This window comes from Apus apus, chromosome 22 (assembly GCF_020740795.1).
Source record: "Apus apus isolate bApuApu2 chromosome 22, bApuApu2.pri.cur, whole genome shotgun sequence".
NCBI lineage: Eukaryota > Metazoa > Chordata > Aves > Apodiformes > Apodidae > Apus > Apus apus.
The window spans coordinates 6,261,473-6,398,674 of NC_067303.1; the positions used below are offsets into that span (position 1 = coordinate 6,261,473).

A 137,202-nucleotide genomic window follows, 5' to 3' on the forward strand; every position below is an offset into this window, starting at 1 on the left:
TCTGCTTATAAAAGTCGTAGCATGCAGTGCAGAGCAGCAGTTCATTGTGCTTTATTGCTGCGTGAGAAAATAGGCTGGAGAAACAGATCTTTTGGGAAAGAGTAAACAAAAAGTTGGAAAGTAGTAAGAGCTAATCTTGCTGGAACCTATGTTTCTGGTGATGGTGCTATTTCAGTGCCTAGATGACCTGCTCCTCTGCTGAGAACTTCACCTCCCCAGAGGTTATTGCTCCTCTGCTCTCTGAAATAGCCCCACAAAGCAGAGAGAGAATTTCAGCCCCTAGTGCAAATTCTGTTTATTTCTTCTAAACCTGATGTCCAGCAGTCTCTCCTCTCAGGCCCACAGGAAAGCAGGCTGTGTTTTCCCAAGGGCTGAAGTTTTCTTGCCAGATCAGGAGCATCTTCCCAGACAAGGGGTGCTGGGTGTGGTCCCACATCTGGCTGGGCTGTTTCTGTGTTCCTCTGTGCTTTGGAAGTCATAGGCCAATGTCCCCAAGGAACATAAATTACAAAAATACAAGCCTGGCGGGCACCATGTGAATTACTGCCCATTAGTCGTGTTTTTCCCAAATTCTCCTTTTATAGCTCTTTGTTCTGTCAAAACTGGTTTGTTGATGCAGTTTGAGAGATGATGTTTCTCAACAAAAATGTTTTCCCCGTAGTTTTGGATTGGTTCCCTTCCACAGCCAGAAACACCATCACTGAGCTTCAGCTTGTGCAGTGCCCACTCTGGCTGTGCTGGGTGAGGGAACAGAGTCCCCAAGCAGCTCCAGCACAGCCAGCTGCCTTGTTACTCACTCCCAGGGAAACTCGGAGCACAAAGAATGACTTAGACCTGATGTGAGACAAGGTTTTGGGGTTAAAATGTGGCCGTGTGGCTGCACACAACTTTTGTCACTGCTCCCTTCTCCTGTGTGCCCTGACCAGGCTGAGGGCTGCGTTGCCATCGAAGAGGCAGTTTGCAAGAGAAGGGAAAGACCTTAAAATTGGAGAGAAAAGTTCTGGAGAGCCAGGAGCTCCTTCCCCTACCCCCTGCCAGGCCTCTCTGCCCTGAAAGCACAGGGAGGAGACGCGGGCTCCCGCCTAAGAGGACGAACGCCGAGATGAAATCATGCCCGTGTCAAAGCTGCTGGCAATGCTCCTATTGATTCAAACAGCATGAGGAGATCAGCCCAGCCCCTTCATTAGCATAAATCAGCATCGCCGGCCTGGCCTGGCGGCTGCTAGCCCACATTACACCAGCAAAAGGTTTGGCCCAGTTTCACCAGAAAAGAGACCAGGGATGGGTACAGCTCTGCCCAGCCCCGCAGGGCAGATGTTCACCATTAGCAGCTGCTGGAGCCACTTTCCCTCCCGGGGAGTAGCACAGTGGCTCCTTCCCATGGGGCCTCTGTTTTACTGAGTTTGTACAGGAAAGAAAAAAATAAGAGGGGGGGGGGAAATCTATGCTGCCAGTTTTTTAGATTCTACTTGTTTTGGGCAGCACCTTGCAGATCTATACATGGAGAAGTAAAGGCAGAGGGGCACTGCCAGCTCTGCAGAGACCTGCTGCCCTCCCTGCAGGCCCTGGCAGAATATTTTACTGTGTGCAGTGGATGGTAACAGCTGAGGAGTGGGTAAGGTCAGAGGAGCCCCAAACTTGATTATCATAACTGCTCCATCCCTGCCTCGCTCACCGCAGGGCAGCTGGCAGCCTTATCACCTTATCACTGTGCATTAAGGAGACTGGACACTGTCCAGCTCCTCTGTGTTGGTCTGTATCTCTTGACCCTTCTGAATAACTGCCTTGAAATGCCAGTGCTGCTTTATTTTCCTTTTACGTTTTACTGGAAACTGGGAAATGAATGTATAATAGACCATGTGACATTACTGTCTGATTCCTATCTAAGATGCATTTGAGTTGTATGGGGATGGACCAGCTCAGTGGTGATAGCATCACTAAAGTGTTTTTTCAAGAAAAAATGGCTCTCCAGGGTGGCAACAGGAGCCAAGCAGACTTGGGTGTGCCAGCCTGTCCTGAAAGGGAGCACAGCCTCATGGCACTCAGCTACAGCCCAGCAGCTGCCCATCTGACGTGGTGCCTGGCCCACGGGGTTGTGTGGGTACCACCAAGCAGCCTTGGTGCTGTGGGTTGTGCTGGACCATCACCCACAGCACCAGTGGGTCCAGCCCTTCTCCTCCTCTCAGCCAGCATTTTGCCATGACTGTCTGAAGTAACTGGTGCTGGTTTCTGACCTGCTCTGGGCAAGACCCAAAGGCTGTTTTCATGACCTAACTGAGCAGTGTGAACTGGGCCACCTGGCATCCCTAGCTGTGTCTTGCTGCTCTGGGAGCCAGTGAGCAGGAGACACTGTTTACCAACTGATCTCTGCATTTTCTGTCTCCCTCAGCAGAGCTCCCCCAGGCTGTTGCTCACTCGCTGTTCCCCAGCTACCTCTGCACGACACGGGGCAGAGTCCAGCCGGGCTCCCCTCTCTGGGAAGAATGTTTCGAATCCTGGGGTAAGTGAGTCCCCTTCTCAGCTGCACCCTGCGTGCGGCGTGTCTTGCTGCCGGGGGTCTCAGAGCCAAGCAGCCTCCCCACCCCTCCGGGCAGCGTGCACAGCCTGGCCCCCGGCTGCAGGGGGGCCTAGGGGCAGAGCTGGGGGGCAGAGCCGGGGGGATACACGGGGTAGAGCTGTCCGGGCACGCCGGGGAGGGTCCCCGGCCCCTGTCTCTATGTCCTAGGGGGTCCCCCCCCGCCTCTCAGCCCATTGCCCAGGGGCCTCCCGTTCCCTTCGAGGGGTCCCAGCGCAAGAACCCCTGGGCTCTGGGGGGCGGCCCCATCCTCGCTCGCCCCCCGCCCCCTCAGCCCGCCCCCTCCCGCCCCCTCCCCTTTGTGCGGAGGCCCCGCTCCGCCCCGCTCCGTTCCGCTCCCAACCGGCACCGCCCGGAGCAGCGGGGCGCGACAGCCCGGCCCGCTCCTGCCCGGCCCGGAGAACTCAGGTGGGTCCGGTCGACGCGGAACCACGGGGGACGGGGAGGGGGCTTCGGGACGGGCTGCCCCAGCCACGGGGGTGCCCGGCTCGGGGGTGCAGCCCGGCCCTGCTGCCGCAGCCCGGTTCTGCCGGGAAAGCCGTCGAGGAGCGGTGCGACCCCCGCCCCGCGGTACCCGGACCGGTGCCCCGGGGCAACCCCCCGCGCCTCGGGCCGCCCGCAGCCCCGGCCCTGGCGGCTGCCATGGCAACGCCGGGTACCATGGTTTCCCTCATCCCACCGTTGCCTGGTTACCAGCCCCCCGTGCTGGGAAGGATGCCCCGGCTGAGCAGCCGCCCCCACCCGAGCCCACCGCGGGCAGCCCTCGGGCACGCCCTGCCTCCCCGGGCTCGGTCGTGCCCGCGATTCGGGGGGAACAGGGACAGAATCCTCCTCTCCAAGTGTTTGACGGCATCCTGGCTTCTGTTGTTAAATATTTTAGTAACACCGTAGCGATACATAAACAGCCGAGTGCTTTATCCCGGGAAGGCGGGAGGATGAGCGTGTCTCTCGGGGTGCGTAATTAGTGCTTCCTGAAGAAACAGCTATTGGAGTCCATGTGGTGGAACTCGGATCTTGCAGGAATATGTCTGTGGGAGGGAAAGTGACAGGTGGTTTGTGTGGATGTGAGTAAGCTTTGCAGCATGAAGGAGCAGCCTCTGCATGGGGGTTAGGACTTGGAGCCGAGCTCTGCACCCGTTTCAGCAAGCCTGAGCTGCTGGCGTGTCCTGGTGGGATGTGCAGTCCCCTCGGGTGGTTTCACTGCTGGTTTGTGAGTCCCTGCCGGTGCAGCAGGAGCGTGGTTCCGAGGTGGAGTGGCAGGGAGAGCACCCGGGAAAGCTGCCAGTGGAAAGTGCAGTGGCTGCAGAGCCAGGCCACCTGTTAGAGCGTGTTCGCGGGCTCGCTGGCTTGTGGAGCCAAGCCTGGGAGGTGTGGGGCTGCCTGCACCTTCCTCTCATCACACTCGTGCTTCACGCTTGCCTTGGAATTCTGGTTGGCTCCCTGAAACTTGTCCGTTGGGGTAACGCATCGAGGAGCGCCCCAGCTTTGCCAGGAGTTTTGGACAACTCCCCAGTGCAGCAAACTGATGTCTGCACGTCTGGTTGTTCCCCTGTGTTTGTTTTTGGGGGTGTTTGTGTGTTTCCGAAGTGTAAAGAGGCCACCGAGCTCCGTGGCTGTCGTGTCACTGCTGGAGCACAGAGAAGACACCGGGCAGCACGGAGCGTCCTGCCGAGGGGCTGTGCCACCCAGCTGTCCCTCCTCACAGCTTGTGGCCACCACGGTGCTGGCAGGGACAACAGCCACGCCTGGTGGGGATGGCTGCTCGTGCTCAGCAGTGCTCCAGAGTGATGGCAGCAGCGGAGAGAATGGAGAAAATGTCTGCTCTCTGATGCTCTGCTGAGCAGGTTGTGGCACCCCAGGACACAGGGAGCTTGAAACAGCTTCTCATACCCTCCTGTTTCAGTCTTTTCTGGTGATCTGGACTTCTCCTGCCACCAGGATCTAGCAGGTAACCTATGCTTCTTACTGCTCCTGTTTGATTCCTGTTGTGCTGGTCCCTGGTCGTGCCCTGTCCAGCTCACAGAGCCCAGGGTTCAGACACCATGCAGAGAGGCTTGGGGAGAGCTGGGTGTGGTGGGAGGCAGTGGCACTGGTCTGGTTTATAGCACCCGGTATCTGTTGAGCAAACAAGGATGGAAGAGGAGCAGCAGCCTCCTGACAGGGCAGGGGTGTTACTGCTTGCCCAGGGCTGGGTTCCCTGCCTGCTCTCCCGACGCCAGCACTGCTGGGCAGCCATTAGCTCTGCAGTGGCAGTGCTGGAGCTTTGCCTCAAATGAAGGGCTGGCCTCGCTCTTCCCTGCCTGCTGCCTCTCCTTGAGTGTCATCGGGGTGGGCCAGGGGCTGTGTGGGAGCCAGATGTGGTTGGGTAGCTGTGGCTGAGGCTCCTCAATGGTTTAGGTCCAGCTGCCCAGGGCTGGGAGAAGCCCTGCAGGGCACAGGTGAGGGCGCAGCACAGGGTGCACACAGGGCGCTACTTCGCCGTGTTCAGCCATCCCCTGTGATCCTGTGTTCTTGCAGCATTGACCCAGTCAGGGCTGGTCCCTGGGGATCTGTGTGTGAGTCTTGTTCAGCAGAAGCAGGGCTGAAGTTGGGGTTCCTAGCGCTACTGGAGAGGATTTCCTTTGAATATCCTCTGCTTTGGGGCCATGCTCCAAACCTGGTCTTCTATCCAGGCAGCCTTTGAATCAGAACCAAATTTGGGAAGCGCCGTCCATGTCAGCGTGGCGAGGGCTGGAAGTCTCTCCTTCCCTCTCATTTAGGAGCACAAGGCACAGCAACAGGCACGTTAACAGCTAGATTGATGGTGACGTGAAATGGCAGAAGAGCACATCTATGCATAGCTGGAAATGCCCATTCACACATGCACACTCTGAAGTGCTCCAGGCAAGTGAGCACTGCTGTCGCAGTCTTGGGGGCCTTGCACAGAAACTAGAGATTTTAACTAGGTCTGATCTTTGGGAGATGCCCTGAGGACTCCGACAGAAGGAGGAGGCTGCCCGACGTTACGCTGTGATGGCTGAGACTCGACAGGGCAGATTTATGCAGAATGATAAAGAGGAAAACGTGACTTTGAGATTCAAAGATTCATTACCAATTCACCTGCCTTGCTCTGGCATGATTTGCCGTGTGGTGGCGAGCAGCACGTCAGTGGGCAGGAGGGACTGAGTCTGCCTGCCTGGATGCTCACTGGTCACACACACGCTCCATGCAGGCACACGGGCTAACCCGACATGCAGAATGGCAAGGAGGGATTATCCAGAAGCAGGAGGCTGAGGGAGAGCTGTGACTGAGCCTTGCATGGAGCAAAGCGTGTTGAGCATCCCAGAGCAGGGCGCGCAGGGGTGAGGGTGGCTGCCCAGGCACCACCTGCACACCCAGGCTGTGGGGCAGCTCAGCCCTGGCTGTCTCTGGACACAAGGTTCTTCCTCTCAGCCTGGTCTCATCCCTGTCCCACCAGAGAGGGTGAGGGAAAGCACTGGCAAGAGCCCCCAGATAGCAAACTCCACGTGCTGCCTTGGTCTGCATTGTTGCATCTGTCCCCTGGGAGCCTCTCTCAAGTGCTTGATGCCTCCTGGCACCTGCTCAGTCACACAGGTAGGGATGGGAGATAAATACTTGGTTTTCCCTCTTAAAACTGCAGATTGGGTTGAGGTAAGGGGGAAGGAGAGCTGGGGTCACTGCAGCCCCACTTCCTGCACTGCTCTGCCTCTCCCTGTATCTAGGCAGACCTTGCCTTTTTAACAGGAAAAAGCCCTGTTTTGGCTCAAGCAGCACACACAGCGTGCTGCCCCTGCCCCAGGGCTGGTGCGGCTGCTCGCTTTGGTGTCTGCAAATTTTGTGTCACCAATGGGGACAAACCAGGGTGGTTTGTGACACCCATGTGGCCGGGCCGGGGCTGCCCTCGCCCGTCGGGCAGCTGGTTTTTTTTTCCTGTGCCAAAGCAGAGCTGGATTCAGCAGGAACAGAGGGCAGGGAGCAGCACCTCCGGTCCGCAGGCGCAGGCAGGGCGGCCGGCAAAACCCTCCGCGGTGTTTGCTCTTCTCAATTTATTTCAGCTTCATGAGAAAGTGGGTGGGCCAGCTTGAAACAACCCCAAAAAAACCTGTGGTGCTTCACAAGGCATATGCTTCCTTGGAGGAGAGCTGGGCTCGTCTGCACTCCAGCATGCCGTGTTTGTTTTTGGAGCAAGGGCACTGCCAATCCCGATGGTTTAACTCCTGTGGAGAGAAGTTGCAGCGTGGAGGAAGCGTGTGAATTTTAGGGATTGAGTTAGAAAAACAAAGAACATATGTGTGCTGTGTGCTTGGCTTGGCGGAGAAGGGATCTCTGCTGAACTGAGAGCGAGAAGCCAGAAGCTGAGCAGAGGAGTGGAAACAACATCTGGGGCTGAGTGGGGCCCCGTGCTGGCCCCCTGCCTGGCAGAGGGGAGAGGGGGAGCAGAGCCTTTTCCGGGTGCTGGGGCTGGGAGGTGTTTGCCTCTGTTCTTGCTGCAAACACTCCGAGCAACATGGCTCCTGTTTTCAGAGCTGCTCTGGGAGCTGTGGCTGCTGGGGAGGGGGTTCCCTTCACCTTGGCTGGGGCAGCGTGGCTCGGGGCTGGGTGGGTATGTTTCCCAGTGAGCAGCTGCTTCAAGAGTAGTCAAATAACGGCAAAAAAACACAGTGAAAATCTGATGAATTATTTGTTCAAAAACAAAGGCATCATTAATATGCTATAAGAGCCAATTAATACTGTTCATCTAGCAATGGTATGTGCTGTATTGCATCTCCTTGTGCACATACAGAACCCTCCCATTGGGTAATGACACTGATTTTCCTCTGGCAGCCTCAGCGGTAAATAGATAAAGGACGCGAAATAAAAACCACAGAAAAATGTGCAGCTAGAAGTTACTATGTCACCAGCTGTTGGGTTCTTTGTAGATGTTTCTAAGACCTGGTAATTATCCAGAATTACGTGCCTCAGTGGAGGAGGGAGCTCGTGGTGGCGCGGGGAGGCAGCGGCACGCGGCAGCTGCGGGAGAGGGAGATGGAGCCCTCCTGCCTTCGGAGGAGACACGTTTACTTCAAAATGACAAGGCATGGAAGAGGGAAGGACGTGAATTATCATGGGATGCTGCTTGTTCTGGTGAATAAATGGGGCTGTGGAAGCGTGCTCCCTGCCCTCGATGGGAGCTGGCTCCCGAAGGCAGCACCAGGGGCTGGTGTGGCAGGACTGGGGGGGACCCTGGTGCCCCGAGGAGCTGCCTCCCCCCATGGCTGGCAGCTGGGTTGGTTGGGATGGAGGTCACATCCAAATCAGGTCAGGCTCTGGAGAGGGTGAATAGCAGCATGCCGGGGACGCGCGTCCCTCAGCCAGCTGAATTCCTGCTCTGTCGAGGGCCCCTCTCTTATCGGCACTAATCCAGCGCAGCAGCTGCAGCACTCGCTGCTATCGGTGTGCTGCAGGGTGCTGATAACCCCCCTCCCTCCTGCGCCAGCACAAGCCCTCTTCATTTTCCCACACCATGTATGGCCACCAGCCCTCTCGTCGGGCGCTTCCTCTTCCCTCGGGAGGAGGAGAAAGGACGTTGGTGCCGGCCCCGCTGTGCTGGGGCCATCTAATAGGTACGTGTGTGTGCTGCGGGGCCCTCCCCTTGCTGAGCAGCACTGCCTGGTGTGGGCCTGGCCTGGCAGCCAGGGTGTCCCAAAAATGGATGCAGCAGCAGCTCAGGGCATGGAGATGTGCAGCCTCTGCCACAGGGTTGTTGCACCCTGGCTGGCATCCCTTGGGAAGGGTCCCTGCTCTGGATGGGTGCCCACCACACCAGGGCAGGGACAGGCTGTGAGGAGGTACCAAGGGGTGCTTGTGGTCTCCTCTTGCTGCTGCTGAAGGTGAGTGTGGAGAGCTGGGGGGGGGCAAGTGTGGCTGTGAGCTCATGTCCCACCAGAGCCACTGGCCTCATTGTAGGAACATGCTGTAATTGCTATGCTAATTGGGACAAATTAAAGTATGCTCTGGGTGAAGGGCATGGTATTGACCTTGATGAAGAGATCACAGCCCTTGTGTTGGCCCCGTTGCCTGCAGCACAACTTTGAGACTGCACCAAGATCTGTGCCAGGAGCAGAGCCAGCGGTGCAGAGGTGGTGGAACATGGACCACAGACCCCTACAAAAAGGTTGTCTGTCCATCTCTCCTGTCTGTCTGCTCAAACGCTTCCCCTTCTTTGTGCTCCTGACCCACCATGTTCCAGTCTGGGCAGCACCAGGTATCACAGCCCCCAGCTGTTTCCTAGGGCCAACCTGGCTCCTTCTCCCAGGGGGGCTGCACAGCCCTGCCTCCCATATGACTTGGGGGGAGGGGGTTGCTTGTAGCCCCCGCCAGGCACCCCAGCCCCATCACCATGCCCTCCATCACCACCTGGGTGCTGAGCCCACCTCTCCCCTCTCTTGCAGCAGCCATGGAGGCAGTGCTGATCTTTCTGTGCTCCCTGCTGGTGCCAGCAGCCCTGGCAGATGGTAGGTGACAAGTGCTTCCTGCAGGCAGGGGTGTGGGAGAGGGCTGCAGGGACCCTGGGGGACAGTCTCTCCTGGTCCAGGGGGGCTGGAGTGAGGCATGGGGCTTGCCTCACACCCTCGTGTGTGCTGCTTTCCAGTGGCCATCCAGGAGAAGGAGAAGGAGAAGGAAGAGGAGGACCCCTTCAACTATGGTGAGCATCACTGTGCATGGGGCCGGGCACACTGGCAGGGGTGTGCCTGCGTGTGGGATGTGCCTGGGTGCTGCCCCCTCGCCTGAACAAGCCCCTTTGTCTCCTCCCCATAGATTACCAGAGCCTGAGGATCGGGGGGCTGGTGTTTGCTGTGGTCCTGTTCACCGTTGGCATTCTCCTTATACTCAGTGAGTGGGGACCAGGCGGGTGCAGGGGCAGTGGGGGCTGCTCCCATGGGGGTTGGCTGTCGGGAAAGGCCGTAGCCCATTCCCACTTTGCCATGCTCATGGAGTTTCTCTTCCCTCGCAGGCAGGAGGTGCAGGTGCAGTTTCAACCAGAAGCCCAGGTGAGTAAGGGGAACATCTCCCTATCTCCCTTGGGAGCTGCTCAGCTCTTCCCAAGCTCCCTCCTGCAGCTGGCAGGGGGGGCTGCATTCCTGGAGCATCCTTTGGGCTGCTCTGGACTGTGCCCCAGTGCTCTTGAGTACCCAACCTCCTGGCACGGGGTGCAGGTCCCACCTCTCACTGGGCACCTCTTCTTCTTGCAGAGCTCCGGGGGATGAGGAGGCTCAGGCTGAGACCCTGATCACCTCGAATGGTAAGGTGGCCTGTGCTGTGCCCTGCCTGCCCTGCAGCTGCTCTCGTGGCTCCGGGCGGGCACTGCCAACCCCCTGGCTCTTCCCTTTGCAGCCACGGGAGCGCAGAAAGCAGAGAACTGAGCAAGAGCCATGTGGTGAGTCCCAGGGCTGAGCAGGAGGGCCAGGCCAGGGTGGGTGGTGGCACCAGGGAAGGGGGGACTGTGCACGGAGGTGACTGCAGGGCCCCCAGTAGACCAGTCTGCTGGAATTGGGCAGCTCTGTACCCCCAGCACAGTGCAGGGGGGAGCACTGGTATGGGCTGTGGCAGTGACCCATCCAGTTCTGGTGAGGTCCTGTGTGTCCTGTGCTTGGCGAGCCCTCCAGGAGAAGGAAGGATCTGCCTGGCTTTTCCCTTGCGTTAAGTTTCCTTTCCTTGTGCTTCTCCACCCCAAAGTGGTTTTGTTTTTAGGACCCCCAAGCAGAGAGAATGCAACTCCCTCAGGGTGTCTTGCTCCTCTCCTGCAGCTGGGGTTCCCCTGAGCTCTCAGGCTGTGGCCCCTATGTTTGGAGAAGGGGGAAGTCTGGAGCCCCTGCTGATGGGAGCAGGGTTTGTGCTGCTGGTGGACGAGCCCACGCAGGGAAAGGCAGCAGTGCTGCTCCCAGCCTGACTCACTGCTCTCCTTCCCACGCAGACCCAGAGACCCGAGGGCAGGTGCTCGGACCGCAGATGCCAGTGGCCTGCGAAGAAACTGAAAAGGCAGCAACAGGTCCCTCTGAGGAGATGCGAAGCTGCTGTGTCTGTGTTACCCTCTGTGCTCCAGCACCAGTTCTCTGTTTACTAACCCGACTAAACTCCGCTCACCGTCCTCTCTGCCTCCGGTGGTGTGTAACCTTGATGTGAGATGATCGTTGCCTCTAGGGCTCGTTGTTGCTGATGTTGTAATAGTGACTTTCTCTTCACCTTTCTCGTGCTGTGCGTGTGATTCAGGCTGTGTACGACCGGCGGGTGCTGACCCCCAAGCCTGGGAATGGGAGCCCTGGGGAAGGGTTGGGGGGCTGCAGGGCAGGGAACCTGCTGCAGCAGAGCCTGGCGTGCCCCAAACCTTCCCCGGGGCTGGAGGCTCCTGGTTCCCCCTGGCTGGCTTTGGGCAGGGCTTGGGGACCATCCTCGTGGTGTTTTGTGGTCTGCCCAGTGTGGCTCTGGGCCACACGTTGCCATTTCAGCAATAATCCTCCCGCACATCCAGGGCAAGCCAGGGGGGTCCCACAGCTCCACTGCCCGAGGTGGTGGCACCTGGCTGAAAGGAGCTCCCCATTCGTGTCCCTGGCTAAAACCATGCTGTGTTGGGATGCTGTCTCCAACATGAGGGAATGCTGTGGTGGCAGAGAAGCCCGTGAAATCCCTCAGCATGGTGACACTGTGAGAGAGGGAGGTGACCCTGCTCTGCCTGCTCATGAGGTGGCCATGGTGGAGAGCAGGTCAAACACAGCTGGGGCTGAAGAGATAAACAGGCTGAAACAGAACCTGCCCTTGCTTGTCTCTGGCATGGAAGGGGCAGAGGTGTTTCCTGCTGGTGCTCCCTGCCCTTCCTGATGCCTTGTCACTCCCTGTGCTGTGGTCTGGGACACGGCCTCGTGTGTCAGTGCTGTGTTTTGTCCCGTGGTGGTTACGTGTTGTCAGCCCCCTGATGCCAACTGTCCCTTTTCCCTGTGGGGTAGCTTGGGGGCTTTGTGCACCTGAGCTTGCACTGCAGTGACGTGCCAGCTCTGGAGGGGCTGAGCCCGGAGGCTTTTGTCACCTCGTGTCTGTTTGTGGGTCGGAGGCAAACCTGTGGGTCTGTCCCCTGCCCCAAGCCCGTGGGCACAAAAAACTGGGGCTGGGGACTGCTGGCTTGGTCGTGGGTACTTGCCAAGGCAGAGCCAGCCTGGGCCACAGTGCAGGATCCCCAGGGCTGCACTGAAATGCCTCAGAGCTCAGGAAGGGGTTCTTGTCCTCCAGGGTGGTTTTCAGAGGGGTTCCTGCCATGCCCCCCGTGCCGCCGTGGGCCTGCCCTGTGTCCCTGTGTGCTTTGCATCCCTTGGTGACCCTGACAAATGTTCTGTCCCATCTGTGGGAGGTACAGGGACTGTGTCTTGGGCACCCTGTCCCCTCTTGTCCTGGTGGCTGTTGTGGAGGGCTCTGCTCCCTCCTGCCTTGGGCTGAGCAGAGCCCACACCAGCCTGGCGCCTCAGCTCCCTGCCTGTCCCCCGTCGCAGTGCCCGTGCTGTCTGTCGTGTGCTGTCGGTGTTAACACGGAACAAAGAAATCCCTGTGGTGTGTAGAAATGGCAAAGTCCTGACTGTTGTAAAATAAACCGAGCTATTGTGTTTCCTTTTAAATGGGCGAGTGTGCTGCTGTGCTGAAGGACCGGCGAGTCCTGCGCTGTGACCTACGGGGGGGAAAGGAATAAAGTGTTGTTTCTATCGGTGCCTGGCAGCCTTGTCTCGGGGGCCGTGGCCTTTCCAGGGCTCGGGGGAAAGGCTGTGGGGAGCAGGACAGGGGCTGAGGGCTCCAAAGCTGTTGGGTGAGCTGGTGGCAGCGTCCCAGCTGTCCCTCGGCGCCGGGCAGTGCCGGCAGCCAGGCTGGGGCAGAGGGGAGCAGAGGCAGCACAGACGGGCTTTGTGCGGGCGGTCTGAGCCCCCTCCCTGCCCCGCTCTGTCCTGCAGCCAGCAGCAGGTTCAACAACAGCCAGAGCTGGTGTGAAAGGGAGCCCGTGGGCACTGAGCCCGGCCCTGCAGCCCCGAGGGAGGCCGGCACAGAGCCCCCTTGTCCCTCGGCGTGTCAGGACCTCGTGTCCCCTTGCTGATGGGGGATGCCGAGCGCTGTGATGGCAGGACAGCCCCACGCACCGCCCCCCGGGGTTGTCTTCACCCCGTGGTGCTGGAGTTGAGCCACTCTGGGCTCCAGGAGTGAGCCCCAGGCATGGCAAGGGCCATGGCTCCCTGGGGACCAGCTTCCCCCAGCCCCCCTGGGGCTGATGGGCTCAGGCGCGTGACTCCCTCTTGCTGATGGTGAGATTAGAGCAAACTGGATGGAACAGCCCTCCTGGCATCTGGCCTGGCTGCCTGGCACAGCATCTCCGGGGGCACAGCATCTCGGTACCCACCCCAGTGCTGCAGGACCCCCTCAGGATAGCTTGGTGCTCAGCTGGGAGGGGCTGACCTGGCCATTCTGGGACTCTGTGTGTCTGGCTGTGGGGATGGGGCACAGCGCCTGCTTCTCTCTAGCAAAAGGCAGGCACAGCCCATCCCTTGGCCCCCCACCTCGGGCTCACCTCGCTGCAGGGGGTGAAGCCCAGTTGGCCTGACGTGGGGAAGGTGAGGGAGGGTGTGTCACCCAACTCCTGGCTGGGACAGGACAGGGACACCTGCAGCCCTGGGGTGCCCAGCCCTCCCTGCCAGCTGGCACGGTGGGTGCCCAGCCTACCCTCCCCTCCTGGGCCTCCTTCCCAAAGGCAGGCGGGAGCCCTGTGCCTCCCCTCGTGACTGCGATAAATATTACACCCAGGCCGTTAATGTTTAATGAGGTTTGTCTCCCAATTAATTTGCTTTCCCGTGGGTGCCCACTCCCAGAGCCAGCCACCCGCCGGACAACAACGCCAGCGCGATGGGTAATGGTAAGGGTGCTGCAGGAGCGGGGTGGGTGGGGGGCACCCTGCTCAGACCCCCCAAAAGGAGCTTCCCAGGGGGGACAGACGCCTTCATGCGGACATCTCCATGGTCCCTCCTGCCAGGCAGGAGCCTGCATGGGCGAGGCTCTTGTGGAGGGTGCAGGGGAGGGGCGGGGATGGATCTCCAGGGCTCCGGTGCATTGGTGCTGGCCGGTGTTTGGCTTCTCAGGGGGATTTCTGCTTCCAAACGGCTCCTGGCAGAAGGACGTGCAGCCAGGTAAGGTGGCTCGAGCCACACACAGCTGTCAGAAGGATGATCCTGGTGGTGTGACAAGGCTGGAGGGGTTGTTGGGTGCTTTGTGCCACGGAGCAGAGTCCTCACTGAGCCTTGTAGGCAGCAGCAGTTCCCGGGCAGACTCCCAGACATCCTGCAAATCCAGCCTGTGAATGCACCGTGAAGTCTCAGCTTCCTGGGGTGAAAAAGAGGAATTCGGGAATGTTTTTACTGGCTCAGCTACATCTAAAGGAAACAGGAGCACCCTTGCTTGCAGCCCTCCTTCCCAGCTCCTTCCCTCCTCACATCCCCATCCCGGTGCCACCACTAGCCCAGGCCCTGGCTGTCACTTGGGTTTCTCCTCTTTTCCAGAGCAAGCTCCCGAGCAGGGGCTGGACAGGTTCAGCTACGGTGAGTGGATGCTGGGCAGTGCAGGGTCTGGGGGCAGCAGGATGGGCAGGGCTGGGGGGCTCCCAGCTGGGGGCTCAGCCCTGGACTGATGCTGGCTTGGCTCACCTCTCCCCAGACTATGAGACCATCCGCCACGGGGGGCTCATCTTTGCTGTTGTGGCTTTCGTCGTTGGGCTCCTCATCATCCTCAGTAAGTGCTTTGGGTGGGCTGGAAGACCCCTCAGTTCTATCGCCTGCACGTGGCCCCTTCTCTGCTCACTGCCCTACTTGCTCCAGACAGGGTGCCAAGGCTGGGGGGCTGCAGACCCTGTCCCACCACACAGGGGGTGGGCATCACCCACAGCTGCAGCTGCCTGGGAAACTTCTATCTAGGCAAGCTCCCAACAGAGCGAGTTGGGAAGGAGACCACATAAACATTTCATGTTTCCCTGCCAGCATCAGGGCTTTGGAGGGAAGGTCACTAATTAAAAATAGCAGAGAAAACTGACATTTCCAGGGTGAGAGCGCAGCTTTCCCAGAGCCCTCAGACCTGGGCAGCTCCTGGAGAGACCTGGTGCTGGGCATGGGGGGCACTCTGCAACCCTGCCCACAGCAGCCCAGGGCAGCCACAGCGTCGCAGCTGCCCCCAGTGACATTGCACAGCAGTTCTGGGGAGAAAGAGAAGAAAACTGCCTGCACTTGCAGTCACAGGGGCAGCTTAAGGAGAAGGACAGATATCTGAGTGGGCTCCCAACCAGCACTGTGTGGTTAGGGCAGCCGTGGGGTCTGGGTGGGATGCAATGTGGGGGGGAGAAGGCTCCAGCCACAAAAAGCCTCAGTTGCTCCTCTTGCCCCCAGGCCAGCGGTTCCACTGCGGAGGGAAGAAGAGGAGGTGGGTATTGCATGGTTTTAAAGCAGGCTCCTCTCTCCTCCCCACGCGAGTCCTGCCAGGTTCCCAGCTCACTGTCCCTCCCGTCTCAGCTGCCCTGCCCAGCATAACACATCCCCCCTTGCTTTTTGCCCCACAGACAAGGCAGTGGAGAGGACCCATAGCTGCCGGTAGGTTGCACCCCACTTGCAGCCAGGCCCCCCATGCTTTGGGGAAGGACCTCGGTGAGCGTTTGCCTCAGGAGTAGAGGAGCTACATCCACGCTGACCTCTCTGGCCATGTAACCCTCCCACTCTGGTTTCAGAGCTGCCATGGAAGCAGAGCTTCATCCCCAGCAGAGGAGTCCTTGCTAATGGCCACCCCTTACCGTGCTCCAGTGGATCCATTACCCTGCCCACCCCAGGCAAGGCCAGAACACAAATTGCCCTCGTGCTTTCCCCTCTTGTTAGATCCCTCAGGAGTTCCTTGGCTAATAAAGTTCAAGCTGAGAGAGGTTAAGCTTTGTGCCCGAGGCATTTGAATCGCCCACTTTCCTGGCCAGGCACCAGTGACTTCTGCCCTGCAGCCATCTTCCATCACAGACCCAGGAAGGCTTTCCACTGACTCCTCCACATGGCCACGGCCAGGAGCAGCTGGTCAGCTCCATCCGGGGTTGTCACCAGGGTCTCTGTGAGGGTGAGCTGTGGGTGCCCAAATCCTGCAGCCCAGGGGTGCATAGCAAGGGGTCCACAGCCCTGCCCCACCATGCACTTGTGGGCACCTGCTGTCTGTGCACGGGCTTCCTTGGAGGCTTCATCCAGGCATCTTCTCAGGCAAGGACGGGGCTGGGATGCTGCGTCCAGCTCTGTGGTTTCTCAGCCTGCCTCAGCTTTGGGTAGATACAGAAACAACCCTTCAAAAATAACCAAAAAGCAACAGAACTCTCTGGCAACCCGGTGGAAAGCGAGGAGGGAGGTTCACTGGTGAGCTGGAGCAACACAGACACCTAGTGACCAGCTGGGCAACCTCCACGGCAGCTTTGCTGGCCCCTGGAGCTCCAGGGGCTGCTTTCCCCTCTAGCCCACAGCCCCCAGCCCCCTCGGCCCCTTCCCCTGCAGGTGTGGGGTGACTTGGTTCACCCTGGGCAGGCAGAGCAGGGGCCATGGCAGAGCCAGATGCCATTGGGAAGGGTCAGTAAGGGCTCCTGCCTGACTCAGGGAGGGTTCTGCTCTGGATCTGAAGCCCCCGCTGGGTGTGCAGCCCCTGGAGTGCTTAAACCTGTGTTGCTCCTGGAAGCCCAACCATCCCAGCACTGATGGAGGAGAAACTGGCTCACCTGGCCCATCTGGGCTTCAGTTGAGGTCAGACATTACAGTAAAATAGGATTAACTGGGGGAAGGTTATTAGACAAAATCCATGCAATTTGTCTAATCTGAGGTGCTTATTTAACACTGTAAGGAGATTACTTTTAAATATAATTTTGCCTTGACACTGACCCACTAATAGAGACTCATGGCAGCTTTGCTCAGTTTGAATAGGGACTGGAGACCTTTTGGCAGGAGGAGAAGAGCTCCTGTTTAACAGCTCAGACAAGCTGGAGGGTTGGTTGGCCGCAGAGCTGGCCCTGCCCACCCCCTGCTCCAGCCCCTGGTCCTCACCAGTGAGGAGTGCAGTGTGGTTGTCCAGTTAAAGAAGGAGCTAAAGGAAGCCAGGAAGGCAGCCAGTGAATGAAAATAAATTAAAATACCCTCTTCCTCAGGCATGCCCTTCAGGGTGCCTGTGCCCCCACAGACAGAGCCCCTGCAGCTCCCAGGGAGGAGATTAAGGGGAGTGAAAAGCCGTGTCTGGCTCCCTGCACAGGGGGATCTCTGTCTCGGCACCAGATGGCATTAATAGCATTATTCTGCAGGGCTTGTGGACACCCACGTGTGCACGCACACCCTGCACAACCTGCACACCCTGGCTGGGGCCCGGGGACTGTGCTGCAGGCTGGGGACCCTGGCAGGGTGTGCAGCAGGGGAGCAGGACATGCTGCTGGAGGTCACGTTTGGAGGCCAGGCCACTGTGGGAGCTAAAAACTGTGAGCAGCCTGGCTGAGTGTCCCCTCCAGGATGGAGCCAGGGAGCCTGGGAACCAGGAGCAGGGGAAAGGGATAAGCAAGTTCAGTGATGTGTAGTGCATGTGCCCTCCCTGCCTCCCTGTGCTGGGGCAGGGGTGCTGCCAGCAGCCCCTGCTCACTGGGCTGGCACATGGGCTTGAGGAGCTTCTGAGGCAGGGCTCTGCTCCTCTTCCTGCCTGCACAGCCCTTTGCCTTGGACACAGAGTCCTGGAGCTGTGGGAGTGGGAAACTGGGAAGGCCAAGGGGAAAAGCCACCATGTATCAGCTTGGCTGCATTTCTCCTGCGGCTGCCTCAGTGAGAGGCTCCTGCTTTCCCAGCGTCTGGATGGGGCAGTAATGACCCCCATTGGAGGATGCCCCATGGGATGAGCCCCCAGCCCCACAGCCCTTTCTCTGTGCCTACAGCTGGGAACTGTGGCCTCAGTGAGGAGGCATTCATCTTCCCCTGTGAATCAGGCAATCTTGGAGGATTTCTCTCACAGTCTCTTGAGCCATTAATCTTCTCCAAGTAAATCTTTTTTCTGTGACACAAAAGGGATTGGGTAAATAATACAGTGGACAACTGGAGCATCCTTTTCCTCTGGGAAAACTGCCAGTTCTGAACCACTTCTGCTTGGCACTGGCCATTCCCTGTCTACTTCACCAATCTCTGGACAGGCAGACAGGTATGAGGGAGAGGGGCTCTGGCCAGCTGTGGCTTGGCCAGCACTTGTGTTTAATCCACAACTGGATGTGAAGAGATGAGGCAGCAAGGCAGGGGCAGCAGCAGCAGCCAGGGCACTCAGCTCACCCAGCCCAGAGCCAGCCCTGCTCCCCCATCTCCACCATGCCAGGGGACGCATGTGGCCTGCGAGCAAACCTGAATGCAAAATGTCTCCTCATTAGTTAATACAGGAGAGCAGCAAATGGTGACTAATGGAGCCAAAGAGGAACACTTGACAATGTGGAGAGATGGGGCCAGGCTGGCGAGGAGCCAGCCACACGCCTCGTTCTCCCTTTGTTCTGCTCCTGCAAAGGCAGCGCATCCATCACCAGCAACATGTCTGCCAAAACAGCAGTGCTCCAGCAGCCTTAAATTATCCTCCCAACCTCAGGAAGTAGCATTTCAGCCCCCGTTTCCATGTTGCACATGCCCTTAGGCAGCAGTTATTAAGAAATAACTGCTTGCACTACGATGGACAGCTGCCCCGGCGCCAGGCCAGGCTCGAGGGCTCGTGGTGCTGAAACACTGCTCAGTGATAGGGGAGAAACTGCCACGAGTGTCGCCCAAGTGTGTTCCTGGGGTCTGGGGAAACCCTGCCCAGCTGCAGGCTGGGATGGTGGAGCCGGCCGGGATGGTGGGAACCAGCCGGGATGGTGCGTGGATGGTGGATCCAGCCCAGCCAGAGCTCTCGCCCGCGCTGAACGCGACACTAGGGGGAAGCAAAAATCCAGCTTCTTGCCTCGGAAGAGTCATCCCCGTTCCCGGAGCATCCCGGCTGCCCGGGGCTGCCCGCGCGGGCAGCAAACCCCGGCGCTGCCCACGGGGTCCCGGGGGACCTGCAGCCCTTCACAAGCCCCTTACGGACACGCAGTGCAAGTGACCCACGGGCTGGAGGGCGATCCCGTTTTGGGGCACGTTGCTCTGCCAGCATCTGCCTGGCCACGGGCTTGCCAGCCCCCCACACTCAGCTACGAGCCCCTCACCACTGCCGGGGCCTTCACCCCCCGTGGCAGCCGCTCTCTCCCCTCCCTCTGCCGCTGGGGAAACTGAGGCACGGAGCGGGGCTGCAGCATGGCCACAGGCAGACGGGGGATCTCTCCCCCCCTCAGGGCCAGCCTCGGGGGTGAGGGGCTCGGGCCCTTAACCCCAGCTGAGGTGAGGAGGGCGGGCCCTTTCCTCCCTCCCACCTCCAGGTGCTGGGCCCAGCTGCAGCTCATTCAATAATTACCCCCGGCCCTTGCCCCGCCCTGGAGGTCTCGCTTCCTGGCTGGAGCTGCTGGTGGGACTGGGCTAGCAGGTCATGCGGTCTCCCCAGCCCTTCGGAGGGGTCAGAGCGGGCCAGTTGGGCTCCCCGGGGAGGTGCTGCGAGGTTAAATCCGTGCCCGCGTGGGAAGTGCTTTGTGGCAATCGGCTGGGGCCGGTAAGTAGCCCGGTGGTGCTAACGGCTGCTTCCTCGGGGGGATTTGCCCCGAGGGGGCGGCTGAGGACATGGAACTGGGGCTGGGAGCGGGTGGGAGGTGCGGGGTGTCCCGGCCGGAGGGTCACCGGGGCAAGGGACGGTCCCTGGGGCCAGGGGTGCTCCCTGCCCCGCTGCTGAGCCTCTGCCGTGGGCTGGGGGGGCTGCTGGGACCCTTCTTCTGGCTGTTTTCCCGCAGGACCCTCTGTGTGCTTGTGTGGAGGGGGGTTTTCTAAGTGTTGGTGTAAGAGCTGCCCTCAGGGGGAGCAGCTGGCTGGCTGCAGGCTGCGTGGGCACAGGGCACCCCTGTAAGGCCCAGAGCTCTGGGACCTGGGGGGTTCTGGTGCTCAGTGTAAATGCTGCCCAGAGCCAGGACAAATGCTGGGGAGAGGGAGGTTAAAGAAGGCTGCCTGGGTTAGAGGGGTGTCCCGTGCTCTTGGGGAGAGGCAGAAACATGTTGTTTGTGTGAAAGACCCTCCTGAAGTGTCTACTGTGGTGAAGGGTCCCTTTTCTTGAAGAGGAAGGACTGCTGGGGCTTAGAATTGCCCATGTGCTGCTGTAATTTGTTATGTGTCTTTTGTTTGTGGTGTTTGGGCCAGGGGGATAATTCCCTGGTACGAGCTTCACCTGTGCAGCTGGGCTTGCTGCTGGCTCTGGCAGTTTGCTTGCTCCGTGTGAGCAGGTTAGTGGCTGCAGAGAGTGTGAGATGTGGTTCTCCCAGTGTGTTAGTTCTGGCCTTGCTCCCTGGGAGACTCTTCTGTGCTGCCAAAGTGCAGGTCAGGGCTGCCCAAATAATTAGTGTGATGATTTTCAGCCCTTCCCGATCCCAGCTGTGTGAAGCACATGACACCATTCCAGCCTGCTGAGGGGATGGATGTTAGCAGGGTAGCAGCTTTCCAGGCTGAGCACTCATGCAAAGGCGATGCACAAATGCCTCCTGTGCATATTCAAATGTGGGAAGGCTGATGTCCCTAAGTGGTGGCTGCTGGGCAGGTTCTGAGTCCCAGGTGTGGGCTCACAGAAGCCAGCTCTGGGAGTGCCTGGCTGCCTGCCTGCTGCTGCCAGCCCCACATGTGTGTCTGACAAATGGCCTGGGCTGAGCAGCAATCCATGGGGGAGCAAAAGGGGCTGTAATGAACAGCACAGACAGCTCAGGGGCTTGCCATGGCTCCCCGAGCATGACCCAGGGCCGGTCATACACCTTGTCAGCCTTTAGTTGTTGTGTCTTCATGTGCTACTTCCCATCTTGCCAGCAGATGTTGTCCTGTTCTGGAGGAAGGAGCTTTGGCAGGGTGAGGTTAGTGCTCTCAGTAGAGGCTGGTTCCCTGAGATAGGGATGCTGAGGGAACTCACTGGAGATGTTGAACAGCTAAGGGAGCTAAAAATGAACCCGTGAGTAGCTTTTACTCCCCCTGCACACGTGCCTCAAATGGAGATGTGTGAAGCTCTGCAGGTGCTGTGCCAGCAAGTGCCCCCCCAACTGCCCCTTTCCCTCCTGCCAGCCCCTGGACCCCCACTTTGTTCACTGCTGGGTGCAGAAGGTTAGAAGCTGCTCCTGAGTCCAGCACTTGCGTGCTGGGTAGCAAAATGCTGTCACACATTTGTGGCTGGAAGGTTCCTGTCAGCAGGCTGGTCCGTGCTGCCATCCTGCAGCAGCTGCTGGGGGGGAAGGGGACAGACCCTGGCGCGTGGCTGGGGGTCCCTCGAGCCTGGGATTTGCTGGTTACCTTGGGCATGGGCCTGAATACCAATTTCCTTGCTCAGTGTCGGCTAACATCTGTACAGAGGCGTAAGTGGTGGTTGAAACGCACCTCGATTCCTAGAGGGGTGCGTGGGCGCTGGGTGTGCATCGGCTGCTGCTTCCCCGCCTCTCGGGACGCCGGTGTCACGGCTGGGGGTGCCAGTGAGCCAGCAGTGCGGGGACGGGGAGGGGGGACACGGCGTGGGAAGGCTGTGTGCTGGGGACACCCACGCACCGTGACAGAGCTGCCGAGGCCGCCTGGGAACCGGCTGGGTAGGGGGTGGTGCCGGAGCTCGGCAGCACGGAGGCAGGGGAAGCACATCCTCGGGGAGGAGGAGGAGGAGGAGGAACAACAGCCGTAGATTTCAACCCATCCTAACCAGTGCCTTTTTAAAAAAATCAGCACGTGATGGTTTGGGTTTGTTTCGTGGTGTGTTGGTTTGTTTTTTTTTTTCCCCTGCTCGTTTTGCTGGAAATCGGAGTGCCTCAATCTTTATTTCTGCTTGTTTTCTAACAAATTGGGATTGGAAAGGCTGTTTGGGAAAGCAAAGAAAACCTGCTATAATGGCTCGAAGAAAAGACGTTCTGAACTGCTCTAATGGTCCAGACAAATTGGTTTTGGTGCAGCTAAGTCTTGGGGAGTAAGATCCTGGGCTTGAATTAAGCGTGAGATAAATACACCCCAAAGTGAAGCATTATCTAGTATTTATTTGTGATTTGCTGGCTAGAGGGATGTACGTGTAATGAAGTCTGCTAGGCCCTGGTCTTGTTCGTGTCCCCTGTCAGGGGAGCAACACAGTCTGGAGTTGTTGGTGTTGTCAAAGCCTGATTTCTGTCTTCAGGCTGCTAAAAAGTGTCCAGGAGGAGGAGAAGCAACAATTAGGTGTCCTGTGGCCAGGACACAGCTTATCCCGGGGACAAGGAGCCTTTCTGCAGGCGAGGTGCAGACTCCAGGGGGATATGGAGATGGAGTGAGCGTTCCTGCCTCCCCGGGCTGGCAGCTCGGCTTTACCGAGTGTGACCGGCACAGCCCGGCTGTCCCTGACCCCCGGGGGGCACCTGCGGACGGCGCGGGTGTTTGCCTAGCTGCGAGCCCACCGGGCTGCGGGAGAGAGCGGTGGGGTGGGCACCCCGGGGAGGAGGAGAGGGGCTGTGGGGAGCGGAGCACCTCGGGCAGGGCAGCCCGGCTCGGTGGGGGCTGCGGGGCGGGGAGTGTGCGGGAGCCCGGCCCACCCTCCCGACGCCACTCGCCGGGAGAAGGGAGGGAGGGAGGAGGAGGAGGAGCGGCTGCGAGCTGGGCTCTGGGCACCTCGGCCGGGCTGGCAGCGCGGCACCCGGGGCACCGCACGGCACCGCACCGCCCGCAATTGCGCCGCAGCCCGGGGCCGCAGCTGCTCTTTATGGCATGTGGCTGGTAACTTTTTTCCTGCTGTACTCTTTGCGGAAAGGTAGGTCGCCCCCGGGGGCGATGGGGGGAGCATCGGGAACCGGGCGGGGGGCGTCGGGCTGTCCCCCGGGAGCGGTGCCCGGCCGGGCGTCCCGGGCTGCCGGCGGCGGGGCTGGGCTGGGCTGGGCTGGCCGCGGGTGCGCTCGTCGGGGGGAGCCGGCTGCGGGGCTCCGGGTGAGCCCCTCGGGAAGGAACCGGCTCTGCGTGAGCCCCTCGGGGGGAGCCAGCTGCGGGGCTCTGGGTGAGATCCCCCCGGACTATCGGCCTCGGCGCTGCGGGGTCTCGGTGCGCCCCGCCGGGAGAGCTGTCTGCGGGTGAGCCTCTCCGGGGGAACCGGCCTCGGGGCTCCGGTTGCACCCCTCGGAGGAGCCGGCCTCGGGGCTCCCAGCTCTCGGTGCGCCGTCCCGGACAGGCGGCTGCGGGGCTCCGGGGGAGCCGCTCTCGGGATTGCGGGGTCTCGGTGCGCCCTCCCGGGGTGCCCGGGGCTCGCCGGGGCTGGGAGCGGAGCGCGGGGCCGGTCCGGAGCCATCCCGCAGCCGCTCTCGGCACAGCCCCGGGGCTGCGGGGGGTGAAGCACCGCACCGAGCATCCTCTGCCCGGGGCCGGCGTCCGGGACCAGGGCTGGAGCGGCACTGCTGAGACCTGCGCTCCGTGTCCCCGCTCCCCGGGACGATTTACAGCCGGAATGGGCTAATCCCATAAAACGGACTAAATCCAGTGATGCTTTAACCGTCGCATCCTTCCCTCCAGGAATGCTGTATTAAGTGTAACCCAGCGGCTTGATATAAATCAGATTGGAGGGGGGGGGGGGGGGAAATAAGTCTGTCAAGGAGACACACATTTAAAGATTAGAGATTAATTTAAAGTTCGAGATTAAGTGAATGCTGCCCAAATGTAGAGAGGTAATACTCTAAACCGAGTCTCTGCTATAGATGCAATTTAAAAAAGAGAGCCAAGGGGCTGCCCTTAACATGGGCAGTTAAATCACAGGGTGTTTGGTACGGTGATCAATCGATGTTACATAAAGGAATTGCCTGTTTCCGATTCTGCGGGAATTTGTGATGATGTTTCTGTAACAAATTAGCTCTTTGCACATGACCCGATCTGCAGATGTGGTGATGGAAGCGCCCACCTTTTGGGAAATTGTCTGCTTGGAGTATGTTAAATGACATTTGCCCTAATTGTCTTTCTGACATTTGAGGACAGTGAGGGGGAAATTTTAGGAAATGAGGAAAGTGAAAGAAAGGGGATGGAGCTGCCTCCTTTCATATGACTTCTGCTGCTGCCTATTACATTACCCATTTATTTGAATGTTAATCCAATGAAAAATATTTACTGAGGCTTAACAGGGCGTCCGGTCTGGTTGTGTGGTGCTGATCAATTATTCCATCAATTATTAATTATGGAATAGCTGCTTTATTCAAGCTGGAGAAAGGCTGCATTTGGGAGTTTTACCCAAAATCGCTATTGTGTTTGGGATCTGCTGAGCTGAATGTGCCAGCATCTGCTTTGCTTACATTTGCATTTTTTACTGTGCTAAAAGGAAAAAAAAAAAAATAACACAACAAACAAAAACACCAAAACCCACACCAAAACTGAAAACAAATAACTCGAGGATGCTACAATTTCTTCCCCCCAATAGTCAAAATAATAAAGAGCTGCACTGGGTTTATCGCTTCTGCATGTTTTCAGCCCCAGCTTCTTGGAAAAGGGATCCCTTCCCACAGAGCTATCTCTTCCGAGAAGAGCAAATTAAAAGCCTCCATTAGCACAACTCCTTGTGGCCTCATTTTCTCTTTTTTTTTCAAGAAATAAAACGTATCTCCAGTGTTGAACAGTCTCAGTGATGGAAAGTGTTAAAGTGAAACGGTTCTAAAGAGAGGACAGCAATACAATGGAAGTTTCATTATAATAATAGGATAAAAAAATGAATTACTTAATGCATGATAAACCTCTCAGATACTTAATATTTCTGGGCATCGAAGCACATCCTTTTAATGTGTTCGTGCCGTGGAACAAGAGCTCCAGTAGAAACTGAAAGCAAATAAACATTTGATCCAGGGGACCACTGAAGTTTAGAAATCCCTCAACGGGCTGTAGCTGCTTCCTTCTCCCCTGCTTAGAAATTAAACAGAAATAGGTGGTTGGCAAGCACAGGAGTGGGGAGTTGAGCAGAAGGACGGTCTGGCGGTGTGAGTGAGAGCAGCCAGGCAGAGGAGGAGGGGAGGCAAGTGGTGTGATGAAGAGCATACTGGTCAAAATTGAGAGGCTTGGAGCTGGGGAAGCATCTCCCTCCTGCGTGGTCTTGCTGGATCTCTCTGCCACCTGATTTATATTGGCATTATCGTTACATTATGTTCCTGGATTGGGTGCAGCGAACTATGCAGCTTGTGTTTTTTAATCTCTCCCCATCTTGGCCCCCCAATGTGGCGCAGCGCTCGTTTGTCTCTGAAATGAAACATGGAAACCTCATTAAACGCACGGAGGAGAAGCCCGCAGTGCTGAGCTGCTCCTCGTGCCCCGTGTTTGTTTATCCTGCGGATCGCCACAATCTCCCGGCGCAAGGAGCCACCGTGGCCACTTGCCCAGAGCCCTTACCTGCACCTGGTGTGGGTGTAGGGCTGCTCCTGCTTTGGGGTGAGAAAATCAGTAGAGGTAGAGGCAGCCCCAATGTTTCCTGGTGCCTTTGCTCTCTGGAGGAACAGGCAGCGCCTCGCGCGGGCGGCAGGTGCTGGGGATGTTCCCGGGGTCGGGGGCTACTTGGGAGCTGGGGGCTCAGCTCTGGGCAGCCCTTCTGTGACAGAGCCCTGCTCCTTGCCCAACTGGCCAGGGTGGGGGGGACGGGGAGCGCTCCATCCCTCTTCCAGGCAGCTGAGCAGCCAGGTGCAAGGATGGAACTGGAAGTGTCTGTTTTTGTGGCAGGAATTCTTCTGACATGGCAGCGCCCGGGTTCTGAGCTGTGCCTTGGATAGCGGGAAGTCATCTCGCACCCAGATAAGCAGACTGGTAATAAATGCGACTTCCGAGGAGGGCACGAAGGAGGAAGGTGTTCAGTTGCTGCAGTCGTTGCTTCGCTGGGAGGCTCATGCAGTGGCAGGTTTGGGTGCAGAGTCTTTCTTGTCTTTGAAATCGAGATTACAGCCAGCTCCATGTTTTTGCATAATCACGATTTGGTGAGTTACCCTCTCCCTGCTTGTAGATCCTTAGGAAATAAACCCCACCACGTACACGCTGCATATTGCCGCCATCACCTGCCAGCAGAGCTGTACCAAATATTTAGGAAATCCATTTCCCGACTCTCGCTTGCTGCCTGCCCCAGCTGCTGCCTCTTGGAAAGGGCTGGCTGGGCTGCTCTCCAGGAGAGAAGGGGCAGGCACAGCTTCGGGGGGGAAAGGAGCAGGTGAACCAGGGTTTGGAGCTGGCTCTGTCCATCCGTTCCCCTTGTTTCTTGTACCTCTGGGCCATGCGGTGGGAATACTTGTCTCCACCTGGGAAAGTGGGCATGTGGGCTGTGGTGTGCTGGATGGCATGACCCTCCTGGCTGGGGACTTTGCTGTCACCTGGCTCAGCAATGTCACCAGATGTTGTCCCCTTTGGACTTGGCTGCAGCTCCTCAGACTTGGTGTTCTGTGTGGCTGAGGCATGGAGCTGGGCTGGGGTCTCTGGACTCGTTCCTCACCCCCAGGACCAGCAGGCCCCAGGGGAGCTCAGGCAGGCTGGGGGGCTTGGTGGTGGAGCAGAGCTGGGGGCGCCTACCTCAGGGCCAGCCCCCCGTGTGGGAGGGGTGGTGGGACCGGTACCTCCAGCAGGCTGATGTGGGCCAGGCAAACCAGTGGGGAGAGGTTGTTTTTTTTTTCCAGGCAAGGGTTACAGCCTCAGCCTGGGTGCTGGCGTAATAGCTGGAGGTGGTTCAGGCTGTAATTGCCATGCAGATGCATTAAGGAGCCAGCGTGTTGGAGCGGTGCCTTTGCCCCCCGAGGACCAGGGGCAGCATTCCCCTTCGGGGGCTGGTGACAGCGGCTGCGTGCTGGGAGCAGCCATGGTGCCCAGGGATGTCACTCCTTGCTCTGCAAGCTCCAAGGTCACTCCCTTCGCTAGGAGGAAGGCTATTAGGAGTGTCCTGAAGATGAGGGCTCAGAGGAAGCTGAGTCCAGGGAAGGCCACAGAGAGCTCCAGCGTTACAAGCATACAGGCAGTGCGTGATGGAGTTAGGGGTGGAGGAAAAAGCTGAGGACTTGCCACCTACCTGTAATTCCCACCCCTCAGTGCGTGCCGAGCACCGGTTCACTTTCTCCTTGAACAGGGCAGGTGTCAAACACCCTTAATGAGGATAATAAATGAGCAGTGAGGTGATGATTAGCCTGCTGTTCTTCGCAGCATCCTTGCAGGCTGTTATTGCTGGTGGCTGGAGGAGCCCGGTGGCTCTCCTGCTGGCCTGGGGATGGGCTTTTAGTTGTGGGGGTCCCACCTCAGGGGAAGGCTGAGGTGGACACTGGGTCACCAAGCCCAAGAGGGAGGTCCTGGGCAAGGTGCTGCCAGTGCAGTGTCCCACTTCCCAGGAAAGGATGGGCTCTTCCTGGCAGGGTGTGGAGGAGAAGAGGGATTGTGTGGCCTGGGATGTGATGGCATTTCTGTGCTTGGTCAGGCTGAGGGCTCCACCAGCTCACAGTGACACCTCAGCTGCCTCCTCAGAAAAGCACATCTTGGTGACAGGGGCTGAGGTCAGGTTGTGGTCACTCCTGGTTACAGTGCAGAGCTGGGCTGTGCCCAGGCTGCCTGTGCCACCAACAGTGGGGGAGTTTGGGAAGTCCAGCCATCAAGACTAGTAAATATTCCTAAGGGATGATAGCAAAATGACCTGCCTCTCCCAGCTCAGGTAGAGATATTAATATTTCAGTACCTCTAGGTTGTAATTTATTACAACGTAGGAAGATTGCACTTTGGTAACTTAAACCACACACCTTTCCAAGCAAGCTGAGTGGCTCCAGCTGCCAGCAGGATGGTCTCCAGGCCTCGCTGCCCTGCGCCTGCATCTTCCCCAGCAGAAACTGTTCCATTTTGACTCCTCCATCCTCCTTTTTTCAGGTTCATGAGAATTAATGCCCTTAATATTTAGATTAGGGTCAGCACATCTGACCAGATGTGAGCAGCGATTTCTGGTTTAAAAATATTGCAGTGCTATTTCTAAATTTTTAATCTCTCAGTGATTTGGAGGCAGTTTTATGAAACATGGAATTAGGAGGGTGCTCAATGCTAAATGGTAAAGGAGATTATATGGATTTAACTCTACGCGTCTGTCACACAACTATTGCCAATCCCATAACTTCCATTTTCTATGGAAAATCTGTTTCTCCCTTTGACCTGAAAAAGCTTTATGGGTAATCTGAATTTCTCTGTTTGAGGTATTTTTCCACTCTTCCCCCCAGCCCCTCACCCATCCATCTCTAAACCTCCCTGGGTGCTGCCTTGGGGAAAGGAAATTTCCCTGCCAGGCTGTGGATGTTCTCCAGTCTGTATCAGAGCAGGAGCCTCCTCAAGCAGTGATCTGGGATCTGGGCTGGAGAAGTTGGATGGATCTGGGTGGATGCCCAGTGCTGAGCGGGATGGTCCAGGTCCAAAGCCATGGATGGCACAGGGTGGCTTTTGCTGTGCTCTGTGCCACACGGTGTGCCCTGGCTCCTGCCATCTTCTGCTCTGCTGGGGTGCTGCTGCAAATAGCACAGAGCTGCTCCACGCTTGGTTTCTCTTCCTCTGCCAGCAAACGTGCCCTTGTCTCTTCCATGTGTTTGGAGACGCACCGCGCTGTTCCGGTGCAGGGAAATGCTGATTCATGATGACAAACCAGCCTGGAGATGTCACACGGTGACACCCCCAGGGCCGTGTGGTGGCCCCATGGCTCTGCAAAGCCTGGCACTGCTGCGTGGGGACTCACCGGAGCCCTTGGCTCCTCTGCTCCATCCTGCTGCTGGTGCTTGGCAGAGAGGGAGGGAAAAGCACATGGTTTGTCTGCTTCTGCCTGTGCACGGATAGGGATTGGGGTGCCCTGTGGGGGGAGGTATGGAGATGCTTTCCTGACCTATGAACCTGTTGTTTTGTGTGTGGTGGCAGCGCTGGTCCTTGCCAAGCAGCTAATCCATTAGGTGGATGGGTGTGTGGGGCAGCTCTGGCTGTGGGACAGTAGGGCTCAGAGTGAGCAGAGAGGGGAACTTCATCCTTTTCTGTGACAATTCAGTGCAGAGTTGCACAGAGAACAAGAATCTGGTGCTCGCACCTGTGATTTCACGGGTGCTGGAAGAGGCACGAGGTTGTCAGTAGTTCAGCTGGGAGAAGGATGGAGAGGACTCTGGGGAGGGGTGAGGTTTTTGGGGGCTTCCCACCTTGCCCTGGTGTTGGAGATGACAGGGAGTGGGCAGGGATGTGCTGGAGGAAGCTTTGTGGGGAGATGCGAGCAGCCGTGGCCAGCGAAGCCCAGCCAGCCCTTCCTCCAGCTGCGCTCAGGGCTTTCCCTGTGCCCCCCACTCCTGTCCTCCCCTCCCCAGGATAGGAAATCGAGGTCGTGGAGGGTCCCCCGCGACTTGCCGTGACCTGGGGGCACGGCAGTGATCTGCTTATTGGCTCTGCAGCCCCGTGAGCAGCGTCCTCAGCCAGAGCTATTAATACAGCCGCCGAGGGCCGCGCGCTGCATCCCGTCCTTCCGCCCACTTGGAAGGAGTGAGGCTAAAAAAAGCAATCGGATCTGAGTGACTGGGGCCTCCTCGTCCTTATTTATAGGCAATCTTGCTCGCTTTGGTTGAGAAGGGGGAGCTCGTGGTCCTGGAGAGTGGGAAGGAAAGACCGGAGGAGTTGGGTGAAGAGGTCCCTTCCCACCGCGTGAGGAACGGAAGCGCTTTTCTGGTGGAGCCTGGAGAGCTGCTCCCAGGTGGCTGCAGGCTCTGCCTTGGTGCTGCCCTCGGGCTCTGTGTGTCTCACTCTTGGCTCGGGCAGTGCAGGGCTGCAGCTCAGACCCAGGGCACTGGGCTCCCCTGGTGCTGGGATTGGGGCCAGCACTAGCCTCACTTTTCCTGCCTGTCTCCTGGGGCTGCTGCAGCATTCAGGGGCAGCAGCAGGGTAGAGGGAAGGATCTCTGCCCAGTTGGGGAGGCTTGTGGTGGATGTCTTGGCAGTGCTGATGGGCCTCTGGCACCCTGGGGGGATGCCCTGGGTACCTTCCTTGCTTGTGCAGCCCTTTCTTGTCCTGGTGAGGTGCCTGTGGTCCCTGATCCGTGCTGCCAGCAAGAGCACTGGCCTGTGAAGGTGGCCTTGATGCTTCCAGTCCATGCACTGATGCTCCTCCACTCCCCTGCTCTGCTCCACGCAGGGGTCAGGGGCTGAGCTCTGGGGGGGCTAGCAGTGCTGGGGGGGTGGGGGTCTCTCTGTGCCGGTGGGGATGGGCGAGTTCTGCAGTAACACCCCCCCCCCCCCGCCCTTGTGGTCTCTGCTTTCTCCGCAGCACGTGCTGAAGATGTCGGAACCAGCCTCTACTTTGTGAACGACTCTATCCAGCAGGTCACCTTCTCCAGCACAGTGGGGGTGGTGATCCCCTGCCCGGCAGCAGGGTCACCCAGCGCCGTCCTCCGGTGGTACCTGGCGACAGGCGACGACATCTACGATGTGCCCCACATCAGGCATGTCCATGCCAACGGGACTTTGCAGCTCTACCCCTTCTCGCCATCAGCCTTCAACAGCTTCATCCACGACAACGACTACTTCTGCACGGCAGAGAACTCGGCTGGCAAAATCAGGAGCCCCAACATCCGTGTTAAAGCAGGTAGGAGCTCTTTGAGGGTGCTGGGGTTTGGGTGAGGTGGTGGCTTCTCTCCCTGGACTGCCAAGGACAGCCTGGCATGGACCAGTGATGCTGAAGAGAAGTGAGGGATGGAGGGCAGGGCGCCAGGCAGGATGCTGTCAAAAATGGGATCCTGCCCCAGCTCAGAGCCTAGGCTGCATCTTGTGCCTGTTATCAGCTAGGAGAGGGCTGGGGAGACCAGGACATGCAGGCTGGGGGGCTCCAAGGAGTGCCCAGAGGCAATGTGTGGCTGCAGCCTCATGGCAGGACTTGTCCTCTCCCTTGAACTGTTCCACCTGCCCACCCTTGGGGGCTTTCTGCAGCTGCAGGAGGAGCTGGACCACCTCTGCCCACAATGGGGAAACTCCCACTGTGTCCCCCAGCCTTCCTCCAGCCTGGCTGTTCCCACCAGAGCATCCAGCCCCAGCCCGCCAAGGCTTATTAAGCAAAGAAAAAAGGAGGAATATGGCAAAGAGCCGATTCCAAAAGCCATTATAGTAAATTATTGACCAGGCTGAGGAGGGCTAATAGCCCAGGAATGGCTTCATTATGTAACCTATTAAAAGTGGGGCTAGTGGAGGGAACACGACAGAAGTGAGTACAGGGTTTTTTATTTTAATACCTTGTACTGCAGAGTAAATTGGTATTAACCCCCTTCCGCAGAGTGAATTATTTACCAGCACTCTCAGGTTACCTATAAACCACAGCTGGGTGGAGGAGGGCCAGCAGCAGATGGGGTGTAGGAAACGTGGGGGTGCAGCACAGAGCTGCTCCCCCCTCCTGCTGGGTGCCTCAGGCTGGGCTCTCAGGAAGCCTTGGAAAAGCTGTTGCTGTGCACAAGGAGCAAACCTCTCTCACCAACCGGAAGTTTTAAGCGTGCTGGTTGTGGCTGTGTGTTCCCCTTGTGGGAATTGTTCCCAGGGCAAGGCCAGGAGTCCCCAGCTGTGGTGACTGGTGTGGCTGGGAGCCAGGGCAGTGCCCAGAGTGGGACAAGCTACCAGGGCCGTGTGGTGGCCGTGCAGGAGGATGGGTGCTGGAGGGATGCTCCTGGTGGTCTCTGCTGGCCTTTAAAGCCTGTGAATAAACCTCCTGCTGCAGGTGATTACAGGGGCTTTTGCTGGCTAATCTGCTTGGGCTCTGGAGTCCCTTTCCACAGTGGGCTTCTCCCTAAGGTGCCAAGCCCTCCTTCTCACCACTGGGACACTGGGAGTGAGCTGGATGCCACTTGGCTCCCCTTCCCTGCTTCCCTTGGGACAGGGGCACTCTGCCCACCAGGAGGGCAGACACAGGAGGGATGGAGGTGGAGCAGCTCTCAGTGACTTGGAGCTGGCTGGTTTGTGGCAGCTGCTGGTGTGTGGAGCCTGCTGGGATGTGGCACTGGGCACGCCGGGGTGGAGCCTGGATAAGCCCCTGGTTCTGTCTCCACCTCTTGCAGCAGAGCAAGGTGCCCTGAAAGCCAGGGAAATCCAGGTGGAAATGCTCTCACCCTCCCACGGCTTTCCTGCTTGTGTGGTGTGTTGCCAGCAGGTGCTTTCCGCCCTGGGAGAACACCTCCCCTTTGGGCTGCTTAGGAGCTCTCTCCTGGGAGACTTTTGTTCTGGCCAAGCAGTGTTGATGGATGATGAACTGAATGCACATCCTTCTTGCCATGGCAGTGCCCAGGTGCCCGTGTCTTACAGGTCACAATGATGGTCACAGTAAAGAGGCACCTGCACTCACTATGATTTATACTTGGACTTTAGGAGTTTACAGTGTGTCTGTTACTGAGCATGGTGACATCTTTTTTTTGTTTTTCTGAAGAGGCTGGGGTGGATCCAGCTGACCTAGCAAGTGCTACTGGAGGGTTGTGGCACGGGGAGTCCCTTGTCACAGGTCCTGGGAGCAGTGCAGAGCTGTCTAAGGGATGTCTGGATGTGACATCCTGTGACCCCCAGCACATGCTGGGAGCAGCTCATGGCTCCCGCTGTGGCATGGCTTGGAAAACTGTCCTCTGTTTCCCTGAACATTTCTCCTGTGACTTTAGGGGGGTGCCAAGTTCTGTCACAGGCTGCATCTACTGGGGCCTCACTGCTGCATTTTCAGGATCCATCCAGCAGTGAAATGATGACCTTCAAGGCAGGAGGTTGAATGTTACAGCTGCTAAATGCCCTCGGTTCCCGTCCTGAAATCTGGGTTCTGCAAACCTCTGCCTTAGCAGCCTGGGTGGTCACAAAGCGCTACTGGGGACAACTGCAGGGTCCCAGAAACAGGAGCCTCCCCAGCAGGAGGCTGGGGAGGTGTTTTGGATGGAAGCAGTTTGTTGCTGGGTGGGCTGGTTTGTTTGGGAAACGTGGGATTAAAGCAAAAGGCAGCGTGTTTTCTTGCAGCAACTGTCATGCCACCAACCATCTGCTTTTCTCTGCAGTGTTCAGGGAACCATACACCGTTCGGGTGGAGGACCAAAGGTCGATGCGTGGAAACGTGGCTGTTTTCAAGTGCCTCATCCCCTCTTCAGTGCAGGAATACGTTAGTGTTGTGTCCTGGGAGAAAGACACCGTTTCTATCATCCCAGGTAAGAGACAAGCTGCGGTTCTCTTGGAAAATCTGACCTGCTTTGCCGTGTGTGGACTCCCTGTTGTGGAAGGTTGTCTTTGCCTCATCGTCCGTGCCTCTGCTGCCCAAGCCAAGGCTTTTGTTGGTGACCATCTCGTGCCTGGGAAGTGCTGGTGGTGGGAGCTGATGTGTGGTGTCAGGGTCTCCTTGATGCTATGGTTGGTGCTTTGTGGATCTCTGGGCTCGTGGATGTCTAGTGTGAGTGTGGCCATGCGTGTGCCCTGTCCTGGCTGGGTCTGGCTCCCCTTGGGCACCTGCCAGCTGGGCTTTGGGCAACAGGAGCCCTGTGTGCTGGCCCTTGAGCATGGGATATGTCCAGCTCAGTGGTGGCTGGAGTCCTGCTGGGACACAGCCTCTGGGGCACCTCTGCACAGCTTGAGAGGAGCTGGGAAAAGTGCTGGTGGAGCCATAGCATTCCAGAATATGGGCTCTGGCTCTTGCTGGGCTCACTGCAGCCTTGGGAGCAGTGTGGGGGCTGCAGGCAGGTGCTGGGCACAGCGAGGTCCAGCCCCACGTCCCTGTGTCCTGAGCTGACCTCCTGGCTCCCTCCTCAGAGCTAGTATTGATGGCAGGGCTGGTGGCCCCGTGCGGTGTGAGCAACAGTCCAGCAATCAATGCTGCTTTCCCTGGGGGGATCCAGGGAGAGTTAAAGGATTTTGCCCAAAGTGGAAGCTCTGCGCGTGGTGTTTGCTCACAGGTCAGCAAGTGTGGCTGCACAGACAGTGCCCTGGGGAGCAGATCTGGGAGGGCAGGAGCCTGGCACACTCTAGGGCAGCTGCTGTCCAGGCACAGGAGGAGATTTGCTCTGGTCCCTCTGGCAGGGAGATTTTTGCTTAAGGAGCCAAGTGCTTCATCACCTGGAAGAGGTGGCTGATTCTTCTGCGGGCCAGGGTGGCTCTGGCTGGTGTGTGATGTCCCCTGGGTGCAGCACAGCCCAGCAGCAAAGGGCAGTGATGTGCAGGGCACTGTCTCCTGGGGTGGTGAGAGGCTCAACGATGCTCTGCCCACCCAGGCTTGTCCCCTTCGATGCCCAGAGCATGGGGGGGTGGGGCCAGCAGCACCAGAACCTGTGATGCTCCTGCCTCGGTGGTGCTGAGCTGGCAGTGCTCCCTGGGAAAGGGGTGGTTGTCCCCACCACTCCAGATCCTGCAGGACAGAGCAGAGCTGTGCCTGTGCTCCTTCTTGGCAGAGCTGGTGTGCTGGGCAGCAGGTTTGCACACCCAGCATCCCTGCACTCGCGTGATCTTAACCAGACTGGCTCTCAAGTTTGCTGTGGCAGTGGATTTTTTAATATGATGATTTAATTAGACTGGAATGATTTTAACATTCTAAAGCAATAATTACCCTAAAGACAGAACATATAAATTGTGTTACAGTGCAGAGTCAACACAAGCAAACATGTTTTGCTGTTGGATTACAAATATAGTATCTGCCTGAAGCTTATATTTTTTTATTGCTGTTGTGTTAGAGCTAAAAGTGGCTTTGCTGTTACCAAAAACCTGGTCTTGTCTTGTCCTCTGGTGAGCCTCTGCTTGTGACCTCATTCTTGGCTAGGGAGGGGAGGAGGGAGTCCCTGCCTTGGGGGACTGAGCAGAGCTGAGTGGTGAAACAGAGCACCCAGAGCTCCTTCAGATGAGCTCCCCGGGGAGGGACAGGGAGCACTTGTGCAGTGCCAGCTCTGCACAGCTCCCTGCCGCCAGCCAACAAGCAGGAATGGATGTGGAAGTGTCCCAGCACTCTTGGAAGTGCCTCCAAGCCCTACTTACAGTGTTACTCCTCACTCTGATGTACTGAACTTGCTGCTTTTCCTGGAAGTTTCCTCAGTGCTTCTTGTGCACATATCTGGGTGCAGCAGGGATGGACCCTCCCCATGTGCAGGGAACCTCTCCATCCAGGTCTCCCTGGGGCAGAAAACTTGAAGCGACTATTTTCACAGTAAATGTTTACTTTTCTTCACATCCCTGGTTCCCCTCCAACCTGATCTACGTGCAGCTCTGAAGCAGGGGGAGTGAGCACTTCCCCTGGGGCTGCTGTTCTTTGGCTCAGTCTGTGGCTGGGTGACCCTTTGTTGTTGGCCTCCTCAGGTTCTTTTCATGCTCTGTTGGAATGAAGGGGCTCCCAGCCTTGGCTGCTGGGCCTTTGGGACCTGCCTTTTCAGCCAAGTCTCCTGCTCCTTCACTGATGGGCTGCCAGGGGGCAGGTCCTTCAGGTCCCTGGTGGGGCCAGGCTGGTGTTGGTGGCACTCATGAGTGTTGTGCCAGCACCAAGCCCCTTGTGCCTCCTCAGGTCACCTGCTGGGTCCACAGAGGAGAATTTCTCCAGGCAGTTGCAGGGAAGTGCTCTGCCTGCAAGGCCCTGCTGCAGATTTTTGGTGGTGAGGAGCATTCTGTGGTTAACTTGGCAACACTGTAACTTACCCTGAAATCAAAGAGAAATTCTTTATGGAAGGTTATCCTGCACATAAATCATCATCAGTGCAGCTCATTTTTGTTTAATGCCTACCTAACTGTGCTGTAGTCTAAAAATGTGTGTTTAGCGAAGTCAAGGGTTGCAGAGAAATTATAGGGTTTTCAAAAACCCATTTGCTTTGCGGGTGCTCACATCAAAATCAATCTCCCCTTCCGTTGCCAGCCGAGCTGCAGGCGCCCGGCTCGGCTCGCAGGACGGCAGCGTTTCATGTGGGCTGGTGCTTGCAGGCTGTGTGTGAGGCTGTGCTTCACACCCTGGCTGTGATTTCAAACTCTGCTGCTATTGATGAACCTTGATATGTATTTTGGGGGGGAGTAACAGGAGGGCTGCAGCTGAGCAGAATGTTTTACAGACCCCGCTCCCTTTTCCGAAGCTCCTGCTATGAACTGGTTTAGGAGCTCAAGGTGATAAACAGCTTTTTATTTCTTTTTAATTTTAAAAGCACCATCAGCAGGCTGGTAACGTGCAGCCTCACAGGCACACGCGTGGTTTGGATGTGTCTTGGAGGACACGTGGTGTGTGTGTGACTGAAGCTGGTTCAGTCCCCTGCTGTGGTGGTTGTGGCACAGAAGTGGATGGCCCTGGCACTGACTTGTCCCTCTTCAGGCCTGGCTGTAACTCGATGGCAGCAGCCACAGGTCCTGCAGATGGGGCATGTGGTGCTAGTGTGGACCCCACCTACGTGGGCACTCAGGGAGCTGCTGTCCAGCTGCTGCTGCAAAAGCAAGCAGGGAGGTGGGGACCTCCTTGAGACACTGGAGAGGGGATTTGAGCAATGGTCAGTACCTCTGTTCTTGCCATGTGCTCATTTGGGTGAACTTGGGTGTGTGGACCGTGTGTTGTCAGGGTTGTCTCTCTGTGGTGTCCCTGGAGGAACAAGGTCCTCCTGGGTGTAACCAGCATCGCACCAGCTGCAAGGAAAGGTGACAGTGTCTGTTGTCCCTCTTGCCCAGCCTGTGGGTGCCTGTGATTTGTGAGGGCAGCACAGAGGAGCCAGGATTCAGAGGCAGTGAGAGTTTCTGGACTGGCAAGCCCTGGCTGAGCTGCTATTTGCTGCTTCAGTGTCATGTACTTGATAGGCAGTGTTGGAAAAGCTTTAAAAGCAGCACTTGTCAAGGTGCAGCCCTCTCTAAGGGTGCTGCTTTTCTCAGCAACCCTAAGACGTGTCCTTTGGGGGCTGCAGACACTCGGATGTACTTTGTTAGTCATTGGATATCCACAAAGTCCTTTCTCTGGAAAGCAAAACTGAAAGCTTGCCAGAAGGAACTGAAAAAACATTGAGTTCTGTGAAGTTTTAGAGATATTTCTTGTGTGTGCTCTTGACTGAACAGTCGCCTTTTAGGACTTTTGAAAATATCTAAGCTCACCTGTTTGCAGTGGATCAAATAGGAGCTTAATTTGACCCAAGTAGCCTTTTCTGTGTCCTCTGCAGTGCCCAGATCTGTTTGTGGGATTCTTAAGCTCATCTCAGCAATGGTTTAGTGATGTGGGAAATAAAATCTCAACAGATTTCTGGTGGTTAACTGTGGCTGCTGACCCCTGCGCCGGGTGCTCCCCTCTGCTGTGCCTCGCAGCTGCTGCCCCCTGGTTCCTTTCCCTCTGAAACTCTGGGCATCTGGCCATACACAAATCCCACTGGAGCCACAGGGAGTCTGGGGCTGCAGCTCAGCTCCTGGGGAGGATTTAGGGGTGCAGCATCCCCTCCCTGCCAGGGCTGGAGGGACACTGTGGGAGGCAGAGGAGCTGGGACCTGGACAATTTGGCATTGTGCTCTTATCAAGAGGGCTGTTCTGGGGAACAGTAGCCTCCTGGCACTGGAGAAAAGCTGGGACAGAGTAAACACAGTGTCCTCAGCGAGGTGATTTGGGGCCAGGAGATCAGTCACTGAGGATCCTTACCAGAGGGTTGTCTTATCATTTGGGTTTGCCTGGATGTGGAATAACCCCAGCTGGTTTCAGGCATGGTGCCCAGGAGCAAACAGCCTGTGCTCCCAGCGTGTCGGGCACGTGGCCACCATCCTGCCCTGTCCCACGTGTCACCTGGGGCTGGTGGCTTTTGGTGACCTGTCCTTTCCCCCTCAGGAAAGGACAGAGCCTGGGCTCTGCCGTGTCCTGCATGTGTGCGGAGCAGTCAGCACAGAGAGCTGGGGCAGCAGAGCTGTGACCCTGAGCAAACGGGGCCAGGAATTGGCCTTTTCAGTGCAATCCTGCAGCTCCTGCCTGGGACGGGCTGATGTGATTTAAGGGAGCGTTGTCCTCCCTTGCCTGGGGGGGCTGCAGAACCTTTTCCCCTGTCCATTCTGAGTCTCTAAAGGTGTCCTGGCTTCTCCTCCACCCCTTGCCACCCTCTCTGGCTGTGACATGTGCCCAGACCTGTTACAGAGGGAAGTAGCTCCAGGCGTTATTCTCACCAAGTGGGGTGAGGTTCTGTCTGAAATCATTTCATCCTTCCCCAGAGACTTGGCGTGAATTTTATCTAATCGCCATGGCAACAGATAAAAAAAGGTGTGAGCACATCTCCTTTTGCTGTGATAATTCAGATTTATATATTCAGATCAGATTGGAGTTAGAGATTTTAAAAGGAGCAGATGCAGCAGAAGGTGTGACTGCAAATAATGTGCCGAGAACGTTTGATGATCCTGCCCTTTAAGAGGGGAGAGCGCCTTCCCGCAGGTTTTTTTGGAATATAATTATTCCATCAAATCTACTTTAACAGGGACTCATTATAGGGCTGATAATGCAGAGTCACGTTGGAGACAATCTCACACACGCATGCACACGCGTCGGGAGAAAGGACTACAACAAGTAAATAACGTGCTGTGGGAGGCTGGGCAGGGGGCTGGCTGCCCTGCTCCCCTTTGGGACCACCCTGAGCACTGCCGCCTGCTCCTGGAGCTGCTGAGGAGTTCTGGGGGAAGGAGAGAGATGCTCCTGGCATCCCGTTCCCATGGGATGTCCGTGCCCCCGCTCCAAGCCCTGCAGGGTGATGGAGCACGAGCTGAACGTGGCACGATGAGCTGCAAGGCATGGAACAGGGAGGAGGAGCAGTTCTGGGAGCTGCCAGCTCTTTCCGTACCTGGGAGTGTAAATCTTCCGCTGCCCCGAGGAGCAGAAGTGCCACAGGGAAGGGAGAAATGTTGTGTGGAGGTGGGATGGGTGGCAGAGGGTCCGGAGCAGGAGGCAGGTGGGCTGTGCCCTTGCCTGGCACCATAGCTCAGGCCCACGAGGGGTTCCTTTCCTCCAGTGCACATGTCCCCGGAGCTGCTGAGGGCTTGGATCCCCACTGGATCCCCAAAGAGAGAGGGGTGAGTGCCAGGGAGGCCTTGCTGCATCCCTGTGGGAAATGGGTGCTCCCAGCCCAGGAGGGAACACTCAGGAGCAAAGGGTGCTGAGCTCCACTCGCTGCTCTGCAGGGCACCTACCCCAGGAGAAGGTGCCTTTTTGGAGACAACAGCCACGATACCTGCTGGGCACAAACCTTTGGCTGTGGCTCTGGTGTGAGGGTTGGGATGGTTTCTGTGGAAGCTGTCAGGTGGGTGCAGAGAGCAGGAGGTGCCCAGAGGAGTGGTTTGTAGGGGCAGCAGTAGGAGGAGCTGCCTGGACTCTCCTGGGTCCCTGGGTCACTCTGTGTGCCGGGGTAGATTTTGTTCCTGTTGCACTTGGAATTGCAAAGTGTGATTTTTGCAGGGAATTGCAAGAAGCTGGGAACAAGGGAAAGGTCCCCTGGAGCAGCCCCCCCCAAGGGTGTGCAGGGAAGGGGAGCAACCCAGGCAGGGGGTTTAGGGTGGAGGGGTGCTAGTTAATCTGGTTAACCTCCTGTGATGACACGTTCAGTACCTGCAGGGCTGGCCTGGAGGAGCTCACAGAGCTTGGACCCTGCACTGTGGGTCCTTGCAAGAGGCTTCTCTGCTGGGAACCAGCCCTCAGAGAGGTCTCAGGGCCCAGGCAGGAGCAAGCTGAGCTGTGTAAGGGAACGTGGTGCTACACACACCTCCTGCACCCAGCTGAACCCGCGGGTGCTCCTCCCCACTGCGGGACTGCGTGCGGGTCCTGCCCAATTACCAGGGCTGTGCTCCAGTCTCCCCACTCAGAAGGCATTTGCTAAATCTTAATGCTTCTCTGCATTTTAAAGACCTTCCTGCTGAAGGAGAGCTGAGATCCTCAGGGGTAGAAGTTGCTGGCAGGTACCAGGGCAGCCCAAGCTGTGATCACTGCCCCCTGTGTGCGTGCTGGTCATGGGGCTGTGGCCAGTGCCGTGGGCTTGGAAAGCACCAACATCCTGTGTAAAATGCCCAGGCCAGCTCTGAGAACTGTGTGGAGGAAAAAGGGTCCCTTCCCGTTCCAGTTCTCCACCTTTTTCCTAACTTTTTCCTTTTCTACCTCCTTTTTACTTGTCATCTAACAGAGTGAAGTGGGTGCTGGCCCTGGTCCTGCTGTACCTGCTCTCCAGCAGCCACTAGCACATGGGTCAAACCTGCTCTTCAAACCACATGTTTTGAGGAGCTTGGGCCACCTGCCCATGGGGCCTCGTGTGGGGAACCAGTGCTGTGTGTGGCAGAGCAGAAGTCCTCTCCATGTGGTGCCGTTGTCACCCGTGTCCAGTGGGGCAGGTGACACAAGCCTGGCTGGCTCACCCCGAGAGGTGGTGGCCGCAGGGCTGTGGTGGTGCTAGTGATGGTGGGGATGATAGTGATGGTGGTGCGGGTGTGTGCTTCCTCCCCCCTCCTCCCCACGCACACACAGATGCAGAGACAATCACGGTCATTATTCCTGCCATAGTGACAGTGGCAGAAATGCCAGCTTCCTCACACAGGAGCCTTTATTTCATCTTCTCTGTTTTTCAAAGCCTCTTTCATTTTGTATGAGGAGACAGATGTGAAGGGCTGCGGGATGATAAATTCTGCTGTCTTATGAAAAGAGAGGGTGGGTTTTTGTTGTGGTTGCTTCTCTTCCTCCCTCCCTCCCCAGCAGCAGCAGCAGCCCTTCTTTGTAGAGGATGCTCCTGGTGTGGGACCCTGGCTGCTGGTCACCTGGCTGGGGCAGGGCTGAGCTCTCCAGGAGAAGGTCCCAGGGACGAGCAAGGCTGGGATTGAGGTGGAGACCCCAGCACTGGGGTGGTGGGCATTTGGTTAGAGGAAAATGAGTGCTGGGGAGGTGGGGGCTGCTGGCAGCCTGCTTTCATGCCCTCCCTGGTGGCAGTGGCATCTGCCCTGCATGGGGTGCAGGGCTGCTCCCCTTCCTTCCCCCTCTCCTGTGCTGCTGACGATAGTTCTGGTTTAAAAATAAATTGCTCCGTCTTTAATTGCGGTTTAAATAATTGCTTCATTTTTATTTAAATGTGGCTCTGTAAGGCTTGGAGAACAATTAGGAGAAAATACAGGGCATTGCTCTGGTGCATGTGTTCAAGCATATAATTAATTTTATTTTTTTTATTATACTGATGTTTGCGAATCTGGAAAAAGATCTTATTGTTCCCCTTGGTTTAGTCACGCACCAGATCTCCAAATACACCAGCCATTTCAGGACCCCAGTTCCTGAGCCACAAAACCCTGGTGCCAGCCCCATGAAGGAGGCTCCTCAGACCACCAGCCTTTGCTGTTTGTGCTGGGACATGGGCTTGTGCTGGCATTGGCATCCCTGAACTGGGGAAGGGTCCTTCCTCCCAGCCTGGGACCAGCTGTGGGGCTCTGTACCCTTGAACACTGGGCTGGGGGGCACATCCCAGTGTGCTCAGCCCCTTCCCAAGGCTTTTAGTGGCCCTGGGGGCTGCTCCAGCAGATCCAAGAGCCTGCGCTGGGGGCTTGGCTGGGGGCTTGCTAGGCGAGAGTTTGTGCTTTTTTGTTGATGAATGGTATTAAAGGGCTAATAAATGACTGGAGGGCACTAGGTGAAATCTCTGAAAGGCTCTACATGACCCAGGGACCTCTTCCACAAGTGAGCCAGCCATTCAGGAACATAAATCTCATTCAGAGTCGATAGGGATTAGGTTCCTAAGTGCCCGACATAGCTAAAGTGCTTCTGAAAATGTTGCTTGTTAGAGGGCTGCAGAGGAAGCTGCATGTGGTCTGGCTGGCTATAAGCTTATCAGTCAAAGGTGCTTTACTTGGTGACAAAAGCCACTTGTGGTAAACAGGCTGCTGGCCCTTTGGACTCCTGGCAATCTTTTAACCGTTTATTAAAGCAGCTATGAACTCTTCTTGGAAATGAAATCTTAATAGCAAGCGTGGCAGAGATTTTTCACAGATGGCAGCACTGCCAAAAGCAGGCATTCAAGAAAACATTCATCAAAAACATTCATTTCTTTCAAAAAGAAATTGACGTTTATAGCAGAGACAAATTTGGGACTCATTTGCTTTGCCTTTCAGTTTCTGAATTTTTAGAGGTCACATTTTTCTGCACCTTCGAGGGCTAGAAACTGGTGTTATTTTTAACTGGAAACTGAGATTCCCGTGTAACCAGATGACACCAAGAAATGGGATGTGTGAACAGGCTGGGGATGGCAGGACCCTGTGCACAGCTGGGGGAGAGGTGGGGCCCCTCCTGTGGGGTTGCAGGGGATGAAGGGCCCCTCCTGGGGGGACACTGTGGGTCAGCTCTTCCAGTGGTGGTGGTGATGGCAGGTCCATGGCATGGTCAGGCTGAGGGTTCCTGCTCTGGTGCCAGTCTGTGTCCCTGGATCATGTCCCACCCTGCCCAGGTGTCCACCAGCCCTGGCTGTTTGCTGAGGCCAGGAACAATGTGTGTGCCCTCCCTCCTTAAAAAGTCAGAAATTCCCTTCGGAGGGAGCAATTCATTTGCAGCTCATCTCCGTTTCATCTGAAGGCTGCACCATGCTGGGTTTCAGCCTTGTTATGTTTTCTCTTGAGCAATACCTTTTATTTCTGCAGTGCTTAATATTCCTTTCCAGAGCCTCTGTTGCCCATTCTGGCTCTTTCCACTGAAAGCAGCTCTGAAGGCAGAAATTGTCATGGCCGAGCTGTACCTGTGGTTTGCATGTCACAACCAGCTGGTTCCCTGCCTGCTCAGGTGCTGTCACTGCTCTGTCCCCTCACTGCCCAGCGTCCCCAGTGCAAGGTATCCCTCTCAGACAGCTCTCAGCTTGGGCTTGCAGAGGGGCTGTTTCACTTGCCTAAGCCAGCCTGGTGCTGTCAGGGCCATTTTGGGTCAGGAGTGAGCAGATACCCACGCTGGGGGTGACTGTGCTGCTGCCACCAGGCACCTGCTTCCCCAAGCACTTGGGCATGGCCAAAGAGGCTCGTCGCTGCCTGGGCGGTTGCTCAGATCCTCTCATTCTGCTCAAAGCAAGGGTCTGGCATCAAGCCCTCACACAGCAGTCAAGCTGTTGGGACCTGGGGAACTGGCACATGGAACTGGCCTGACCTGGTGGCACTGAGACCTTCTGGGGACTATTGGGTCTTTGTTTCCCCATCGCTGGGCAATTTTGATGGTGGCTGAGATGAGAAGCTCCGTGCTAGAAGGCTCCTTCAGCCCCTGACTGATTACTTGTAGCTGCTTCTCCCTGCAAACCAGATCTCATTTGCATCGTGGAGGAGCAGTGTGCTGCAGGCGACGAGAGCTGGTGCCACCACTGGAGATTGCTTGTTGCACGTCATTTACTGTCCCTTTGACTTGCAGCTCTTGCCTTTTGCCTGCAGAGTTACACTGGCAACTTAATGGGGCCGTGCGCCCAGTGGGGGCCTGTAATTGCAGCACGTTGCTCAGGGCTGCTGCTCTCACCCCCAGGCAGCTGAGGACAGTCCCTGCCACTCCTCTGTCCCCTGGAAAAAGGGTAGGTGAGAGCCTGGGTGGGGATGCCCAGCCTGGAGACCCCAGGGCAGTGCCAGTCAGGGTGTGAGGAGTGCAGCTCCTTCCAGGGAGGCTGTAACTGGCTTCTGCAGGTGAGGCCATTCTGCTCCTGGCCCCGTTCCACCTGCCTGGTGCTGCTCCCAAGCCCGGCTGCTGTCCAACAGCTCAGACATCCTGGCACGTCCCAGTGTTTAAACAAGAGCTATGGCCCTTGCACACGATATCTGTACAACAGGCACGTGATGGTGTCAAGAATTAACTTCATAATCATTGCCATGATCTTTCTTGGCAGAGCTCTGGCATAACCTGTCGGGTCTTATCTAGTGATTGTATGTGAGTTACAGTTACCTCTGTCCTGGCTTTCTGTATAAGACCGATGGTGGGTGAAGTTTTATAGTGCCTGTGTCAGGATTCCTCCCAGGATCTGCTCAGCACAGCCTGGAGCACCACTCAGCTCCTCTGGTGCTCTTGGTGCCCAGGGCCCTGGTGCCAGTTTGGAGCTGGGTCGGGAATGTCCTGCTTGGAGGCTGGGCAAGGGAAGGAGCCAAAGCACAGGCTGTGGTTTGCAGTTCTGGTGCTGCCAGGGACTGTCCCTCCTGTTGCTGGTTTGGAGGGACCCGACACTCCCTGCGGGGCTGTGGGATGTTGGTCCTTGTGCCTGGAGCTGCTGCTCATCGTGGTGCTGCCCAGCTCTGCCTGGCCTCAGCCCTGCACCAAAGCAGGAGGCTGGGGAACTCAGGGACTGGTTCTGCACCCCACTTGTAGGTGTGTTTCAGCGTGAGCTTGAGGCAGCCCTTTCTGCATCCATGTGCTCTCTCATCAAGCGCCACTGCTGTACCTCAAGCACTGCAGATCTACCAGTCTCATTTCCAGGGGCTGCTAAAAACACGCTTGTTTCTTTTTCCTGCAGGGAAGAGTTCTGTGGAGGTTGTATTTTTGTTCTAGTTGAGACCAGATTTAGCCAAATGCCCAACTCCACCATGTTGACAAGAGGATCTTGCGATGCCAGCGTGCTGGGAGATGAGAATGGCTGCATTTCTTTATTTCAGCTTGTGTACACAATGTATGAAACAAAGAAGCTAAAAATGATGAATTGCAGCTAATGCTGCTGCGTGATGGAGATAAGACTGTAATTATTTGTTTGGGCAGCTTAAATCAACACCAAAAGCCTGATGGAAAACAAAGTGATAATTTAAATCTCTCGGTGTGGGTCTCGTGGGCTGGGTGACCAAGCGTGAACTTCTCTCATAGGCCTGTGTGATTTCTGTGTTCACGTGTGGTTAAAGCAGGTCGTTCTGGTGTCACGCTTCACGTGCTGCCCGTCGAGCGTGCCGGGGCCTGGGGAGGGCCAGGCTGCAAACTGCTCTCAGGCAGGGTTTAGCACCCCTGCTCTGCCCTAGCCTGGGCAATCTGCTGCTCCTGCCAGGATCTGGGGGGCAGATGGGACTGCAGAGCCCCCAGCCCCTGCCTGTCCTGCCCGCTCCACAGAGCAGCCCAGCTCTCTCAGTCAAGCCCACCGTGTCCTGGCTTGTTAGAAGAGAAGATAAGAGAGTTGAGCTGGAGCTGTCTCAGCTCCGGATGCACCTGAACCTGTGACAGAGGCTGTAAATTTTGATGTTCGTTATGTTTGTTTTGCTTCAGTTTAATTAGCTGGTCGATGAAAGCCTATCGAGCTCTGACCTCCCGGGCAGCCGCCGTAAATCAGGTCCCAGCACTGGTGGAGCAGGGCTGGGGCACAGTGCAGGTTCTGCCCCTCCTGCTCCTCAGCAGTTGTGGCTGGAAGCTTTTGTTTTCCTGGTACCCCTGGAGTCACAATTTCCTTGGAAGGGGGGTTTGGAAGCCCCCTTTCCCTTTTGCCTTGCCAAATCTTGCGTCTCCGCACTCTTTCTCCACTCACTCTTTCTTCCCCCCTTTGCTGTTTTAAAATGTCCCCGCAGGTAACGTCTCTGCTCAGCCTGGCTCAGCTACCAGCACTCTGAAGGTCACCAGTGATGGTTTCCAGTGGAAATCCAGAGGCACTGGGCCCAGCAGTCTGTCCTCTGTGATTAGCCCTCCTGAGCTGTTCCTGGGGAAAAGGTGCTTCCAGAGGGATCCCGCAGCTCCCCTGGATTGTTTTGGGATGGGCACATGCCCCAAAGTGTGTGTGTGCAGCTTTGGAGTTCACTGAGGGCACAGGCTTTTGCTCTCTGGTTTCTTTGGCTTTAAACCTCTCTTGTCCCAGCACTGATCCCTCCTGATACTGCCAGTGTCTCCCTCGGAGGCACCAACAGGGCTCTGGAGCCACCCCAGCACCCCTGGGGGCTCCTGCAGCCACTACCTGAGTCCCTTCCACCCTCTTCCCTCTGCAAGAGCCATGGCAAACTGTGCTGTTCCCTGAGCAGCTCTAGGGCTTTTCCTCCTCTTTAAAGACAGGGATTCAGCGGCCACAGGGTGACCCATCACTCCTTTTTTCAGCAACATCTGTTTTGCTGAAATATGGAAAAACCGACCTGTGCCATAATTGGAAGGTGCCCCTTTTCACTCCAGCTCTTACTTGCAGTACTTGTTCCTGAAGGAAAGTGTTGTAGGGAAGGGGGGAGCAGCTGAGGTGAATCTACGGGTCAAATCAGAGAATCCATGGAGGATCTATGCAGTGGAGGAAAAGCTTTTGCACCCTGCATCACCACCATGCATTCGTATTTCAACATAACAGGGAGAAATGCACATTTTATCAAATGATGCACTTTTTTTATCTTCTTTATGGCTTCTAATGCTATAGCTGGTTTTTTAAAACCACTAAAAGCATAAGCATTAAAGCAATTTTCCAGAGTAATATAGCAAGAGGTCTACAAAAGCACTGCAACATTTGATAATAGTTGCCATCTTCAGCTGACGATAATGATGTTAACAAATGTAATGGGAGTAATGAGTGGAGACTCAAAAAGCAGCTTTTGTTTAATTTTTTTTGTAATGCAAATGAGTTTGGGAATAAAGAAGGAAGAGCAGAAAATAATGAAAACTTGGTTTGAAATGAGTCTTAATCCTTGCAGCCAGCCAGGGGGAAGGGAAGGAGAGAGGAAGGAGGTGCTGGGATGCGTGGCTGAGTGGAGCAAGGTGTGACAAGGGGAGCAGAGTCCTGTTTGTGGGGCTGTGCTCTGCTCCCCTCTGGCTGCTGCTGGGCTGGAATGGGCTGTCCCCACCCTCGGTCCTTGGCATGAAGGCATAATCTCTGCTCCTGCAGAGTTTTGGGGATGTCTCCCAGCCCTGAAGAGGAGGGGTTCAGAAGCCCAGCTCCTCGCAGGTCTGGGGCTCGCTGCTGTCTCCTGGCATGGCTGCTTTGAGGCAAAACACAGCTCCCTTCCCCTTGCTCCCAGGAGGCTGGAAGTTCTGTGCTTTGTGTTTCTGCAGCATCCTCCACTTTAAAATGCTGCCAGTTGAGTTCAACCTTCTGACAGCCCAGCAGCTCCTGCTCCCCATCAGGAGGAGAGACTTTGCTTTATTTAGATTGACTCCCAGCCCAAGTGATAGGGACGAGGCTGGCAAATAAGCATCCTAGTGCTGAGGACTGGCACTTAGGCATGTGCAGTAGATCCAGGTCTGTCAGCTTGTGTCAGCTCGCTGTCCATGGAGTGCTTCATCTCCTAACCCTTGGCCAAGGAATGCATTAAGGGATCTGCAGCAAGTAGGAGCTCGGGAGCTGCAGGATGCCTGTGGAGCGATGGGAAGAGGGCAGCGGGGGGAATTGGAGCAGGAATTGTGGCTGGAAGAGAGCTGTGGGCAGTGGAGCTGGGATCTGGGACGAACTGGAGGGACAGGATAACACCTCTTCTTCCTCAAGTGGACCTCCTGTGGGGTGTGGGTGGAGAGCCAGGCAGATCCTGTCGGGGTGGGACCATGGGGAGGGAGCGTGGGGCCCCTCGTGCCTGTGTTCCAGCAGCGCGGTTGCACCAGAGCCTGAGCTGGCTCGTGCTGTGCCAGTGAGCAGATGGTGGTCACGGCTGCCTGAGTGTCCTTGGGCACAAAAAGCAGTGTCCCCAGCCTCGGGGGGAGTGGGGGGTGACGTCTGTCCCCTTTTGGTGCCCGGGCTGCCACAGCTGCGTGGGCAGCGGGGTGGGAACCGCTCCGGCTGGCATTGCCCTGCCTCCCAGAGAGGGCAGAGCTGGTCAGGAGAGGTTGGGGGGATGCGAGGCCACTCAGCTCCCTGGGGACAGGGACACTGGGGCAAGGTGGCATCCCCAGCATCCAACCTGGTGGCTGTAGGGCTGGAGCACGTGTGGGCAGGCGGGCGTGCTGGGAGCAGCATCCTCCTCACTGGGGGGACATGTCAGGGCTGTAGAGGCTTTGAGGTTCTTGAGTGTAACTCCCTGGCATGGGCAAGTTGTCCCTCAGGGCTCTCGAGGGCAGTGATGCTGAGGCTGGCTGCAGCAAGGATGGAGTGATGTGGCTCCAAGCTGAATGTGACATCTTGAGGGGACAGGCCAGGCTATAAAACAGAGGCCTCCATGATCTTCTCCTCTTCCTTTTTTTTTTTTTTTTTTCTTTTGGAAGGGTGAAGATGTGAGTTATCACATCTGGCTTTGCAATTTACAGCTTTTAATTAATCTGAAATTTCAGCATAGATTTTTATGATGAGCAGAGGCATCTCAGCAAGCTGGGGAGGAACCTTAACGATGATCCAAGATGAATCTGCAGGATGAAATATCAGTGCAATAAACAAGGCCATATAAAACAGAAATGCAAAATAAAAAAATGCCTGAGATAGCAAAGCAACAATCTACAAATGAGATTTCTGTTTGGACCTGACATCTACCTTGTTAGTTTGTGAGCACTAAGGCCCTAATTACTGCAGCCAGCCCCTGTGGTGGGGGTCCCACACCTGCGGGTGGGGTCCGGCAAGCTCCAGGGTGCCAGGAGGTAGAAATCTGATGTCAGGATTACTGGGATGCTTTGGCCAGACAAGTTGGTCTTGCTTCTCTCCCTGTTTTTCTTTCTGCTGCTCTCTCAGTGGCGCATTATCCTCTGTTTTCCTTCTCCAGCCCCCTAAACTCTGGCAGATTGCACTAATGAGGGGTAATGATACGGTGCGGGGCGCGGGCTTCCGTTTCGAGTCTTTGGAAGTTGTATAAACAGCAGCAGGAAATGCTCATTTACAAATATTTTCTTGTGTAAAAGGGAGGGGGAGAGCGAGCTCCTTTTGTTAGACACATCCTTTCATTCCATGATCCTTCCTCCCTGCTGGCACCCTGCAGATCCTCGGGATGGGGAAGGTGGGGTGGGTGGGAGGGGATGCTCCTGCTGACCCTGGGTGCTGCATCCCCCTGCCAGTGTCAGCACAGCTGCTGGTGGCAGCAGGGGTCCCTCCAGCCCCCTGCCACAGTGACAGCACCAGCAGCAGATCCTGATGGCTCCACAGGGGCTGGGGTCCTTGTGGCATGAAAATCCCGTTGGAAATGCAGGCGAGGGGGAAGCCAGGGCTTTGCTTTTAACATCAATATTCAGAAATAGTGAGTGTGAATAATTGATGGTCCTGTGAGCTGGGGCTTGGCCGTCTGTCACAGCAAAGCAGAGGTGACAGGTTGAGGTGGGGGGAGACTCCTGTCCCCTCAGGACACCATGGGGGAGTGGCACACACAGGGTGGGCTCAGCAGAGGCTGCTGCCAGCGTGCCATGCCATGCTGTGCCATGCCATGCTGTGCCAGGAGCCCAGCGTGGGGCTTGGCTTCTGCCTGCTCGCCCTGGCCTACTCCTGGGCAGGGTTGCCCTGTTCTCCAGGTGGGCCACGGGGCTGCCAGCAGCTCCTCCAGCTGCTCTCTGCTCCTGCGGGGCTGCGGCAGAAGAGCCACTAATCTGGACATTTTAGGTGAAAAATAATCTGTCAGTAGGATTTGCCTGACCTTAAATTAGCTCTTGCAAGAAGAGCTTAACCCTCATTGCTCCCTCCCTAGGTCAGTGTCTTTCCATTCCTCAAGTCAACCTGGTCGCATGCTTGTGTTCCCCTCTCTATTTTAATATCTATTTTTACTCCTTATTTTGGGCATCCTTTGTCTTGAGGGTGATTACCCAGAGCCGGGTCTGTTCCGAGCCAGCAGATGCTGCCATGTTTTTGGAGAGCCACTGGCAATTAGAGGAGAAGAGCCATCTCCCTAACGATGCAGAGCAGCATTGCTGCAGTGCTTACCGCAGCAGGAGTTTGGGTGCTGGGGAGGGCTGGATTTCTGCGGGGGTTTTAAACCTGCCTGTTCCCCCACGGTCCTGGGGCTGGTGGTGTGGGATGTCCTGGCTTTTCCAGCCCCTGCACAGGAGCGTTGGGGTGGATGCGTGGCCGTGAGGTTGGGGTCTGGTGTGCTCCAGTGGGGCTCAGCATCCCAGCGACCGCGGGATGCGGCACAGCCTCGTGGTCACCCCTTCAAAGCTTCTGACACTGCGTGGAGTGGGGCTGGGGGGAAAGACCTTCCCCAGCAAAGATGGCAAAGGAAGAGCCAAAGCTGGAGCCTTTCTTGCAGGAGCCCTGAGCGGGAGGGAGGAGCAGGGTTCAAGCTCCCTGCTGCTGGCTCTGAGCTGCTCTACAAAGCACCCTCCCAGCCTGGCGAGCGAGATACAGCGCGGGGTTTAAAGTTGTGACCTTAGCAAATGTATTAGACGGGAGAAAAGAGCTTTTCTTCCTTTCCCCCGTTACGGTGTCAGCGCAGCCGTGGCTTTTAAACCACATTACACAGGCTTGTCATCCAAGATAAAATGTTATTAAGATAAAATGCTACTCCGGGAGCGGCAGGGGACTTCCCAGCGCTGTATTTCAGCCCAGCCGCTGGGTTGCGGGGCCGTGCTCTGCTGCTGTCGCCTGAAGCTGCAGCCTGGGGTCCCTACAGCAAGGCAGGAGTGGGGGGCTGGACCCCCCTGCATGCTTGCAGGGTGATGGGTGCAGGGAGGTGGGCTCCTGTGCCCACCAACCTGCCTGAGCGTCCCTTTCCCCTTGGTGGCTGAGACACGGAGCAGGGATGCGCGGAGCTGGCAGTGAGCATGTGGGCAGCTGGGGGGGCTTCCCAAGGGCCCCTCCTGCATGGGGCAGGGGCTCACCACCTGTCTTCCTCTCCCCAAGCCATGGTTTCCCTCCCATCCCACCTCCCAAGGCTGCTGTCTCCCCCCCCACCTGGCAGCCGTGGTTCCAAGGTGCAGCCAGTGTCTTGCATCCCCCTGCTGCCAAAGGTGGCTGAGGATGGGCACGGGGCACACAGCAGTGCTGAGCCAGCTGAGCATCCAGCTGCCTGGCTTATCCAGCCAGGATCTACTGCTTTGGGATGGCAGAGCCTCCTCAGCTCCACCGACAGCATGTCAATAATATTAATGTACTCCAGCCTCGGTTAATGTCCGTGTGAGTCTCCTCTGCCCTTTGCCGTCACTCCTCCGAGGCTGGAGGTTTGTGTGGTGGGAACGTGATGTTAATCTGGGAGCTGTGCTCACAGCCCTTGGAGCAGAAGGCCCTGGTAGCACAGGTGGTGGCGTTGGAATTTTGGAGCTTGCCGAACCCGTCTGCCAGTGACACAGATGTTTAGGTGAATCCTTTAAAATGACTTGAAAAAGGTAGTGCTGCAGTGCCCAGCTCCAGCAGCTACAAAAGGAGAGGGCAGGAGGCATCTGCCTCGCGTTGGGAGCAGAGGAGGGACCCTGAGGTATGCTGTGATCTGCCAGCAAAGCACAGAACACGGAGAGGGAAGAGCTGCTTTGACCTGACACCAAGGAGAACAGAAGAAGGGAAGAAAGGGGAAAAGAGGCGAGCTGTAGTTACAAGGCGGGTAATCCCTCGGCTGAGCCCAGCGCGTGCTGTAGCTGGAACATTAGCTGGTCCAGGGCATGTTCAGCTTGTAGCAGGGATGAATGTAAAAGCAAGGCTGTTAGCTGCCTTATTAAAGGCTTGGGTCTAAGTCAATACCCACACGTCCCGGGTGGCTCAGTGCTGTAATTCCTCAAGCTTCAGTTCTTTGCCAGCACTTTTTACTTGGAGGTTCCTCTGTGGTATTTAAACCCTCCCACCCCTTTGCTGTTTGGGGTTTTCATGGCATGGGGCTGGGGGGAGACTGAGGACCCGGCTGAACCCTTGCTGTGGGTCTCACCCTGCCCCAGCACTGATGCTGCCCTGTCTTGGGCAGTGCTGGAGGTGGCAGTGTCAGGCTGCCCTGCTGTGTCCTGGCTGGAGAAACGTCCCTGGGGAAGCCCCGCAGTGCCCGTGATGGTGCCAGCTGTGAGTGTAAAACAGGGCTCGGACTCGTGGTCCTGACCCCCAGCATCTAGCACCCATGTGGCTGTAGAGCTCACGTGATGGAACCACAACCAGATCCCACAACCTTTGGTCACTGCACGATTTATGGAGCTGCCCGAGCACGGGTGATTGCAAGTGTGAGGCTGAACGTCTGCCTCGCGCCTGCGGTATCTGCTCTGGTGAGCAAATATTTGCAGGCAGGAGGAGATAATCCCTGTTGATACAGGTATTTACCCACCACCTTCTGCGTCTTTCCCATATCACAGAGATGTGAAGCTTGGCTGAGCACTTGTGCAGCCCACCTGGGCAGGAGCTGCTGTGTGTGGGGGCTGCCCAGAGCCAGGGGGGCTCCTCCACCCATCCCAAGCCAGGGACTGAACACGGAGGTCTGAAGGGGACAAATGAGTATCATCATGGGAGAAGCTGCCCATTAATACTGATGGGCCTTGAGGCTGCAGCTTGGCAGTGCTGTGCAAGCCCTTCTCCTCAGTGATGGGATTTGTGTGTAACCCAGAGATGTCCCCTGAAGGAAATGAAAACATTTATTAGTGCTGACTGCTTCCGTATTTATGTGATCCTTCTGTTTGCCCAGGAGTCTGGGGTACAGGTGGGTGAGGAAACCCCCAGCCCACGATGGCTGGGGGGTGGGAGCTGTGCTGGGGGGTCAGAGCTGTGCAGGGGGGGTGCTGGCCAGGCAGCTGGGGTAGATGCAGCCTGATGGCTCTTGGGGGCCAGCGACACACGGGCACAGCTGCTGCCAGGGAGCTGAACAATGAAGTGGCCAGTCTGGGCTGATGGGGCTAATCCCACTGCAGACCAGGGCCTGCTTTCATTAGTTTTCCCCGATCAAATTAGATTGCCAGACAACAGATCCTATTAAAGGAGGGGAGCCCTCCAGCCCGGCATATCCTGCTGCTCCCGGGATGCTGGCCATCCCCAGCTCCCAGCAGGGAGCAGAGTGCTGGCAGTGTGGCTCACAGGCAATGGGATGCACCCTTGTCCTGGCAGTGGAGTGGGGACTGTCCCTCTAGGACACTCAACTCTGCCCCTGCCTGGTGCCATGCCAGAGCCCTGTGGCCTTCAGGGAAAGAGTTGTCATCTTGCAGGTGCTTCATTCCACGCGTCCCTCGCACCTCCCCGTGCCTGCACCAGGCTGGCTCCCGGCCTCTGTGAATTTAATTTCATATTTCACTCTCTGTCCTCACTGGCAGGGCAGCCCCAGCCACCAGCCTGGGCAGCAGGCTGGCGTGCAGTGTGCTCCCAGCAGCAGGTCACGCTGCCCTTAATCCAGCCACACGCTCGGGGACCTGGCGCTGGGTTGGGACTGGAGATCCGGGCAGTGGGATTTGGGCCTCCTTGCAGCGCAGTTCCTAGCAGAGGTGATTGATTGGTCTATTGATGAACTGTTGTTGATTAGCTTCACGTGGCTTTGAGCTGCTCAGGCTGCCGCCTGCCCATAATCCAGCAGAAATTCCTTGGTCCTGGCAAGAGATCAGGTGCCAGGAAAAGACGTTTGTGGGGCTGGGGGTGCAACCAGCTGTTGGTTGCTCGGGGCCACTGGGCTCTGCTGGGGAGCCACTGGGTGCTCTTTCCCATCCCTCGGAAGTGGTTTGTCCATCTGAAGAGCCAGGAGAGGGGCTGGGGAAGCGTTTGGTTCCCATTTGGCTGCAGCCCTTGGTGTGAGGCTTTCTGAGCAGAGCTGTGCCTGTGGAGCAGGTTTGGGTGCAGGGTTTGTGTCCAAGGGAGCAGAGCCAGGTCACTCTGCCGGGGGCTGCACCAGCTGGCTCCCAGCCCTGGAAAGGGTTCATCCATCCAAGGGAAAGAGCTTTGGTGTGAGGGACCTCCCAGCTTTGTGCACCACCTCCAAGTGGCTCTACAAGTGCGGAGGGTCTGGGATCAGCTGGTTTTGGATGTGAACTTCTGCTTTGGAAGCATAATTTCATGCTGGTAGCAGGGATGAGACTTGTTTTAATCTGGTGACATTTTTTTCTCCTTGATTGAAGAAAGAGGCAGTGCCAGGGTGGGACAGAGTTCCTGGTAAGCGTAATTAATAGCAATTGCACTGCCCTGCTTATTGATTCATCACGGAGTTACCTCTTCCAGGAGGATTTCCACTGTTACAGTTGTCGTGTTTCTTTGTTGTCTGTGTGCTACAAGGCCGAGTCTGGTTTGGCTGCAGGAATGTTGACATTAGAGGCTGCTGTGGGCCTGAGCTGATGCTACAGGACACAGGGATGCAGTGGTCCAGGCTTGGCAGCACCTGGAGCTGGGCTTTCCCTGCAGGCTGGCTCAGTGGCCCCTTGGGGCTGCCTATGGGGACCCATGTCCAGCCCTGAGGATGAGGGGCTGGGCACAGGCTGCTCCTGCCCACCCCAGCACCAATGCTCTGGGCTCTGCCATGCTCCAGCTGCACCATAAATAATGGAGTGAGTGGAGATGTTGTGTAAGTGGTGCCCTGGGTTTTGCCAGCAGGTATGTAGCTTGTTGGGGGGGCTTTTTGTGCTTTTGTTTTACCATTTTCCCCTCTTTTATTTTTTTCTTGAGTCCAACGCAAAAACTTGAGGGAGTTGCAGGCAGGCAGCCCTGCTGCAAAGGAAGGAGAAGATTAAACTGTTGAAACTAAGTAAATCAATTCTTGTCAGTGAGCTCCGCTGTGCTGCGAAGCCGGCAGTGATGCTTCCCTGGGGACAGGATCCTGCAGCCCCTGCACTGGGCTTAGGCTTCAGCAAGTGCCTTTCTACAGCCTGCAACCAGAGAGGGGGAAAAGTGCTGGGGCTGGGCAGAAGCCCAGGTGTGGAGGCAGCCATCCCCTCCTGTGTCTTCCCGATGGGATGCAGCTGGGGCAGGGAGGAGCGTGGTGCACAAAAGTCAGGCTCTGCTGGGCTGCCCTCTCTTCTGTCTGGCTTGGTGGTGAGTCCTGCACTGGAGTCTGTGAGTGTGAGGGGCTGGAGGGGCTGGGGAAGGTGGTCCCAAGGGCACAGCAGCATTTGAGTGGTGAGGGCTTGTATGTTTTAGCTGGTACCTCCACCTTGGTGCTGCTGCTGCATCCTCCTTTCTGCTGGCCACAGAGCCAAGGTCACCACCTTCACCAGCAACCTTGCCAACAGCCCTGCAGGCCTCTGGGCAACATGCTTCTGTGCTCCTTGGGAAATGAGGGCTCTGCAGAGCCATCCAGCCCATGTCTGCTGTGCCCAGGGAGTGCGTGGATGTCCTGAGCCCCTTTCTGACAGGAGGTCCCCCCTGCTTTTTTGTTGTGGTGGTGTTCTGCTGTAATGTAACCCAAAAAGAGGGTGGGAGCAGGATGACTGGGGAGCAAGTGTGCAAGGGGGCTGCTGGTGAAGGAAGCAGCCTGCTGAGGGGTTGCAGAAGTCTGAGGAAACCAGGGAGAACTTTATTTGCTGTGCCTGAAGAGCCACCAAGCTTCGCCTGGGTGTCTCATTGTCTACCCATCCCAGGTGCTGCAGGGCAGCTCCTGCTGCAAGCCTGTTGTGCCACCCTGGCTTCCAGGGGTGGAAGCTGGTTCTCCTGCCCCGTTCTGCTTGGGCTGGTCCCTTGGGCACTTTGCAATGTGGAGATGCTGGAAATGCCACTGGGCAGGAGGTGGCTGGAGGCAAAGGATGCTCAGGGCAGCTGGGAGGAGTCACCAGTTTCAGAGTCACTGGGCTGGACTGCAGTGCTCCCAGCAGCTCCTGCTCTTCTTCCTCTTCCCTTCATGGGCCTGGGGCAGGCAGCAGGCTGTCCTCCCCTCTTCAAGGGGCAAGGGGCTTGGCAGATCGTCCAGCAATCCTGGTATTGGTGGTGGGGTGGATTAGGAAGGGGCTTTACTTCCCTCCTAGACAAGTGTTTTTAAGCACTCGTGTGTTGTTGTGCATCCTGCTGAGGGTAAGCCAAATGTCCTGACAGCTGGTGAGCCCCAGGCTCGGGTGGGCTTTAGCTGTAGGTGTGGCAAACAAGGTCTTAATTGATTTAGCTGGACAGATGACTTTTAGTGTTATGGTGGAGTTAAGAGTGTTGCCCCAAATCACAGGGAAGGAGGTAGAAATGAGACCATGTGGCATCTCCACATCCATCTGTGCAGGGAACCTGGGTCTGGATGAGGCTGGTGAGGCTCCATGGATACGTCATTCCTGGGTGCTTGGGAGTCAGTGGGCTGATGTGCCCCTGGCTCCTTGCTGGGGGTAGGAAGGACATGGAGATGGCAGCACTGCCTCTCCCCAGCAAATCCCCCTGGGACCAGGGCAGCTCTGCAGGGAAATGAATTTCCCCTCTCTGATGATGCTCGGATTGGCTGGGACTTTCTTGGTAGTGGTGGCAGATGGCCCCAGGTTGTAGTATCATGGAATGGTTTGAGTTGGAAGGGACCTTAAAGATCATCCAGATCCAACCCCCTGCATGGGCAGGGACACCTCCCACCAGACCAGGTTGCTCCAAGCCTCTTCCAACCTGCCCTTCAACACTGCCAGGGATGGGGCAGCCACAGCTTCCCTGGGCAACCTGGGCCAGGCTCTCACCACCATCACAGTCAATAATTTCTTCCTCATGTCCAGCGTAAATCTCCCCTCCTCCAGTTTTAATCCGTTCCCCCTTGTCCTCTCACTCCAAGTCCTTGTCAAAATCCCCTCCCCAGCTTTCCTGGAGCCCCTTCAGGCACTGGAAGCTGCTCTAAGGTCTCCCTGGAGCTTTCCATCGCTCCAACGCGTGCTGCTCTGCCAGGCATCTCCCCGGCTGGGAAGCTGGCAGGAGGCAGGCTGGGGGGCTGGCCACAGCCCCGGCTTCACTCTGGCCTCCATCACCTCCTGTAGGAAATCACTTCAGTTAGCCAGATGCGAGGGAACGGGCGCGCTGCCCGCGGGCTGCCCGCGCTCCCCCGCCCGGCCCCGCTCCCTTGCGCAAATCGCTTTTCACGCTTCCTTAATTGAAACTGTCAGATGGGCTTTACCTTTTTTTTTTTTTTTTTTTTTTTTTGCGGCGATACAGATGTATTAATTCCACTATGGATACCCCGGCTGCGAGGAGAGATCAATAAAATGAGGTTGCATCTGTGACATATGTATTACAGGAGCAGCACCAGCAATCTTTCATCGGGAAAGCCGAGCCCGACGCGCGCGTGCGGAGCCCCGTGGAGCACGCTGGGCTGTGTAAAAAGGCAGAGTTATTGACTGGCTTTAGTGGCACTGGTTTTCCATCTCCCATTGCAGCCAGCACGGGAAGGGGGTGAGGAGCAACTCCCTCTTTGCTCATGTCTCTGCACATCTCCTGTGCCCCAGCCACGAGACTCCAGTCTGGGGCTGTGGCGTTGGGTTATTTTTTTGGTCTCCTCTGAGTTGGCTCTGGTCTGGGTTTGAGGGTGCTGGAGCTGTGGAGCAGGGTGCCGGGGTCCTGGGCGGGGTGTCGGGGTCCTGGGCGGGGTGTCGGGGTCCTGGGCGGGGTGTCGGGGTCCTGGGCAGGGTGCTGGGGTCCTGGGCGGGGTGTCGGGGTCCTGGGCAGGGTGCCGGGATCCTGGGCGGGGTGCTGGGGCCATGGGCGGGGTGTCAGGGTCCTGGGCGGGGTGTCAGGGTCCTGGGCAGGGTGCTGGGGCCATGGGCGGGGTGCTGGGGCCATGGGCGGGGTGTCAGGGTCCTGGGCAGGGTGCTGGGGCCATGGGCAGGGTGTCGGGGTCCTGGGCGGGGTGCTGGGGCCATGGGCAGGGTGTCAGGGTCCTGGGCAGGGTGTCGGGGTCCTGGGCAGGGTGCTGGGGTCCTGGGCAGGGTGCTGGGGCCATGGTGCTGCGCTGGGTGTGCCGGTTCCTGCCGCTTCCCGCCCCCCACTCGCCTCCCTGCAGAACTCCCTGCAGCCGGGATTTGCTCTTTGATTATTTTCAAATACCCGTTTTTTTTTGTGTAAAATTTGATTTGAGGAAACATTTTTTCTCCCCGCGTGCTGAAGGATTGAGGGCGTGTAATCCCTCCTAAGTCGCCCGGACGGGGTTTGTGTTGCAGCGCCAGGATCGGAGCGAACAAAAGGGGATTAGACGGGAAAATTCTGCGTGAAAACCTGCCGCTCTTGGAGGGCTTTTAGTACAAAGCAGATAAGATAGGTAGAGCAGAGCCATTTTTAACCCAGTTTTTAATGCACTCAGTGCCTCTCCTTTCCAAAGCAAAGGAGAGGGGAGATGGTGTGCATTTTAACCCTTTCCTTTCCTCTGAGTAGTGGGCTGATGCTTTCCCATGTTGAAGGGAAACCTGGCTGAAGCAGCCGTGATGAGTGGCTGTCCTGTTGTCCTGCCTGGGATGGATTGTTGTCCCACCATCCTGCCTGGGATGAATGGTTGTCTGGCTAGGGATGAATGGTTGTTTCCACCCCACCAGAGAGGGATGGCTGTCCAGCTAGGAATGGATGGCCTTCCCGTTGCCCTGCTGGGGACGGATGGCTGTCCCATTGTCCTGCTGGGGACAGATAGCTGTCCTGTTGTCACGCTGCCTGTCGGGTTGCTGTCAGTCAGGAGGCAGCATCGTGGCAGAGACAGCTGTCAACCTCTGCGGGCAGATCACTGCCTGCAAATATATCACAGGAGCTCAGCAAGTGCCAAGGCACATCAGGCCAGGGGAAGAGATGCTCCGGGGGGAGATGAAAGGATCCCTTCAGTGGAATTCATGTGGAATAAGCTTTCCACAGGAGATATTTTCCTCCTAATCCTCCTTAGCGCTCGGCTGATGCCTTGAAGCATCAGGGGTTTACGTAGCTTTTAAAAATTCATTCTCTCTGCTACAAGAGCAGGTGTACATGGTATCAGCTGCTGTGCCCAGGCCCCTCTGATGTGGGGCTGTGTGCTCAGACCTGCCAGTGTCCCACCACAGCCAGTGCCACGTATTGGTTGGCTGTAAACACGCTTCCCTGGCTGGGTGCTGGGGTGAGGTGGATCGCCCCGGCCATGGGATTGGGATGGTGAGTCAGCTGAGGGCAAGTGGGAAGATGTTGTGGGCACCCAGCACTGAGTGGTGTCTTGTGGGGCAGGAAACTGCAGCCTGAGCCCCATCCATCTGCCCATGCTTGCTGCTACTGGACTTAAAGTGTAATATTCCACTGATCTGGTCAAGGGATACATGTTGGTTATGACAACTGATTGCCACTAAAACCCGTCTGATACCTGGATTTACAGCCTGGCGGGAGAGCCGGGTGGTCTCCAGTCCCAAGCAGCTGGGAGCTGGCATGCTCTTCCAGCTGGAGCTGTCTCTCCACAGGCCTTTGGCCAAGAGGAAAAGGTAAAGGCTTCGTGCTCCCAAAACAGGCAAGAAAGGGCTTGGGAGCCACCTCTGGTGCCTGCAGAGCCCTGGAGCTGCTCTGCCCTCTGCGCTTCTCTCCCCCTCCTGTCTCTGTGTAAATGGGGTGGGAGGAGGAGAGGAGCCCCTGTGCCTCCTCATCTTCTCAGCAGCTCGGTGGCTGCACGATAAACAACTTGACAAAGTGTTCAAATCCTGCAGGCGGGGCTGGCAGGAGAAGGGAGGTCATAACTGCACGGGGAAAATAATGAACTGCGCTCTTCTTGGAATATGCAGCGGCCTAACAAGAATCAGAAAATTAATTATCTTCTGTAATTAGTGTAATGACCTACACTATTAGAGGTTATTTACAGCAGGAATAAAACTTCCCCCTATAAATGTCAGGCTGTTTTTGCCTTCAGAAAGCTGAGGCTGGAGCAAAGCCTGTGCTGGGTGTGGGGAGGGTCTCAGTGGGCTTTCCCACCCTGGGATGTGCAGCTCCTGAGCTGCCCCTGCCAGTGGTGCTCATCTCCTTTGGGACACTGCCAATGCTGAGACCTCCCAGCTTCTTGGGATGGGCACAGCTGCTCTCCCTGTCTTGTCTGGAGAGGCTGGAGGCATCTGCCAGCTGCACCCACACGGCTCAACATGGAGCCATGAGGCTGCTACTGCACCCCAGCCCTGCAGCCTTTGCTGCTCCAAAACTGCCCTTTTCTGTTGCCAGGAGATGTGAAATGAGTCTATGAGTCCAGGGGGTGGCTCTCAAAGGTACCAGCAAGCTCTGCTTATCCCTTCCCTGCCCTCAGCGCCAGCCGGGAAGGGTAGGACAGGGAAAAGTTCTCAGCGTGGTGAGGGTAACCTGAGAATTGCCTGACATTTTAGCATGAAGGATCATGGCTCTTGCATTATTAAAGGCACGGTGATAAAATGCCCTACCTGTCACTGAGAAGGCACATCAATAATTTAGTTTGGCACCTGGTGATTCAAATGAAATAAGCACTGGCCCAGCTCCCCTCACAGAGTGGTGCCGGGGCTGTGGTGGCCGTGGTGACACCCCCAGTGACGTTGTCCCCAGCTGCTGGCCCTGCTGCCCTGGCACACGTGTCCAGAGAGGCCAGGCTGCTTCCTCAAGGCTGCTGGGCAGGAAGAGCTGAGTAGGGACAGGGCTGCTGCTTCTGCTGCTGCGGCACCTTAATGTTTGGTGTCACCTCATTGTAGGCACGGAACGGAGCGGGGCTCTTGAAACCACAAGCATCTTCCTTCCAACAGACCCTTCATGTAATTTGAATGTACAATCGAGGGTTTTTATAGCTTAATATTCCAGTGTTTGTGGTGCATCCTGGAATTTAAGTGTCTTAAACGTAATTATTGTTAATTGCTCACACGATTCTATAAACTCATCCAATTAAAAAAAAGTTATTAACTTTATAAAATATCGCAGGCATCCCACAGTGCAATATATTTGCAGGAAATAGCAGCTCGAGCAGCAGAGCTGGAATGCAGCAAGGTGGATCTGTGGCACCTTGTGTTCCTGTGGCTCTTCTCCCCCCTCCCTGCAGCCTGTGGCAATGCCTTGTCCTGGAGCTGAGGGGGCGGCTGGTGCCTCAGGAAGGGTTTTGGTGGGGGTACAGGTGGAAGGAGAGGTTCAGCGAGACCCTGAGGTCCTCTGTGTTTGGGAAGTGGATTCTGGAGCTTTGCTGTTGACCCTGGCAGAACCTCACTCCCCGTTTGTGACCCAGGGAGCAGCTGAGGACATGGAGTGTTCCTGGAATGGGGCACGAGGTGAACCAAAGCCTCTGGGGAAGGTGAGAGGTTGTTGTCAGGGGGGAGAGGGCCCAAGCAGATATTCCCCCCTCTGGGACTTGCCCCTCAGCCTTCTGCTCCCCAAGCTGGGGGCAGTCACAACCAGCCAGGAACAGGGGTGATAATCTTACAGTCCAGGGCTGGAATTTATAACCAGGGATTTATTGTCCCCTGATTGCTCAGTGCTGCCATTGAACTCGTGCCCTGGAAGAGTTATTTAATGCACAGCGAGTGGAGTTGTGCTAATACTGCCTTATGCACATCCATCTTCTCCAGTCTCCTCCTCTTGTTCCCCTTACGGGTTTAAACTCCTGGGTGCTGGTTAGGGTGGGTACAGCGTTGGTCAAGCACGGCAGAAACTTGGTTGGCTCCGTCTGGTTTAGAAAGATTGGCTGTTTCCCTTCCCAGATCCCTCTCACTTTGGCTCTGCGGAAATACTGCTGGGCTGGGAGCTGGTTGAATCCTCTTGGGAAGGAGAGGTGAAGGGGCAGGATCTGCCCTCTCCTGCTCTTTTGGCCCAGGTTAGAAGGCGTCTTCCCCCTTTGCATCTTTCTGCTTTTCCCGTGGAGAAACACATGGTGTGCAGGAAGGAGAGGAGGTGGGGAGAAAGGAAACTTTCTCTCAAATGAAGACAAAATTGAATTCAGTTTGTGACCGAAATAAGAAATTTCCACAAAAGCTTCATTTTGCTGAAGAAGTATTTCCTATGGGATTGCTTCCATACAACCACCTCGGTAAGAAGATATTACAGCCAGTCAAATGCTTTCTCTGGAAGCTGTTTGTGATATTTGCCTGCTCTGTCTCTATCTGCATTCCCCCTCACGTGGTGATCCCAGCCACCCGGGCAGGAGCACAGCCACCATCTGGGGCAGCCTGTGCAGCTGACGTGAGGGTCGGTGGCAATTAATCCCTCCTCTACACAGCAGGGTTTTGCAGGTAGGTTTTCCATCTGAGGTAGCTGGTGATATAGTGGCTTCTGGGACAGTGACGGGCTGATGGAGCGCACGCATGAAGCGGCATTTGTCAAATTAATGAGGCATTATAAATTATACCCACAATTTTCTCTCCCATTTCCTGCTGCCCCCTCCTGTCGCTGGAGGGAAAAGGGGCCTGTGCAGACCTGCTCCTGGGGTCCCATGGGGAGCAGGGCTCCCTGGCTGAGCACCCACCTGGGGTTGGGACACAGGCACAGCCCTGTTGGTTGGATCAGGATAAAAATGCTGGCAGCTCCCTGCTCTTACTAGGAAACTTGATGTAACTGGTATTGATCTCTCTATTACCTCTGTGAAGGGCAGCTTCATTTTTCAAGCAAAACAATCTTTGTATCTGAAATATAGAAATTGATTTTGAAGCGGGGGCTGGCGGCGTTGGCGGGGAGGATGAGGCTGAGCCACAGAATGAGAAGAGTCCTTCCAAAGTCAGGAGATGCATCGGGCCTGTCTGATCGTATTACCCACGATCCAGCACGGAAGTAATGGTGTTTGAAAGTCAGCAAATCAACTTTGCTGAAGGTCCTTTCCTTTTCCCTGCTGGCGTGGAGGGGCTGGGCTTGGGAAGAGCCCCATCCCTGGGAGCGAGGTGTCACCCCCGAGCTCCTTGCTCCAGTAGTTGCCGTGGTGTGTCGTGTACAGCACTGGGAGCCACGGGGACTGGGAGGGGGTCTGGGAGCAGCCAGGGCTCGGGCAGCCTGGGGAGCACACCCATGCCATCTCAGAGCCAACCTGGGCACGCAGCTTCATTTTGGGGTGGTTACAGTCCTGCTAATTGGCTCTCGGGCTCCCTGCGCAAGGCGGCCGGTGCATCTTAATGAGGGACTCTCAAAGGCGGGCTTTTTTCCCTGGGACTGGAACGAGGTGGTGTTTAATATTCATGTGTAGCTTCACTCATTTGAAAGGTAACAAGGGAGCTGGATTCCCTGCTGGCGATGAGTGGTAATGGGAGCTGGGCTCCTAAATCACCTGTGTGTCACCGTGCTGCCTCTTCCCAGTGTGGGCTGGAGGTGCTGCCCCAGGGGCACAGGGATGGTGAGGTCTCCTTCAGATGCCACCATGGTGCTCAGCATGGACCAGAGGGTTTCCAGGTCAGTGCTGGCTCTGGGAACTGCTTTTCTGTGTCACTTGTGGTTAGGATCTTGCCACCAGTAGTCACGGAGGCAGAGTTATCAGCCAAGAGCAATTGGCTGCTGAGGTGCCAGGGAGCAAGAGCAGTTCCTACATCCCAGCAGAGCTGTTGGAGCCCTCGCTGCAGGCAGGGCTGGAGATGGGCTTTGGCCACTCGGGCCTGTGCACAAGCTGGGGAGGAGCTCTGGGCATCTCCTGCTTGGTTGGACTGTACGTGCACAGCAAAATGGTGGCTCCTTGGAGCCTTTTCTGGGGGATAATGCTGTTTGAGTGGATTTTAGCTGTGGGGAGGGGACCAGGCCAATGCCCATCTGCATGCACTGCCCATCCACGCTGCCAAAACCCCTTGTGTTCAGCCTGCTCCCAGCCTTGGAGCCCCAAGCAGAATACTTGTGCCTGGCTAGTCAAAGAATCAAACTCTTGTTCATAGAAAGGAGATGCTTTCCCCATTTCCTTCTTCCTCCCTCCCTCCCTCCTGCTCTCTCTCCTTGTCGTTTTAGCCTAGATTAAAGAAAACCGGGTGCAGCACTGTGCGCATGTCCTGAGCGGTGCCTTTTCACAGTGCTGTACTGATGCCAAGCAATAATGACAGGTTCAAGCTTTTCTGCATCACAAATGAACTGCATGCAAATGGCTAGTCCTGAATGGAGAATAATTGTCAGCACAGAAAGTCCTGCCTCCATCCATCCAGCTCCACCTTGCTTCCGAAGGGAAGAAGGCTTCAAACGGTTAACGGGATGGAGACGTGGGGATAGCGGGGAGCTGCCGTTTCCACTCTGCTAGAACCTAACCTGTTAGTGCAGAGCTGTGTGAAGAATGTCAGGGATTTGTTCCAAGCGTTATCGAGATGTGGCTTTACATCTGTAAATCCTTTTACGCATCGCAGCTCAGCCGTGAGGCTCCCCCACGTGACGGGCAGCGCTGGGTGCCGGGCCCGGCCGGCAGCGGCTGGATGTGATGGTGCTTTCAGGGCCCACCACACGTGCTCCCTTTTGGGGTGCTGCTCCCACAAACCATCGTGGCTTTTTGCCTCACTCTGGCTGTGGGTCAGCCACCATCTGCTTCTTCTCATGTGCTGAACCATCTCTAAGCTACTTCGGTGCTTTTAATATTGCCCATTAGCATCTCCCCGTCTTGTGCGCGTTGATTGTTTTAGTCAGGATCACGTCTGTGGGAAGCCAAGGGTGGGAAGCCCAGAGCTGCCTTCAGCTGACCCTTGGGAGCTTTTCCTGCTGATGTCAGCTGAGGATCGAACTTGGTGCTACTTGCTTTTCTCCCAGAGTATTACTAGCAGAACTGGATTTAGCAAGTGATTGTGACAGTCTCCAGCACCATCAGAAAAACATGCTCCATCATTCAGTGTGATGTGTGCTGATGAGGGGAAAAAAAGGCTTGTTCATCCATCAGGAATTCAGTGATGCTGTCTCTAGGTGAGCAATTTGCCAGCGTTACCTGGTGTCACTCATTAGACATAAGATGTAACAGTCTCATTTACTCTTTGGGCTTCCTGCCACTTTGTTACTTCTGCATTTGACTTTGCATGCGAGACTTGAGCTCGTTTTTAGCCTTTGTTGAACTTGGCTTTCAAATTCTTGCTCATTAAGCCCAGTCACAGTGTGTGGGCTCCCTGCACAGGAGAGGGGTTTGGAAGCCAAAAAAGTGCCCTGGTGCCCGCTGCTGTCAGACATTGCAGAGCAGCATGTGTGTATTTCAAAGACAAAAGGAAGCAGTTTCTTCCCTCCCATCACTAGGTCTTACCCTTTCAGAATGTCTTGGCTTTGGCTGCATTTTAGCATTATTTTTTTTACAGATTTGTGGGCTTTTTAATGCGTCTGCATTTTTACATTGAATTTGTTTGATGCTCTTTGGCTGGTTAGGGGTTTTTAAAGGGCACGGACTCAGTTTCCTCTGAGGAAGCAGAACCATGGGCTTGAGCAGGTGTTTTGTGGCCAGAGCTTTGTTGGTGCTGGGAGCAGAAACAGCAGAAGATGCAGGCGGGGGCATGTGTGAGTTCTGAACCCAGGTGGTTCCTTTATTTCCATGGGTTTAGCTGCTCCTCTGGCTGGACATAAGGTGTGAGAGTGGGGCAGGGGGAGATGAACTGCCGGTGCTGCCTGCTCACATAGATCCCCTCCACACAGGGATGGGGCAGTTGCTGCTATTCCCTCTGCTCCCCAAATTTCCTGCAGCTACCCTGGCTGCCAGGGTGTGCAGGTAACCAGGGCTCACTGTCCAGCTGTGACAGGTGCTCTCAAGCAGCGATCACAGTAGAGCTAATTGATGTCCATCTCTTTCTACCCTGGTTCTGTGGACAGGAAAGGTCCTCTTTGTTTTTAAGACAGTCCCTCCTATTCGTCTCTCCCTTCCTGCGTCATCTGAACTGCCTCCCATCCTTGCTGATTTACATCCACTGGCTTAGGATGGATTTCAGGCTTGACACAGGCAAAGGACCAAGTAATTTGAGTAAGAGTGAACTGAACTGTAGGATGTATACAAGCAATGACTTGGGAATGATTCTGCAAGATGCAGACTAGGAAGCTGGCATTCTAGAGTGCTTGGTTTTGTGCCGAGACAAACAAGCCTGTTAGAAGCAGCCTTTGTGTCTTTACACTCTTGCTTTAGTTGTCACCGCAGCTCAGCTCTTCAGGAGGGAGAGGGTGAGGAACGGTTGTCTGTGGCCTGATCAGGGAGAAGGTGGTAATCCCTGGGATATCTCTGCACCCGGTGCTGGAAAATCGGTGTCTGTCTCAGGCACCACAGAAGGGGCTGATTTCTTTACTCTGAGCAACAGGAAAGCCCACAGTGTAGAGCTCATCCTAACCACAGTGGAGGGATGGTGTTGAGAGATGCATTACAGTGATACTTCTGCAAATTCCAGAGCATTAGTGTTATTAAAATGTCAGGCTGATATCTTCCTCAGCATTAAACTCTTAATGCACTTTATCCTTTCAAACTCATGATGCTCCAAGTTAAATCATGAGAAAAAGAAGTGGCTACAGAGCAGAGGATTAACAGGAAAGAAAAGGAGGATGCCCTGTTGCAAGGCTGCTGTGCAAATAGCTTCCTTTAGCACTTGTGCCTTTCAGGCAGGTTAAACTCCAGCAAGACATGTTCACTTTTGTGACAACAGTCTGGAACTCGCTCGCATTGCCCAAAGGGAGCGTTAGCAGCAGCGCTGGGCTTTTAACATCGCTGGAAAAGAGCTGCTGTGGTTGGATTTGCCCAATAATCCCAGGTGTGTGCACCAACCCACAAGTGGCAATAGGAGAGCTCCACTCTGCCTGCAGGTACAAAGCTGGGCAGGGGCTAGTGACCACTGGTGGACTGTTGTGTGTGTCCAGGTGATACCTCAGGGGAGAAAATGTTCAGGAAAACGAAAATGATTGCTCGTAGCTCCTCACAGCCGCGGTGCGTGTGCTGAGCGGTTGTACCGCTTCTTCAGACCATCTTGGATGGCACTTCCTACTCCTCGGAGCTTCCCAGGGAAGCCACTACATCTAGGTGGATGGCAGCTGTGAGGTTTTTGCAGGGAAGATGGGAAGCTGAGCCCTCCCTCTGCTGCACTGGCATGCTCGGAGCCCCCGGAGTGCAGAAGTACCGTGGGCATGAACCACCCGGCCCGTGGCCAAACCCACAGCTCTGAGGGAAGGGGAGGGGGAGGTTCCTGGGGGCCCCCTGCCCCTGGGGACCCCTGCCCTGGCTGCAGTGCTGTCCACGACGCTGCCCGGCCTGGCAAGGCTGGGTTTGTCTTGACTTGTCATTCTTTTTCTTGCCATTCCCCTGGAAATCTCAAGTTTGCTCCCTGTCCTAAGCCCGTGGGACCGGGCTGCCTCATGCCCTGGGTTCAGGCCCTTTTCCTGCTGTTTTTTCCACAATGGAGCAGGCTCTGAAGCAGAACTGGCATCCTGCACGGGGCTGCTTTCAGTGCCTCTCTTCATACGGCAGCGGAGAGGAATCTAGTCCCCAGGCAGTGAATTAGGAGGTGGTAGCTGCTCATTTTTCATCTCTGTGATAAAAAATCTAATGCAATCATCAAAAAATAAAGCTGCGTTTTTCATGTCTTCGCCATTAGGAATCTCTTGCTGCTGCTCTCTTTTCCCTCCTACCCCCAAATTATTGAGGTCTCAGCAGTGTTTAAAATCTCATGGAAATTTACTTTTGGATGCCAGCAAAGGGGTGGGAGTTTGAGTAATCTCTAGGGCTGTAACATTCCAGAATGTGTTTCCTTAATAAAAACATTTTTTATCTGGAAAAATAGATGTTATTTTTCCAAAAGCATCATCCTGAATGGGGCTATCCTTTCTTGTCCTTTAGCTTAAGATATTACAACTCTTGGGAGACGTTCTCCTGGTTTAGTAGCCATAACCTTACATTTATTGCATGTGTGGCCATAGCAGCCCCCTCAGATAATTTGGTTTAGGACTGTGAAATTTGCCTTCAAAACTGAAATTGAATCCATTCTCTGCTTTCAGCAGCGTGATGGGTTTCTGCATGTCTCTCTTTCCCAAGGATGTTTGCAGTTATTGATGCTGAGTGCAGCTATTTATCACAGACAATACAGAACAAAGAAGAATTTATTAATAAACCTCTTGTTCCCATATGCTTTCCTGAGGAACCTGGATCATGCTATTTTCTCCTTGCCCCATTTATATCTACATGGTTTTGCTCCTGTCCAGTCAGATTAAATGCTTGCTGAGGAACAGGGCTTGCTCCGTGGTGTATGGACGGGTTAGATGTGGTGTGTCAGGAGGGCTCCGTGGGTTATTAGCTGGCAACCAATAGGGGAAATAATGCAGAATCCCACGAGACTGGCACCATGCCGCAGAGGCGTGGGCCTGCATGCCATCTCAGTGGCCTCAAGCAGCACCAGGGCTCCTGGGCATTGTTCTGCTTGCCTTTTGGGTTAGTTTGCATCAAACGAGGAGGACATCCAGGGGCAGGAGTCCTGCTCTGTGTCCTGCCGGGTGGCAGGGGTGATCAGGGGGGGCAGCGCGTGCCGAGCGTCTTTGGTCCTTCTCTTGCCTTGCCCACAAAAAGATCCTGCAAGCCCCCATGGGAGGAGCCTGGGAGCTGAGTTTGCCCACCCCTTGCCCTCCTTTTGGCCTTCCTGGGAGGTGGGCTCGTCGGCAGTGTGGGAGAGAGGGGGAGGATGTTTCATGGGAGCTCCTGCCTGAATTATTATGGTCACCGAGATGGGGACACTGTGGTTGCTGCTGCTCTTGGAAAAGGGAGGAGGCTTAGGGAAGCTCTGGTGGGTATTTTTCCCCCCCCTGTGCCACTTACACACTAATTAAAGGTCAGTCTCCATTTGCATTCAGCACATTTCTCTCCTTCCCTGGGCAGCTGCGTCGGCACAGGCTTGTTTTCCGTTTGACCAAGCAGTGGCTGCAGCGGCAGCCCCGGGGTGACCGTACCTGCTCCCACCTCCAGAAATCCAGCAGAGGCCGTTGTGCCTCAGCCCGTATCATCGCCAGCATCAGCAGGAGAGGGAAGAGCAGCCCCTCTGCTGCTGTTCCTGCTCTCCAGCCCCACGAGAGGACTGTTAGGCATTTATAGGTTTTTCTCCATGGATACATACGCGGGCACAGTGGTAAAAATATACGTGTGCACAAGTATATTTATCTGTAGTGCAGCGGAACCAGCGCGGGCTGGGAGCCGATTCCCCCGGGTGAAACATCAGCCTTCCCTCCGAGCGCTTTCAAAGGGGAGCTGTGCTGGTAATTAGTGCAAATATTTTGAATACAGAGCTCATCACGGGCCTTTGTCGTGGTGACAGGCGGTGACCCGAGATGCATATCTTCTTTCTTAATGTACCTGGAATATGTAATTAAGAGGTGACTAAAAGATTCTTTATCATTCTTTGTTTTCTAATGCGGCAGGCTGTTATGAAATACTGCCCCCTCTTTCCGTGGCTCTCAGTTCCCCATGACAAATGCAGGGATTGATGTTTTCTCTGCTCCTCAAACCACTCTTAGATGATTCCTCGGCTTCCGAGGCATCGTACCCGTACCCGCCTTCCGTTCAGCCCTTGGCTTTCAAAGCCAGAACTGCTGAGGAGAAGGCTGTTGGTTAGTGGGCAACTTGCCCGAGCGGGGCTGCGGGTGCAGGGGGTGCTGTGGGAAGGGTGCAGTGAAGGAAGGGCTCGTTAGTGCTGTCACCCAGCACCTTGGGTCGCTGGGTGCAGGCTTGGTGCGGCGGCACTGTTGGCACTGAGGTGTGGGGGGAAAGAAGCTGAAGGCAACTGGTGGAAATAATCCTGACAGGCAGGGCAGAGAGGGCAGGACGGCCGCGGCAGAGAGGTGCACCTACCTGCAGCAATCCCCTGACACCTGGAGCCGTGTGAGATGACAGACCCGGGCTGGCCCCACAGCGCGGCCGGGCTCTGATGCGCTGCGGCAAATGCAGCGTGACAGCACCTGAGCACATCCCGGTGCAGAGCAGCTGTCTGCTGGCTGGGCTGCAGCCCAGCCCCGCTCCAGCCGCTAGAGATCTCCCCTTGCCACGAGCAGGAGCTGGGCTGGTAAAGGAGATAATCATGAGATCTGAGAGCAAAAGAGAAACTCGTGCGGAGGGAGCTTAGTACTTGGGCTTGTCTCTCTCCCAGGCAGTGGCAGAGAGCTGGCAGTGCCCCTTGCTGCTCCATGGCCAGCCACGCTGTGCCCTTCACCACGGGGTGCTCAAACCTCACATCCCCTCGCTCCTTCCCGTGGGGGGATCCTCCATCCTCATGCCTCAGAGATGGAATGGGACAGGGGCCCCTCAGCAGGGAACTCCAGCCCATGGGGCCAGATCCTGCTCTGCCATGCTAGGATTGCCGTGGGAGCCTGGCAGCCTCCCAGCACCACCAAACCCCCTTGGCTTTTACTCACCTGTTTACTTATTTGTGTGGTTAATTGTTGCAGCTCGCTGCTTTACCTGGCAATCCCACTCCATTACAGGGGAGGCAGGGCTTTTATTATGACTGGAGAGTGTCGTCTAGTGTTTTCGCTGAACGTATAATTTGCCATGTATGAAAACCATTTCCAGAATTAATTTACCTACTGCAAACAGTTTGTATTAATGAAAATGCATTTTTCATGTGGGTTTGCTGGAAAAGCTGGCTGGAGCTCAAGAGCTCACTTTATCCATCCAGCATGAGTAGGAGATGGAATTTGTTTAAAAAATTAAATAAATAACACACCCACCCCCCATTTTTAATACAATATGGCCCAGCAATAATCTCTGAGGCAGACTGCAAGGGCCGCAGAAAGCTCCATCTGTGGCATTTTAATATGCAGCATTGTCTCCCTTTTTAATATCCCCCTTTCCCAGCGCGTGTTTGTGTAAGTGAGACGCGAGATGCTGTCATCTTCCCGGGTCACATTTTGATGCTGGCAATGAACAGAAGTGGAGAAGGATGCAGCCGTGGAGCCCTTCCCATATTAACACGCATATTTTAGAATAATTGATGCTGAATTCATCTCGCAGCCTCGTTTCTCCTCAGCTTTCCCCCACCCCCTCTTTCATAGCTGCATGGAAAAAAATCCCGTGATCTGTCCAGATGGCAGCTGGGGGCTCTCTGCTGAGCTGGGCCCTGCTCAGTGCTTCAGAGGCTCCTCCTGGCTGGGGTGGGAATGGTGCTGGAGGTGGGACAGCCTTGGGCAGCATCTGTGCTTCTTCCAGTGCTGGGCACTGGCGTGGGCGGGCAGGAAGAGCTTCTGGCTTAGGTAGCAGCAAAGGATGCTCTGCAGGTTTGGGAGATCCCTCCTCTGGCCTGAACTGTTGCAGCCTGGCTTTGCTGGGTTGAACTCATGGTGGAGGAGGTGGCACTTGGAGGTATCACCTGGGATGGCACCATTGGAGCTTCCTAGCTTTCTGCAGATGTGTTATCAAAATGCCACCTGCAAACTTTAATGTACTGTGGGGAAGGCCAGAGCGAGGTTTTACAAGTGCTTTAAAATAAGGAGGCTTGAAAAATATTTCATGACTAAACCACTTTGAAAGCTTGCTTCTGTTTTGGGATCAGCTTCAGTTATTGTGTGCTCTGAAAACACCACAAAGCTCTTTTGTAGAAATAATGGAGAATTAATTCAGGGTTGTTGGAAGGTTTAAAAAAGAGATGCATGGAAAGCATTTGAGAATGTGCAGGTGTGTTCAGGTGCAAGGTGGTTTGCACTGACCATTGTGTTCTTGGCCTTCATGGGGAGGTTTTGACCAGCTCAGGTTCAAGCCTTGGTGATGGTCCCCATGTGGGGCTGGCTGCACAGATCCCTCCTGCCATTGTGGTGACACCCCCAGGTTAGTCCCTGGGCTGTGACACTGAGCATCCTGGCCCCTGCAGAGCACCCGGCACCTGCAGCTGAGCCTGCAAATAATCCATGGAGATCAGTGGGGGTTTGTGTGCTTGAGGTTAAGCCTGGGCTTAAGTGTGAGCAGGACACAGGCTGGCGAGGGCCTTGGCATGCCACCCTCTGTGCTGTGTGTGGGTGACAGTCGGGGCAAGGGGCCCCCCAGGCACCCGTGCAGAGGCAGCAGAGCCCACTCTGGGTGTCCTGCTGCCATCCCACGCAGCTGTTGATGTCACTGTCCCCTGCAGCCCACGTTGAGAGGTTGAGTTGCCCCAAGTGAGGCCGTTCCTGCACACCTGTGCGTGTTCCCTACCACCCCAGCACTGCAGCCCAGCTTCCTGCCTTCCCTTTACCTCCTTCCAGGACTACTGTCAGCAACGCCACTCCAGGCAGAAACTTAATTAGATCTCCTTGGGTAGCAGCAGGGAGGTGATTTATTGCTGCCTTTTGTTTCCACCCTCCCTGTGATTACGCGGAAGACGCGCCGCGTTTGCTGCTGACACTTGTCTGTGACTTTTCTGGCTGGACAAGTCGGGGTCTGGGGTCGGTGCTGCTGGGGGGCTGTGCCCAGCAGCTCAGGTGTGCAGGGAAGGGCTTCCACTGCTAATGGTCTGCGATGCTTTTTCCAATTATCTTAGTGGACCGCTTTCTCTTGGAAGTAATTCCATCTGAAAGGAGCCCAGTCGCCCTTTCCCGTGGGGTCGGTGGTTCTTGCCCGCGCAGCAGCAGGGCCGTGTGGGACCCGTCAGCTCCCAGTGTTGGTACACAGAGCCAGTGAATTCCCCCATGTGGTTTTGAATAAATTGCTGATTGTTTTTCACCTCATTATTCATCTGACAGAGGAGCAGGTTGAGTAATTAGTGAACGTGCATGAGCTTTGCTGTGTTGTTAAGAACAAGAGGTTTGTGAACTGGGCTGCTGTGTCTTGCAGGGCCAGTAGCACATAGCAGTGAGGAGCATTGCTGGCCCATCCCATGCTGCCCCCCCAGCCTGCCCTGTGAGAGCTCAGCTCTTTGCAGCAGGAGCATGTTCCTCCTACCTGAGAGCAGCTCAGCTTTCTGCTCTGCTTTTTGTGCAAGCCACACTCCCCTTGCCTTCCTTGTGGGCCAGGAGCCTCCTTGCCTGGCTTTGTATGGATGCTGCGCCTGCTCCTCCCTGCTCCCAAAATCACCTTTGGGGCTGGAGATGTGAGGCTGGATGCTGCTTGTCACCAGAGGGAGACTCTCCATCCCCGTGGCACCCCCATGTCCCAAACTCCAGCTGTGTGTGCCCTCCCAGGGTGACCCAGCCCTGGTGGCTTCCTGGCATGAGCTGTGGCAGCCGGCTCTGCTGGCTCCTTCAGCTCGGGAGTTGGGCTGGACCCTGGGGCTGTCCTGGCACAGCAGATGCCATGAAGGTGCCACTGAACCGTGCAGAGCAGGAGGGAGCCCTGGGCAGAAGGCCAGGGGCTGCAGAGGTGTCTCCCCAGGCCAGTGACAACAGTGTCCACACGATTCTCGTGTCCCGTGCCCCAGGTGATGCTGCGAGCTGTGGGGGTGGGCACCTCTGGAGAGGCTCCGTGTCTGCCCAAGCTGAAGGGATTCATCCTGAAAGTCACTGCAGGGAGGCGAGTCAGGGGCCAGAATGAGCTCAGGTCATGGATAAAACTCTGTGTGTGTGCACTCATGCTGTGAGTGAGCAAGAGGCACAGGGGTCACCCCTGAGTACCCAGGGAAGTGGGAGGACCCTGCTCCCAGGAACCAAACACCCTGAACCCAGCCCAGTGTGGGGTTGTCGTGCATCTGTTTCATGTGATGGCAGTGAGCTTTCTGAAAATAACGGGGAGCCAGCAGCAGTGCCTGGGGGTGCCAGGCCTTTGTGTGCTGCTCCCCGTTTCCCCCAGGCCAAGCCAAAGGGACCAGAAGAGCTGGGTGGGGGGCAGGGCATTGCCCAGCCCCCTCTGGCCCTGACACTCGGGGGGCAGGTGGCAGCATCTCATTGCTTTTAAAGCCTTGGAGGTGCATGGGGTCTGCTCGTTCTCCTGGGAAGCTGCCCCAGCATCTCATTGCTTGTTGCTAGGAAATTACATCTTATTCCAGAGTTGAATTTGCTGAAGTTGAGCTCCCAGCTGGGGATACTGTTGTGCCACTGTCAGGAGGACACAGGATTTCCCTTCTCCATGTCTGCAGTGACCAGGCCACCACACACCAATGGGCACAGGGGTGGTGCTGCATCCTGCAACTTCAGACTGGCTTCTGCAGCCCTGAATAATTTCTGTGATCCTGCTTTGAACTATCCAGAGCATTTCCTGCCACCCTTGAGGCATGACCTGTTACTCAGTGAGTCCCCGTGCTCACCCAGCAGGACTCCTCAGCCCAGGAGGGGATCACTGTGATGGAATTCCTGTGCCAACAGCAGGTTGTTGTCTTTGGGGCTGCAGGAGGCTGGGAATACAGATCTCATCACTAGGGTTCAGAGGGATTGTTTGGATCCATCCATGGAGAGCAGATCCCTAAGCAGTTATTGAAAAGACAAGGCAGGCATGTCCCCACTCGCATCCCTGATGCTACAGAGGATGCTGGGCAGGCGGGAGGGAACCAGATGGCAATAATGCTTGTGGAGTGGCCTGTGAGGGCCATCCCTCTCCATCCCTAGTTTTGGGCTTGAGGTCCCCAATCCAGGATACAGCTTTCCTTCTGCTCCCAGTCAGCCTGCTCTGCTCAGTGTGACAGTAACTTAAACTCCAGGTGCCAAATCCTTGCATAAATTCTGTAAGCTAGCAGGTACCTGCACTCCTCCAGGTTCCCCTGGCAGTTGACTCCTCCTGGGCTTCTCTGTTGGGGTCCACAGCAGCCCATGGGCTGTGGGTGTTCCATGTGGGTGCAGGTGTTGGTGCCCAGGCTCCCGCCGCACCTGGCCAGGCCGGTCTCCATCCCAGCTGCTGGGTCATTAAACAAAACCACCATGGCTGGCTTTGCTCTTGGACCTCTAACTAGGTCAGCAGATGTTTGCCTTGTTTTAATAATTATCAATAAGATGGGGCAGGTGGAGGGGGCTTCTCCTCTGCCTGCCTTGGCACTGGCTCCCATCTCTGCTGCCTTGATCAAAACGTGCAGCCCAACACTGTGAGTGAGGCAAAAGGCAAAGAATAAACCGAACCACCCCCTCCAAGCCATGCAGACTTCAGAGCGGAAGAGGAGGTTTTGTCCTGGGGATTTTTTTTTTCTACTGCTTTTGCAGCACTAATGAGCAGGGAGGAAGTTCTGCTCTTTGTTCCAGTCGCATTCGCTGATTCTTTTTTTCCCCCTGGTGAGTAGCAGGGAAGGGAGGAGGGGACACGCCGTGCGTGGACACGTGGGACTGTGGCAGCATGGGATGGTTCCCCTTCACTCCCAGGTTTTAGGCTACAGGAGTTCCTTTTGTGAGGCTTCTGGGCTTCTTCATCAGGCCTCAACAAGGTCTCATCAGCTTTAGCAGGATTTGTTTCAGCCTGGTGCAGGGCAGCAGTTTGCAGCTCTTGAGTTTGCCACGTTGCAGTGGGAGCTGCCCTGGCCTTGAGACTTCCTCTTGTGGGCTCAGGGAAGCTGCTTGTTCCATTTTCTGGAGAGCTGGAGCACGCCAGCATCCACAGTTCAGGCTGAATCAGGCTGGTTATGCTATTCTTGCTGTCAAGTGCAGCTCTGGCTGTAGAAATAGTCTGCAAGAGGGCCCAGGCCGTGTGCTTGGGCTCTGCCTTCCCTTTCCTTAATTTGACAGGGTTTTGAAAGACCAGCACTCAGATTCAGAGCATCCTGTAGGTGAAAATGCCCTTGCCTTGGCTGATGGTCCCCTGGGGACTCTAGGAGCCAGGGGTGCTGCCTGCCCTCACCCATCCCAGCGCCAGCGGCCCCTCCGCCCGGGGCTCGGCATGACTTTTTCGTCAGGCAGCATGAATCTCATTAGCTCATTTCTCTCTGGCTCCCTGAGCCCAGGGATAATTTAATCCAGAAGTGGCTTAGGAGGAGGAGTGAGGTTTAGTCTGCAAAGCCTAATGACCCCCTCTGGCTGCCAGCGCTGCAGCCGATGCCCAGGCTGTGCTGGGCAGCCATGGGAGGTTGTGGGGTGGGCGATGCAGGACTCTGCACCTCCTCGTCTCGTTAGGCAGATTTCCTAGTGGGAAATAACAATTAAGGGCTGGACGGGCAGCTGTGGCTGGAGTGAGGACAGTGAGTCAGGAGATGCTTCCCTCGCACACACATCTTCATTTCCCTCCGCCTCATCAAGGGGAGGTTCACTTAGCAAGCTGCAAAAAATCATTACATATGCTGCTAGTGGCCTGGTTAATTAAGATCTACAGTTCTCTGGGTAGGAAAAGACGACCTATATTTACTGTACGTAGGAAGACATCTGTCAGCTAGAAGCACTAGATACCCCAGTGCAGGTTTGTCCTGCTTTCTGCGAGCTTGGAATTGCAACTGTTTTGAAGCTCTGATGCAGCCCGAGTTAATTTTAAGATGACTGTTACTATTCTAAACATAAGGAAGGGCATATTTAGCCTCTCAGTACTCAAGAAGGCAAAACCCCCTGCATGTTTCTAGTAATTTTTCCCTAACAGTTTGCACAAAACAACAACAACAAATCCTATTTGCTTTCTGCAAAAGAATATGTTGGAGGGTGATCGTAAAATGGATTATTTTTAAATCTGCAGATGGTTTCCACATATTCCTCCTCAGCTCACTGCAGCTTTCCACCTCAGTAAACTGGTTTGTAATTTAGCCGAGGGCTGTGGAGCAAGCGTTCTGTCGTCTTGTTTTTCTTGTTCTCCTTTGTCCCCCCCTTCCCTTTCCTCTCCCCTTTCTCTTTTATTTCCCCTTGCTCTCCCAGTGCTCAGGGTTGGGATGGGTGTGAAGGCTTTGGGTGCTCCCTCCATCCCATGACAACAGGGGTCCTGCTTCTCCCCACTCAATCCCCTCATCTAACGGAGCAATCGGGGGGCTTGGAGCAAAGCAACTGGGGGTTGGGACAGCTTGGAGCAGAGAGGCACAGCCCCGGAGAAGGTAATTAGTGAAAGGACACACTCCCAGCCCTGTCCTCCCCCCCTGGTTCCCAGGAAGAAAACACCGTGCTTTTTATTTCTTTGTTCTTTCATGGTTCGGCGTGATAATTATTGCGATGTCACTGCAGGGCAAAACGATCATTTGACAATGTAAGTGGGGAAAATAATTTTCGTGTTATCCAGCAGCCTTACTCTTATTATAATTACGGTGAAACTCCTGCAGACTGGAGTGGGGGCAAAGAATTTCCTCCTGTGTGGTTATTTGTCTTTTCAAGATTTCTCAGGATTTGATTGCAGATGTGGGGATTATTATCCCTCCTATATTTTTAATAACCCAAGGTTGTTGATGGATGGCAAAGGACTGAAGTACCTGTTGTTTTCCCCTTTGTTTCCATTAGGTGTTTTCCATTTCTGTCATTCTTGGTGTCTGTGGTGGGTTTTTAGGAGCAAATGCCTTAGGTTAGAGCTATTTGGAATTGCTTGTTCAGCAGCAATGAAACCCAAGGAAAAAATCAGGAGAAATTGGACGAAATGCTCCAAATTGGCCCCTCTTAAACTGGGGGACAATGGTCGCTGGCTCTGGGCCACCAGTGTCTGCTGGATGGTTGGTTCCCATGGGGTGCTGTGTTGGTGGCTGGGCAGAGCTGTGTGTTGACCTTGGGCTGGGTGCCCTGTGTGGCCGTGCTGGGGGGAGCATATGGTGCTGAGGTGGCCGTGTCTGAGATGACAGGAGGGGGCTGCAATCTTTGCTTCCTTTGGGGGTGCCCATGGCATCGGTGGTGCCGTCAGAGAAGCCTCTCCTGATGTGTGGCCTTTATCCCAAGCCCTCCTTGCTGGGGGGCTCCGCTCTGCTCCTGTTGCCATCCCTGGCATCAGCCTGGCTGGGCTGGGACTTTGTGCCAGGGCCAGGAACCCATGGCAAGGGTGGGAAGGAGCCCACTGTCCCCTGGTACCCCGGGGCTGATGGCAACGCGCTGACAGACCCGAGGCAGCATCAGCCTAATTACAGCAGCGCTGCCTCCGTGCTGGATTTTCCTTTCTTAGCGACTTCCTGTTTTCCTCTTTGAGATGCAAATTTTTGCACAGTCCTCGATCCAGATTCTCCTCTCATTAGCATGAAATCTGACTAGTTCCGCGGTTTTTTAAATAGCAAATTAAAAATAAATAAATAAATAAAAATTCGATGCTGTGCAGAAAGTAGCAGCGAAGCCCTCATGGCTGAGGGGCTGGTGGGGGCTGTGCTGTCATTTCTCAGGGCTCCCCAAGCCTCAGGGGCAGTTTGCTGTGCCAGGCTGCTCCACTTTGCTCCTGCCGAGCCGAGCCAGGCTGAGCTCGGTGTGTGCCAGGCAGCCAGAGCCCCTGCCCCAGCTCCCGAGCCCCCAGCCCACACCAAAACCCCTGCTGGAGCAGCAGCAAACACAGACCCAGCCTCTGCACTGAAGCCTTTCCTTTAGCTTCCTCTTGGAAAATTAGGCTCGTCGTAATAGGAGGTTAAAAAAAAAGAAATTATGCTGGAAAAATCATTTTTTGAAATGAGCGTTATCTCGGTGGATTTTATAATATTTTATTATATTTTTTTTATGCCTGCCATAATCTCCACCCGCTGCGGCTCAGTGCTGGGAGAGGCCTTGGTGCTACACCTGAATTGTACTATTTTGTGGAAAATGCCACTCGGGTAACGCGGAGCTCTCCTTGGAAAATGGTGCTTTGGTGCTGAGCTCGGGGAGCTCTCCGGGGATGCCTTTAGCCTGGCCTGCCCTTCCCCTGCCCCTTTCCCCGCCTCCCTTCCCCACCTCCCCCCCCCCCGGCCCCCACCCTGTCTTGCTGGCACATAATGAGTTTGATAAGAAATTGTCTCGTTAACAGGATTAGCCATGGAAATCTCTAGTTCCCTCCTATTCATTTGGTAATGCTCTTCATCCTGCTTGGTAATTTTCTGCTGGTATTAGATGGCTCTGGACCACCTTGGGAGGTTAATTCCTCCTCCTCCCTTGATAGTGCCAGGGATGGGGGTAGCGGGGGCTGCTCTGTGTGTCCCCCTTGGAATTCCTCCTCCCCCTTTATTCCAATGGAAGTGTGTAATTCCTGAAGGAACGTACACAAAACGCTGGTGTCCCCAGCACTCCTGGGTGTCACTGCCTGCACCCAGAGCAGCTCCGGTGACAGATCCAAACTTGGAGAAGCAAACAGCCCTGGCGTGTCCCATGGGAATCCCGTCTCGTGGGCAGTGGCACTCCGGGTTTACTCCTAGGAAAGCAGCTGGCAAGGCTGGCCCTTTGGTGAATGACTGCTGGTGCTGTGACAGCTCCTGCCAGGCCCCCAGGACACCTTGCTTCCCAGAGTGTTCACAGAGATTTTTTCTGCAACGTCTGCATCCCCAGCTTTGTATCTAGGAAGCCTGTATCCAGGAAGTGGCACCCAGGCAGCAGCAGCTGCTGGTGGGTCAGGTGGAGGAAAATGTCTGGAGCCAGTGATCAGCATGGAGGCAACAATGCACGTGTGGAATAGTGTGGTCACAGCAAGAGTTTTCATCCTCTCAGGTGGAATGTCATTGCCTTCTGTGACTTCCTAAAACACCCACCTGCGTGACATTCATAGCTTGGACATGCAGCCTTTTGCCTTCCCTCCCAAAGAGCTTCTGTGTACAAAATCAGAACTTCCCTTTTGCCTTCATTGCCTGGAGAGAGAGAAATGCAGATGGTAAAGCCATCGCAGCAAGAGTAAAGTGACAGAGATGCTAATTGTTCCGTGGTCTGGAAGATTTGGGAGATAATGTGTCCTTTAGGATGGGGGGGAACAAGGGGCACTGCTGGGGGGGCTGTAACAGGGTGATTCCCACCCAGCACATTCCCTGTGAAGGCAGAAATTCATTCACAGTCTTTCCCTCCCTGCGATGCAAGTGTCTGTGAGCAGATTAACTTCCTCTGCTTCAGTGGAAACTATTTTTGTGTTGCTGGTGATGAATTTCTGCAGTGAGGATCACACCTGAGCAGCTGGGGAGAGCTGCTGGCCCCAGCAGGGTGGGTCTGGTGGTGGCATTCCCGGCATTCCGCTCAGTGTGCGTGCCAGCCACATGCTGGCCTCTGGCTCCCGACGGGAGGAGCAGGGTTGCTGACCACAATATTGGATTTATCCATCCCCTTTGCTTCAGGCTGCAGAGCCGTGGCCGTGGTGGGGATTGAGGTCCAGTGGCTGCAGGCAGCTCCTCCTGGCAGGTGTTTGTGGGGGGTGTTTGTACAGCCCCACGCCACTGGCTCTTCCAGGGCCTGAAATTCAGTGGGAAGAGCTGAACTCAACGTAGGAACAAACCCCACAGCGTTTCCTCTTGTGGCTGTTGAGCTGTCCCTGGCAGGCTGGGGATCTGCAGGTCATTCTGCTACGTTCTGGGAGCTGCTTCACTGGAAAGGGATCCGCTGCCGTGCCGGGATGGGAGAGTGAGGGCTGATCCACAGGGACAGCGGGCTCATCCCTGCCCAGGAGCAGGGACCTGGCACCGTGGCCCTCCAGGCAGCAGTGACAGGGAGGCGACAATGACATCCTCCTTTTAAACCTTGCCTGAGTTTTGCTTCTCTCTCTCTCTCTCTCTCTCTCTCTCTCTCTCTCTCTCTCTCTCTCTCTCTCTCTCTGTTTTTTGTTCATCTCTCGCTCTCAGCGAAGCCATTTAAATGCAATTCCATTCCTAAAGCTCTCCCTCATGCATGCCTAATGAGCGGCAGGCAGCCGCGCCGGCACGGGGCCCAAGCAGGATCCAATCTCGCCGAGTGTCGACAAGTCATTTGGAAGAAGCCCTGGGAGCGCGCCCGGTTTTATTACAGCGTAATTAGAAGTAAAATCTTGTTGGGAGAGGAGAATGAGAGACGGGCGTTAATCCTGTAACGGGAGGAGACGGAGCCGGGCTTATAAAGGAGATTACGGAGGGGAGGCGGGAAGCCCGTCACAACTCCCTGACTTCCACCACCCTCCTCTGCCTCTTCCCCCTCTCCAGCAGCGGGCAGGCACGGGGCTGGCATTCCTGCCCGTGCTCCTGCCATTCACGGCAGAAGTTTCCCTGTGGCTGTGTTTGCTGGGCTCCTGGTCCCCAGGTGAGCCCCATGCCGGGCAAATGTCATCCCGGAACAGCAGCCACAGCAGCAAAGTGCCATCGCAGCAGCGGCGGAAAATCACCACCTTTGTTCTTTGGGGCTTCCCCCTCCAAGCCTTCCCCCCAGGGAGCTGTTTGTCACTGTAAACGCAGCCAGAAATAGCACCAAAACAGTTATTGGATTTGTCCGGGATGCCTTGGGATGCATGCGCTCAAAGTACGGCTAATTCATAACTGCTGGCACCTATTGATTCTCCAGCAGTTAAAACAGACTGCGTAAGGAAATATCGGCCCCCGAGTGCCAAGGGAAAGTTATCTCATTAGTCTTATGAACTATAAAATGTGCTCTCTCCTGAAGGCCTGACCCCATTGTTTTTATAAATCTATATTGGATGGAGCCGTAGCTGGTAACCTATATCGACTGTAATTTTTCTCTTGAAATTGGAAGGCCCTTGGGACGGTGCTGGAGTCTCACAGACACCACCGGCAGCTGGGCCTGGGATGGAATGTCAGTACAAGTGAATATGTGTGTGTGTGCGCACACGTGTGCTGCGCTGGAGAGCCCCCTCCCACCCTTGTGCTTTCCCTGGATGAGGGGCACGTTGCCAGGGCTGGCAGGAGGGGTGCGGGGGCTTTGGTGAGGCCTTTCCGAAGGCAGCAGCTCAAGTCGAGTGGGAAGTTATTAGTGGCACGTCGCTCCAGTCTGGCCATGGATATAGTTAATCCTCTGCTTCCCAGAAAGCTTTTGCACCTTCCGGCAGGCAGAAAGTCTGATTTTATTTGCCAACCTTCAACGTTTAATCTCGCTGGCAGACTCAGCAATAAGTCACTTGGGTGAGGTCTCTGTCAGAGCTGTTTCCATCAGCATTGCCCTGCATTCCCCCCCATCCAGCGCTCCTCCGTGGGGCCTTTTGCTCCTTTTTGGAAAGAAGAGCAGGAGCTGCTGCTCTGAGCTTTAGCGTAGATGTTTGATGTGAGGGTGTCTCTACACTGGGGCTGGCAGGGGAGCAGATGTGTGGGGTGGCATCTCACAGGGCTGTGGTTCACCACGCAGGGACGTGTGTGTGTGGGGAGTGGAGAGGGGGCTGCTGAGCACTTTGCAAAATGCAGCCCCAGTTACCATGGAAACCAGCCCCCCATCCCCTCCCACCCCCCCCCCCCCCCCGGTGCCTCAAATTCCTGCACAGCCAATATTCTTTGCTTACTGGTTTGATGGGAGATAAAAAATGAAAAATTCATCTTTGATTTGCATGTTGTTTCAGTTGGGCTGGTGGGACTTGCCCCCCACCCCCCTCTTTCCCTTTTATGGAGGCTGGTTCGGATTCTCTCGGTGTCTGTTTTCAGTGTGCGGAGCATCTGCTCCCAGTTGGGTACTGGTGCAGCACGTGCTGCTGTGCTGGCCTTGCCATGCTCCAGCGCAGGAGCAAAACCATTCCTGAGGTGTTGGCTGGGGACCCCCTGGCCCCTCCAAGCAGGACAGAGATGTCAGTCCCATGGTGGTGTGGGGACAGCCACCCCAGAGCCCGTGGCACCCGTGGGGCTGCCCGCTGCTTCTCCCGCTGCTTCCAGGGAGAACCCACAGTTGGTCCTGCTTTGCCAACCATTGAATGGCTTGAAGGAGCCATTTGCAGCGGTGGCAGATTTGGAGGCTGGGTTTAACGGGTTCTCCTCTGAAGGTTCAGCTCTTGCTGGTGGCTTGGCTGGCAGCACAGTGCAGCCAAGCAGGTGGACCCCCCTGTCCCAGCTGAGGTTTGGTGGCTGCTGGTGCTGGAATAGCCCCCAAGGGCCCCTTGGAAACTGGGGCCAAAGGCTCCTCTCACCATGAGCACTGGCAGTGGGACAGGGAAAGGGGTTTTCCAGGGAAGCTTCTCCCTGAGGCCTCCCCTTGCCCTGCTCTCCCCTGGGGACACTACACTGTGCCACTGCGCAGGTCTGTGCATCCGTGTTAATGACGCTTAATACTCATGAGGCACTACAAGGGCCAGGCTGGCTTCGTGAGCAAGCTGAGGACTTCGTGCACTGACATGTGCTGGGCTCCAAAACCTGCTGGCATGAGGGGGCTGCTCGGCAGCACTGCCTGGGGCTGCTCTGTCCTGCCTCTCCTCTCCTCTCCTCTCCTCTCCTCTCCTCTCCTCTCCTCTCCTCTCCTCTCCTCTCCTCTCCTCTCCTCTCCTCTCCTCTCCTCTCCTCTCCTCTCCTCTCCTCTCCTCTCCTCTCCTCTCCTCTCCTCTCCTCTCCTCTCCTCTCCTCTCCTCTCCTCTCCTCTCCTCTCCTCTCCTCTCCTCTCCTCTCCTCTCCTCTCCTCTCCTCTCCTCTCCTCATTCCCCTGCCTTTCTCCCCAGCACACAAATAGCAGCTCAAGCCCTTATTTGTTTGCACATGCTTCTAAGTAAGTTAAGCTAATTATTAACTCAGCGGGACGGATTCACTTTTAATTGCCACGTTGCTATGCAGCATGCGGTGATGTGTTGGAGCGTCGTGCCGGCACAGCATCGTGCCACACACTCTCCTCACCCTCCACAGCCAGCCCAGAGCTCTTTGCATCGAGCAGCCAGGGCAGGAAGGGGAGAGGGCTGTGGGCAGGCTGTTTCAGCTAAAAAAAACCCTGGATCCAATTCCCAGGGAGTGCAGGAGCACATTGGGATGCCCCGAGCCCTTATTTGTGCCTGGGTGGGTGAGTCTGCTGCAGGATGGGTGCCGAGAGCCTGAGAGAGGCCGCACTGGGTCAGAGCTGGCTCGCTCAACCTTCTCGTCCCTTTGTGTCTCCAGAAAATAGGTTTTTTATTACTTCTTACGGAGGTTTGTACATATCGGACGTGCAGAAGGAAGATGCCTTGTCCACCTACAGGTGTATCACCAAGCACAAGTACAGCGGGGAGACGCGGCAGAGCAACGGGGCCCGGCTCTCGGTCTCAGGTGAGCCCATGGCTGCTGGCACGGGGGAGCCTGTGCCCAGGAGGTGCCCAGCCCTGCCTGCTTTCCCCGGGCACCAGAGGGAGCAATGGCATTGTCCCCTCCCAGAGCAGAGAGGACATCCCGCTGCGGGGGCAGGAGGTCCTGTCGGGGCTGCACGGGAGGGTTGGTGGTGCCCCCTGTGTGGCCGCAGCCCCCCGGTGCTGGTGGCGGTGAGCGGCAGTGCTGCTTGGCACCCCGAGCAGGAGGCGATGGGCTGGGAGGCGATGCGATGTGACAGCGGCGATGGGAGCAGCCTGGCGCGCCGCGACGAGCGTGCAAGCGATACTGCGGCGCGGTCCCCGTGCCAGGTGTCTCGGGGCGCTCCCAGCTCTGCTCAGTGCCCAAATTACTCTGCTCGGGAGGAGTTCACCCGACTTGCAGCCGTGCTCAGCGTGCCCGATCTCTGCCATATGCTTTTTCCATCCCTGGGTTGCGGGCTGTGCTCCCGTACTTACTCCTCCAATTAGCCCCAAGGAGGTAGGGAAGGGGCCCAGGATGGCTGGGCTGGAGCCTCTCAGAGGCCAGAGGGTCCTGCTCCCAGCCATGGCCGTCCTGCTGCATGATCCCCAAGGAGCACGGGCAGCCACCAGGTCCATCATCCCCGATCCACGCATGTTCGACCAGGCCTGCTCCCCTCCTGCTCCCCTCCTGGCCCTGTCATTATTTACACGTCACGGCGTTTTACTTCTGCTTGGGGGTACTGAAAGAAGTTTCTCTCCCCTGGAATTTCATTTCACACCTGAGACTTGGTGATTAATTTTCTCCTTTCCCAGCTGCCTGATTGGGCCCCTTTGCTGGTAAATTTTGAAACGTGCCACAGAATTTGTGTATTTTGCACCAATTAGGTGTAACCTAGAGTAATTTCCCTGGTGCTGAGTTCATTTGTCCCATCAGCTAGTAAGATGGGTTTTCCTCCCACCAAACCTTCAGCCCTGGTCCCTGATGGCCGTGCCAGCCATCCTGGGGGACACGAGGCCACCCCAGCCCCACAGAGGAGGTGGCTGGTGTCCTGAACTCCTGCCTGGCAGAGCAGGGGATGGAGAGAGCTGCTCACTCCTGGCTGATGCGGAGGGTGGTTCCAGAGTTGTTGGAGGAAGGCTCACCACCTCCTCTTCGCCAGGTGAGCCCGTTTCCTTTCCCAACACAGACCCAGCAGAGTCCATCCCCACGCTGCTAGACAGCTTCCAGCCGCGGGAGGTGCGGGCAGGCGGGCTGGTGGAGTTGCCCTGCATCGCCTCGGGGTACCCCAACCCGGCCGTGCGCTGGGTCAAGGACGGCCGCCCGCTCCCCGCCGACAGCCGCTGGGCCAAGCGCGTGACGGGCCTGACCATCAGCGACCTGCGCGTGGAGGACAGCGGCACCTACATCTGCGAGGTGACCAACACCTTCGGCTCCGCAGAGGTCACGGGGACCCTCACGGTCATCGGTGAGAGCCGGTGGGCGGGAGCGGGGCGCGGTGGCAGGGAGAGCTCTGTCCTGCTGCCCGGGGCACAGCTTGCTAAAGCCTTCTTAAGTGTAAAGCCTTTATAAATAGATGCCTCAGAGGGTTTATTCAGCCGGATGAATTACAGGCCTTGTGTCTCAGGTGGCAGCGTCAGTTTTACATTGGGAGCCTTGGCACTTTGTTTTGTTGACTTCCACGAAATAAGCTTCAGCAAACAGTAAATATCATTTGGGCAGGTCATGTATTTATTTCTTGCGTTGTTCCTGGGGGCTCCTCTTGTCACCAGGATCCTGGAGGTCCTGGAGCCTGTGCTTGCCTTACCTGGAGCACCCTGTGGCAAGCAGACCACTGACCAGGCACCAGCAGCCTCTCTGAGCCACCCTGGCATGGCCCCAGCTTGGTGCTGTCCCCATCGTACTGGCCACATCATCTTCCAGCAGCCATCCTGCCACCTCCCTGGTGGCACCCACCCTGCTAGCACCTCCAGCAGGACCTGGGGTGGATGGTCAAAACACGGGCTGTCAGCAGGGAGGCTGCTAGGCATCCACCTTCCCTAGCATGCAGTGACATTTTACACATAATCAAGCTGGGGCTTCCCGGGCAGGAGGGGCAGAGAGGGTGTGGAAATGATGGGGCACTGCCCGGTGCCACCAACACCTCACCCGCTCTCACCCTCTCTTGCACAGACCCTCTGCGTGTGACCCTCACACCAAAGAAACTCAAAACGGGCATCGGCAGCACCGTCATCCTCTCTTGTGCCCTCAGTGGGTCCCCTGAGTACGTCATCCGCTGGTACCGCAACACAGACCTGGTGGTGGTGGATGACTACATCTCCATCCGGGGGATCAGCAACGAGACCCTCCTCATCACGGCTGCGCAGAAGAGCCACTCTGGGGCCTACCAGTGCTTCGCCACCCGCAAGTCCCAGACGGCACAGGACTTCTCCATCATCACACTGGAGGGTGAGCTGGCTTCCTCAGGGCAGGGGCTGGTGGGAGCTTTCCTCTGCCCTTCTCCGAGCTGCCGCATCTTTGGGGTGTGTCGGGATGCTTTGTGCATGGCTGGAGGGCAGTGGGACCCACTGGGGCGGGGGGGTCCCAGGCCAGGCAGCTCCCAGTCTGCTCCTGGGTTGTGCCTGCCCTCTGCAAGCAGCTCAGGGACACAGCATGGCCAGGACAGGGAAGGACCAAAATAAGGGTTGACGTGCCTATCCCCACCCCTGGGCAGAGGTCCTGCCTTTCACCAGCTGTCCCCTCCCTGACCCAGGTTGCTGGGTGCCTGGGCAAGGGCCGGGCTCTGCTGAGCTGAGTGTCCCCTTGAGCCAGCGTTGGTACCAGCCAGTATCTCCCCACTGCGGGGGTGTGCACGTTGCTCCCTCTTCTCCATCCGAGCCGGAATCTCCGCGGGTGACTGCTGCTGCCTGTGGCTGCCGCTCCCTGATCCCCTCCCCCCGGGTGCCCCCCAGATGGGACCCCCCGCATCGTCTCCTCCTTCAGCGAGAAGGTGGTCAACCCCGGGGAGCAGTTCTCCCTGATGTGTGCTGCCAAGGGGGCCCCCCCGCCGACCGTCACCTGGGCGCTGGACGACGAGCCCATCCCGCGGGACAGCGGGCACCGCACCAACCAGTACACCATGTCGGACGGCACCACCATCAGCCACATGAACGTCACCAGCCCGCAGATCAAGGACGGCGGCGTGTACCGGTGCACCGCGCGGAACTCGGTGGGCAGCGCCGAATACCAAGCGCGAATAAACGTAAGAGGTGCCTGTCTACTTTTAAATATCAGAATAGGACTTTTACTGGGCTTTCTGGTTTTGTTCTGTTCCCCAGCCGACCGCTGCTCCTCGCCTCTCCCACCTCTCCCTGACCCCGCTTTCCGAGCCCCCTGCTCCTGCCCTGCTCGCTCGCATGTGGGGCTGAGCCTCCCCACCATTTACAGCAGGACTTTAATGAAGCATAAAGAGGTCCTGGAGCCTTGGAGAGCTGGAGCTTGGCTTTGCGGGGGCAAAAGGGCAGCACTCCCCCATTGGGGTCCACTCGCCCCACTGAACCCCCACCTTGGGGTCTGTGTCCCTCCCCAAGAAACCCTCTGCATGGAGAAAGGTGGTGGCGGTCAAAGAAGCATCCCGGCCCCCCGTGCTCTCCCAGCCCCTCCCCAGCGCCCGCCGGCGCAGGGATCTACATGACAAACGATGATGAGGCAGCACGTGAAATTGTGGAAAATGAGCTTTGATTTGTCACGTCTGTGTTTTCTTTGTCTGCTAAAAGCCATGGCCACGTTAATCACCGTGTTATCAGGCTGGAGCGCAGCGCTCAGTGCGTTACAGGGAGCGCTTTCAGGCACGGGGTGTGGTGTGAGCCCCTGCCCATTAATAATCACCAGTTAAAGCTTCCAGGCTTACAGGTGGGAGCGAGATGGAGACAAGGTAGCATTTATTTGTCTGCTGAGAGGGGAGGGTTGGAGGGCTGTGTTTGTCTGTGGCTCAGGTTTGCGATGGATCTGCTGGCTTTTTTGGCTGGGATCCCAGGAGAGTCTGAATTTTGCTGCTGCTTCCTGCTAAATTTGGAGCAAGTTCATTCCTCAGCCATGAGAAGCCAGAGCAGTGTTTTCAATGAGGACGTTCCCTCGTCTCCCTTCTCCCCTCTCGCAGCTCTTGACGGGCTGTCACTAGATAAGATTCCAGCTTTTTTTTGCCCTGGAGTGGAGCAAGTCTCTCAGAGAGGCCCAAGTGATAGTTACAGAGTTGAGATGCTAATTTCTTTTCTCCTGCTCCTTTTCTAAATATGTCCTAGTGTGAGAAACACTGACACTGTCCATCAGCTCACCCTGAGTGTCTGTTCAGCTGTTACCCTGCTGCTCCCTTTGGACGAGGAGTAAGGAGAGGGCTGATCTTTAGATTCGTTTGCAGTTTTATGCAGCAGCTGTGAAAACAACGTAATTATTGCTGCATGAAGCCTCTTATTGACACGCTCACCTGCAGCACCCTGCCAGTCCTTCAGCCAGCCAGAACCTGGTGGCTGTCTGGCTTCCCAGCCATGCCCACGTTGCCTGGGAGAGGCTTGGAAAGGCTTATTTTAGGGGAAGTGAGATACATTTGCCCATGGAAGTCAGCTTCTTGTAGCAGCTTTTGTTGAGGACTTTTGGAATGATGCTGGAAGCTGTCTCCTAAGAGCACAGAGTGCCCAGCTGGTGGGGCAGCACTCCCCACCTCTCCCACAGCCCCTGTGGCTGCAGGAGGGACCATGGTAGAGGTGTGCTGGATGGCCACGTGTCCCGCTGCAGGCACACTGTGCTTCCAGCCCCCACAGGCAGCTTCCCAGCCCACGGGCTCAGCTCCCTGGCACTGGAGCTGCCCCTGCAGAGCAAGGTGACTTGCTCAGCAGACTGTGGCCCCTCTCATAGCTGCAGTGCTGTGGGTGTCTGCGAGTAGCTGTAGCTGGAGGCGGTGGCCGATGAGCACCTTTCCGCGCACATGCTCAGAGGGGAGCCTGTGCCTGCTCATCGTGCAAAACTGGGTCCCAACTGCTCTGGTTGCCTCCTTGGCCTGTGAAGCTCGCTCTCGACTAGCAGCAGATCTGCATGCACCCAAACTGCCCTTGAGAATTAACCTAGCCTGCCTCTTCCTTCCTCCCCAATATGTAGGTCCCCCCAGCATCCGAGCGATGAAGAACATAACGGCGGTAGCGGGTAGGGACACTTTCATCAACTGCAGGGTGATCGGGTACCCGTATTACTCCATCAAGTGGTACAAGGACTCTTTGCTGCTGCCCGATAACCACCGCCAAGTGGTCTTTGAAAATGGGACTCTGAAGCTGATGGATGTCCAGAAAGGCATGGATGAAGGGGAGTATCTGTGCAGCGTGCTGATCCAGCCCCAGCTCTCCATCAGCCAGAGCGTCCACGTCACCGTCAAAGGTAAGGGGGTGGAGAGGCCTTCCCAGAGCAGATGGAGAGGCTGTCCAGGCCACGTTTGGGACATCTCTGCTGTGGGACAGAGGCGGAGGAACATAGCACAGGCCAGATGTTGGCCATGCTCCACAGCCACTGTGCCAATGGGAGCTGAGCTCCCACTGCACAGCCCTTGGGAGCTGGTCCCGCCAATGCTCCCGCAGCTGCCCCGAGCCACACCATATCCATTTCCCCTGACAAGCCATGGAGCAAGGATTTACAGTGTAAACATACCGTATTAAAACATCTAACCTTTGCTCGGATCACCTTCACCAATGTTTTTCTGTGTGTGTTAGCTTTTAAAAAAATAATACTCTCGGTCTTCCGAGCGCACAGAACATCTTAAAAGCTTCTCCAGGCCATCAATTATTCAGCTCCTTTGAGGGAGCTATCAGTCCTAATGAATTGAGCCGGATGCATTCCCTCCCAGTGCCTTGCTGAGATTGTGCAGTGAGTGTGTGGCTCTCCTGGATCTCCCATCCTTGGAGTTGTCGGGTTGTCTCTGCCTGTTGCCAGCTCGGTGTTTGCAGTAAATCATTTAGACAAACACAGCAGCGCTGGGGATGGAGCCGGCCAATTGTCTTTCTCCATCTCACCCAGCAGGGTATTTATGGACTAGATTTTCCTCTGATCCCCCTCCCTCCCCTCCCGTCCACCATTTTCTTATTAGGAATCAGGTTAGCAAGAGAGTGCATCAAGCTGATTATAGATGCTACCACTTGATTAGCTAATGCTCTTCTCCGAGTTGGCTGTGGATAACCTGGCTAAGGGCAGTGTGGGAGGATATCTCTCCCCTGGGGTCTGTGGTGTGGGGCGAGGCCAGCCCTGCTTTCCTCTCCATGTACAAATCCCCATCTATGGGGGAGCCCCAGGGCTTGCAAAGAGGCTGGAGCTGAGTAAAGGCTGGTCTTCTCCTGGGATGAACGGGAGAGGCAGAGCTGGTGTGGAGAGAGCATCTTATAGGATGTGCATGCGTGGCATTAAATAATGGGATTGGCACTGGGAGGTGCCACGGGAGGATGCAGGATGCTGAAGTTCAGCTGAGGATCCAGATATTCTGGGAGGCAACTGCTAGTGAACTTTTTGAATCTGAATTCACTGCCTTGGTCAGTGGCTGGTGAGTGGCTGTGGCTGGTGAGCAGTGAAGTGCGGTGCGGGCTGGTGCCTCATGGCTCTGCAGGGCCAGACGGCTTCATTCCACCCTCAGCACAGCTGCCTGAGTGAGCTCTGCAGGTCTCTGCAAGCACATGGTAGTAAAAGCTTGTCAGCCCCAGCCCTGATTCTTACCAGGCATCACTCCCAGCTTCTCATCCTGCCTTGAAGGAAACTTCTGCCCAGGTTTAGCTGTGCCTGTTTAGCCTCGGGACCCTAGGACCTCCATATCCTCCAGGTCCTGGCTTCAAACCTCTCTGCTCCTTAGGGCTCTGTGGCTGCCCAGGGATGCTGCTGGGGCTTCTATTCTCTGTGCTTCCCCAACAGCACAATCCCAGCATCCAGCCTCCTCCAAGGTGCCCCGGCAGCTCCTTATTCCCACAGACATCTTTGGAAATGAACTGGGAGGGAGAGGCAAGTTGCAGGCTCCGGTTGCAGGGAGCTGGAGCAGGGAACACTGCTGCCGGGGGAGCTTGACCCTTTCCTGGTGGCTCAGCAGCGGCCAGTGGGGCGTGTTCAGAGAGGCCACAAGCCCATCCCTGCTCTGCAATAGACTGCAGTGCATTCCCAATTAATTATTCATTAATTATGGAAAGCAGGCAGCGCTGGCTCCATGGCTCCGGCAGCTCGAGGCACGTCGCTGTTGCCAATGAAGGGACAGGCCAGCCCTACCTGCACCCGCCTGCCTGCTGGCAGCAGCTCATAGCCCAGGGGCCCAGCAAGCAGCCCCCCACTTGCCCACTGCTCCATGGAGCTGCTGGCCAGGCTGGGACCTGGCAGAGACCCAGCACGGGGACCTTGGGGTGGAAGTGGGAGCTCAGGCCCATGCATGGTGGTGCTGGGAGCCACCTCTGCACCTGTACAGGAGGGCAGCTTCTCTCTGCCAAGGGGACAATTGGCAGCCTGCTAATTTAATTATGGAGGCTGCAGAAAGAGGATCTCGTCTACCAGGTGCTGAGCCTTGTTAAGCTAATTGTCTCCCTCTCTCCACTTTCTTCCCCCTCCCACATCGCCAGAGATGCTGCGGTTGCCTAATTAAGTTATCAGAAAGATAATGGCTGGTTCTGAATCCAGTGCCTTTAAGAAAAGCATCCATCTAATAATTGCTTCACTGTGAGCAGATAAATGCTGAGGTGGAATTTCGGCTGGCACGTGCGGGGATGGCCGGGGCTTTCCCCAGAGCAGGGCCCACTCTGCTCAGGAGGCTGGCATTCCTCTGTCCTGGCATGGTGGCCCTGCCAGGTGGGAGAAGTCTTCCTGCTGTCATCTTCTCAGCAGCACTGGCCGTGTTCCTGGGGGAAACAAAATATGGCCTTGGTTTCTGGGCTGCTTCTCCTCCCAGGGCAGCATGTCCCCCAAGCCTTGCTGTGGCCCATCACCCCAGGGCAGCCTTTCCCTGGACGGGCTCTCCAGCATGCTTTGCCTCTCCCCTTGACAGTCCCTCCACTGATCCAACCCTTCGAGTTCCCACCAGCCTCCATCGGGCAGCTCCTCTACATCCCCTGCGTGGTCTCCTCCGGGGACATGCCCATCCACATCACCTGGAGGAAGGATGGGCACGTCATCCTCTCCGGCTCTGGAGTCACCATTGAGAGCAAGGAGTTCATGAGCTCCCTGCAGATCTCCAGCGTCTCCCTCAAGCACAACGGCAACTACACCTGCATCGCCAGCAACGCCGCCGCCACCGTCAGCCGGGAGCGGCAGCTCATCGTGCGCGGTGAGTCCTGTGGGACCACCCCAGCCCCGGGAGGGCGGCAGGGGGGTAGCAGAGCAGAATGAAGTGATGAATCTCCCCTCTGGTTGCAGGGGTGGTGCGGAAGCAGGCTGGAGGGTGAGGGGCAGGGCCAGCCATGTCCCTGCAGGCAGGGAGGGGTTGCAAGGGACTGGTGGGGTTTTTGCTGCAGTGACCATCCTTTCTCTCCCTTTACTCAGTGCCTCCTCGCTTCGTCGTCCAACCCAACAACCAAGATGGCATTTACGGTAAAGCTGGAGTGCTGAATTGCTCCGTCGATGGCTACCCCCCTCCAAAAGTCATGTGGAAACATGCAAAAGGTAGGGGTGATCCCTGGGGCTGTGGGGGGACCCCAGCTCAGAGCCTCACAAGTGCTTCTCTGCCTCAGCTGAGCTCCATGTCCCTCTGTCCCCTCCCAGGAAGCGGCAACCCCCAGCAGTACCACCCCATACCCCTCACGGGCCGCATCCAGATCCTGCCCAACAGTTCCCTGCTCATCCGCCACGTGCTGGAGGAGGATATTGGCTACTACCTCTGCCAGGCCAGCAACGGGGTGGGCACGGACATCAGCAAGTCCATGTTCCTCACTGTGAAGAGTAAGTAGTAGCCAGGGCCACGCAGGATCAATGCACGGGGCGGGCATCGATTCCCCTCCTCTGGGGATCTGCTTCCCTTTTGCTATTAAACACACTTTGTCCTTAATAAGAGCGAGCAATCAATCTACATCATACAGGAGGAAAGGAAATAGCTGGGCTAATTTGACAGGGATGGGCTGGGAAGTGTTGTTAGACACCATGTTTGAACTGTGCTTATTATTGGATTCCTCTCCCGTTGCTATCAGCAGAATGCATAATCTCCAGCTCCTCTCTATTTATTTTGATTGTTGCTGCCTGAGCATTCAAACCTCAAAAAGAGGGGGGACTGGCCCTGTCCTGCTGGTTCCTGCAGCAGCTCCTGTCTCCAAGCAGGGCTGGGGTAGGGGATGGGGGGATGAGACCATGCGGGAGCAGCTCAGGCTCAGGCAGCCCCCTCCCTCCCTCCTCTGCAGCCAAGCGCTTGATTCCCGAGCATCGGCAGGCGTTTCTCTCAGGGCTTCTCCCCTCCCCACCCAGGCTGTGCTTCCCTGGGTTTCTGCCCCCCTCGTCCCTGTCATCTGTTTAATTTATCCTGCCGACTGATGAATCGAAGCGAGCGACTTCAAACAACGCACTTCAATAGGGCACAGGTACAAAGTCGAGGCGATTAATCCCAAGCAGAGCGTGCAGAAGTCTCGGAGCCTGAACTGCTGCCTTGTCCCCGCTCTCTGCCGTAATTGCATCCCAGGACAGGTTGCTTGCTGACTTGAATAGCACATAACCTTATTATGCATGTGCTTCTACATTTCCTGGAGACCTCACAGCCTTTGAAAAGGTTTGGATGAATAGGTAGTCGGAGCGCCACAGCCAATTAAGCATTATATGGGGCTCTTTGTTTTGTTTCGGATTTGGGTTTTTGTTTATTTAGTGAAATGTCAGGCCAATTAAAGCCAGATCAGCACTGGATTTCCTGGAAAGCCAGGCCACTGTGTGTGGACAGACTTAAATGGAAGTTAATCAGAGCCCAAACAAAGTGTGCAGGGGTGTCAGCAGTGGCGAGGGGAGCAGCCAGCCCGTATCTGCGCATCCCCTTCCCTGATGCCACAGTGATGGGCTCTGGTGACCTGCCAGTGCCACAGGAGCTGGCCACTGTGCTCCTGTGGCCACTGCTTTTGCCAGATGGGCAACGAAAGCTGCCAGTTTGGCTTGTACCAATGAAAGGAAGTGACCCTGGGGGGCCTTGGCCGTGCCCGGTGGTGCAGCCAGTGGGGCCGGGGCTTTCCCATCACTGGGTGCCCACAATGCTCTGCTCAGCCCCCCATCTCTGTGGGGGTTGGAGGGGATCAGGTCCTCAGGTGTCCCCATGGACTGTGCTGGGGTGGAGGCCTGAAAGGAGGCTCTGCTGCCCCATCTTCCCTGGCACCACGATGCTGGAGTGACAGGGGAGCCCTGGGTCTGTCCAGGGGCTACTAACACAGGGCTGGGGGGTGGGCAGCTGCCCACATGTCCTGGGCACGGGGTTTGGAATGTGGCTGTTGTGCAGCAAGAACATAACTGATTGCTTCCATGCAATTTGAATTAATCTCATGCTTCAGGTGAAACTCAGCTAATCAGTGTAGAAAGGAAGCTGAAATGGGTGCAATCAAATTAACATCACAGAGCTGGCTCTAAACAAGAGAGGGGGGGAGTGAGGGAGGCAGGCACAGCCCTTGTCACCCTTGTCACCAGTCTCATTCAGTTGTCACCAGCGGCTGTGAAGTGGCTCGTGCCCCAGCTCGGCAGAGCGTGCTGGGGCTGACAGTCCCCTTTGTAGCTGGTCTTATCTGTGCCCAGCAAGCGGGGCCAGCCCCTTGTCGGGGCCTTGTTAACAAGGGGGTGCAGGGGGAGCACGACTGGGCACAGGCAGGACAGGAGGGCACGTCAGAGGTGAGCTCTCCTCGAGAGCTGTCTGCAGAGCAGCGCTGGTCCAGGGCTCCGGCTGATGTTCCACTGGGTGGAAACCAGTGTCAGTGATGTCCTTGCAGCAGGGACAGGACGTGGGCCAGCCAAGAGCATCCCCAGCAGCCCTCAGAGGATCCTGCAGCCAGTCCTGGGTGATGCAGTCCCTCCATAGAGCCACTCCAGGGCAGATGTTGGGTACTGGTGTGCAAGAGGTGCTGCCCCAGCACCCTGCTCCATGCTGCCTGTGTGGTTCATTGGGGTTTTCTTCTGGTGTGTTTTGCTGTTTCCCTGCTCTGGGCTGTGCGCTGCTCTCCTGGGACTCTGGCAATTGAGAGAAGCTGATATGTTTACATCCAAGGAGCGGCTTTTAATCAAACATCGATAAGTGCATTTCAGGGCAGCAGAGCCTGAAACGAAGCTCCTCTCCTGGGGCTGCTGCTCACTGGGAAGGGGATGATGGGTCTGTGGCCACTGCAGCCCTGCGGGGCTGTCCTGCCCTGTCTACCCCTCCAGCCACCACACACCCTCTACCTGCACCCACCCAAATGGCAGGGTGGCCTCTAGATGGCCTGGTGGCAGGAGCTGGGGACAGCAGGCAGGAGCCTGACCAAGTCCCACCATGGTGCTGAGAGCTGACCTGGATGCAGGTGCCCTTGTGTGGTGCTGTGCACACTCGGAGGCAGAGCGGTGGTTGGCTGTGGGCAGAGGTGTCATGGATGGGAGCCAGGAGAAGACTTGCTCTGTTTCTTGTAGCTCTTGGTGTCCCACGCCCTGGACCACAGGTCCAGTGGTGATGCACTGCAGGGCTGAGCACCCCTGTTCTTTACCATCCCCATGCTGGGCAGGGTTGCCATGGGATGTCAGGCTGGGCTCTGCTCCATCCTGGCTGCGTGGGCACCTGCCCTGCACCCCGCAAACACCGGCAGCTCAGGAGGAAAGGTTTCCTTAGCTGTTAATTGAATTACATTGCCACAGAAAGCCGAGAAGTCGTAGCTCATTAGAGCCTCTTGTGTCCCATTAGAACAGTGTGTGTTGCCTTTGCGGATTGCCATTATCATATATTACTGTGGGACTCAGCAACGCTGTTTGTTTATGCATTACATTTTTTTCTGCTTACCCAGGCTGCCCTCAACCCCCAGCCCCTGGCTCCACTGCAGTGTTTGCTGCATGGTGGAGCCCACCTGTTTGCCCACAAAGTCCCAGCTTGGCTGCCAACAGCCCAGCTCCCCTGCTAACAGCAAGCCATCACACCGGCCCTTCTCCATGGCATGCTGGAGGGTCCTGGGCACCCAGATGGCTCTTGGCCTGTGCTGGGACCATGAGCCCTCACTGGGGACATGCCATGCTGTCCCAACGGCCATCCCTGTCCCAGGGTGTGCCCACGCTGGGTGCTGCAGCCCTGTCAGGGTTATCCTGGTTTGCCTATTGAGGTGGTTATGGGGGGGGGGGAAATTATCTCTGGCATCTGCAAGGCAAAGGCGGCCTTGCTGATGTGGAATCGCATTCTATATTCTGCCCAGGTTTATACGAGTGAATTATGCAAATCTGTGATGGAAAACATTCTTCCTCTCATCCTCGGGAGTGTAAAACCTTAGTCAATAATTCATACCCGCACGTCTCAGACTGGAGGCTTTCTCTTCATTATAGTGTGCGCTTGGTTATTTGTCTTTCACGTTTTATTGTCTACCCCGGTGTAATGCTATGCATTATAAAATTTATCTGCTTCATTATTTTATGATCCTGAGCTGTATAATGCAGTGAAATGGTTCCGCTTTGGGCTGTGTGGCCCCTCAGTGAGACCCACACCTGCCACCCCTGCGCGGGGATCTGTGGGCTGTGCCGGGCAGGTGGCACTGTGCTGTACCCCTGGTGACCCCCTGTCTCCCCACAGTCCCAGCCATGATCACCTCCCACCCCAACACCACCATCGCCATCAAGGGGCAGAGCAAGGAGCTGAACTGCACGGCCCGGGGCGAGCGGCCCATCATCATCCGCTGGGAGAAGGGCGACACCGTCATCGACCCCGACCGCAACATGCGCTACGCCATCGCCACCAAGGACAACGGCGATGAGGTCATCTCCACCCTCAAGGTGAGGGACGTGGGTCTTGCACCTGCCCAGGCTGCTGGGTGTTTTGTTGCAGTGACTGAGCGTGGGGCAGGTGACACGGGGTTGCCCAGCGAGGGTGGTGATGGTCCCAGACGGTCCCAGGCTTGTAAAACTGCCCCCAAAGGGGAGGGATGTTAGAAAACCCTCTGAAGGGATGGAATCATGCTGAGGTGCAGCCAGGCAAAGCCCCTGGCCAGTGCCTGGACTTTTACAGCCAGCGTAAGAATTAGCACTGCCCTGGACCCTGCAAGGAGCTGGCCTTCCAGTTTTAATTACAGCAACTATAAGAAAACAGCCACTGTCTGCTTGCTGCGCTGAGCCCCTGGCTTTTGCACTGACCCTCAGCGGCCACGCAACTCTCTCTGTGAAGGTGTTTTGAAGCACTAGGGGTGTCTCAAAGAACAGCTGTTCAGCGCAGATGTGTGGCTGGGGGTTGGGGTCCAGAGGGTGACCTGCTGGTGTGGGTGTGGACAGCAATGCCAGGGGAAGGCAGGGGTGTGGTGCTCAAGACCCCTCACTCCCAAGTGGCTCCTCTTCTCTCCCTGAAACCTTTATAGCTGAAACCGGCCGATCGCGGGGACTCGGTCTTCTTCTCCTGTCATGCCATCAACTCCTACGGCGAGGACAGAGGCTTGATCCAGCTCACTGTCCAAGGTACTTGTTCCCCCACTCACCAGCCCGGGGGTGCAGAGCCTCACCTCGAGGGTCCCCCAGCTCCCAGGGGACTTCTCTCCCTGCCATCCCTAACCTGCCCGCGTGTTCCTCAGAGCCCCCTGACCCACCGGAGCTGGAGATCCGTGAGGTGAAAGCCCGGAGCATGAACTTGCGGTGGACACAGCGGTTTGATGGCAACAGCATCATCACTGGCTTTGATATCGAGTACAAGAACAAGTCAGGTAGGTGCTGGACGACCCCTGCAGCCCCCACGGGGGACAGGGGCTGCGCCAGGGCTGGGCTACGTGGGCAGGCACGGAGCTGCCTCCAAGGGAATATTCTGCATCCCAATTCCTTTGATGAAGAAAGGAGAAAGCAGCATTAATGAAATATGTTAATTTCTGCTGGATGGGAGCATTTGAAAGGGAATATTAAAGGAGACAATATTTGTGAAAACCCAGCCTGCACAACAGCGAGGAGGGGGAAGCAGCACCTCTCTGCAGGGTCAGGGACAAAAGCCAGGGGTGCCTGGGGACTTTTCCTGCCTGTGTGTGGCCTTTGGCACTGCAGAGCCAGGGAGGGGATTTGGGTGCTGACCCTCCTCTCGCTCCACGCCTCTTCCAGACTCCTGGGATTTTAAGCAGTCTACGCGCAACATCTCGCCGACCATCAACCAGGCAAACATCGTGGACCTGCACCCAGCCTCGGTGTACAGCATCCGCATGTACTCCTTCAACAAGATCGGGCGCAGCGAGCCCAGCAAGGAGCTCACTGTCAGCACGGAGGAAGCAGGTGCCGCTCCCGGCGCGCGGCGCGGGCGCAGGGCCCGGCGGGCAGGGGCGGCCGCCGCCAACGCTCCTTGACATCTGTTTCTCCGCAGCTCCTGATGGGCCCCCCATGGATGTCACCTTGCAGCCGATGACATCCCAGAGCATCCAGGTCACCTGGAAGGTGAGCAGGGCTGGGGTGGTGCCCGGGTTTTCCTTAGCCACAGGGGCTTGGCCAAAAGCCTCTGCAGCAGCAGCTTGTCCTGGGACGCAGGGTTTTCTCAGCGGTCCAAGGGCCAGGAAGACTTTCCTGGGCAAAATGGAAAGCTGAAAGCTGGGCCTGCAGCATCACACAGGGTCCTTGTTAATCATGTTTTATAACAAGCTCATTATCTTGTAGGATGTCTGTGGGGGGCCACAGGAGAGAGAGGATAAATATGTAAAAACAGAGATGCTGGGTTGCAAAGTGTTTGAGCAAAGATCGATAAAACTTAGAACCAAATTTATTTTTCCAAAGGTGCATAATGAAAAAATAAAATTGATTATAAAGTTAGGACTTTGGAATGAACTGGTAAGTCAATAAATTTAGGGTTCCAGCTTCTCTCCCCTCCCTTTAAGCGCTGAAGAACAGATTAATGGAAAATAAGATTCATTTGAAAGATAAGTCACTTTGTTTTAAGAGTATTTCAGTAAGATGGATCACCCTGACTTTGTAACATAAATTTGCAATCAACCCTATTGATTTGTTAATGCTTCAGAGAAATATTGTTAGGATTGATCTCAACCCAGCCCTGCACATTTTTAAGGCTGTCAGATGTGGGGTTTTTCCCGCCTTCCATTGAGCTGCTCCAGTCAGGAATGGCACTGGGCAGGCATGTCCTGCTGCCTAGCCAGTGCTTTCCTCTCTGGCGGCGTCCGTGGACCTGCTGGACCTTTTTTATCACTGTTCTGAATCTCAGGGAGTGCACCCAAGCACTGCTGTGGAGAAGCTGAAAAGCATTGGGAAGAGCTGCTGGGGAGAGGTGGGACATGCTTGCTGGGCAGTGTAGCCCTGCCTGACACCCTCTGTCTTGCACCCCTCCTTCCTCAGGCCCCCAAGAAGGAGCTGCAAAACGGGGTGATCCGTGGCTACCAGATTGGGTACCGGGAGAACAGCCCGGGCAGCAATGGGCAGTACAGCATCGTGGAGATGAAGGCCACGGGGGACAGCGAGGTCTACACACTGGACAACCTGAAGAAGTTTGCCCAGTACGGGGTGGTGGTGCAGGCGTTCAACCGCGCGGGGACGGGGCCGTCGTCCAGCGAGATCAACGCCACCACGCTGGAGGATGGTAAGACCAGCCTCAGCCCAGTAGGTTTCTTGTTCCCCGCTGCCAGGTCACACCTGGGGGTCTCCCAGCAGGTCCCAGGCAGTTGCTGCCCCCTAGCAGCGTTGGGCATTCAGCTGTGAGCACACACATGCTGCCAGCATCCCACCAGAGGAGCTGTGAGCACGAGGAGCCTGGGACAGCCCCTGTGCTGGGTTTCTGGCACAACTGGAAGGATGTCAAGGTGGATTTAGACGTTGTCCATGTGCCAGGGAGGTTTCCATCCGGGAGAGATCACTGGTGGCCCCCTCAGTCTTGTTAAAAACAATGAGAACAAAGTTTTGCAGTGCGTTTACTCAGCAGTGTTTCATACTTAATTAAGGCTCTCGTTAGCCTGTCAAACCATGATCATTTCCTGGCTGCATTAGCACTCCTCCTGGGGTATTCAAGGGCCCCTGTTTTAGCAATAGTGTCTTTTCCATAATTATATTACCTTCATTTTGTTCAAACGGACTATCTCTATTAGTTTATTATACTCTGTCCCTAATTACATAGTGCTTATATTTTTGCACCTAAGTAATATGAAACAATAATCATTTTCAAAGAGGATTGTTATGGTGATGTATTATCATTTAAATGCTCATAAAAATTAGAGTTACCTCTTACGGGGCAATGGGATCTAATTGCCTCACATCCAGCCAGCTCTCCCACTCTCCCCTTGCTGGGAAGTGTGGTGTGTCCTGGTGGCCTCCCTGTCCCCAGGATCTAGGGGATTGCACCCGCCTCAGTGCTCCAGGAGGAGCAAAATTGTGTGTGGGAGGCAGATGGCTGCATTTGCCTGGCCCTGGTGCCCCACATGCCAGGCAGGGCCAGCTCTGGGGCTCGAGGAGCAGGGGAGAGGAGCAGCTGAGGTGGCTGACCTGTGGGACATGGCTCCTTCAGCCTGGCATCTGCATCCTCCTGCTGATTGTCCTCCCCACCCATCCCCTCCTCAGTTCCCAGCCAGCCCCCTGAGAACGTGCGGGCCATCTCCATCACCTCGGACGTGGCTGTGATCTCCTGGTCGGAGCCCCCGCGCAGCACCCTCAACGGGGTGCTGAAGGGATACCGGGTCATCTTCTGGTCCCTCTACATGGATGGAGGTGAGTGCTGGTGGAGAGGGGTGACAAGGGGCCCCAGCCTGGTGGCAGCTGACAGGCCCTGTCTCCCTGCAGAGTGGGGGGAGATGCAGAACATCACAACCACGCGGGAGCGAGTGGAGCTGCGGGGCATGGAGAAGTTCACCAACTACAGCGTGCAGGTGCTGGCCTACACCCAGGCTGGGGACGGCGTCCGCAGCAGCGTGCTCTACATCCAGACCAAGGAGGACAGTAAGTGGTGGTGGCCAGGGGAGTGGGTGTGTGCAGGTGTGCTCTTCTCATAGCCTGGCTGATAAACAACCATGATGCCTGTTCATTAGAAGTAGGAAGATGGAGCATTGAGAAGGAGCCATTAGCAATGGATAAAGAAAGAGCCAGCCCTGCCTGCTCGGGTTTGCTGCCACCACGGAGGGTCACAGTGGTACCATAGCTGGGTGCCAGGAGCACTTGCTGGCTGTGTTTCTGCAGTGGCAAGGAAAAGGCTGGAGTGGAGGAAACCCCCCGGGTACAGCCACGGGCAGGGCATTTCCCCCTGGCTTATTTCTTTTTCTTAAGTGCAGATATTTAAATATTTAGACCCCTGCCTGCCCTACTTTAATGCCATCAATGCAGTTCCCTGGTCCCTGGGCTGGCCCTGCTGCTCGCCTGGGAGCACCAGATGCTGGGGAGGCAGCTGGCAGGGAAAGGCTGAGCCAAGGCTGAGCCACTCATGGATTAAGGAGACACCATTAAAAGCCAATCATGGTTTCTAAACCAGAGCCTGGGCTGCAATTAACCCTCCTGCCTCCAGCTCGGCAGGGGTTTGGAACCACCCGTGGGCAGTGGGGTGACCTCTAGCCTGCAGACCTGTCCCCACTTGTGCCTGCCCGATACCAGCATGGAAAGGCCGTTGTGTGCTGGGATGCCAGCCCTGCTAGGACCGGTGCTGGCTCTGCCACATTCTCCTACCTTCAGTTCCAGGTCCCCCAGCTGGCATCAAGGCCGTCCCGTCCTCCGCCAGCAGCGTGGTGGTGTCCTGGCTGCCGCCGGCCAAGCCCAACGGCATCATTCGGAAGTACACCATCTTCTGCTCCAGCCCTGGCTCGGGGCAGCCGGTACGGGGTGGGGATGGGGTGAGCCTGGGGAATCAGCAGGGTGTCCTGGGGGAATGCCCAGCTGGCCGAGCAGGAGCAGCAGGGAGGGTTGATGGCAGGTGCCAATGGCAGCAAAGGTCCCTTGGGCCAAGTCCTTGCAGTGCAGAGGTGCAAGGACCCTTGGCATCAGGGCATGGTCCCATCACCTCTCTGTTCCCTCCCTCGGGCATCTGCCCTGCTCAGCACTAGCTCCAGAAGGGGAAAGATGCCAGCAGGGGACTGAAAATAAAACAGAAATCAAACCTGGCCCCATCCCTTCTTCATGAGGGAGAGGTTGATGGGAGGTCTGCAGACTGGTGCTTATCAAAAGCTCCTTCTCAAACTCATTTCACTATCTGAGCCTCTGGTTTCCAGGGCAACATAATCTTTTCATCAAAGCAACTGGTAAAACCGCTGGGATCCGATATTGTTTTCTTGGCATCTTGTCAAAACTGTCATTTGGGTAAAAAAAAAAATAATAAAAAAAGATGTATACTATACAATATTCATATAGGTGCCTGCTTGTGGGGTGCATTTACATCTGCGGGCCCCAGAAGGGCACGTTGGCAGGCGGTGAAGGTGCAGATACCTGTGCCTGGATGCACATAAATGCCAGTCCTGAGCTCTGGGCCCCGTGGGGCAGCAGGAACAGCCCTGCCCGTGCCGCGAGCTTGGGGTTCGGCAGCTTCGGCCCCGATGCTGTGGAGGAGTGACATGGGAGCTGCACCCACACGGGGCTTGGGGGATCCCAGAGGGATTTTGGCAGCTCTGCCAGGGCTTGCCTCCGCTCCCGGCCCCCGCTGCAGCTCGGCGGGTGGGCAGGGAAGCGTCCTTTCCCGGGAACACACCATGCCATTGCAGCCATCTGTTCCTCGGGCTCCGGCCGGGCTCCCTGGAGAAATCACGACACCAGCCGGTTCCTGCCGGCAGTGAGGAAGGCCAGGCAGGGCTGAACGGCTGCCGGGGAGCAAACCCACAGCACCTCAGGGCTGTGGGGCCTTGGAGAGCGAAGGCAGCTCCCCAGGGATCGCTCCTGGTGGGGAGCTGGGTCTGGGACAGGGACCCGTGGCCCTCCTTTGCTAGTTGCTGGGGATGGGAGCGAGGATGGATGGACGGAGCGAGGACATGAGGGATGCCCTGGATTTGGGATATGGGGATGCTGGTGGGGATGTCCAGGTGCTGCTCTGGCCTCTGTTTTGCCTGGTTTCTCTGCTCCCCAGGGTGCCCAAGCTGAGGGTGATGGAGTGGGGGGTCTCACAAGGCTGTACCTTCTCTCATCTCCCTCTCTGCAGGCCCCCAGTGAGTACGAGACCAGCCCTGACCAGCTGTTCTACCGCATCGCCCACCTGAACCGCGGGCAGCAGTACATGCTGTGGGTGGCAGCCGTGACCTCCGCCGGCCGCGGCAACATCAGCGAGAAAGTCACCATCGAGCCTGCTGGGAAAGGTACTGCGGGGGCTGCGGCTTTTGGGGGGGTTCGTGCACGGGGGCTGCTCACCAGGCTGACCTTCTTGCCCCCAAGCCCCTGCCAAGATCATCTCCTTCGGAGGCACCGTCACCACCCCATGGATGAAGGACGTGAGGCTGCCGTGCAACTCGGTCGGGGAGCCGGTCCCTGCCATCAAGTGGACTAAGGACAGGTACTGGGGGGCTGCCAGCTGTGCCAGGGGGACAGTGCTGGCTGTGTCACCCTGGGCTGATGCCTTCTCCTCTTCCGGCAGCGAGGACTCTGCCATCCCGGTGACAGTGGACGGCCACCGCCTGATCCAGGCCAACGGCACGCTGGTGCTGCGCTCGGTGAAAGCCGAGGACTCGGGCTACTACACCTGCACTGCCACCAACACCTGGGGCTTTGACACCATCATCATCAACCTGCTGGTGCAAGGTGAGGGGGGCTGCGGGCCCACCCCTGTGCCAGGGAGCAGGGGACACGCGTGGACATGCTCCAGTGGGGCCTTTCCTGTGCCCGGTGCTCACAGGCTTGTTCCCTCCTCCCCAGTGCCCCCAGACCAGCCCCGCCTGACTGTCTCCAAGACCTCAGCATCATCCATCACGCTGGCCTGGATTCCTGGGGACAACGGGGGCAGCTCCATCCGAGGTACAGCTGCTGCCAGCAACAGGGCTGGCCCCAGCACCACAGCACGTGGTTTCAGGCACACCCCTGCACACTGCACATGTACTTCTGTCTCTGTGCCTCGGTTTCCCCCTCTAAGAAATGTCTCAGAAACACATCAGAATACAGTTGGTGCTTCTGAGCTTGTAGGAGGGCTGCCAGCCCTAACGAGGGGGCTTCTAAGGTGCTTTGGACAAGACACAGTGATTGAAGTAACTAACGAAGGGCATTAATTGCTCAGGTACTGGTAGCCAGGGCAGCCAGTGGCTGCTCTGTGTCTCCCAGCCTTGCAGCAACCACGAACACAACATGGCAGGATTTGTCCCTGTCCCTGGCAGGCTGGGGCTCCAAGAGGGCTCCAGGAGCATCCCTGCTTTCCAGAGCCTCCTTTCTGCTCTGATTCACCTCATGAATTATACGTTGAAACAGCTGCACAAGGAGGGGGGAGCGGGGAGCGAGGAAGGAGACCTCGCTTACAATTAATTAAAAGCATGAAAGTAATTACAAGCAAATCTCCCCAGCCAGCAGCCTTTCACTCCAGCGGACTCTGTTGATAAATTTGGTTATAATTGGATTAGAAATATTAAAAACATGCTGCATGTACAAAATAAATAAATAACCGGTGGCAGGCACTGGGCTGCCAGCACTGTGGGCTGCGCAGGGGTGCCAGGACTGGCCTGGCATGGCCAGGAAGGTGTGTGCCTGTGGGCAGAACCTTGCCACCCCAAGAAGGTCCAGCTATCCCCATCCTCTGGCTGTAGGGAAGCCTTGGCACTGGGTAGGTGCAAATTGGCAAAATGACCTGAAAAAATAGCCAAATCCAGGAACGCACCTCAGAAGTTTGGGATTGTGTATCACCAAAAAGGTGAGGGCAGCAGTGATGTGCTGCCCTGGCAGCACCCGTGTCCTCGGTGGTGTGTCCCTCACCCAAAGCCCCACGTGTGCCTCTCCCATGGAAACCCCAGCAAGCCATCAGCAGCATTTTGTTGATGGCAGAACAGCAGGTTTGTTCACCCAGGACACCGTGTGCTTCCTCGTACTCTTAATCACGGGAGAGGAGGTGGTGTGCAATGACAGAAGCAGCTTCCCAAGGGAGCGGGTTAATTCTGCCTCTCCTGTTACAGCCTGGCACCAATCCATCACATGTGGCACTTCCCTGCGGAGCCGGGCGATGGAGCCGAGCGATGGGGCCGCGCTGCAGGCACTGGCAGGGCAGCAGAGGGGGGACACGGGGCGTCCTCGGGCGCAGCGTGTGACGGTCGCCCCCTCCCCTGTCCTGCCCCGTGGTGACTGTCCCACCCTCGCTCCCACAGGCTTTGTGCTCCAGTACTCTGTGGACAACAGCGAGGAGTGGAAGGACGTGTTCATCAGCTCCTCCGAGCGCTCCTTCAAGCTGGAGAGCCTCAAGTGTGGCACCTGGTACAAGGTGAAGCTGGCGGCCAAGAACAGCGTGGGGGCCGGTCGCATCAGCGAGATCATCGAGGCCAAGACCCACGGCAGAGGTGAGCCTGCCCCCCGGGGCCGCGCTGGGGGACACAGCCACCCCCTCCCCGCAGCAGCCCTCCTGACGGCTCCTCCTCCCGCAGAGCCCTCCTTCAGCAAGGACCAGCACCTCTTCACCCACATCAACTCCACGCACGCCAGGCTGAACCTGCAGGGCTGGAGCAGCGGGGGCTGCCCCATCACCGCCATCGTCCTGGAGTACCGGCCCAAGGGCAACTGGGTCTGGCAGAGCCTGCGCACCAACAGCTCCAGCGAGGTCTTCCTGACGGAGCTGCGCGAGGCCACGTGGTACGAGCTGCGCATGAAGGCCTGTAACAGCGCCGGCTGCGGCAACGAGACCGCCCAGTTCGCCACGCTGGACTATGATGGCAGTGAGTTGTGGGGGGGAACACAGGGCAGGGGGGCTCCGGGGAGCGCCCACCGCCCACCCGCCCGCGCTCTGCCCTAGGCACCATCCCCCCGATCAAGTCCGCCCAAGGGGAGGGGGACGATGTGAAGAAGCTCTTCACCATCGCCTGCCCTGTCATCCTGGCCACGCTGGGGGTGGCCCTGCTCTTCATCATCCGCAAGAAGAGGAAGGAGAAGAGGCTGAAGAGGCTTCGAGGTGAGATGGGACCCAGAGACACCATGCACAGGGCCAGACCGCAGAGCTGGGCTTTCCTGCAGCAGCTTGTTATCATGGAGTCATGGAATGGTTTGGGTTGGAAGGGACCTTCAAGATCATCTAGATCCAACCCCCTGCATGTGCAGGGACACCTCCCACCAGACCAGGTTGCTCCAAGCCCCATCCAACCTGCCCTTCAACACTGCCAGGGATGGGGCAGCCACAGCTTCCCTGGGCAGCCTGGGCCAGGGTCTCCCCACCCTCATAGTGAAGAATTTCTTCCTAATGTCTAACCTAAATCTACCCTCTTCCACTTATGCTTTAAACAGCTGTTAAAAAAACCTCCTCCTTGTTTTTTATGTCTCTTGTACAGATGCCAAGAGTTTGGCTGAAATGCTGATCAGGTGGGTCTCTCAGGTGGCAGGGGATGGGAAGTCAGGGAACGCTGGGTGGTTGGATGTGCTTTAAAGCCCGACTTTGACCATGGCTCCAGTTTGGTCCTCCTTGGGCTCAGAGCAGGGAAGTTTCTATTGGTTTATCTGCAGCTCAGCAGCCTGGTGCTCTCAGGTGCTGCTAGAGGGGTGAGGCAGGTGGGTCCCAGCACCCATGCTGGAGCCTGCTGGGGCAGAGCTGGAGAGCTGAGCTCAGGTAACCTGGTAACATCCGGGTCTGTGTCCCCTCTAACCTCGCAGCAAGAACAACCGCAGCTTCGACACGCCAGTGAAGGGTCCCCCGCAGGGCCCGCGCCTGCACATCGACATCCCTCGGGTACAGCTCCTCATCGAGGACAAGGAGGGCATCAAGCAACTGGGTAAGCACCACCCTCTCCTCTGATGGCGGGCCCTTGGCCACTTGGACCAGCATTCCAGTTGGTGCTAGAAGCCATTGGTGTCCCTGGTGTCCCCTCCCTTCCCTTTGGTGGAGCAGGGCACAGGGACGTGCCTCTGGGTCCTGTTCCTCTTGTGTTGCTGCTGGCAGCACCACAGCAATCTCCTTGGCCAGGCTCCGCCTCAGTGGGGGCTACTGTGGCACCACTGCCTTGGCTGGAGAACTGCTGGGCAAGTGTACCCTCCTGCCACACCTCAGAGTGCTGGGGGAGTTCCCTGCAGCAGGGAAGCCAAGGGTTCCATGGGTGTGCTGAGCAGGGACTAGCAGACACCTATAGTGATCTCCTGGCTAGAGGAACAGGTCTGAGCTCCAGCTTCTTCCTGCAGGGGATGACAAAGCCACCATGCCGGTGACAGACACAGAGTTCAGCCAGGCAGTGAACCCCCAGAGCTTCTGCACAGGCGTCTCGCTGCACCACCCTGCTCTCATCCAGAACACAGGGCCCCTCATCGACATGTCGGACATCCGCCCCGGCACCAGTGAGTGGCACCTGTGGGGCTGGGGTGGGTTTGCTGGGGGCACCGAGGCCGTTCCCCACCCGTTGCCTTGCAGAGGGGTGCTCGGGTGCAGGCCCTGTCCCCCAGCACTGGCCGTGCCTACGAGGAGGTGCTAGTAAGGCAGGAGGAGCTGGGAACACTGCATGGAGAGGGGACAATGTCCTGGCAGTCTCAGGGAGTGACCTGGCATGACTCTGTCACCTTTGTGCCTTAGACCCTGTGTCAAGGAAGAGCGTGAAGTCTGCGCACAGTACCCGCAACCGGTACTCCAGCCAGTGGACACTCACCAAGTGCCAGGCATCCACGCCAGCACGGACCCTGACCTCAGACTGGAGGACAGTGGGTTCCCAGCATGGCATCACAGTCACCGAGAGTGACAGCTACAGTGCCAGCCTCTCCCAGGACACCGGTACGGAGCGCGGTGGCAGGCAGGGGTTCGGTGTGGGTGACCCCAAATTGGGAGTCTTGGGGGACTGCAGGAGAATTTGCTGTTAGTCAATGGGATTTTTGCAGCCAGAGAACATTCCCAGGTTGGTGACATGTCCTCTCCTCCCCAGACAAGGGGCGGAACAGCATGGTGTCAACAGAGAGCGCCTCGTCTACCTATGAGGAGCTGGCGCGCGCCTACGAGCACGCGAAGCTGGAGGAGCAGCTGCAGCACGCCAAGTTCGAGATCACCGAGTGCTTCATCTCTGACAGCTCCTCAGACCAGATGACCACAGGCACCACCGACAACGCCGACAGCATGACCTCCATGAGCACCCCTTCAGAGCCTGGCATCTGTCGCTTCACAGCCTCCCCACCCAAACCCCAGGATAGTGAGCGGGGCAAGAGTGTGGCCGTGCCCATCCCGCACCGGGCCAGCAAAAGTATGTGCCCTCAGGCTTTGTCTGGGCTTGTCGCCTGCCTGCTGCATGTGCTGTGTTATCTGGAGAAAAATAAAAAAATAGAGGTACTGAAAGAGACAATTGCTGTGAAGGGTGGGAGAGGGGGTGGGAAAAGCAGCTCTCCCACCCTCCACAGTAGTGATCTTCCAGTACCAGCTGCTGTGCTTGTGTGTGTTCATTTGATAGGTTCCCCCCGATTTCTCTGCTTCTCTACACCTTGCTTTGCACCTTTGCGCTTCTGCTCTCCTCATGTTTCTTTTCTCCTCTAATTGCCTTTTCTTTCTATTTCTTCCATTATCTCTTCATTTCTCCTTCGCTATTACCATTTCTCTTCCCTTCTACCTCTTCCCTGTTTCTCCCATTTCTCTTCCTTACTAATTCCTCCTGTGTCTCTTCCCTTCTTTTCCTCCCACTTCCCTTGTCACTTCCGTAGTCCTTTCCTGTTCTTCCGATTTCTCTTCTTCTTCCTATCTCTTCCCTTCTCCATTCCTGTTTTTCAAATTTCTCTTTATTTCTACCTTTCTTCATCTTCCCATGTCTCTTCCCTCATCTTCTCATGTCTTTAGTTTCTACATCTTCCTGTTTTTATATTTCTCTTCCCTTCTTATCAACCTCTCTTCCTCTGTCTTTCTGCTTCCCCTTCTTTCTATTTCTTTTTTTCCATTAAATTCTATTAGAATCTAAAAGAATTCAAACCTAGAGAATCTATTAATATGTATTCAAATACATTAATTTCTATCAGAATCTGGCAGAATCTATTAACATCTATTCAGTTCTGTTAGAATCTGGCACAATTTATTCAAATATATTCATACATTTACATCTCTTTGAATATATTCAAGTCCAATAAAATTTGGTAGTCTGGCAAGAATCTGTTGACATGTAGTCAAGCACATGCAATTATAGAGTGGTACCTGGCACAACCTGATACAATCTGGATAAATATGGCAAAACACGGCAGAATCTGGCAAAATACATCCAAGTCTTGAAAAATTTGATTCAAAGATGGCACAGCCGGGAAGAAACAGCCACACTCTGCTCACATGTACTGCTGTATTCAAATATGTTAATGTATTCCAATGTGATAATGTATTCAAGAGCAGAAGGATCTGGCACACTCTACTGACAAGTATTCAAGTACGCGCAGTCGTATTAGAATCAGGCACCACCTGAATCAATCTGGATAAATAAATCTGGCACAGTCTGGCAAAACCCGGCAAATCCAGCAAAAATCTCTTGGCATCTTGCCAAGTTTAATCGAGAGCCAGAAGCTGGTGCACACACACATCCATAACCAGGGTGAAGCCAGCGCAAACACACCAACTAGAGCCTAATATTACAATATATTCAAATATATGCATTTGTGTTCAAATATATTTGAATTGAACACAGTGGCAGAACTTACTGACAGATAATCAAGAATACACAGCCATATCCTGGCACAAAGGGACGCAAAGTGGATAAATAAATGAGGAACAATGCAGCAAAATCTTCATGTAAAATGTAATTCATGGCTGGCACAGGCGTGCAGAATATGGCAGAAAGTGGCAAAATGTCTTCACGTGCACTAACATGGCAAAGCTGCCATTACATTCAGATGCATATGCATACATGTAGATTATTTCTGCCTGATTATGTCTGAGTGTGGGTACAAGCTTCTGTCATTCAAACTAAAGAAAGTTTTTACTTTATCATGGCACACTGCCAAGATTTTGCCGGATTTGCTGAACTTTGCCGCGCTGTGCCGAAATTTGCCAGATTGTGCCGGATTTTTTTACCCAGATTTTCTGGTTTTGGGAGGTGCCAGATTCAGTCTGGTTATGCAAGAGTGTGGCAGATTTGCCATCACCTTGGCACCATGCCAAGATTTTGCCGGATTTGCCGGATTTGCCGAACTTTGCCGCGCTGTGCCGCGCTGTGCCGAATTTTGCCAGATTGTGCCGGATTTTTTTACCCAGATTTTCTGGTTTTGGGAGGTGCCAGATTCAGGCTGGTTATGCAATGGTGTGGCAGATTTTCCTTCACCTTGGCACCATGCCAAGATTTTGCCGGATTTGCCGAACTTTGCCGCGCTGTGCCGCGCTGTGCCGAATTTTGCCGGATTTTTTTACCCAGATTTTCTGGTTTTGGGAGGTGCCAGATTCAGTCTGGTTATGCAATGGTGTGGCAGATTTTCCTTCACCTTGGCACCATGCCAAGATTTTGCCGGATTTGCCGAACTTTGCCGCGCTGTGCCGCGCTGTGCCGCGCTGTGCCGAATTTTGCCGAATTTTTTTACCCAGATTTTCTGGTTTTGGGAGGTGCCAGATTCAGTCTGGTTATGCAAGAGTGTGGCAGATTTGCCATCACCTTGGCACCATGCCAAGATTTTGCCGGATTTGCCGAACTTTGCCGCGCTCTGCCGCGCTGTGCCGAATTTTGCCGAATTTTGCCGGATTTTTTTACCCAGATTTTCTGGTTTTGGGAGGTGCCAGATTCAGTCTGGTTATGCAAGAGTGTGGCAGATTTGCCATCACCTTGGCACCATGCCAAGATTTTGCCGGATTTGCCGGATTTGCCGCGCTGTGCCGCGCTGTGCCGCATTTTGCCAGATTGTGCCGGATTTTTTTACCCAGATTTTCTGGTTTTGGGAGGTGCCAGATTCAGTCTGGTTATGCAAGGGTGTGGCAGATTTTCCTTCACCTTGGCACCATGCCAAGATTTTGCCGGATTTGCCGAACTTTGCCGCGCTCTGCCGCGCTGTGCCGCGCTGTGCCGAATTTTGCCAGATTGTGCCGGATTTTTTTACCCAGATTTTCTGGTTTTGGGAGGTGCCAGATTCAGGCTAGTTATGCAAGAGTGTGGCAGATTTGCCATCACCTTGGCACCATGCCAAGATTTTGCCGGATTTGCCGGATTTGCCGCGCTCTGCCGCGCTCTGCCGCGCTGTGCCGAATTTTGCCGAATTTTGCCGGATTTTTTTACCCAGATTTTCTGGTTTTGGGAGGTGCCAGATTCAGGCTGGTTATGCAAGAGTGTGGCAGATTTGCCATCACCTTGGCACCATGCCAAGATTTTGCCGGATTTGCCGGATTTGCCGAACTTTGCCGCGCTGTGCCGCGCTGTGCCGAATTTTGCCGGATTTTTTTACCCAGATTTTCTGGTTTTGGGAGGTGCCAGATTCAGGCTGGTTATGCAAGGGTGTGGCAGATTTGCCATCACCTTAGCACCATGCCAAGATTTTGCCGGATTTGCCGAACTTTGCCGCGCTCTGCCGCGCTGTGCCGAATTTTGCCGAATTTTGCCGGATTTTTTTACCCAGATTTTCTGGTTTTGGGAGGTGCCAGATTCAGTCTGGTTATGCAAGAGTGTGGCAGATTTGCCATCACCTTGGCACCATGCCAAGATTTTGCCGGATTTGCCGGATTTGCCGCGCTGTGCCGCGCTGTGCCGAATTTTGCCAGATTGTGCCGGATTTTTTTACCCAGATTTTCTGGTTTTGGGAGGTGCCAGATTCAGTCTGGTTATGCAAGGGTGTGGCAGATTTTCCTTCACCTTGGCACCATGCCAAGATTTTGCCGGATTTGCCGAACTTTGCCGCGCTCTGCCGCGCTGTGCCGCGCTGTGCCGCATTTTGCCGAATTTTTTTACCCAGATTTTCTGGTTTTGGGAGGTGCCAGATTCAGGCTGGTTATGCAAGAGTGTGGCAGATTTGCCATCACCTTGGCACCATGCCAAGATTTTGCCGGATTTGCCGGATTTGCCGAACTTTGCCGCGCTGTGCCGCGCTGTGCCGAATTTTGCCGGATTTTTTTACCCAGATTTTCTGGTTTTGGGAGGTGCCAGATTCAGGCTGGTTATGCAAGGGTGTGGCAGATTTGCCATCACCTTGGCACCATGCCAAGATTTTGCCGGATTTGCCGAACTTTGCCGCGCTCTGCCGCGCTGTGCCGAATTTTGCCGGATTTTTTTACCCAGATTTTCTGGTTTTGGGAGGTGCCAGATTCAGTCTGGTTATGCAAGAGTGTGGCAGATTTGCCATCACCTTGGCACCATGCCAAGATTTTGCCGGATTTGCCGGATTTGCCGCGCTGTGCCGAATTTTGCCAGATTGTGCCGGATTTTTTTACCCAGATTTTCTGGTTTTGGGAGGTGCCAGATTCAGTCTGGTTATGCAATGGTGTGGCAGATTTTCCTTCACCTTGGCACCATGCCAAGATTTTGCCGAACTTTGCCGCGCTCTGCCGCGCTCTGCCGCGCTGTGCCGAATTTTGCCGGATTGTGCCGGATTTTTTTACCCAGATTTTCTGGTTTTGGGAGGTGCCAGATTCAGTCTGGTTATGCAAGGGTGTGGCAGATTTGCCATCACCTTGGCACCATGCCAAGATTTTGCCGGATTTGCCGAATTTTGCCGGATTTTTTTTTACCCAGATTTTCTGGTTTTGGGAGGTGCCAGATTCAGTCTGGTTATGCAATGGTGTGGCAGTTTTGCCTTCACCTTGGCACCATGCCAAAAGTCTTTGCCAGTTTTGCCATATATTTTCAGTATTTATGCTCACTCTTTGAGTGAGATGATGCCAGATCCTGATAGGCTTGTTTATGCTTGAATATGTTAAATCATTTCTACAGATCCTCCATTATTTAAATATATTTGAATGTCATTTGAATATATTTAAATATATGAAGTACTTGAATATATCAATATTTAATAGATTGAGCTGGAGCTTGTGATAGTTTTTAATGTCTATTGTAAGATCTGAGCTATTGTGCTGGCTTTGTCCAGATTGAGTCAGCTGGTGTCAGATCCTACCAGAACTGAGTACGATTTTTAATGCAATGTCAAGCATTCAACTCTATCTGGATAAATAAATAGGGCAAAATCTGGCACACCTCAGCACTGTATATTCTGATCTAGTCAGGTCTGTCATAATCTATTGGAATGTATTAGAACATATGCAATTCTATTAGAATCTCTTACAGTCTGGGATGATCTAGTCCAGCTCACAGGCTCTAACAGGATCTATTGCACTGGATGTCACCGTTCAACCCCTCTAGCAGAAAGTCATCCCACCAGCACCGGTCTTGGAGAGTACCTTTATTATTGCGTATCATCACACTTGATATCAAACACTCAATGCTTGAGGCTGACCTGCCCCAGATGCGATTGCATTACGTATTTTTGTGTCACGTGCCGTATTTTAACATCTCGCCCACCTCCGCTTCCCCTCACAGGTGACTACTGCAACCTCCCGCTCTACGTCAAGTCCGAGGCCTTCTTCCGCAAGGCGGACGCGCACGAGGCTTGCCCGGTGGTGCCGCCGCGCGAGGCCTCCATCCGCAACCTGGCCCGCGCCTACCACGCCGGCGCCCGGCACCTGACGCTGGAGCCCGGCACCAAGCCCCTGGGGCTGCCTCCTCCGGCCTCCACCGCAACCACCTTACCTCAGAGGACTCTTCCCATGCCCGGCCCCACCGGCGCCGCCGCAGCGCCCGCCGCCAGCGCCGCCCCGGCCAACCCCGCTGCCGCTGAGCCCCCCACCGCCAGCGAGGCGCGGGTGCCCCCGCAATCCAAAGTGGGGGGCTCCAGGGACTCACTCCTAGAAATGAGCACATCGGGTGTGGGCCGGTCTCAAAAACAGGGCGCCGGGGCCTACTCCAAGTCCTACACGCTGGTGTAGGGCGGCAGCAGAGCCCGCCCGCCACGGACGCCGCTCATTTCCCCCCCTGCCATTTTTATTTAATTAACAAACTTGTACATAATGGACTCTTTTGTATAAATGAAGCTATTTTCTTCTTCTCCGAACAGAAAAAGAAACCAGGGCACAAAGAATTTGATGTTACAGATTTAAAAATATAATATATATGTAAACATATATATATATTTCACATCATTTTGGAAGGGGCACAAGGAAAGACTCAGCGACTTGTTTTGTTTTTTTCTCCCTGATCTTGTTGGTGGTTTTGAAAAGGAATCCAAGACATTGCATGCTGTTTTACTGTTCTGAAAACAACAGGAGTTGCTTCAATTTGCAAATGCTTATGTGTTAATACCTTTTTCTATGAAAAAAAACCCAGCGCTGTGTGCAATAAAGGTTATGTTTATACAGGGGTGTTGTTAAGCAAGCTGGGCAGCAGCTCCTGCAGACCCTCATGGGAGGATGGGGAGGGACAGCCTGGGACAGCCCCAGTCCATCCCAGAGTCCACCACCTGCTGCAGCAGACCCCAGGACACACAGGGCTAGCAACCCGGGGCCAGGTGTCTTCCTTACCTGTGCTCCTGCCCCACAGAGACAAAAATATCCAAGGCTGTTATTGACATCTAAATAGTTAGTTACTCATACTTGAATTTCACCTTCCAGAGGAGGTTCTGGTAGCATTTGAGGTCTAAGTAACTAACCACACTTTTATTTCATTATTATTGCCTGTAATTTCTAAGGTAACATTTTCATCATGTCATCCATGCTTGCTACCCACTGGCTCCATCTATTCATTCCTAGATTTAGGTGTTTTTTGTAAATGCACAACCCAAACAATATGCAAATGCAGGTTTCTAGTGACACTAGCTGCCATTTCCATGTCTAGCTTGCAGTTCCCTTACCTGCTTGCCTTGTCACACTGCTCAGCTGATCCTCCATTGCCATCTGGTTGTAACTCTTAAACCCAGCAGAGCTGAAAGTGCCTTGGCAACAGCCTGGCAGCCATCCATGCCTGAGGCTCAGGAAACAAGCTGCTATAGCAATTCCTTGTGTCCATTTTTTTCATCAGTTTGGGAGACAATTCTGGTCACACTTGGAGCCATCTCCTGCGCCAGAGCATCCCAGGTGGAGAGGAGCACACTTCCTGCACAGGCCATGGGAAAGGCATCAGGAATCATGCCCCAAGTGCCAGGGTTGATAATTTCCATGTGTGTTTTTGCACTAGAAGCCCCACCAACACCTTACTTCCCTACAAAGCTTTCTTTTTCAGCATGCTTTTGGTGAACCCAGCCATGCCAGTACGTGGCTTTTCTCTGAACTGTGGCTTGAGCAGCTCTGCCTCTGCCGTGTGCCGGGTAAGAGGATCTGGATAACTGCATCTGGAGCCTTCGGTTTTGGTGCACCAAGAAACCATGTGGAGAGCATTGAGGCAGCCTCCATCTCAACATGTGGAACAGGGTTCTTCTCCAGTACTTTGGGGTTGTTTGTTTTTTTTAATATGAATCCCTTTATGCATTAGTTTTCTTATCCATTCAATTTTACCAGGTTTTTGGAGACAAAACCATGGTGAGTTTCCAGTGTAGCATGCAAGGAGTGCATGGACTTTGTACAGCATTTGTACCCAGGACATGAGTGAGGCAATCAAACACTGAAGATCCTGCCCTGCAGCTCTGAGGGAGTCTCTTTGAAGCAGAGGGAGCTTAAGCAGCTCATCAAGGGAAAATACAGATGGGTCACGACCCTCTTGTCAAGCCATGGCACCCATGGGCCCACACAGCAGCAGCCACATGAATTCATCCTCAAATCAGATCCATCTTACCCTGGTTACCGTTGCCTTCAACTGAGTCAAACCAGTCCTGACCCTTCTGCCTCTCCCTGAGATCAGTGGAAAGTGTTGACAAGCAAGCTGGCATTCCTCAAGCATTTTTCTAAGGATTTCAAAAACAGTTCAGGGCACATTAGACTTCAAAAAACATTTACACAGTACAGATGTTAAACCAAGCCAAGAACCCACCACCACCTCAAAGCAGCGTCCCAGCTGAGCAACCATGCAGCACCTTGGAAACACCAATCCCAGACTTTAAATAGAAAAGACAAGAAAAGACAAGTGTGTTCTCAGCTGGGAGAGTAAGTGGATTAGCAAGATAAAAAGAAGAACAGATTAACACAGATTAATACATCTTTATTGTAATTGGCTAGTACAGATTTCCTTCTACATCTTAGCAAGAATCCTCCACCCTCCCTTCCCCAGCACTTACCAGCCCTGGCTTTGTGTAGTTTAAGATGCTCCAAGTTTCCAGCTGGCAGCCACAGGACCCCAGCATCCCCCCACTCCCAGTGTGCCCACTGCCCCTCACCATGGCAGCCTCCCCCCATAGTAACCACCCAGGAGTTGGAGGAAGGTTCAAGGTTCAAGCCACACTGGCCAAACTCAGCCCTCAACAGCAAATGGGCCAAAAACCCCACTGGGCTCAGAAATCCAAAGAGAAATCCACCCCTCTCTGCTCACAGCAAACCTCCTGGAATCACCTCCCAAGGGAAGTGGTGGATTCTCTTACACTGGACAGTTTTAAGACTCAGCTTGACAGGGAGCTGAGCCACCTCATTTCAACTATATTATTACCTAAAAAGGTTGGACCAGATGATCCTTGAGGTTCCTTCCAACCTGGCATTCTATGGTTCTATGATATGATTCCTCCCATTTCTCCACTGGCCCAGAGCTTGGGGCTTTCATGTTCTCTCTTCCTCAACAACCCACATGCTCCAAAAGCCTGCACTGGGAAAGTGGTGCTAAAACCCAGGACAACCTTGGGGTGCTGCCCCCACCAGCCTGGGAGCAGTTAGGCTTTGCTGGCCCAAGGGACAGGACAGGGTGGCTGGGTGACAGTGGGCACTGAACCCAAGGCTGTCTGTGGAAGGAGCTCGACTCACCAAGACAGGCCCAGCCAGCAAAGGGTCAGCACCTTGCTCACTCCCAGCAGTGACCAGCACCACCAGCAGAGGATCTACAGCTGCACATGTGCCAGGAGCACACATCAGGGAGCAGGGGCACAGTCACCACAGCCACAAAGCTCAGGGTACAGGACAGACAGGAGGGAGGGACAGTGCAGGGCATGGGTGGCCGAAGCATCTACTTCTCCTCCTTCTGCTGCTGGTATCTCCTGAAGTGGGTCTGGATGGCGAGGGCTGCCTTCTCAGAAGGATCACTGAAGAACCTGCCCTCGCTGCTGGCCTCGGGGCTCAGGCTGCCTGGGATGAGAACAAAGCATCGCAGTGAGCGCAGCCCTGAACAGGCTCCCCAAGCAGGACAGGGCTCTGATCACCCCCCGGGAGTCAGCCCAGCCCCCGTGCACCCCAGGGTTCCTGCAGAGAGCCCACAGATGGGAGAACTTCACACCCTTACGGAGGTGGAAGAGGCTGAAGAGGCCACAGCATGAAACCATGACTCTGCCAGCTCACAGGGAGCATCTCCAGGGCGGAGGGAGCTGGAGCAGGAGGCACAGGAAGCCCAGCCCCCCTGGCACTGCTGAGCCCTCTGTTTACACAGCTTTACTCCCCAAAGGCCTCAGCTTCCCCCACGTTTAATCACCAAGTATGATACTCACTTACTTTCACGCACACAAATAAGATTAGAAAGAAGCCCGGCACTGCACAGCAATAAAGCTCTCACACTGACAAATGGGATCCTTCCCCACCCCACGCTTAATGTGGCATTAGGGAAGTATTGTGAAATTCAACAGGAGCTGAATCAGAGCACTCAGCAGTGCTCCTGTAAGCGACTGTGTCACTGCTAAGCACCCCCTGAGCAGCCATCAGAAATCCTGGTGCCAGATGCTGCTGGATAAACTCACCACTGTCACCTGAACCTATTTTTATTCACATCCTAAAAGAAACTGCAAACTCAAAAGATACACAAGAAGAGTCCAGGCTGGGAACCAGCTCCCTCCTGCCCTGTTCACAAGACACACGGTGAGCCATAAATCCTGCCCACCATGAAAATCCAACAGGAAGGCTGGGGAGCCACTGGGACACGCACTGGGGGGTGTTTGCACCCTGCTGCTGGGCCATGGTTGGCAGCACCCAGCCCCATCCCTCCACCCCTCGTTATCCGATTGCCACCCCGAGAATAGAAGCACCCAAATCCTCTTTGCTGAGTGCTTGACTTCAGCTGAGGGGCAGAGTCTGGGAGATAAGAGTGAGGCAGAAACAGAGGCAAATTCCTGAATCTACAAGTTCCTGAATCACTGGGATTCTGCCAGGCAAGGAGAAGGGCCAGCAGGGCTGGTTTAGGGGACAGTGACCCCAGGGATTGAGTGGGGCAGATTTTGTAGGAAGAGGGAAGGAGGGATCTCCACACACAAACGTGCTATTGTTCAACCATACAACACTGGGCCCTTCACTTGGTGATGTTTCAAGTTTTAAGGAGCACCTCTCCATCCAGCCCAGCTCCCATGCCCTCCCATGGCAGCAGAATGGGACACACTCTGCAGGGAGAGGGATTGACTGGCAGAGCAGCACAGCCAGCAATCCACAGGCTGGGCTGAAGGGAAAGCTTATCCCAGGCAGCTTCCCACCCACAAAGCTGACATCCCAAATAGCTGTTCACAATGGCACCAAGACAGGTTTTTGGAAGCAATGACAATAAGGGCCCAGGTGGAGCATGCCTGCTCTTCTGTTGCATCCCACCATCACAACCATGAGTTTCCCAACTGCTTGGGCAGGGCTGCCTGCCTCCCTGCTCCACACTCACCTTTCTCTCCAGAAATCGAGTAGACGCTGTTGTGCCGAGAGCTCCTGCCTCTCTAGAAAGGTAGAGAACAAAAATACAACAGAGTTTGTTCTGTATCAGGCCGAGGCAGTGAGAACAGTCCCCTTCAGACTGGCTGGGAAGCTCCAAAAGGTACAAGGCCAGTCTCACAAGCTTTCCACTATCCACTGTGCCCTTTGGGAAACTTTCAAATGCTTCCTGTTGTCCTCTTACAAAGCACTGATCAATTCATTTGCATTTGTGAGAAGTCCTCCAAGGAGAAGCAGAAAAGGGCTTTGTATCAGATCTGGGAGATGTGCTGGCAGCATCTTTGGGGTCTACTGGCCGCTTACTGAGTTTATTTCTTCTGCAGCACCTGGGATGTCAGGTCTACTAGGGGACATTTTCATTCCTAAAAAATAAGCTTCAGTTGATCCACAAATACCTTTCCTACATTTAGCAGCTTATCCTGCCTCCTGGCATTACCCTGTTTTCTGTCAAGGGAAAGAGACCAAGGTGCCCGCTTGCCCAAGCCCTCTGCTCCGAGCAGCCGGTCTGGGCACAGTGCTGTCCCCCCCCCTGTCCCCTGTGCCCCCAGGATCCAGCCCTCACCTCGCTCTCCCGGCTGCTGCGGCGGCTCTGGCTCACACACTGGATCTGCCAGGGCAGGGGCTGGTACACCAGGTATGGCAGGGGCTCCTCATGGAACAGGCGGCTCCCGAACTGGACACAAAGGGTTTGCAGCAGGTAAGAGGACAGGAGAGAAGCAGAAGAAGCAACAGAAAGACCTGCTCCTCCACATGCATCCCCAGTGATCCCAACCCACGGCCAGCCCAGAAGACAGTTCCACTTTCTTTCCTCTGCCCGATGAACAGAAGTTCTAGACAGGAGGGTTTTCCTTCCTTCCCAACCCAAAGAGCTCCAAAACTCAATGTCCACACTGGTAGCATTTTCTTACCAGACTGGGAAGCCCAAGCACCTGCACTTGCTTCCTGCAGCACAACAGGGAGCTGTACCCTGCCAGGCTCTGATACACCTGCTAATGCTACAGTGATGGAAACTCAAATGTGCCCCCAAGCCAACACCTCAGGCGTCTTGCTGAGGACATGCAGTCCCACTCAGGGTCTGCTCATCACTGCAGGGGTTCATGGCACAGCCACAGCTGCACTGGAGCAGGAGCTGGGCATCCCCAGCCCACAGAAACAGCCAAACCCACATTGCCCACTGCTCACTACCCTCCCTAGTAAGATAACCCACACACTCCTAGAAATAAAATGGAAAGCAATAAATCCTCCCTGCTGCCAGGCCAGCCCAGACTCACCTGTCGAAACGCTCTCACCACAAAGAACAGGGCTGTCATCAGGGTGGCCAGCATGGCTGGGGGCTCCGAGGGGCTTCCTCCGTCCTGGGAAGTCACAGCTCTGGGAGCAAAGCCCGGAGTCTCTGCACAGCTGGGGACTGAAATGTCCCTTCTTCGGCAGGCAGAGGCCAAACCCCCTAATGAGCTTATGGCTGCCATTCATCTTGGCAGAGTAATCGTGCACTGTCCTTTTGCTCTTCTAATCGCTGAGTTTCTCCAACATATACTGTTCTGGCATTCCAGGAAAAGCAAATCCTCTTCTCCTGCAGCTCAGCAGGACTCCAGCAGAGCCTCCCATGCCCAGCAGGCACCTACAGCTCAGAGGGGACCTGGATTTCTCAGAGCCACCCTCTGCTCTTTGCCCAGCAGCTGCCTCAGGAGTGGGGTAAGGGACTTGTGCCCAAAGATGCCTACATGGCAGCTACCTGGGCAGCATGGGTTCCCATCAGAGACCTCCCTTCTCCAATAGTTTTGCATCCCAGCTCTCCAGAGGGCAAAGACACACAAGTGCAGATTGTGCACAGCAGGAACTGGGGGTACTCAAGGCTTGGCAGTGGTTTTGTTTTGGTTTTAAGAATGTGTCTCTAACAATCAGGCTTCATTTCTGCACACCCAGCTGATCCACATGCTGTTCTTCCTGTGCCTCATTAGTCCTCCAGCTCCAAGAGCTCTCCTCTCTGCCCAGTGTGTAGAGCAGGAATCACACTCCTTCCTCTCCAACCCTCCCTGCACTAGCAGAGCACAACCATGGCATCCCAGCCCCTGCACATGTCCATGTGCCTCACACACCCTCCAACCACCTTTGGCTTTTCTGCTCTACCAGTAGCTCCAAACACATCACAGTCACCTGGCATCCCCACATCTCCAGCCATCTGAACCTAACAAAGCACTGTGCAAGACAATCCAAGCCAGAAACATCAGGGCAGGTGTTGAACACCCCCTCTGCCCACCACCCCCTTCACTGGCCACGTTACCCATCTGCAGCCTCCCAGCAGGGTGTCCTCAGCCAGGACGCACGAGGTGATTCTGTGGGTGCCCAGTTTGGGGAGAGGCAGCCAGTGCTGCAGTGCTCCAACACAAGCTCCAAAAAACTGAGTCTCCCAGGACAGCCTGCCTGAAAGTGAAAAATCCCAAAGGAGTAAACATGCACAGCTGGGAAGGGCTGCTCTGGGTGTCCCAGGGCTGCTAGAGGGAGGTGACAAGGGGGAAGGAAGGCACAGGAAGGGCACATCTCCAACCCTGTGTGATTCCTGGGTGAGCCTTGTCTGTGGCCACTCCAGCAGGACCCCAGTGGGCACACTGTGCCCAAATCCACCACTACTCCCAAATACACAGATGAATCAGGAGCAGCAGCTGATTTGCACAGTTAGCGCCCATTTTAACACAGCTCAAGTTGCCAGAGAACAGCTCCAGAGCTAAGCACTGCTCCTATCCAGTGCACCTCAGATCTCCCCATATCCCAGGGAGAATTTCCCACTGCTCCAGCAGGGACCCCAGCACCTTTGCCCACCCCACAGGCTCCCAGCTGAGCCAGCCCTGGGCTGCTCCTGCACAGCCCCTCCACCAACCTTGACGAAGCTCTGGAGCGAGGCAGCCACTGCAGGAGCCTGGATGACAGGTTTATGAAAGGGCAGGATATGAGCCCGTGAAAAGCTGTCCTGCTGGCTGAAAGCCCCATGAGGAATTGCTTTTGTAGTTTGGTCTTTTAGCTTCCTCTCTGCCCCTGCATTTTCTACCCTGACCAGGTACTTAATTGAATAATGGCCATAAAGCCACAGCAAGCTGAAGTGGTCTTGGAAATTGCCAGAAATGACCTTGACAAGACAAAACATGAAGCAGCCCAGAGACAAGAGAAGGGAAGATGTGAAAGGTAAGTACAAGCTGGATCTCCAGGGCTACAACAGAACATCTCCACAAGAAAAACACAGAGCTACAGGCATCACCATCATACAAAACAAGCTCATTTTGATTTAATTTGCGTACAAAACCAGATACAGCCACTGCCACAAGTTTCAACAGGAAAAACAAACATGTTTCAAACCAAGTTATTGCTACAAAAAGAGGCATTTCTCCACACTAATACACAGTTCTTTGGACACACAGCCTGGACTCAGCACCGTGGCTGTGGGCACAGCCTCCCCCTGCAACAGCACAGACCCTCAGGGCCCGTCCTCAAACAGCCACCTGGAAGGACTGTCACAGCTCCCACCAACCACCAGGAAACTAAAACCAAGACCCCTGCAGACAGGGATTAGCTGCAATCCTACAGCAGACAGGAAACCTGCACTGTGATCCATCCCTTCCTGCATCCTGCTCCTCCAGGCTGTTCCCTGGGGCACCTCAGCTCTCTCCCCTCAGCCAGAGCCACGAGAACCAGCCAGGATTTCCTCAGCAGGGACACCAGTGGGATGTTCTCCACTGGCAGTGCCTGGAGAAGGAACCATCCTGCACCTTGTTAGCAAGCAGAAGGTGGGAGAACATGGACCTGACTGGGGGTTCGAGCTGTCCTAGGACAAAGGCTGGCCAAGTAATGAAAAGCATTCTAAGAAGTCAGCAAAAAACCCACAAAAAAAACCATAGGTAAACATTAAACATTCTTAAGAGTTTTAAAATCTTGTTCATCAAAAATATATCTCTGTTTGCATGTAAACATCCCCCGGGTGCTCTCGCAGTGTGAGCTACTGGGATGTGGTGCCAGCACCCAGGATGTGGTGCCAGCACCCAGGGTGTGCAGCAGGAGGCTCTGCTTTCCTCTGCCACATGTCAGCAGCACAGCCAGGAACACCAACAGCAGGGGGGTGCAGAGCAGCCCCCCAACACCCTCCCTGCACCAGCCGTCTCCAGAGAGAGAGGCTTTGAAGCTGTTTTCTCACAGATGGGATCTCTTGAAATGCAGACTTTCTGCATCAGACAAAGTGGCAAATGGTTCAGCGTTTTTAAAAGCATAAAATATTTAAAGTCAGCTTGGAGGAAATACTGACAAAGACAATCAAATCCCACACTTCCCACTCAGCAGCACAAGAGCCTGACGGGTCCCTGTTGGGTAGAGCAGCACCATCTGCCCCCTCCCAGCTCCATGCTGACATGTTCTGGATGAGCCCCTCCCCAGGAGCCCCACTGCAGCCCCCCCGAGGAGCCAAGCAGCAGCTGAGGGCAGAGCTGAGTGTCCCAGCCCCTCGGCTGTGTTTCCAGCCCTGGAGAGGAGCCCATTCCATGGCCCCAGAGAGTGGCTGTGCCCAGACTCCAGCCAAGCTGCTGCAGGAGCCAGCCCAGGCTCTGAGGGCTCAGGACTGTCCCCCAGTGTGTGGAAGGAGACCCCATCTGTGAGCTGGGCTCTGCTCCCTCTCCCTGGGGATGCAGGTGGGGCTTTGTCTCACAGCTCTGTTCCTCAGCAGCACCTGCACCAGCATCACCACCCCCAGCTCTCAGCACCCCTGCTCCATGCTGCCATCAGAGCATGTGTACAGAAGCAGGGAGCCCTTTTCCAGAACACCCATCATGAAAAGTCACCCCTGGTTCAGCTCCTATGGCTTTGTCCCCAAAAGAGGGGAATGTTCCCCAAGAGTCAGAACTTGTCCCCCACTCCAGAAAGGGACAATTGTACAGCACCAACCATCCTCTGGACACTTCTACACCAACAACTCTGCCAGGACAACTGTACATGGATCAGCAGATGATCCTCATCCTGTACCTTGGAACAGAACCCTGTTCAGCTCAGTGAACTCACACTTGAGGAACAGGCAGCTCTGCTCACAGGGCTCTGATTTCTTCAAGGAAACTGAGTATATCCACAGGAGTGTATGAGTCACACCATTTGTAACACGAAAAATTAATGAGACAAAGGCAACTCAATCAAACATGAGATATTTTCTAAAAGTAACGTTAAACAAACGCAATTAAAAAAATCAAAACACAGCTTTTAAAAGTGATGTTCAGGGCTGTGACCTCAAACAAGCTGTTCGTAATACACTCAGTTGAGTCACTTCTATCTGATGGCTCATTTTCCAAGCTACAGATGGTGTGCCTGGCACACCTGAACCCCCAGTGTGCACACCCACTCCTGGCAGAGAGCAGAGCTGCTGCTCCTTGGGGTCTGCTCATGGAGCTGAGCAGAGCCCTGTTCCAAGGTGCTGAACCAACGCCCTCTGCCAACCCCTGTACAGTTATCCTGCTGGAGAGTTCAGTGCAGAAGTGTCCAGCAGAGAGCTGGTGGCATTCAGCAGGCCAGCAGCAAGTTGACTGTGGCAAACAGTTGTCCCAGACCCTCCCACTCTGTCCCCAGACTCCACAGCCATTCCACTGCTTGTCCTACTCACGCCCATGCCAGAGGCAGTGACTTGTCCCACCTGCAATTGAGCATTTGCTGGGCATCAGCACAGGCTCATTTCCTGGCACATTTCCTCTAGCAAAGTCTCAGCTGGATTCACGTTCTCTCCCTTGACCAGTTACTCAAAGTCCTCCATGATTCACAGCTCTGGCTCACGATCGCTAGAATACTAATGAGAGAACTGTTGATTTATTGCAGCCCTGATATTTCAGCACTGGATTAAACAGTCTATAAAGTATATTTGGACACATTTCAGGATTAGAAGAATCCACCTGGGAAGTTCACTCCCTCCTTCCCCTGCTCCCTTGTAAAGAGACTTTCTTTCAAGGGCACAGCAAAGACACAGTGGAGACACGGGGGCACCGCTGGAGCCCACGGCGGCAGGCAGAGCACAGGGGGCCCAGACACCAGAGCCCAGTCCCACCTCTCAGTAATGGTAGACTTTAATTTGCCTGTTTTCATCCAGTCCTAGCTGAAGGAGGCTGGGGCTGCGGGCAGGGGTCTTCTCTGGACCTAGGAAGAGAGGTCTGGCAGGTGGGTGAAGGAAAAGCCTGGCTCACAGGAGGGATCAGCAGGCAGGAGCCCAGCAGGCAGGACAGGTATGGGGCAGGAGCCCTCCTGGCACACACACTGTGTTTATCCTGCTGCATCCAACTCCAATGGAATTACAGGGGGATTAGGGAATCTAAAGGAGCACCGTGTGCTGTCAGAGCAGCAACCCTGAGGGATTTGCTGCTAATGTCAGTGTACACTGCAGAGGAGATACCGACAGCCCAGCATAATGCTGTTACACCACCAGCCTAGAAATATCCCCACAAACAGTGCTGTGAGGTCTCACTCACTGCATCCAACTGCAGACCCAGGCTGAAAGGAGAGCTTGGCCAGGAGCCCCAGCCCTCCCTGCCCAGCCACGTGCTGCCCCACATGCTTCCCTGCCACCTCCTCCCTTCTGGGCTGTTTTAAATTTTTAAATTCTCCCATCACCAGCTCCAGCTGCTGCGTGTCGTGGCAGAGCAGCAGCATGACAGAGCATCACAGCACAACTAAAAAGAGAGAAGAGACTTTCTCAGTCAAGTACAGCTCAAAGAAGAGCAAGCAGGTCACTCATGCTCTAACTGCTAAACACCACTTTCCTTTGTGGAACTGGACACTGAAGGAGAGGCTGAGGCTTCGCAGCTGCCGTTCAGTGCTGTAGTGCTCCTGATTCACTCACCTCCTGCTGTCTCCTCCTACCTGCTGCAGGCAGCTGGAGTGCCATTAAAGACCAGACTCAGGCAAAGGATACACTTGTGAATCCCTCTTGAAGTCTTCTAGCCACTTCTTGTTGCTCTCAATCATTCCTTGAATATTCATCTTGTCTGACTCCCGGCTCCAGAACTGGGAGTGCTGGAACTGCCGTATTTGCTCTCTATGGCATGAGAGAGACAGTGCAAGTGGGAAAGAGAGGACCAGGCAGAGATGATCCGAGAGAGGACAAATTAAATGCTTGGCTGCCTCAGAAAGAGCCATGGTTAACAAAAAACCAACCTCCTCTTGGCTCCAAGTCCTCTGCCCAACCACATCTCAGATAAAAGCTGCAGCAGCCGCCACCACTAGGCTGCTGGTTTTGTCTGTGCAGCACCAGGAAGGTTTGGGTGGCAGCTCTGGCTCCATCTCCCCCCAGTATTGCTGCTCACAGCAGAGCCATGGGGCCCAGCACATAAAACCTTGGACCCTGGTCCTGGCATGAAGGTTCTCAGCACTGCTACCAGGGCAGCTTCAAAAGGCAGTGCTTGTGTCTAACTTGTCTGCTTAGTAATATCCAACTTCTAATTCTGTTACTTCCTTGTTATATGAAATGTGACCTACAAATCATTCCAGAGAAACAAAAGCAATGAAAGAGCAGCAAAACCACAATGAAACAACAACTCCAGGAAAAACACCCTTACCCTGCAGGTACATATCCCAGCTTGTTGTCCAGAGGCTTGGAATTCCCACTGAGTGTTGGGAGCCCACCTGGAAAACAGATATTAAATACAGGTCCCCAGATCAACAGTCTTCACATCTGGGTGCATTTGCTTTCTTGTCCTACAAGACACTGTTCCTAGAAGCAGAGCCAGCAGCTGAGGACACAGGGGTGGCATGGCCACCAGGTTGGTGAGCCCTATCTGCAATGCACAGCAGGCTCCCAGCAAAGCTAGGCTGGCTCCTCCTTTGTTCCCTTCTTTATTAACTGATTCTCAGGTGTATTTTAAAGGCTGAAGAGCTCTGGAAGCAGGATGACCAGATGAGCTACATGCTTCACTTCCTGGAATGAGGAAGCCTTTTCCTTATTCTTTATCCCATTAACACCAGCAGGTCTGGCCTTCCCAGCATGGGAAGGATGAGCCAGTGACAACTTGCAGGGCTGTGAAATAAAGAGCCCTGGGGAAGCAGATGGATCAGAGACAGGAGACTTACTGGGGAAATACTTGTGCCACTTCTCGGCCAGGATGCTGTCCACTGACTGTCCAGCTGCACAGGAGTGGCTGGAGCTCAGCCCAGTGCTCCAGGCCCACGGCTCCTCCAGAGACCCTCTGATGGGGGGTCCCAGGGAGCCACCTGCCCCCAGCCCTGCCAAGGAGGTGTAGGTGGACAGAGGGACACCACGATGGGGCGTTGAGGTGAGGAGTGGAGACTGGTGACTGTTCAGAGAGTCCAAGATGCCAAGGACCCCGTTCAGCTCACTGGTGATATGCTGCAGAGAGGATTTCAAGTACTGGACCTTGTCTGGCTGTGGGACAGGCCGTACATCAGCTCTCAAATCAACTGGCAGAAGAGAGAGGGGAAAAAAGGGATCACTGGGAAGGCAAAGGAGATGCTGTCTCCCCAGCAGAACATGCACTTCCCACCATGTTACGCTCCAAGCTCAGCTAAGGGATCAGGGAAAGGGAATGGCTCAAACCAGGGCGGTGGGAAATAAGTTTCCCAAATCAAGTGTCTGTACAGAGCAGCCCTAGTCACGGGCAGCAGACCTGCCTCAGACAGCAACAAACACAAGTGACAACAACAGAGGTACAGCAGAGAGGCAGGAGGGAAAGAACAAGGTCTTTCATCACACAGGGGGCACAGCCTCTCCAGGCAGCCAGGCACTCACATTTAGGCTGATGGAGATTTACACTGGATGAGCTGTTTGTGTCCTCAGAGCTGCTGAGATCAAAAGTCACCATCTTCCTGCACCCAGCACTCTTCAGCGTGTCTTCATCTGAAAGCTGGGCAAAAGAAGGTGACAGCTGTGTCAACAGGCCCTTCCAGGCAGAAGTCAGGATGTTTGGAGCTGCAAATAAGCCTCAGAACTCTTGCATGGGCTGGGTTCTCTGTGCACCAAGGACAAGAGCTTGCCCAAAGGTCTCGTGCACTGGCATCTGCTGCTGCCCTGCCTGAGGCCACGTGGTTGTGGGCAGAGCCAGATTCCCAGGCTTGCCTTGCTCACGAAGCAGGTTCCATCCCAGCACACACAAGGTGACCTGCCCTTGTTTTCTCTAGGCTCAAATCATGTGGCTTTTTCCAGCTGCTTTCTGCACCCACACACTTAACTGTGACTCTAAATGTCTCCAGCAGAGGGAAGGAACAGTATCTGCCATCTTGACCAAGATACAGACAGTACATAAAACATCTCACAAGACATCTAACCATCCTGGTGTGAGGTTTTACTTTACATTGTGAGCTATTCCAGCACACTGGGGTTAACACCAATTCATTCCCGATCCAAACAAGCTTGCCATCCTGTGCACCCAGCAGGTTTTCTCCACCCAAGTCCATCCCCACCACCAGCAGCTCTGCCAGGCAAGTTGCCACTGTGGGAGAACATCTCCACCCAACCCCAGCCCAGCTTCTCCTGTAACCTGCAGACCCAGCAATTCACGGGGGTCTCACAGCCCAGTCAGTCTCCCCCACCCTCTGGCCAGCCTTCTCTTCCCCCATTCCCAGCCTGACACACCAGTCTGCTCCCAGAGATGGTGTTTCTAAAATCCAGCTCCACTGCCAAGCACATCTCTGGCCACCAGCTAAGCAGCCCTCACCAGGACAAAAGCCCTGCAGAGCCTCCAGCCCTGGGGAGGAGGCCACAGGCACAGGTTACCTCCTCCAGCAGCGAGGACTCCAGCTGGCTCAGCTTCTCCTCCTTCTTCTTCAGCAGCACCTGCCCCTTCCGCATAGCTGACTTCATCTCATCCAACTGCTTTGCTTCCTGCAGCGGAAAATTGAACAAAAGTCACAGGAAATCATCTATGTTAGTGGCCGTGGTGGCTTTACTTGTCTCACTTCCACTCAGCATGGGAAATCAGGCTGCTGGAATAAAACTGCTCCCAAGTCTTCGAGAGCATGGGAAGTGGAGTGTCCAGAGGGCAGAGCACACACTCAAAGCAAGTTCATCCCCAGGAAAAGGAGGTTTCACTGCACTTGCACTGTATTTTCATTACATTTGCACTGTATTTTCATTATATTTGCACTGTATTTTCACTGTTTTCCTGAACAGCTCCTGGCCTTCCTGAAGTGATCCACGGCCAACCTGAGAGGGGAAGGACCCTGACCCTCATGTTACAATGAGGAGGACACAAACATGACCAAATGCTGCCTGTCTCTCCTGAAAACATGCAAGGCCTGATTTCCAGGAGCACTGAGCAGCCACAGGTGCCTGTCACTGCAGCTGCAGCACCAGGGCCCCATCCCAGGGCTCTGGATTCCCCTGCGCAGCCCCGATGCCCAACACCCCAGCACAGGCAGCCCAGGGGGGCTCACCTGCTCCAGGTTCTGGCGCACGCCCTCCAGGAGCTGGGAGCTGTCAGGATCCTGCAGCACCTCCTGTGCCTTCTGCATGTCCTGGCGCCACTGCTGCTTGGCAGCGCTCAGCACCGTGTGCCTCTTCCTCATGGAGCGCGTCTGGCGCAGCAGGAACTCCTTGGCATTCCGGATGGAGAGCCCTTCTGCAGAGATGTATCTCCTGACACTGCACAGAAGAGACAGGCTGTGCCATCCTGCAGGCCCCCGTGCAGCACCCTCCCCAGGACAGGTCATCACTGCAAGGTGTGTAAACCCAAGCCAGAGTGTTTGCTTGTGAAACCAAAGCAAGAGCTTCCCCAGCACGGCTGGCATGTGGACACTCACTGATCCAGCTGGAACTCGCTGTCCTCCTGGCTGGGAGAGGGTGGGGAAGCAGGATCCCTGGACGAGTGCTGAGGAGTTGAAACATTTCAGAAACTCAGAAATACGTACAGGAAACAGAACCCCAGGACTCCGTGAGCATCCAGTTAGGGGGGCAAAAATTCATTGCAACTTCACTGTGGTGCTGCCCAGATCCACCAGGACATTCTGTGTCACTTGTTAACAGTAACAAAGACATTTCTATCCCTGACTCAAGCCCTGCTTTTGACTCCAAGAGCACTCAAGTACCTGACACTCCTCCCCCCTCGGTAATTACAGACAGAAATCAACAAATGCTACTAAACACATCGGTGTCCCCTGGCAAAGAAAAAAGCCTCCCTGCATCTCAAACGAGTTCACAGAGAAGGAACAAACACTGGGATTTTCAAGGGAGTTGGATGACAGGGCAGACACCTTTACAGTCTGCCTTACTCACAGCTTGAATATTTTCTCTCAGGTCTTCAATGCGGAGCTCAGCTTTCCTTCTTGGAGATTCCACACTTTCTTCTGCCTCCAGTTCTTTCAAAGTCTCCTGCTTGCTCCTGACAGCTGCCTCCTGCTCACTGCCCCAGGAAAAGGCAAGAGGCAGCACTGGATTAGACCAGGAATCTATCTGTGATGATGTCCACAGTGACCTCCAGTGTCCAGGAGGGAAAGGGCCAAGACAAGGAACCACAGAAATCGTCATGGTTGGAAAGGACCTCTAAGATCACTGTGGGGTGACTCAGACATAACCCCTGGCTGGGCAGGGAAATGTTACTTCACACCCTTACCCAGCTCAGCTACCTTGGGAAAATCTTTTCTTCACATTCCAATGCCCCCCACCAAGCACTTCATTAAAGGCAAAAATTAACCTGACAAGCAGAGGCAAAGGGACAAATTTCCACAGCGAGTTATTAATAGATCTGGAAACAGAGCCCAGGAGCTCCCTGCCCTCATCATGCATTAAAACCACCCCTGGGGTTCTGAAGGAACATGGCCCAACACACAGGCAGCTCAGAGGTGCAGGAGAGGTCCAGGTGAGGTTGGAGGGGTTTCTGTCCAGGCCACAGGGCAGATTTCTTTGCATGAGAATTTTCCACACACATACCTGATGCGTTTCTGCAGCCTCTGGCTTCGGGTCTGCAACAAATCCACCTGGGCCTCCAACTCAGCCTTCTGGTCCTGGAGCTCTTCTAGAGACCTGCGCAGCTGCCGGATGGACTCGAGGAGGTTGGCATGTTCCTTCCTGTTCTCCTCCAGGCGGACTTGAGAAGCTAAAGCAGCTTCCTAGAAGAAAAACATGAAATAAATCCCTCACAGCAATTTCTCCAACACCAAAATGAAAGCACAGCACTCACAAGGGACTCGCTACCTGCACGGGTCACAGGAGGACCCAGAGCTACACGTGCACACACCAATCCTGGGAGAACAGGACTGTCTCATTTTGGGAAACAGCTCAAAGCTAAGCAAACTCCCAGCAGGATGGCACCCCAGGCTGAGCCAGAGAGGGATTTTCAGACTCAGAATCAAGGAGCAACAGTTTCCTCTCTGAAATCCATAATCCCAGCGTGCTCCCACCACAGCAGCCGCACAGCCCCTCCCCACAGCTCAGGCACATCCCACCTAACATGTACATACGTCTCTTTCCTGCTCTGTCCGTTTGTCTTCATCCAGCAGCTGCTGCCTCTTCTGTCTCAAAGACTCCTCCTGTTTACAGACAAGTAAGTTGGTGAGTGTGAGAGCTGGTGAGTGTGAGAGCAAGGAGACTGCCCAGCTGAGGAGCACCCGGAGCACAGGGGCCAGGTCCAAGTCCCAGGACTCAGGATTGTTGCCAGTTTTGCTTTATTCCTCCCCTCCTTCGAGTTCCTTTCCCTTTATTTGACTTCAAGAAAGAATCTGGGAATATTTGCACTCCTGAGGAAGAGCACCCCTTCCTGCTCAGCTGTGAGAGTATTCAAGGTACATGGCCATTCCTGCAGGACATTGCTTTTGGGAAGCCTCTGGTTGCCTCCAGCATTTCTCCATGTTTTCCCTTCCTCACTCCAATCCTGCTGGGAAAGGAAGGGCTGACAGAAGCAAGGTTATCTACAGCCCAGGCACAGGCCAGGACGTGGAGGTCAGGTAGGCAAGAGCATCAGGCAGTGAGTTTTGCCAGCTCCACTGGAGCATTTGGAGTTGTTCCCTCTCCACCCTGCTGCCGAAGATACAGAAACATTCTTTCCCTCTTCATGGCAGCAGGGAGGAGATAAGTCAGGGACTGACTAAAATCCAAAGTGATGCTGAGCAGGACACACTGCCTTGAAAGGCCTTGATGGTCCCTCAGTCCCTCACTGCCTCCCAGAGCACCCACCTGCCCTGCAAACATCACTGGGGTGCTGAGCCCTGCTCTGACTTGTGACACAAATTCTACCAGTAACTTGGGTGGGAGAAGTCCTAGCTGAGCACTCAGAAGGGTTTCCCCAGGAGGAGCAGCCAGAGCATGGGCTGGAAAACCTCTGAGAGCCCACCCAGACAGACTCACCTGGCTGAGGAGCTCAGCTGACCTGACTTTGACATTCTTCATGCGGATCTCAAGCTCATTTTCTGAATCCTGCAGTTCTCTTTCCTGCAAGGAGCAGAAATGGACAATTGTACACCAGCAACTGTCCAGCAGATGCTTCTACACCTCTGTCTCACCACTAGGAGAACTGTACATGGGTCAGCAGCAGGCAACTGTTCACCTCCATGAACAGATCCTCGGGGAGCAGCAGCTCTGGTCAAGGGGCTGATTTCTGCCAGGAAACTGGGTTTAAACAGGGGATTCAGGTGCCCAAGTCACACCACGTGTAACACGTGCAGGCTGATGAGTCTCACACCTTCAGTGCACGTGGCCAGCAGAGGTGTCCACCTCGCTCTGCAGCTGGTTTTGGTCACCTCATGATGGGGTAAAGGCAACTCTATCAAACATACTATGAACAGCACGTTTCAGGTCTCAGTCCTGAACACCATTAAAAGTGTTTTGATGGGGTTTTTTAAATTGCATTTAACATGACTTTTAGAAGCTATCTCCCCTTTGATTGAGTAGCCATTGTCTCACCAGCAAGGTAGCTGTGGCTGACAGCTGTCACAGAGCTGCTGGGCTCCTCACTCAGAATCACACACCTCGGTTGGAAAAGACCTTAAAGACCGGGCAGGGCAGGGCGGGGCAGGGCGGGGCGGGGCAGGGCGGGGCAGGGCAGGGCGGGGCAGGGCGGGGCGGGGCAGGGCGGGGCAGGGCTCTGCCACCACGCGGAACAACAAGAACCAGGACAGCCTGACCCGCCACTTGTGCCACCCGGGGCTGTAGAGGCTGGCAGGCACACCGAGGTGTTCCCAGACCCTTTCCAAGCAGCCAGGTGCCCCGTCCTCACCTTCTGGCTGTGCCGGAGCTGCAGGGCAACGAGCCGCGTCTCCAGCTCTGTTCGCAGGGCGCCCAGCTCCGCGTCCTGCCGCTGCCGCAGCCGCCCCAGCTCCCCCCGCAGCCCCGACAGCAGCTCCGCCCTTTGCTGCCGCTCCTGGAGGGGGGAGAAAGACGCGGAGAAGCAGCTGAGCGTGCACGGAATGTTTTGACAGCTCATCCTCACAAGCCCAGCCAAAATTTCCCTTCCCTCAGGGCAGCAACGCTGCTGGAAGGAAGGTTTCCAGGCTGGGATGGGCACAGCCCTCAGTGCTCTCCCCCAGAGGTACCTCCTCCTCGTACTGGTCCCGAATCCGTGCTAGGGCCTCCTGGTGCTCCTCTCTCATCCTCTCCAGCTTCCTCTCGTGGTCCTTTTCCACTTCCAGGCGTTTCTCTCTCATAAGCTCGCTGAGCTGCAGGGATGACACGGAGAGATGGTGTCTCCAACCTACAGCACCACCAGGGCCCCCCCGAGGGAACAAGGTCTCACGCCAGCAGAAGGACTCGAGTTCAGAGAACCTTCCAGCTGGGCTCAGGCTGTGGCCCGGGTAGAACAAGGCAGGCAGCCTGGCGAGGGGAGATGCTGCAGGGTTGTCCCCTCCCCTGAGGCACCACTGTCACCCCTGGGCAGGGGATGTGGCCTCTCAGACCTCACCAGGCATCCAAGGGGAGATGGTGAAGAACCTCCAGCACAACACTTGCCAGGTGAACACTTGCCTCACGTTCATACTCTGTTACTTGAAAGGCTTTCTGCTGCACCCTCTGCTCTGCTCTCTGCAGGTCCTCGTGCAGCTGAGCCTCCTCACTCCTCTGTGCCTCTGCTATCTGGGTCTGCAGGCTGGAAATGACCTGCCATGAAAGCCACCCACGGAGACTCGTCACCCTCCTGACAAGATCCATTTAGTGCCCTCCTACAGAGAGCAAGCAGCACGGCAGAGACCAGCGTGTGCAGTCTCACCACCCCCTACTTGGAGCATGTCCAAATGCTGAGCCAGACCAGAAACACATTTAGGAAGTGGAAAAAAAAAAAAGAAAAAAAAAAGAGCCACCCTTCCCCGGCCACCTTTGGTGACAGTGTGGGGAAAAAAGCCATTTACATTCTAAGGACACCATCTTTTACCTGACGATGCTTCTCCTCTGCTGCAGATTTCAGCTCCTGGAGTTCAGCTGCAAACTGTTTCTCGAGCTCTCCTACTGCCTACAGGAACAGGAGCAAGACAGTCTGCTGGAAAACCTCTGCGTGTGGGGACAGGCTGTACAAGATGCATGTGCAATTAACACCTATTCATAAACACCAATAAAACACAACGGTGAACTCCTCAGAAAGTGCTTTACATCCAAGGTGCCTTTAATGTCTATGGACTTTCCCTCCCAGGAGATGCCAACAGTCCTGCTGTGCTGGAAGGGCTACAAACCACCTCTGTGCAAGAACTGCCCAGGCTCTTTGGAGGACTCCAGCAGCAGCCAAGGAGGTTTTCTGGGCTGATGAGCTTGGTTTAAGCCTGGCAGAGACACACCATGACCCTTCTCTTTTCTTCAGACACAATATGGCCATTTAAATAATTGTTATTTAACCACCATTGTAACAAAACCAGGGGGAACACTCCTCCCCACCTCAGTCCCACCTCGCACAACACACCCAGCATCTTTCCTTCTCATTAAGGCAGTCATTGCTAAAGCACATGCAGGTCTTATTTACTCTCAACACTTCAGCACTGCCACACAGGCCAGGTCAGCATAAGCAGCACAGGTCTGACCCTAGCTGGCCATAAAGGTCTCACCTCCTTCTTTTCCCTGTCTAATCTCTCCTTAAGCTCACGCAGGAATTGTTCCTTCTCTTGTTCCAGCTCAGTCATATCCTTCTGCTGAGCTTCCTCCATTTCCAACTTCATTTTCTTCAAAGCAAGCTGCTGTTTCCTCTCCAGGCTCTCCTTCTCCATTGCCCACTGGGATTCCCACTCTTCTCTCAGTTTCTGCAGTGTGGCCTCTTGCTCTGCCCTGGTGGGTTTGTGACGAGACAGACAGAAGCAAGTCAGAATTCAGTCCTTTACCCGTGGGTTCCATTTCAGAACCAGGACCAGGAGAAGACACTGCTAGAGAATAGGACATGCAGGCTGGGAGAAACTGAGAACGACAGCACAAAGATTCACAAGTGGATCAACTAAGGCCTTGGAAACCAAGTCTCTTCAGGACACTTGTGTCCTAGATGTCTCTGCAGTAACATCTCATCAGCTCAGAGCTGTTACCACCAAGATCCACCAGCTCTGCCCGTGGCCAAGCAGGTCCCCTGCACATACAGCATCATGGCCAGGGCCACCAAGGAAGGACACCAGTTTGGGAGGCTCCAGATGGCTGGTGCCACCACTTTGAGGGGCTGCTGGTGGCATGCAAGACGCTCCCCTCCCAAACCAAGCAAAACTTTTCACCTTATCTTCTCCACCTCTGCCTCAGTCTCTGAGGTGATCTTGGCTCGCAGCTTCGAGAGCCTCTCAGTTTCCTCCTTCCTGACACGCAGCTCCTCCTCCTCAAAGATCTTTGCCAGATCTTCTTTTAGAGTCCTGAGAGATGAGCAGCCAGAAACAAACAAACAAAACCACAAAAAAAACAAAAGAAGAAAGGTTCAGGAGCACAGAACTGGAAACTCTTCCCAGGTTGACCATAAGAGAGAGGTTTGGAGATCCAGAGGCTGCCTGTGCTCCAGGTGGAGCTCACCTTCAGGAGGTGGGAAGATGCTCCATCTGTATCCAAGCAGACTCTCCTGAGGCAGAGCCTGCTGGGCACACAGCTCCCACTGCACAGCTCCACACCTTTCCATGTGGGGAGATCCTCATGTCCAGGACTGCCTGGGACAGGCACAGTCCTGCATCCCCTCCCCAAAAGCCGCCTTCTCACCCCTCTGCCCACAGCTCTGCAAGGCAGCCCTGCTTCCAAGGGGGGTGACACCAGCACCAGCCTGTGCCCACCAGCAATGAAATCGCAGCTCAGAAAGTCTCAGGGGAGAAACAAAGAGGTGGAGTGAAAACCAAGTACCTGAGGCATTTTTCCTGTTGCTGATGAAGCTTCTCAGGTTCCTCTTCCTCCTGCTGCCCCATCTCCTCCAGGAACTGCTGAATTTTCTCCTCCTTTTCTTGCACCAAATTTATCTTCTCTGGCTTGAGCTCTGTCTCCAGCTCCATGGCTATTCCCTCCAGGGATTCCTCACTGGGCTGGTTCAAGGACTGTTGATGCTCCATCTCATTCCCAGCTTGCCTACTAAAAAGACAAATGTCCTTTGGCAAAAGGGTGATGGAAAACTGAGTAACATGAAAGGGACAGCAACATCCCCCAGAGACCATCAGCCCCAAACCAAAAATCTCTGAGCCACCTCCTCTAGATGGAAAGGGAAAACTGGGTGCCACCAACTCTGACCCATCCACTGAGCACCAGGGACCCCGTCATCTCCATGAGCAGACTCCAAGGAGCAGCAGCTCTGCTCTCTGCCAGGAATGGGTGTGCACACGGGGGGTTCAGGTGTGCCAGGCACACCATCTGTAGCACAGAAAGGAACCATCAGATAGAGGCGACTGAGTCGAGTCTATTACAAACAGCTTGTTTGAGGTCACAGCCCTGAACATCACTTACAAACTGTGTTTTGATGTCTAACTGCATTTTTTTTTTAATATCACTTTTAAAACCTGTTTTGATTTTTTTTTTTAATTGCAATAGTTTAATGTTACTTATAGAAAATGTTGGTGGAAGTTTTACAATAGCATTTAACAATACTTTTAAAAATTGTAAATTGCATTTGCTGAACATTACTTTTAGAAAACACCTCAAGTTTCATTGAGTTGCCTTTGTCTTATTGTGACTTTTTCATTTCTCACGTTTCAGTGGCCTTTATCTCCTTGCTAATTGCTCATGTTACAAATGGTGTGACCACTTGAACACCCCTATATATAAACCCAGTTTCCTTGCAGGAACCAGAGCCCCGTGAGCTGAGACACTGCTCCCCAGGGGTCTGTTTGAAAGTACCAAACATGGTTCTGCCCATGGAGCTGAACCAGCACCATCTGCTGCTCCGTGCACAGCTGTCCTGGTGGACAGTCAGCAGTGCAGAAGAGTCCAGCAGGCAGTTGGCCAGCAGAGAGCTGTGCTAGACCCACTCCAGAAGCTCCATCATGGACAAAATAAAAGGACATGCTCTCGGGTCCTAAATGACTCGTATTTTGGCCAACTGCAGCTCACCTTGCCAGGGTGACACAGGCCTTCAGCTTCATGAAGGATCCAGCAGCTGCAAAGGCCTGGCTGGGCTGCCAGGCACGAGCAGACACAACAGGCACCTGTGTGTGTGCAGCCCAGGGCTTGGCAGAGCTGCCCACAGACCAGGGGTTCCTCTGCAATCTAAAGCGTGCTGGGAGTTTGCAGCTCTAGGCAAGGGAAAGCCCTGAGTGCTCCAAAAATTCAAACCCAATCTGTTTCTAATTAAGTGAGGGTTTTTTTCAGACAGAGAGAAGCAACAGTATAAAGTGTTAGAGAGGCTGAAGGGGAAGGAGGGGGAAATGAAGGTTAGTCTAGGAACAAAATTTCCATTCTTTGCTAGTGACAGGTGGAGCAGCAAAGTCTCATTGTGCTCCAAGACTGCTAGGTAAGGCAGAGGGACTTCTGTTTTACCAGGAACCAGGGAAACAACAGCCCCAATAATACAGAATCATAGAATCATGGAGTCATAGAATGGTTTGGGTTGGAAGGGATTTAAAGATCATCCAGTTCCAACCCCCCTGCATGGGCAGGGACTCCTCCCTCTAGAGCAGGTTGCTCAGAGCCCCATCCAGCCTGCCCTTGGACACTTCCAGGGTTGGGCTTTAAGTCCAAGGAAGAAGTTCCCTTTTACAGCCATTAGCAAGAAGAACAAGGGAGAGGGAAGAGGAGTTGGGTTCTGGAGAAATCCTGCTAAGCAAGTGCTGCCCTGTAGTGCTGCATGCTCTGGGGCAGCTGCAGAGGGTGCTGCAGCAGGTGCCTTTGTCAGGCTGTGAGCAGAGCAATGCAGCCTCTTCCACCTTTCTGGCATGTTCTTCCTTTTGCCCCTGCTCTTGCTTAAAGAGAGATCCAGCCACACACACCTTTACACAACTCAACACTATGGCCAATAGCAACAGGGAGATCCTGGGCTGGTCTCCACAGCAAAGATTGTTTCTCCACCACTTTGTCCTGAGAGAAGTGCTGCCTGTTTTCCCCAA

The 137,202-nt window shown here is 55.3% G+C and overlaps 4 protein-coding genes across 18 annotated transcripts in view; 3 read left to right on the forward strand and 1 right to left on the reverse strand.

Annotated features, from left to right (window-relative positions):
• Positions 1 to 2,395: 2,395 nt before the first annotated feature.
• FXYD6 (FXYD domain containing ion transport regulator 6) lies at positions 2,396 to 12,304 on the forward strand. 7 transcript variants are annotated; one of them, XM_051638613.1, is made up of 9 exons: positions 8,026 to 8,178; positions 8,639 to 8,729; positions 9,007 to 9,069; positions 9,207 to 9,260; positions 9,374 to 9,448; positions 9,570 to 9,606; positions 9,808 to 9,857; positions 9,950 to 9,992; positions 10,530 to 12,304. In XM_051638613.1, exons 2-8 carry the CDS (start codon positions 8,705 to 8,707, stop codon positions 9,976 to 9,978), a joined length of 333 nt encoding a protein of 110 aa, XP_051494573.1. In that variant the 5' UTR covers positions 8,026 to 8,178; positions 8,639 to 8,704; the 3' UTR covers positions 9,979 to 9,992; positions 10,530 to 12,304. The 7 variants fall into 7 exon arrangements, with proteins under 7 accessions (XP_051494577.1, XP_051494574.1, XP_051494576.1 ...); XM_051638617.1 differs by lacking the exons at positions 8,026 to 8,178; positions 8,639 to 8,729 and adding an exon at positions 2,396 to 2,500; XM_051638614.1 differs by lacking the exons at positions 8,026 to 8,178; positions 8,639 to 8,729 and adding an exon at positions 2,897 to 2,983.
• A 1,132-nt stretch (positions 12,305 to 13,436) lies between these two features.
• Positions 13,437 to 15,204, forward strand: FXYD2 (FXYD domain containing ion transport regulator 2). Its single transcript, XM_051638319.1, has 5 exons — positions 13,437 to 13,493; positions 14,134 to 14,172; positions 14,288 to 14,362; positions 15,010 to 15,043; positions 15,180 to 15,204. The coding sequence occupies exons 1-5, from the start codon at positions 13,484 to 13,486 to the stop codon at positions 15,202 to 15,204; spliced, it is 183 nt and encodes a 60-aa protein (XP_051494279.1). The 5' UTR covers positions 13,437 to 13,483.
• A 7,185-nt stretch (positions 15,205 to 22,389) lies between these two features.
• Positions 22,390 to 113,403, forward strand: DSCAML1 (DS cell adhesion molecule like 1). 2 transcript variants are annotated; one of them, XM_051638402.1, is made up of 33 exons: positions 22,390 to 22,486; positions 29,974 to 30,291; positions 32,714 to 32,860; positions 82,761 to 82,907; positions 84,094 to 84,372; positions 85,077 to 85,352; positions 85,856 to 86,152; positions 88,035 to 88,307; positions 90,931 to 91,209; positions 91,425 to 91,544; positions 91,644 to 91,820; positions 95,632 to 95,831; positions 96,407 to 96,503; positions 96,617 to 96,745; positions 97,128 to 97,295; positions 97,384 to 97,454; positions 98,361 to 98,601; positions 99,573 to 99,719; positions 99,792 to 99,947; positions 100,671 to 100,810; positions 102,121 to 102,274; positions 102,351 to 102,468; positions 102,550 to 102,713; positions 102,828 to 102,926; positions 104,255 to 104,443; positions 104,528 to 104,815; positions 104,893 to 105,048; positions 105,422 to 105,452; positions 105,741 to 105,859; positions 106,263 to 106,415; positions 106,648 to 106,842; positions 106,991 to 107,302; positions 112,532 to 113,403. In XM_051638402.1, exons 1-33 carry the CDS (start codon positions 22,444 to 22,446, stop codon positions 112,975 to 112,977), a joined length of 6,129 nt encoding a protein of 2,042 aa, XP_051494362.1. In that variant the 5' UTR covers positions 22,390 to 22,443; the 3' UTR covers positions 112,978 to 113,403. The 2 variants fall into 2 exon arrangements, with proteins under 2 accessions (XP_051494362.1, XP_051494363.1); XM_051638403.1 differs by lacking the exons at positions 90,931 to 91,209; positions 91,425 to 91,544; positions 91,644 to 91,820; ... (20 more) ...; positions 106,991 to 107,302; positions 112,532 to 113,403 and having other exon boundaries at positions 22,411 to 22,486; positions 85,856 to 86,145; positions 88,035 to 88,139.
• A 9,547-nt stretch (positions 113,404 to 122,950) lies between these two features.
• CEP164 (centrosomal protein 164) overlaps positions 122,951 to 137,202 on the reverse strand; it is a 31,843-nt gene continuing 17,591 nt past the window's right edge. For 6 of the 8 annotated variants that reach the window (XM_051638406.1, XM_051638410.1, XM_051638407.1 and 3 more), the window contains 19 exons: positions 135,017 to 135,238; positions 134,413 to 134,544; positions 133,768 to 133,984; positions 133,107 to 133,184; positions 132,704 to 132,835; positions 132,277 to 132,399; positions 131,961 to 132,104; positions 131,093 to 131,176; positions 130,210 to 130,278; positions 129,680 to 129,858; positions 129,026 to 129,152; positions 128,554 to 128,621; positions 128,188 to 128,395; positions 127,529 to 127,636; positions 126,545 to 126,659; positions 125,869 to 126,216; positions 125,358 to 125,424; positions 124,715 to 124,837; positions 122,951 to 123,956 (listed from right to left, as the gene is read on the reverse strand). In XM_051638406.1, the coding sequence (XP_051494366.1) occupies positions 123,857 to 123,956; positions 124,715 to 124,837; positions 125,358 to 125,424; positions 125,869 to 126,216; positions 126,545 to 126,659; positions 127,529 to 127,636; positions 128,188 to 128,395; positions 128,554 to 128,621; positions 129,026 to 129,152; positions 129,680 to 129,858; positions 130,210 to 130,278; positions 131,093 to 131,176; positions 131,961 to 132,104; positions 132,277 to 132,399; positions 132,704 to 132,835; positions 133,107 to 133,184; positions 133,768 to 133,984; positions 134,413 to 134,544; positions 135,017 to 135,238 (2,644 nt within the window). In that variant the 3' untranslated portion in view covers positions 122,951 to 123,856. The remainder of the gene's footprint in view (positions 123,957 to 124,714; positions 124,838 to 125,357; positions 125,425 to 125,868; positions 126,217 to 126,544; positions 126,660 to 127,528; positions 127,637 to 128,187; positions 128,396 to 128,553; positions 128,622 to 129,025; positions 129,153 to 129,679; positions 129,859 to 130,209; positions 130,279 to 131,092; positions 131,177 to 131,960; positions 132,105 to 132,276; positions 132,400 to 132,703; positions 132,836 to 133,106; positions 133,185 to 133,767; positions 133,985 to 134,412; positions 134,545 to 135,016; positions 135,239 to 137,202) is intronic. The other 2 variants (XM_051638411.1, XM_051638409.1) reach the window with 1 other exon arrangement.

Coding starts and splice junctions, on each gene's coding strand:
- FXYD6 (XM_051638612.1), top strand. CDS start 8,564: ATGCTCTGGGTGAAGGGCATGGTATTGACCTTGATGAAGAGATCACAG. Junction 9,070..9,206: donor GCCAGCAGCCCTGGCAGATG/GTAGGTGACAAG, acceptor GCTGCTTTCCAG/TGGCCATCCAGGAGAAGGAG. Junction 9,858..9,949: donor GACCCTGATCACCTCGAATG/GTAAGGTGGCCT, acceptor TTCCCTTTGCAG/CCACGGGAGCGCAGAAAGCA.
- FXYD2 (XM_051638319.1), top strand. Junction 14,173..14,287: donor GCTGGACAGGTTCAGCTACG/GTGAGTGGATGC, acceptor ACCTCTCCCCAG/ACTATGAGACCATCCGCCAC. Junction 14,363..15,009: donor TGGGCTCCTCATCATCCTCA/GTAAGTGCTTTG, acceptor TCTTGCCCCCAG/GCCAGCGGTTCCACTGCGGA.
- DSCAML1 (XM_051638402.1), top strand. CDS start 22,444: ATGTGGCTGGTAACTTTTTTCCTGCTGTACTCTTTGCGGAAAG. Junction 96,746..97,127: donor CGAGTACAAGAACAAGTCAG/GTAGGTGCTGGA, acceptor CGCCTCTTCCAG/ACTCCTGGGATTTTAAGCAG. Junction 99,948..100,670: donor CATCCAGACCAAGGAGGACA/GTAAGTGGTGGT, acceptor TCCTACCTTCAG/TTCCAGGTCCCCCAGCTGGC.